At 36.4% G+C, this 121896-nt stretch overlaps 9 protein-coding genes and 1 long non-coding RNA gene across 14 annotated transcripts in view; 5 read left to right on the plus strand and 5 right to left on the minus strand.

Annotated features, from left to right (window-relative positions):
- plcd1b (phospholipase C, delta 1b) overlaps nt 1-3140 on the plus strand; it is a 13421-nt gene extending 10281 nt beyond the window's left edge. Inside the window, exons 9-15 of one of the 2 annotated variants that reach the window (XM_065276221.2) lie at nt 775-921; nt 1005-1164; nt 1495-1611; nt 1694-1872; nt 2004-2136; nt 2215-2364; nt 2492-3139. In XM_065276221.2, coding sequence (XP_065132293.1) covers nt 775-921; nt 1005-1164; nt 1495-1611; nt 1694-1872; nt 2004-2136; nt 2215-2364; nt 2492-2583 — 978 coding nt within the window. In that variant the 3' untranslated portion in view covers nt 2584-3139. Of the gene's footprint in view, nt 1-774; nt 922-1004; nt 1165-1494; nt 1612-1693; nt 1873-2003; nt 2137-2214; nt 2365-2491 lie in introns of both variants that reach the window. The other variant, XM_065276220.2, reaches the window with a different exon arrangement.
- A 2797-nt stretch (nt 3141-5937) lies between these two features.
- Nucleotides 5938-23218, minus strand: ctdsplb (CTD (carboxy-terminal domain, RNA polymerase II, polypeptide A) small phosphatase-like b). 2 transcript variants are annotated; one of them, XM_065276222.2, is made up of 8 exons: nt 22616-23218; nt 16980-17140; nt 16726-16758; nt 14107-14208; nt 12493-12549; nt 11145-11237; nt 9440-9625; nt 5938-8175 (listed from the first exon to the last, which is right to left on the minus strand). In XM_065276222.2, the coding sequence occupies exons 1-8, from the start codon at nt 22689-22691 to the stop codon at nt 8050-8052; spliced, it is 834 nt and encodes a 277-aa protein (XP_065132294.1). In that variant the 5' UTR covers nt 22692-23218; the 3' UTR covers nt 5938-8049. The 2 variants fall into 2 exon arrangements, with proteins under 2 accessions (XP_065132294.1, XP_065132295.1); XM_065276223.2 differs by lacking the exon at nt 16726-16758.
- Nucleotides 23219-25035: 1817 nt separating this feature from the next.
- hhatla (hedgehog acyltransferase like, a) lies at nt 25036-32290 on the plus strand. Of its 3 annotated transcripts, none has more exons than XM_065276227.1 (13): nt 25036-25218; nt 27336-27448; nt 28191-28258; nt 28373-28486; nt 28700-28720; nt 28927-29121; nt 29296-29505; nt 29848-30019; nt 30183-30327; nt 30422-30457; nt 30559-30760; nt 30885-31029; nt 31819-32290. In XM_065276227.1, the coding sequence occupies exons 2-13, from the start codon at nt 27343-27345 to the stop codon at nt 31959-31961; spliced, it is 1557 nt and encodes a 518-aa protein (XP_065132299.1). In that variant the 5' UTR covers nt 25036-25218; nt 27336-27342; the 3' UTR covers nt 31962-32290. The 3 variants fall into 3 exon arrangements, with proteins under 3 accessions (XP_065132299.1, XP_065132301.1, XP_065132300.1); XM_065276228.1 differs by lacking the exon at nt 25036-25218 and adding an exon at nt 25626-25768; XM_065276229.1 differs by lacking the exon at nt 28700-28720 and having other exon boundaries at nt 25037-25218.
- A 1233-nt stretch (nt 32291-33523) lies between these two features.
- klhl40a (kelch-like family member 40a) lies at nt 33524-43075 on the plus strand. The gene is made up of 6 exons (XM_065276226.1): nt 33524-34822; nt 35139-35299; nt 35483-35590; nt 35683-35868; nt 35980-36129; nt 42672-43075. The coding sequence occupies exons 1-6, from the start codon at nt 33704-33706 to the stop codon at nt 42781-42783; spliced, it is 1836 nt and encodes a 611-aa protein (XP_065132298.1). The 5' UTR covers nt 33524-33703; the 3' UTR covers nt 42784-43075.
- Nucleotides 43028-52338, minus strand: zbtb47a (zinc finger and BTB domain containing 47a). The gene is made up of 6 exons (XM_065276224.2): nt 51949-52338; nt 49138-50409; nt 48558-48705; nt 48192-48307; nt 45339-45483; nt 43028-45256 (listed from the first exon to the last, which is right to left on the minus strand). Exons 1-6 carry the CDS (start codon nt 51949-51951, stop codon nt 44832-44834), a joined length of 2109 nt encoding a protein of 702 aa, XP_065132296.1. The 5' UTR covers nt 51952-52338; the 3' UTR covers nt 43028-44831.
- A 2617-nt stretch (nt 52339-54955) lies between these two features.
- Nucleotides 54956-80429, minus strand: vipr1a (vasoactive intestinal peptide receptor 1a). The gene is made up of 13 exons (XM_065276230.2): nt 80046-80429; nt 77449-77536; nt 76729-76833; nt 68132-68238; nt 65765-65862; nt 64978-65110; nt 63675-63828; nt 61080-61140; nt 60467-60533; nt 60272-60363; nt 60033-60162; nt 58774-58815; nt 54956-57195 (listed from the first exon to the last, which is right to left on the minus strand). Exons 1-13 carry the CDS (start codon nt 80097-80099, stop codon nt 57004-57006), a joined length of 1323 nt encoding a protein of 440 aa, XP_065132302.1. The 5' UTR covers nt 80100-80429; the 3' UTR covers nt 54956-57003.
- Nucleotides 80352-94461, plus strand: LOC135766784 (uncharacterized). The gene is made up of 5 exons (XR_010541825.2): nt 80352-80459; nt 83927-84047; nt 91543-91697; nt 91797-91831; nt 92902-94461. It is a non-coding gene; the product is annotated as an uncharacterized lncRNA (long non-coding RNA).
- A 150-nt stretch (nt 94462-94611) lies between these two features.
- LOC135766783 (uncharacterized) lies at nt 94612-103564 on the minus strand. Its single transcript, XM_065276231.2, has 8 exons — nt 103375-103564; nt 101351-101528; nt 101114-101258; nt 96202-96300; nt 95959-96103; nt 95738-95883; nt 95481-95620; nt 94612-95373 (listed from the first exon to the last, which is right to left on the minus strand). The coding sequence occupies exons 2-8, from the start codon at nt 101457-101459 to the stop codon at nt 95228-95230; spliced, it is 930 nt and encodes a 309-aa protein (XP_065132303.1). The 5' UTR covers nt 101460-101528; nt 103375-103564; the 3' UTR covers nt 94612-95227.
- A 2188-nt stretch (nt 103565-105752) lies between these two features.
- dnajc1 (DnaJ (Hsp40) homolog, subfamily C, member 1) lies at nt 105753-111268 on the minus strand. The gene is made up of 12 exons (XM_065276233.1): nt 110941-111268; nt 110036-110137; nt 109904-109950; nt 108222-108387; nt 108032-108129; nt 107829-107919; nt 107635-107731; nt 107376-107539; nt 107184-107303; nt 106852-106900; nt 106301-106746; nt 105753-106207 (listed from the first exon to the last, which is right to left on the minus strand). The coding sequence occupies exons 1-12, from the start codon at nt 111091-111093 to the stop codon at nt 106139-106141; spliced, it is 1602 nt and encodes a 533-aa protein (XP_065132305.1). The 5' UTR covers nt 111094-111268; the 3' UTR covers nt 105753-106138.
- Nucleotides 111269-115666: 4398 nt separating this feature from the next.
- bmi1b (bmi1 polycomb ring finger oncogene 1b) lies at nt 115667-121695 on the plus strand. Its single transcript, XM_065276234.2, has 10 exons — nt 115667-116087; nt 118594-118725; nt 118825-118921; nt 119061-119116; nt 119511-119561; nt 119657-119765; nt 120012-120054; nt 120135-120233; nt 120358-120438; nt 120556-121695. Exons 2-10 carry the CDS (start codon nt 118614-118616, stop codon nt 120880-120882), a joined length of 975 nt encoding a protein of 324 aa, XP_065132306.1. The 5' UTR covers nt 115667-116087; nt 118594-118613; the 3' UTR covers nt 120883-121695.
- The last annotated feature ends 201 nt before the right edge of the window (nt 121696-121896 follow it).

The raw sequence follows: 121896 nt of genomic DNA on the forward strand, positions 1-121896 counted from the left end.
TAAGAAAGGATTACATGGGCTATTTTTGGGATGTTTTACTATAAATACTATTTTGTTTCATATTATTATGTTTTATGTTATTGCGTTTAATGTTATAATGTGTTAAAAAAAGGATCTTTAACATTTTAATTAGATCATTTGAGTTTGTTCATTTCCTGTGGTTAAATATTTCTTAAGAGAGCATTCATTGTCCGAGAGTGCTCATACTAAAAGTGCACACTTTCACATCATTTTTTTGTCTTAAGTTTGACCATATGATTAGGTGCGGCACGCTGTGTCATCTGGGGGCACTGCCCCCTAATGCCCCCCTTTGTGACAGTCCTGACATCTTAAAATTGATCAGTGCCATTGTTTTGTCTCAAGATTGAACACCAGTAATTTGTAAAAACTACTTAAATGTCCTAATATAACTAAGGCCGTGTCCTGAAGTAATCTGAACCCTGTCCGGGAAACCCTGCCTAATTGTACAGTTTTTTTTTTTTGTGAGTGATATCTAATCTATTATATTTACTTCTGAAGAACTACATAAAAGACATTTGTTATGCTTCTCTTTTTATTGTGTCGTGAATTTAATGGAAAGGCAATTTAAAAAAAATGCATTCAGTTCATTCAAGTCATTCTCTCTGGGGATTGAATGCATGACCTTGCAACAGACTTGGAAACTAGTTTTCACAAATGCCTTTTGTAAAATAATTGGAATTTGTAGATGTTGAATATAAAGTAGTTGAATGTGCAATGATTTTATGATCATGTAATGACGTCTATATTTTATAGGAGCTAAAGGGCCGGTTTATAGTCAAAGCAAAGAGTCGGGGCAAACTTGAGGACAAATTTTCAGATGAGGAAAAAGCAGAAGATGCAGGGAGTGTAACAGAGGAAGAAGATGATGAAGGCGAGGAAGATGAAGAAAAGAAGGCTGATGTAAGCTGATTTCTGTGTTCTTTTTTACTTGCATACATAACCATGCAATGCAATAATATGTGGACCTCACATCCTTTAAACAGAAATCAAAGTCAATGAAGGTGGCAAAGGAGCTGTCAGATCTTGTCGTCTACTGTAAAAGCGTTCCTTTCCATGGGTTTGAGGATTCCAGGGAAAAGCAGTCGTTTTATGAGATGGCCTCTTTTAAAGAGAGTAAAGCTGTAAAACTGGCAGAGGAGAACGGTATGATGTCACACACCACATGCGTGGGATGAGACATAAGTTTGGACTGCTCAGCTGCATGGATTTATTACTTTATTGTTACATCAGCTAAACGTATCAATCAAATGCAAATGCAAATTTATTTGACCTGCAGTGCATTCAAGCTATATATGTTATCAGTATCTGGGAATCCAAATTATGATTTTGCTAGTTGCTACTGCCATACCAGTTTAGCTACATAAACATTGCAGTTTGACTCAATTTTCCTAAGTAAACACCTGCACCACAACAACTTGGATCTGTCTCAGAGAAAGTGAGCATGTACACAATAATGTCTTTTCTCTGTCACAGCAAATGAATATATTCGCCATAATACAGACAAACTCAGCCGCATTTATCCATCTGGACTAAGGGCAGACTCTTCAAACTATGATCCTGTGCCTCTGTGGAATGCAGGCTGTCAGATAGGCAAGTCATAAAACTCGACAGGTGTCAGAACTAAACTACTAACTTTCTTTAAACCTAAATTCAATCTCTTTTTACCTTGTAGTGGCCCTCAACTTTCAAACCCCCAGCACAGAGATGGATCTGAATCATGGCCTGTTCCTTAAAAACGGACAGAGCGGCTACATTCTGAAGCCTCCTTACCTCCGAGACCCAGCAACCGAGTTTGACCCCATCACTCTCACTAGAGGACCGTGGCTAAATCAAAAAAACCTTCATGTGATGGCAAGTGGATTTGCAATACTTCAATCTTGACAAATGTGTAAAATAGTCTGCATATAATATTTTTTACTGAATTTCAAATGTTTTGATTTTTGTATTTATTGAACAAGTCTGATAAATGCTCCGTTTATCAGGTGATCTCAGGCCAGCAGTTACCCAAAACAAATGAAAAGGAGTCCTCCGTTGTGGATCCTCTTGTTAAAGTGCAGATCTACGGTGTGCCAGCAGATACGAATGAGAAAGAAACTGCATACATTGCGAACAATGGTATAACATCTTGTAAACTTCTGTCTGTATATATATATTCTCATGCATGTCAGCTTACCTCTTATCTCTTCTTTTAAGGGTTTAACCCCATGTGGAATGAACATTTCCAGTTTGAAGTGTGTGTGCCAGATCTTGCACTGGTGCGCTTTTTGATCGAGGACCACGACTCAACCTCTGGCAATGACTTTATTGGGCAGTGTACGATTCCCTTCAACAGCCTAAAAAATGGTGAGTGCTTCTGTATGAAGCATATAAATGTAGTATCTGTCTTTAGAAAGGAAGGGCTTAAGAGTTTATCAGTACACATTTACAGTCATTCCAAAGCGATTTACAAATGACTTTTGTTTTACCGCAGGATATCGTCACGTGCCTTTGTTCAACCAGAATGGAGATCTCCTGTCGTCAGCTAGAATTTTTGTCCACATCATGGTTGTGGATTCTGAATAGATTATACATTAGCACAGTTCAGACTGAATCTTTTGTATCACTATGTTCAACAATGCAGGTATAACAGAGGTTAAATGTGTCTTTTTAACTGGTCTGCAACAAATGAGGCAGCTCTTAATATTGTGAATTTAATTTTTTTTTAAACATCGTAGGAATACTGCAACTGTGTCAAAGCTGCAATATGATGGTCTTGCATTCAACTACTAGAATTTTTTACTTGTATTTTATGCTATACATTTCTGTGTGCCAAGTAGACTATTAACACTACAAATTTGCATGCTGAAGATTCACTTTCACTGGTTTTAACTGCTTTTTGATATTCGGATTTTAGCAAAGGGGGTCAATTTAGGACATTTCAATTTTTATTCAGTAATATTTAAATGCATATTCTTAAGTAAAGCCTGCATATGTTTTTATTTCCCTTGTCTTTTATGTAGTTACATTACTGTAGTTGACTACAACTATGAAGTACTTTGTCATTCACCTATTAAAACATTTGATACTCAATCTTAATAAGTGATTCTGCCAACTGTACACTACCTTAAAAAAAGAAAATAAACATAAGTTATTTTAAAATGTTTTATTGAGTGATATTTACTAATTTTGCAATCGCTTTAAACACAACAAAAAGTCAGTTCGGTCCCATTCTTTCTGTGTTTTTGAAGCTTTGATTGTGTTTACACTGCGCAGTATAACACATGTTCATGTTTCATGTGTAAAAAATGCGGTATTTTCCACACAATTTACTTAACTGTATACAGCTGTTTTCCTCAAAACGGGTTGATGTCTTACTTGCTTTTATGAAGTCCCTCCTTCAGAAATACGTAACGAGTTCGGATTGTGTAGTTTTTTAAGTGTGTTGTGATTCGATATCTGCTTAGCTTAGCTGGCGACTGACGTTTTCTTGTGGTTTAGTCAAAAACCGTTTCACTTGACGTCATTAAAGCAGGAAGTAGAGGGCTGTAGTCCAAACCGGCCATTCACTGTAGGCTTTGAAAGGGGAATTCTGTTAAAGAAAACATATCACCTGCCATTGAACTTTAAGCTTCATCATTTGACAGGTATTATTTATGCTATTATAGCAACATTACACACTAACTAGGGTTTCAAAAATGGGATCAGGAAGAATGTGACCTTTATTATAGGCTGCGTCCAAATAACCACACTCGCAGTCTTTGCACTTGACCGCTTGAATACTTACGTGATGTATTTCCTACATTTTGCCCAAGTGTTCTAGTGGGCGTGAAGATCACAAACGTGCATGTAAAAATGATTCACCTGATGGGACACACTTAGCAAGTGTTAAAATGTCAATTCAGGTAGTGGCAACAATTTGCACCAAAACGTATTCATTTTTTATTTAGGCTACTTAAAATATATTTTTAAGGTTTTCTTTAAATAAAATGAACACAAACAAATTAACAAATAAATTAACATTTAAAGAATATTATTTACACTTATCTGAAACTTTCAGACGCAGAATTCTTTGCACCTGTAAAAAAACCCTCTTAATTTTGTGCATGCAGCTTTATTAAAGTTTATTGTTTATGTAGTAGTCCCTGAATAAATGACACCATTAAAGGTACAATTTGTAAGATATTTGCAGTAAAACATCAAAAAACCACTAGTCCGGTGTTATATATTTTGTCCATCTGATTACTAACAATATCTATAATGTTTTCAACTACTTGTAAATTATGAGAAAATTGCTGCCCTAAACAGTGACACAGGGCAGTGCAGTCGCCTGTAAATTACGTTAATATCTACGTTACCCTTACCACCTTTACTGACGTAAAAACCACATGACAACAGTGTCGTGGACAAATGCGGAAGTAATAGCGTCTGTCGGGCCACTCACTTTTTTATGGTAAGTTTGTTCATCTGAACACTTAATTCTGTGCTGTGCTAACAAACCATCGTTTTGGACTAATACTGTAACCTCTATGACTAACAATTGTGTTTTTAAAATTACATGAAACCTTGCATAATGAAAAAAAAAAGATGTCATCAAACACAACATTTATAAAACTTGATTACCTCATGTGTAACATGATTTCAAGTTCCCGTCTGATTGATGGCCATCAGCGTTTGAGTTAAAGATAACAAATCCCATCAGTCCACGCTGCTTCAGAGCGTCATTAATCTACGTCATTGTTATTGATTTGATCTGGCACCCTCTAGCGGCACGGATTATACAAATTGCATCTTTAATGTTGTTTTAATGTTATAAAAGCAGTGACAGATGTTTTACAAAATAAATAACCATGTTTGCACCAACTAAATGTGAAACACTTTCCGTTTTACTACCAAAATATGTAAAATCTATTTATTAACTTTACAATTAAAAGTTTCCACGACATCTCGCGAGATATGGGCAAAAGGTTCATGATTTACATCCTGAACATTATGCATGGCGGGATACGCTTAGACTTAAATATTCGAGAAAGTGTTGATTTAGTGTGCATTAAGGGCACTGCACTTTGCCAGTTTTAAGACATGGGACACTCTTGCGCACTTACTTCCTGTTGCGTGCACGCGTTCTCAAGTGGCCAGGACCGCAAGTGTGGTTATTTGGACGCAGCCAAAGCATCTGCTGGGGAAGAGGGATAACCGCTGTTATACCATGATTAGGTTTTATTCACACTTGGAGTAAATGGTAATCAGCTGTGTTGGTGTAATTCAAAGTTGTCTTATATTGCCATCTGGTGGGGGAAGTAAACAGAGGAACCTGTTTTTAACACACCATTGAATAAACTATACTAATACAAGTATTTTTATTGTACCATATCTAGGACTGTTTACCTCTTCCTGCAAAAGTTTAGATTTACACAACGGTTTCGCATTCTTAAAATTCTTGCATGTGACGTTCATGCCATCTTGAAATATAAAAATTGAGAAACAAAGTAATAGTGCACTTAAAAATGATAATTGTGTCATTTAGTCACCCTCAACTTGTTACAGACTTGTGTACATTTCATTGCTCTGCTGAACACAAAGATATTTGTAATGAAGCAGAAAACAGAAGCACCATTGACTTTCATAATCAAAAAAACAAAACAAAACAAATATTATGCAAGTCAATGGTGCTCAGACGTGGTTTGGTTACAAACATTGCTCAAAATATCTTCCTTTGTGTTTAGCAAGGTCTGGAACAAATTTACACAATTTTCTTTTTTGAGTGTACTATCACTTACAACCTTTCACCCAAATCATAGATAAAGCACACTGTTTGACTGATTTCTTTGTGTCAAATAAATGCACAAAAATTAAATCTATAATTCTGTAAATAACGTACAGTGAAAGATAACTTGCCACCATATCTAACAAGTACATAAAGAGACATCTAAAAATAAGTCGTGTTTTTATAAAGGTGCTTTAATATGTCAGAGTCCGGAAGAAAACTTGCAACAATACAACCATGAATCAATTCAACTCGAAATATATTAGCGCTGTACAGCCTCTCCAACCTGACTTCAAACCCGAGTGAATCTGCTGACCGTAAAGTGTCTATATGGCTTAACTGCAATAATACCAATCAAGGAAAAATCTCAATTGACTGTGTCAGCATTAAACATTGAAGTGAAAAGGAAATGTGAAATAAAAATGGTGCCACCTACACTTGAAAGGTGAAGACATAATAAACACAATGACGACCAAAACCAAAGTGTTTCAACAAGGTCACTGTGATAAATTAATAAATGTGAAATTTTCAAATGTGTTTGTGTTTCACAAAGCAATCTGAAATAAAACCAAGCTAAAAATCCACGTAGAAGGGGAGGCTGTACAGCACACAAACAAGCAGAAAACAGCAGGTGCAAGATAACTAGGTGAACATCTCAAATACTGACAGATACATAAGAATAAATCCCTCTCGGTTGTCTGCCGTAGAACAACTTTGAGAGAGACGGAGAGAGGTAGACAATGAAAGTCCAAGAAAAGAGGACGAAGATAAACGATTGACAGCTCGTAGTGGATGAATCATGTTGTGGCGGACTCTAGGCAGAGAGGTTATTGCAGATCGGGAGACGCCTCTGCCGCTCCTCTCATCTTAGGCACTGCGGTGAAGAGTCTGTGCAGCTCACGCCGCTTTCCACTGCGCACAGAGTCCCAGCAGATCTCCATAAACAGTTTTTCTAAGCAAATCCTTATAAAGCACTGAAAAGATGTCCGTTGTGAGCTACTCCTCTCTTATGCATGAGCTGCACAGACAGTTCTCGTCCCTGGGCTGGTACTGTTTGTACCCCACAGAGAGGTTATTTGTAGTGTAATATACAGTGATAGCAGCAACAGGGTATGGTTAAAAACAGGTTGAAATCAATTAAAAATAAGATCAGTCTAAAAGATGATGGACCTGTAATAATTTTCAACAATCCACTAATCAAACAATGAAAGAAAATATTAAAAACGATAAAAGGGATACATTTGCAATTGTGTATCCTGGCTTCTATAAAAGACACCTCCCCTTAAGAATACAATAAAGGGGCAACAAATGCAGTGTCTACACTACTTCACCAAAAGCAAACGGAAAAACTTGAAAGTAACGACTAAAATTCTAGCTGGTATAATAACATCTTTTAAAATGTCCAAACGTTAGTCTACGCAACATGACGCATTCATTGAAGTTCCCTCGTCAAATTTAGTTGACTAACGTCAGGCCTGTTTGCTAAAGACGAAACGTAATTTAGCTGGTTAATGGCATCAGATTGTAAGACGATTGGCACAATACAATCTTATACGATTGCTTCTCCTGGTCTGGTTAGCAAGAGAGTTGGCAAGAGAGGCCAAGGCGGACAAGAAAAGTAACCTAACAAGTGCAAATGCATTCCTTTGCTCTTAGAAAACAAACTAAACATATACAAGTCTAGATAGAATCAATAATAAAATAATTCTATATAATGGCACAAGCTAAAGCAAAAAGGAAAAAAGCAAAACAAAAAAAGCACAAAAATGGAGACGTGTACCCAGCTTTACATAATTAAAAACCTCTGGCCTCTTTAACAGTGCTTTTATAAAAAAAGACCCTGCCCTGCCTCCGTTTTAAAGCATATAATTCTTGTAAAGTTTAGGTTCTCTGGAAATATGTCTTGTAAAAAAATCGTATCTTCCCCATAAAAATGACATTCAAAAAAGGCACTTTGTTGGGTTGGAGAGGAAACCCCACAGTCTTTTAACCCTACAGATTTTCCTGCATAGCAACGCCTCAAAGAACGGTTATGACTTGAATATTTTCATTTCCAAAAAGGGAAAATAAGAAGTTGATTTTTTTTGGTTTATCATAAGCACTTTTCAGAAGAGAAATATTTGAGTGTCCTATAAATGTTAAAAGTCTGTGTGTGTGTTTCCTATAGGGAACACAGGTGGTGTCGTGACGACTGGTGGTAGCTGCGGGCTGGAGTAGAGGAGCTACTCCTCTGATCTCCACCGGGGGGCTCCACTGGCTCTTTATCGGGTGTACAGTCCAGCCTGCTACCTGCCCCTTAGGTTTTGCAGAACTCCATACACGTCCTCCTCTTTGCTCAGTCCCTCAAAGAAAGGCAACAGGTCCAGTAGCTCGGTGTCAGTCATGTCATCAAACCACGACTGCACTGGAACCTTCACAACACACATACACAGTTAGTCCAGGATCCACAAAGTCTACAAGTAATACGGTTATAAATAATTTCCTGACAGAACGATCGTTTATATACCACCAAGAGCTGCGGGGAATAATTTTGAGTTGCCTGTTTTGGACTCTTATGGCGTTTTTCCATTGCATAGTACCCCACGGTTTGGTGTGGGTCAGGTCAGCTTACTTTTAAGGGGCTTTTCCACTTGGTGCAGTACGTAGCACCCAAAACTTTTTTTTTAGTACCAGCTCAGTTGGGATTTGAAGCAACCCGAGCTGATACCAAAACATGAGGCAAAAACACCTAACCCTATCACTGATTGGTCTGAGAGAATCTTCACTACCAGCATCATCGCTATAATGTAAACGATTAGCTTTACCTTCATGCTAGTGGTCATCTGTGCTCTGCTATAAGTTCCCAAACTCCCTTTTAGCGATGAAAAACATCCACAGGTTAAGAATCAGGAACACCATACCAGTTTTCCAGACTTGCAGTTTGTGGGGGCACATTCACGACGCACATGTCCGCATATATGCTTAAATGCAACTTAAATGAGGCTCAGCGGAGCGCGTTGACTGACGCCACGGGTGTTTGTACATAAACTGTCATGTGAGACAGAGGTAGTGATAAATGCTATGTATTAATTTTGGGCGGACTGAGAAATAAATGAATGTATGGGAATGTACAACGATTGTATGATGTCACAGCAGTAGGCAGCGCAAATATAAAGACACTCCTATAATCCCTCACACTCCGAAGTGTTACTAAACTCGATGGAAAAGCTAACCAAGCCAAAGTGAGGTGAGCTGACCCGACCTGACCCAAACCAAACCAAACCAAACCGTGGGGTACTATGCAATGGAAAAGCGCTATTAAAGTACTGGCCCCTAAGGGCTTGCATTTTAAGAATCACCAAGGACCACAATTTCAGCTAAAAATCTACTGTTCCAGTAAAGAAAATGTCACCTACGTTTTGGATGGCCTGAGGGCGAGTAAATTAAAATCAAAGTTTATTTTTTGTGAATTTCCCCTTTAAAGTGTAAGCTTAAAAATACTGGAAACTATTCAATAGCATTACAAAGACAAGAACTGGCATAATGAAAATAACTCAAAAAATACCCCCCCCCCCAAAAAAAAGAGGTCATACACACCTGGGAAGAAATTTCATTTTAGGGTGAACCTCTCTCTTAATACTAAACTTGAGACTTTTAAGGTACTAATAGTAAGGACACTGGCTAATCAAAACTTACAGCATTTTCAGGGTGGAAAATGTAGGAAGCAGGGGAGTTGTCCACAATGATGACGTTCCTGAGCTCTCTCCCGAGTCGGCTTAGGTCTTTCACGTAGTTCCCTCGGTGGAAAACACAGGATTCCCGGAAGAGTCGCGCCCGAAACACACCCCACTGGTCCAGCAGGTCAGCCACTGGGTCGGCATACTGAAGCACACACAGACAAATGACCTTTAGTCTTATAAATTCATTTCTGAGGAGCATCAGGCAGGTCATGCACTGTCTGAACTGTTTGCTTTAATCCAGAGTCACGGTGAAATCTTCAATGCATAGATAAAAGGCCAAAAAAGCAAGCGCCTACAGAAATAAAACACTATTTCTATGTATACGCAAATGAAAATATGTACAAACAGGATTGTAACCTACAAAACCATAATCGGTGATATAAGGAGTAAAATAAGTTTGCTATTGAAGCAAATGAGCCAACCTCGATATAATGGACACGAAAGCAACTAAAGGCTGCATACATTTCCAACAGCTAATGTGTCATCAACAAGTGTGAGAACTACACACATGGGGGACATCAGCTACAGATATGACCACAAATGAAACTTCACAGCATACAGGTTTCAAACTAAAACAATGTGAGCTTTCGAAGGTAGCGGCGGCATCTACAGGACGCTGCTACTGATACATGGCACGCATTCTGTAAGAGTCACAGTAGCCACAGAGTTCACACTTACCCATGCATAAGCAGCTAAAACAAACGCAAGCCACAGAGACAAAGAGGGGGTCAAATATTAGGAGAGCAGGAATGAAATTAACAACCACACTATACGCCCCAAATCGTGTTTGAGCTGTTTTAGTCAGCGTGATGGCTAAAGGGTACCTTGGCTATGAAGACTTTATATTTGCCTTCTACTACTAAAATTCATTGATAGAAACACATTCAACGTTTAAATTACTTTAAAGGGATAGTTCACCTTAAAATGAAAATTCTGTCATCATTTACTCATCCTCATGTTATTCTATAAATATTTTGATAATAATTGTAAGCACACATTTGATGGTACCCATTAAATTCCATATTTTTATTCCTACAATGGAAGTCAATGGTCACTATCTGCTGTGTGTTTACCATCATTTCTCAAAATATTTTATTGTGTTCATCAGAAAAAAGAAATTCATACAGGTTTAGACACAACATTAGGATTAATATTATGACAGAATTTTCATTTTAAGGTGAACTATCCCTTTAAACAATCCCTACATGTAATACTCATTTTAACCTGTGGAGGCTGCCATTGTTTTTGCGCATAGTGTATTCTGGTTCAATGACGAATAATGGTTGTCGTGAAATTTTACTACAGCTTACTGTAGTAAATAAATACTATGGTATCTACTATACTTTTTCATGTGAGAATATTTTACTCCACACTTCCACCTTCTTACCTCTCAGATCATCTTTATTTTTTAATCATTTGTATGTTTTCTGAATTTGTATATATGTATCTTTCATTGTTAAGTTTTTTAAAACTATAAATTTTGTACCGTTTTTAATTTCACATTAATATAGCAAATCCCAGTGTTAATCTATTAAGCCACATGTGTCTATAGTTGGGGTACCCTTTAAGAGATGCTGTCTGGCTGCAATGGTATAATCTGTGTCATTTGACATGTTTGTTAACATTAAATGAGTCGAATGTGAAGTGTGAGAGAGACAAACCTTGGCTAGACTGGCTGTAAAAAGCACACATTCAAACAGTTCGCCCATTTTCTGCAGAAACTCGTCCACGTGAGGTCTTTTGAGCACGTATACCTACGAAAGAGAGATAATGTTTTTCAAAGGACTATTACATTTAAAAAGTGACATGTTCACAATAAAAGTGTATGGAAGAATTATACAAATGAAAGTAAATTTTGTTCCAGGGAAGAATGAAAGTCATACACTAAGATGAGAGTACAAACATGCATGCATTTCTGGGTGAACTATTCCTTAATTTACATTTACAATAATTAATACACAATAATAGAAGAGTTCAGATGCAAAACCATAATTTCCATGTCCCAGCCCATATGCAAAAAAAATTTACGGGCCCCCTTAAGCCAAAGCCCCCCTCAACCTTGCCCGTTGGCACTGTTAACTGTGGCGCGCAGGTCTGTTAACGACATACTTTTAATAAGGTAGTCAAATATTTTTCCTTTATTTTTTTACTTTAACAGGTAGATTTAAATAAAGAAAAAAAAATGTTTTGGGTAGTTTTTGACTCGTGACTAACTTCTCCGCCTTCTCTTTTCTCTTTAAGGCCCCACTTTTACGTTTATATTTGTCCATCCTTAATGTTCATGTAGATAGCCGCTATAGTAACCTCTCACACTGTGTTTTCTTTTTTTGGGCGCGGCGATGCGTCATGTAAAAAAATGATGGCGTAGTAGTCTACGGCAGCTGCAGAGTGCAAAAAAATAAACGCAAACAAGAAATGATGGAGAAAATAGACATTACAGAGAAATAAGAAGTCACTAAACATGATATGCATACAAAAATAGATTTATTGCGGCCACAAATAAAAATTTAATCGAAAAATAATTTTATCATTAAAAGCTGGGGCGGGCCCAGGGCCGGGCCCCCTATTGGCCCGGGCCCATTTGCACGTGCATACCCTGCATGCCCAGACGCCATGCCACTGGTTAATATCATTATCAAATTTTTGACGGAGGTGCAGTTTAGCAGCTTTTGCACCATAGCTCTTTAATTTTGAAATTAAATCTAAATGTAAAGATAATGTGAAACATATACCAAAACCTACGTGATTGACATCTGCTCCTTGAAGACATACAGCTGCCACCTAGTGCAAGTAATCATGAATAGGCCAACCAGGACAGACAGCCTATCCTGGATTACTTGAACAAGGTAACAGCCACACAGCCACCGTGTTTTTCATCAATTATCTAATAAAGTTCTCATGTATTAAACATTTTATTTATATAAAAAACTGTAAAATACACCAGATAACTTTTATAAAATGTTATCATCTCGAGAATTGGGATGCCATCAATAAAATCTTATTTCTTACCTGATGCACTGTGCCGTCTATCTCTACTGGGACGATAAAATCAGCATTGCTAATAGGCTGCAAAAACAAAATTAATAATGAATTACAACTCTGTCTCAGTTTTATAATCTTTATCTCACATTTTTTATATTAATACTAATAGAAGTTATAATAAAGGGCAGTAAAATTAAAACAAACTCTCTGGTTAAAGGAACACACCCAGATTTTGGGAATTTAGCTTATTCACCGTATCCCCAGAGTTAGATAAGTCCATACATACCTTTATCATCTCCGTGCTTGCTGTAACTCTGTCTGACGCAGCCCCCGCTAGCTTAGCACAAAGTCTGGAAGTTAATGGCTCCAGCTAGCAAACTGCTCCCAATAAGTGACAAAATAACGCGAACATTTTCCTATTTATGTGTTGTGATTTGTATAGTCACACCGTGTACAAATAACAAGGTGATAAGAGACACAGCCATCTTTTAACCGTATACATACTGGGAACTATATTCTCAGAAGGAGAAGCACTGCTACATGGGCGGAGTGATTTGCACAACTCTGACCGAACTCTCTGCGCCTCACCAGGGGGCTTCTCGGGTACTGCGAGCAAATCACTCCGCCCACGTAGCAGTAATTCTTCTTCTGAGAATATAGTTCCCAGTATGTATACTGTTAAAAGATGGCTGTGTCTCATATCACCTTGTTATTTGTACACGGTGTGACTATAGAAATCACAACATATAAATAGGAAAATGTTTGCGTTATTTGGTCACTTTTTGGAAGAAGTTTGCTAGCTGGAGCCATTCACTTCCAGACTTTGTGCTAAGCTAAGCTAGCGGCGCATGCGTCAGACAGAGTTACAGCACGCACAGAGATAAGAAAGGTATGTATGGACTTATCTAACTCTGGGGGATACGGTGAATAAGCAAAATTTCCAAAATCTGGGCGTGTTCCTTTAAATTATGCCGAGTACTAGAAAAATGCAAAGTGAAAGCGCTGACTGCATGCACATAATGTAGGGTGACCATAAGTGCCGGTCTTCCCGGACGCGTCCTGGCAAGGATTTCGGGTGCGTCTTCCGGAAGTTGTATTTGTCGACCGCACACACCATCAAGGTTCTCACATTTCAGTTGAAAACATAAGACATACAATCGTAGTTTTGTTCTGACATTAAAATGTAACTGTTGCTTTTCTGAAATAGAACCTGAAATAATAAACCTCAATGACATATGTGGTCGACAAATATGACTTTAAGAAGAGGCACCCAAAATCCTGTCCAGGACGCGTCCGGGAAGAATGGCACTTATGGTCACTCTAACATAATGAAAACCCATCTCAAGTATTTTTTGTGATTTGCTGTTTTCTACATAAAATCATCCTAAATAATTTGATATTATTATTGATATCTGTATTATTGACCAATTAAAATTAGAAATTAAACTTTGATGCTTCTAATCTCATCATTAGATTGAGCCTGGATTTCACAGACAGGGCCACATATAATAAGAGTCACCACACAGAAGTCACAGTTTCATTGTATCTTCAAGTAAACAACAACAACAACATATGTGGTCCCATTCCCGTTTTAATTAAAAAGAGAATCTGGACCAGTACCTACAATTATGAACTAATTACCTTAAATGAGCTGTGCACCAGCGTCTCGTCCAAATCTATTACCACACACTTCTTTCCATAGTCACTGATATTAACATCAGGCAGGAGGTATTTCTCTGGAGGCTGAGGAGATGCAAAACAAAGAGGTTAAACTTGATAAACAGAGGACAGTTTACCGCAATGAGTAGGAAATGAGGCACGTGAGATTAGGCCGCGACATGTTAATAGGGAGACCGTTTATAAGCAGAGAGGGAGGAGAGATGGTAAGAGCAGCACAGTCCCCAATGATCTGCACACTTCCTCAGGAAATTCAAAGAAAAGCTTCAGGCATAGGAAATGTGTTTCCTGTGGCGCATAGACAACACTCATGCATTTACACATCCCAGCTCTTCTACACAGTTTCTCCAACAGGAAGTGGAAAAGATAACGGCTGTGTGTGGGGATTAAAGTTTTTTTTCACACACATTAATCGGAGCTGCAGGATGGGTATGGTTAGGGGAGGGTGTCTTCAGCATGGCTACCCTGTGTAAAATCTCATCACTTTATTTAGAAGCTATGGGTGAACAGGTTCCTCTCTTCATATAGTGGCCTAATCCACACTGCACGACTGTCTCGATACAAGCAGAGGCAATCGTGTTATAGAGGGAGACGGTCGATCTAATCTAAATCCCTGTCTTTTTAATGGGATGAATCAAGCTTAGGAGGAACCGCTGGAGTGCGGTCAAGATTCTGCTCCAAACTGCTGAATGAGCACAAAGATGTCCACCGACAAACTTGCACGTTAGTTGGAGTATGTTCCTGTTCAATACAAACAATATTTTGGGGTTATGGCAAGTCAGCAAGTTAGGCAAAACTTTCTTGGGGGAGCAGAGCGATGCACAAAAACGGCATACCAGCAGAACTGACATGCTAAAACATTATCTATTAAAGGTTGGCTTAACCTATTTTAAAATGAAATACGCTTTTATTAACTATGAGCCATTTGTAGGTTGTTGTTCTGAAAACATACAATCTTGCTCTGTGATCACTTTCAAAACATTGCTTCATTTGTACTTACTTATTATGTAAGCTCCCAACAATGGGTGTGCAGAGTCAACATGTGTTGCTAAATGTCTTAACCCATAATGTCCAAACAGTTTGGGAAAACGTTTCCAGTCACTAGGGGTGGGTGATAAACCGGTAGATATGATAAACTGGTAGAAATTTGTCAACAGATAGAAATTTTGGACTATCGTCTCTATCGAGGTTATGCGCTATATAACAGTGCTATATGCGCACACTGTTTTTGTGTGAGATGAGCACGCAAGTTGTGCATCAACTGCTCATTAATCTCATGAACGCTTTTGCCACTTTATTTGCCTTAAAGGTATAGTGGAAGATTTTATTTTTCTGGGTGGATCATCAAGACCATTGGTCATCCCAGTTGTCAATCATTCTGGTGATATGTTGACACAAGGCTGTCGTATGTGCTCGTCCCTAGGTTTCCTTTCTGCACATGCACACTTTCAGGTGTATATGTGTGGTGGGCTACTGTTTCAGCCATTCATTGAAGCTCGCGTTCTCACCGTGTTTTTTTCAAAATGTCTGAGGGTCGCAAGAGAAAAAGTGTTTACGAATTGTATGACAAGAAGAGAAGGCCTATAAAGAAAGAAACAAGAACAGAGTGTTTTTGGGAGACTATTTCACACTCTGGCGTGCGCTTAAAGCACAGGTTGGGCTTCTTAAGCGAAGTTTCTACTCGACAGGTAAAGTCTTGCATGCTATTTGGAGAAATCCATTTAAAATCTACGATTAGCGATGCTAGCCCTGGCACAAGTCACGAACCACACAGACACTGTAAACATGCCGACAGCAACTTGTAAACAGAGCGAAAAGAACAAGGCTCGTGCATGCTCTCTCTCGTGCACACGTTTAATAGGCATTCCCTCTCTGGAGCAGGTACAGTGTTGCGCATGTGCATTTTTTTTTTTAAGTGGAGGGGCGGTTCTTTTCAAAAATGTGGGAACATTTTTCGCTAATACATATATGCATAAAAATTCCAAGGTTTACAAGTATCCTCATAAACACAACAATTTAGGGCTTAAGAGAACGTAAACAGCTGAAATAGAAATAGAAACGCATGTGTAACAGTAAATTGTATCCGGACATGGATCTTAAAGGGGAAGTTACCTAATTTTGCTCGTGTCTGTCACTCATGTTTTTGTGAAAATCTCTTACTCCTCTTGACTAAATCACTTTTCTACCTTTAATAAGAAAAATTATGAAAATCATTCTTTCATCACTGACTATTTATATTTCAGTGAGCTTAAATTTTGTTTGTTTTATCTTCTTTTTTATGCATATATAAGTTTTTGTGAGAGTTATGAAAATTCTAACATAAAAACCTTATTAAAAGATTTTAAAAACTCTACCGTGATACATATCGTTATCATGATATAAATGAATCCTATCATGAAATAAAATTTTGGTCATATCGCCCACCCCTACCAGCCACCACAGGAGTGTTATGTTGCAATACATGCAAGCATCTGAGAGGCATCAGCCAAAAGTGCATCACCGTCCAACAGAGGCGCTTCAAAGCGATGCTCCGTGTGGCATGCAAGAGCACAAACACTGGTAACTGAGTGGAGTCATACATACACTGGGAATAGGGATGACCTCAACCTGGTCACACTGGGTCATGAGAAATGAAGACAGAGAGCAAACATACAGAAGAAATGAGGTGCTGAACCACAAGACAGATGGACAGTAATTCAGACACACATGATCAGGATAGTGTGCTGTGATGACTACTATTTAACACACGTTAACACACATCGAATAAGAGGCATCGAATCGAAACCAAAGTCTATGGGTTAATATGCTATCATATATCTGAGAAGGGTCTGTCTCACCTTTGGTGGATCTCCGTTCTCCTCCACAGGAGGAGGGAGAGGGCTGCTGTTGTTGTTTGGGGTGCCGGGTGGCTCAGCTTCATAACTTTTCAGACAGCAGAACAACGAGCTGAAAATGCTGCGATTTCTCTTCTTCTTTAGACTGCTGTTGGACAGCGAAACTAATAAAAAAAAAAAAAAACATATTAAACAAGGCTTAAAACTTTAAATATTTAGATGGATGCATGATTTATTGGTGGCTAAATTAATATCATTAATAACAAATAGCTTTGTTTAGGATTTTGGAAACTTATACAGCATTATTTTTTTAATATGCGTTTTATTTATAGGACATGATATGACACATGATAGTATTATTAGTGACAGACCGATAAATCTTTCTGCTCCTTAAATTCATTGTTCCTTAAAAAAAGCAAAAAAAGCTATTTGTACAAATAGCTTGTAAATAAAATACTTGAGTTATTTCGGCCTCATGTAAGCCAATCGGCCACACATCTCTTAATATCGGCGTCAGCTATAAAAATAAAATAAAATTGTCGGTTGACCACTATGGTGTAATATGATATAGTAAAATTTGTATGCCTAATATATAATTATGGTACCTTTGTAGTGAATCAAGTCCTCTAACACAACACTTAGTGGTAAACACGTTCAAACAAAAATGTCCTCAGAATGCAAATGTATGGATTATAATAATTTACTAAAGACTTTGTCTATGCAGGGAACATCAAAGAGCCTCGCAGTTCTCCTCATTCACAAACACTCACTAATAACATACTAATAATAATCTGCCTTCATTCCAGTGCCACGGCAAAAGCTCTAAATATTAACACTGAGGTCACCAGCAAGAGAAGGCCCTTTAAAAATAGTGACAAGAAGAAAAAACTGAAACTAGACCCCACTCACTTACAAACCCCACCCTGTCCCCTTTAGGCTCCTAAACCCAAGTGCTTGCACTCATTGGCTGCCTACTTTAGCTCCATTTTAAGGAACAGAGGCTATTTTCCCTCGTTCCTGAAGCTTTAGAGAGCGCAAAGGCACAGGCGAGCGGAAGCATGGAATGTTTGAGGGAGAAAGAGGAGGAGATGCCAATGAGGAGGAGCGATAAACCAAATGGCCTATGGGTGCCCTGCATTCCTCTCCCGCCCCTTTAGCCATCTCTAGTACTCTAACAGTAGTCCCTACAGTTAGTCTACACGTTTAAGTCTCAGAAACTATGGGTGCAATACTTCACACCTCAATTTTTACTAAAAAATCCAATGCATGTAAATATGACAATTTGAAAGATCCTGCCAGTGCCTATTATTATGGAAAAGCATTTTGTGACTTAGGGCACCTTTACATGTTTGAAGTGACTCAATTCTGATTTCCCCCCTCATGTGGCACAGATCAGATTACCAGAACATGCAAGCAGGAAAAAAGCACATAGATAATTTCCGATATTCTCAGATCGGTTTCAAGACAATAAATGTGATGGGAATCGGATACATGCATTCGCGTCCGAAATGTTAGGGGACAGATCGGATATTCCCATCTTCAAACATGTCGTACATTACTGAAAATGCGACGCTGGCAAATAAAGTCAATTCTGGTGGACACCACCTGTGATCACATGACTCTTCAGAGCAACCAAAGAGTTTACTAAAAGAGCACAACATTGTTTACAAGAACATAAAATTCCTCATAAATCTAGTGACTTATTTTTACTTTGAAAATGCACCACATTAATGTATTTACATTTAAATGCACAAAGTAACTGAATATTTTCAGTCTGATGGTTTTATTTGTGGCATATAGTAAATGATGTTTAACAAAAATGAGTATATTCTTAAAGGAACAGTATGTAAGTAATTTATATCAATTAATCATAAAATGGCCCTGAAATGTCACTAGACATTAAGAAATCATTTTCATTTCAAATACTTATATCACTCACAACAGTGGTCTAGCCAGGATATTGTCATTTAAAAAGTGGAGTTGCAGCCCTCAACTGATGTTTATGTTGTCATGTTGTGTATTGGCCACCAGTTGTGTGATTGCAGTACCAGTTTTGGCCACAATCCTACATACCGTTCCTTTAATTTTGCAAATTAACAGGGTGTGATTAATCTGAAAATATATTTAAATACAGTACAGTTTTATTTTTACTTTTATTTAACTTTATATTTTCTGATGTGGTACTTGGTGTAAGAAGTTTAGGAACCACTGCATAAGGCATTATGATTTCCACCCTAAAAGACATGTTAGTACATCCATTGGTCTGTCAATAGTTATGATAAAGAGGGTAGCTTCTTATTAGGCTATACAAGGTGGATTTTTATGTGTTTTTATTTTTAAAAAGTGTGAGGGCAGAATATCTGCTCCTGTCAGAACCATGTTCAAAATCATCATCATTTTCTTCGCATCCACAGCCACAATTTAACACTGATCTTGGTGACACGTAGTGATGAGAAAGTCCCTTCACAATAAGAACCGCATAAGTCCGCACCCATTACAATACAGTGTACATTTATCAGGGCTTGACATTGTGACCATATTGGTCTCGTATGCTCCCGAAATGTAATTGTTGCGACCTCAAAATATATTTGGGACCGTTTGTCGATTTAATTTCTTTACAAAACATTTGCATATACTGTGAAATAATAAGCGAACGTCTCATTTACAAGGATGACTAACTTTCGTGCTCATTTTTGCATCTGAGGACATACATGAAATTTATATTCAGAGCTGCTGTCAGAATCACACAGATTTCCTTGTTTCACTGAGAAATGAGATCACCAAATACACACTGACAACCAATTAAAATAAAAGTCTGTTCAACGTAATAAAGTTGACAGTTGAAATGTATTACTATTGTATAGTAAAATCTACTTTCAAAATAATAATTTTATAATAACTCTCAAAAGACCTGTACTTTCATTTTCAATTTGAACAAAGTTTTGTTATAAAAATGCAATGTTTTGATAAAATGTATGTTTTACTTTTGTTTATTTATTTTTGGAGATGATAAATTACTATGTTTTATGAATTCAGTTTATAAAACATGCTGTTTGAAAAGTTGTATGTAATCTAATTAATTATTAAAGTAAATAAAAATACAGAATCCAGAAAAATTAAAACTTTTAATTAAATAAAAAATTGAATTTAAAATAATTAAAAATAACATTAAATGGTACATTCTTTTAAAACATTATTTTTTAGGGCACCCCGAATCTACACGTTTAAAGCATATAAGAGTTTGTTTAAAAATGGGCCAAGCACAAGTGTGTGGCAAATAATTTAAAAGAAAACACCAGTTTTTCAATATTTTACTATGTTCTTACCTTAACTTAGACCAATTAATAAATCCCTATCTTTATTCAATGTGTGCACTTAATCATTCTTTAGGCTCCAAACAGGGATGAATTTACACTTCCATGTTTTCCCTATTTAAAGACTGTTACATGAGTAGTTACACAATTTAGTATGCCGGTACAAAATAAAACTTGGCCATTTTTTAAGCGGATAAAAAATGAGAACTATATTGTATGGTGGAAGAGCACTTCGTTTGCAACACTTCGACCTCGGCGCGCAGTAATATCATCACTCCTGACTACTCCGCTTCTCGCTCAAACTTCCGTCAATATTACTGTACTCGAGGTCGAAGTGCTGCACATTCACGACACTCTGCAGTGTTTCCCATACATTGATTTATTTGTGGTGGCCCACCACAGAATCAACACTGGCCCCCACAAATAGAATATTCATGATTCCCATTTACATTTTTATTTCACCATTTAAAACAGCTAAATTCGGCTTAAAATATAATTTGATATATAATACAGATCAAATACAGATCAAAGAGTAGAAGTGAAACATATTTCAGGTGCCAACCCTAGATCAAACTCAAACACAACATGATGACGTCACATATATGCTAATAAGCGGGTGACGTCATCACCACCACAGTCTCCTCAAAATCCTTTGGGAAACACTGCTCTGTACAAAGATTAAGTGCATGCACTGAAAAAAAGATAGGTATGTATTAATTTGTCTAAGTTGAGATAATAACATAGTAAAATATTGAAAAACGGTGGTGTTTCAAGTCTTTAACCTTCAGGATGATAAAGTTGTGGTACTCCTATAATTTTCAATGGATGATCCTAACTTTTAAATTTGGGAGCACAGCCCTTTTTATGCATTTGGCAGACACTTTTATTCAAAGCGACTTACATTGCATGTGTGTACTGTACACACTGGGAATTAGTATGTGTGTTCACCGGGAATCGAACCCATGACCTTTACGCTGCAACTTAGTTTAACAGACAAAACAAAGACTTGTGTTTACAAAGATCATAAACGCATCTGTCTGTGGTTTACAGTTTAAACTACAATATAATCATCAAAAAGCGGCAAAAAGCACGTAAATTCCAAATACATGGACATTGTACATACTTGTGGACAGAATGCAATAAAATGATTGTCAGGCACCAGGCCAGAGACATAGATCACTGCGGCACAATACCAGACATTATCAGATCTGAAGCCTGGAAAAGATTCAGCTTCCTTAACAATCCTGTTTTATTACTGACACTATTTACTTACACGCTGTCCAATAATAGACACTGCATCCTGGGTGAAATGTGTACTGTGCAGTAAAGATGCTCTATATGGTCTATCATAGTTCATTAAAAAAACACTGCATGAGTTTCAACTTTCTGTATGAAGCCAAGAAACAGACTTTTTTTTTTAGAGAAAAACAGTACTATATATTTTGGTTATTGCAATATATTAGAATACATTTTCATACGATGCACCCTGTAAAGCACCATTAATGGCAATGTAGATGGAAACTGGGTCCAGTGAATGAGATCAACACATTATTCGTGAGGTTTTAAGAATTTAAAATCTTATGTAATAGACCAATAGGAGCATAAGTACCGTTATAGAAGGTTCAACTTTATTCTGTGCGGTCGTAAGAGGGCAGCTGTTTAGGAGCTGCTCCACTCGGCCACCCTGAGGTCAAAGTTTATGCCCTATAGGAATTCCTGCTGTCACTGAGGCGGACATCCTCAGCTATGAAAAACTGCCTGAATATCTTCACCATATACACAGAACAGATACAAACTTATCACCGCTTTACGGGTGTAACATAACATGCCCAAAGTAATAGGCTGGAGCAGACCTGAATGAATGCAGAACAAATCAAACTGCCCTACTACTTTTCATCACTTACAATTACTTAAAACGCCAAACTGAGCAAAAAATAAACGCGCCTTTTATATAACTCTGCTTCTTTTCCAAGTTTACAGCCCTGACAGAAAAAGCTTGTTTATGTTGGTCTGCATCCACATCACTGGTGACATAAGCACTGACGGAGCCCAAACTTTCAGACTCTCCCAGCTTACTGCTAAGGTTTACAATAACCCACTCAACATTAACAAAAAAAAAAAACACAAGGTGGTGTTAAAGCATATTAGTTTTTTACAAACAACGCCACGTTCTTACTTCTGTTCGTCAGAATAGAAACCCATTTCTCGTTTTAGTTCATATACGCGGACGCGAACTCGCAGCCCGCTCGTTTAAAATGGTGGGCAAAGCTCAGGCTAACAAAACGCGCTACGCCGATTAACTTTAACCCCCAAAAAACCTCTCACCTTTCTCAGCATTTGACGAGAGTATCTCCTCCTCCTTGGGGTTCGTAACCTGCGTTATTATGGACGTGTTGTCCATGGAAACAAAATGTTAGCTCCTTTCCCCAGCGAGTTCTAGCCGTCTCCGTGTTTCAGATTGTGCTAACAGCTAGTCGAGGTAATGGCAGATCTCCAGCAGACTGCTGTCGCTCAGGCTAGCGTGGGCGAACGGACTGCACCCGACCACTAATCTTTACGTTTTGTTGCATTAAAATAAGCGTCGCGGACACACATCTGATTATTTATCCCGTATGGATGCGCATAACAAAAACAACGTTTGCAAGCGCGCGACGGCTAACAAGTAATTGGAGGCTGGGTTGCTAATATAAGACAGCGCTAGCGAGCTGACCATGAAACCTCCAAATGTGGTCTAAATAAACGACACGCGCGATATCTGAACGCTTGCGTTTAAACTCAAGGAAACACGACATCGGTGCGCTTAACTGATCGTCAAAATCCTCCTCTTCATATTTTCCTGTGTTTTCTGATCTCTGCTTCCAATATGGAGACTGCGAGTGTTTGATATTCACGAGATAGTCAGAGCCGAGGAACAGCAGGAGGAGGTATTTTCTGGGAACCCCCTCCCTTATATTAAAAATAAAAGCATGGACGGTGCACACGCAGTCCACCCAATGACAGGAGTCCGCACAAAGTTGACTGATTACTTCAACAATTGTAGCTTTATTATATGACTATTTAGGCGACTATGGAGTTGTTATATTGAGACAAATGCCAGTTAGAAATACAATTCAAGAACCTTTAGTCAAATCAATAATGTTCAAGATTTTTTTTAATTAAAAGAAATTAAATGAATTTTTTTTACTTTGTCAGAGGAATCAAAGTTACTACAGGACACATTCATTTACTAATTCTTATGACCCCTTATTGTTTATTGCTGTTGTTTGATAGTCTTTGTGTCAATGCAAATACATTGTGAAAAAAATTGCACTTACATTTAATATTCAGTGAATATGGGCTTTACATTGCAAAATGCAATCACAAGCTAATTTGTGTGACTTATGACTATCATAATGGGTGTACCAGTGATGTTGAAAAGTTAAGGGCATTCCCTGTGTGCTAATTTACAATGCATGTCTCCCTCTGCTGTTCATGGTTATTGTTGCCATTTTGTAAAATTCTGCTGACATCTTACTTTCAGAGTTCTAAAACAATTATCAGTTTCTTATTTTTAGTGGTAACTGAGTGCCTTCTCTTTCTTTTTGAAGTTGAATAAAGTACACACAAAAATTAACTATCTGGTATGTCATTTTATATTTGTGGGTAATTTGAAAGATAGCAAAACAAAGAAAAATTCTCCTTGCAGGGATAGTGTATTTTGATTAACTGGTATGCACACATCAACTGTCTTTTTTGTATTTTCTGTTTTTTTTCAATAGGTACATTTTAAGCATTACACACTTTGTGTCAAATTGAGGTTCTGTAATCAACAATTAAAGGCACAATGTGTAGTTTCTTGACCACTAGAGGTATATCACAATAACAAAATAATGAAAACAAAGGAAAAGGAAAGTGGAATGATGGGAAATGTAGTTTTCACCATTAAGAATATAATCATATTCATGGATAAGGTAAAAACTTAATGTTTTTACCTGTACGTTTTATCACATTATTGTAAAGAAGGCACGTACAGCTACATGTTAGATGCTGTATTACAACCACTTCCACATTGGTCCACTCGTGTTTTCATAGATGCTACAACCAGAAACTGGGGATAGTGCAGATATTTAGTCACTAAAAGGGTGACAATTAAGAAAGGCATTATTTAAAATGTTTTTTTTTTCTGGATTTACAAATCCTTGGGAACTTTCGAGATAATGGTAGTGACTTTAGTTTTTTTTTAATGTTACATATTGATTAACGTGGAACGTGGAAACACATCCAAAGTCTGTTTAATTGATTTTCTACTAATGTGCTTCATTTTGTACCAGTGCTGTTACCATCATGTCAAGGGGGCATTGTTCAGGATATCTTTGCTTTATATCCTCACTTTAATTCAAGGAACATGAAGATTGCCTTAAACTGTTTGAGATATTTCCATGGCATTTTACCCTATTTATTTTTAAAAACATCTTATAGCTCATAAAATATTCATGGCAGATTAAAATATGAAAATTATTATTTAATGCAGCTAACACCCTTAACACATTTTGCTATATTCTGCTTCCTAGACCATTCACTATATTACCTCACAGACCACATTAAAAAGTGAGCTATCTCTACAACATGCCATTCTATAGCAATGTCATGCACCTGCACCATTCAGCTTTGTATCTTGAATTTGGGCGCCTCCTTGACGGACAGTGCGAGTGCCACCCCTCTGCAGTTCCCGTCCGGATTATAAATACACTCTTCACCCCCTCCCGCAACATCCACACCAGCTACTGCTGCCTCTTATCCAGTGCACCATCGGCACTGGGAAAACGGGACGGATGTATTAGGAGAAGCCCATACAACACCCCCCTTTTCTTTTCAATTTTTTTTTCAAATTTTGTAGGGGTTGACATCTGTCTCTACAGATTAGAACGGCTGTAAAGGGTAGATACAAGGTTAGTACTAAGAAAGTGCATACCTTTTAAAATATTTTACTTACTGTACACGGGGTTGTAAACAAACAGACGGACGGATGTTTGAGGGGATATATAGGCGTCTATATTAGTGCAGCATTATTTACATTTCAAATGACTTAATTTGCATGCAAGTTTGTCAGCACACACAAAAACAAATTTTAACGCACGAGGCACACGTATATGATGTGATTTTATGAAATAAAAAATGAAGTCCGTCCATTTGGGAATATTTGCTTTTCTTATTCTTGAGAGATCATCTTGATGTGTGGGGAGATCGCATTGCGCTGCAGCTGCCGCACTGTACATGAGCAAGTGCTCTCAGGCTAAAATAGGAAGAGGTTGTAAGGCGCAGCTGACTGCGCTCTTTCTGAGGAGCCGTGAAAACAGGCACTCCCATTTAAGTCACTGACTGTCTTGTCTTCTGAGAATAAGATTTGTGTGTCTGTTGGAATGCTTTTTGTTTCGTTTGTTTTTTAGTGATGTTTTTCTGCTCTAATTGGATTTTGATTGATTAGACTGAGACTGCATGGTACGTCTTAACGCATAATGTTTAAAAATAGAATAGCTACTGTACTTTCTATGACATGTTTTGGTGATCAATTCTATATTACTTAACTTTGCAGAGAATGTGTTGGACTGTGCAGACAGAGAGAATAATGATGAGTGAGAAAATAGATGACTAAATTCAAATTAATTTAGGAACCTATATAAAAACAGCTTTGATTGTCTTTAGGAAATTTTTATCGCTTTTATTAATGTTTAGATTATTATAGACTGCAAGTCTCCTGAAACGAGCGTCATCTCAATTAATGCCAGGTTAACATAGAAACTCAGTGTGGTAAACTTCACACTGTTTTACATCAAAGTTTTAAAGCATTTAAAAAGATCACCACTCCTTGCTTTATAAGTTAAATTTGAGTTTTCCAAACTAGTTCTGCAGGTACAACTTGTCATGCGCTGTCATTGTTATAGCCTTCACAAGAGATTAATCGTTTAAGATTTCATATTAACTATGTCTTTACTATACATTTTTATATATTTGAACCACTGTTTATCTTTATATTATAAGTAAGTTTCTCATCTTTGACAGCGCCTGCAAGTTTGAACGTCATTAATATTAATGTAACGTCACAAAAACTCTCCTGTGATTGGTCAGATATTTGCATTCCCAAATGCTCAGATTAAATTTACCTCGTCTTCTTCGCCAGCTGCTACATGGTGTAACTTACAGTAAACGTTGTGTTTTCTTAGCTAAACTGTTAAAGTAAACCCAAATACATTTCATTAATAATATTATAGTTAGCATTTGAACGGGTTGTAAGGTACAAAATGAGAGAGAGATTGGTGGATATTTGATCAGTTAAAGTAACGTTTGACATGTACCTGACGTTAGGGAGTGTGAATTAAAAGGGAACCAATAAAAAAACTAAACTTAACATTAATACGAAATTTGTTTTAAATGGCACATATTTAATAGAATTTTCTCTGAAATTATCTGTATAATATAAAGTGCAGTTTTTTTGTAGCTCAATCGGTAGTGCAGTGTTTTTTTACCAGGGAGCCTCAACAAACTTCCAAGAGGGCCTTTAAGGGACACTCCACTTTTTTTGAAATTATTCTCATTTCCAGCTCCCTAGAGTTAAACATTTGATTTTTACTGTTTTGGAATTCATTCAGCCGATCTCCGGGTCTAGCGCTTCCACTTTTAGCATCCATTGAATCTGATATAAGACCATCATGCTCAAAAGTAACCAAAGAGTTTCCATATTTTTCCTATTTAAAACTTGACTGTTCTGTACATCAACAGTGGAAAATTAGCATATTTTCCAAAAAAGTGAGAGAGTGTCCCTTTAAGGTGACTCAAAATTATGATAAAACAAGCATTATACAAAACATATACAGTTAAGCAAAGCTGTTGATTATTTTATTTGAAATTGTGAATGTATGTTCTTCAAGTAAACAAGGTTAAGAACTCAATCATTGGTTAGCAACACAGCAATTTCCAGGCTTCTTTTAAATATTTCCAAGCATCTCCTGGAGTGGTTCTTTTATTATTTTGATTGTATCAAACTTTTAATGTCAATGCTGTTCATCAGGTTAACCATGGGGATCAAGTCAGCCCTTCCCAAGTATGAGCTTTACTGCTATACTGCTGTTCTCTCTCTTGCACTCCTATGGGCAGCCACCTGGATCATTGATGCCTCTAGTGGTAATGGATTTCTTTTCGTTGGATTATTTTCTTTTTACAATAATGATGAAATATGTATTTTTTATGAGCACATTGAAGTGTTTATTGACCTTATTGATTGTGCTTTTACTGGAACAAGCCAGTCATGCCTTGCTCTAGACTTAGGTTAGGGGCCATATTACAGATCTTTTTGCAGATTCCTGTTTTATCTGTTTAGAAGCTATGGCTTTTAGGATCCCCTTTAGAATATTGAATTTGTCATATCTTAACTTTGCCCTATAGAAGGGGTTTTTAATATGAGCCCAAATATTATGTTGACTTTTTGGATCATAAACATAAGCATCAGACTGACTCAAAATCCTTAACACCTTTTGACTTTTTAAATAGGCAGGCTGTTAAAATGTACATTATGCTACTAATATTTAAGCTTACTGCAAAAGTACACCCAACAACACCCTGTTTCTTTATGAATCTATAAGCTGTTCCGTTTATTTCTTGTAAACTTGTTAATTTAGTGTTTGTTGTTGGCTGAGACAGCAAAGACAATAAACAATGTATGTATAACAAATTTTGACTTCTTTTTTGATGCACAATAGAAAAAACATGTAATAATTGCATATAATAATTTTAACACTATAAATGATTAAATTATTATTGCTATTATTATCATTATTATTATATTTAATTATTAAATAAATGTAATAATGGATTTGAAAATATATAATTACTTTGAGAATGAAAGTCTTTTCCTATATGTTTACAGAAAATGTTAACAGGAAGGCATTTCGGGACAATATAAAACCAGGATGGCACTATTTTGGCAGAAAAATGGCAAGTATAATATGCATTATGTATATCCATGTGGCAATGAGGAAAACCTGAGTCCATCCACATTTTTAAATGCAATTGTATTTAACTTTCATTGACTGGGGTTCTTCTCTTTAGGATGTGTCAGATTTTGAGTGGGTTATGTGGTTTACCACATTCCGTAACCATATCCTGTTTGCCCTCTTCGGTCACGTGATCTTTGCCAAGATCTGCTCAATGCTGTCACCAAAGGTATATATCACCTTATGCACTAGATAATGGACTGCTATTTGAACATGTTAATGCTTGTTGTGATGTTTATGTGTGTGTCTGCGGCATGATTTGTTGTCTCAACAGAGTGATATTAAAACAAACGCTTTTTGATGTTAACAATGCATCTGTGATCTAATCTAAACATTTGAATAAATGTTACATGCTTTCTTGTTTTGGCTGCTGTCAATGAAGATTGGTATAGACGGATGTAAGGTAACTTATCACTTATAACAGTCCTTATCACTACTTATTTGATTTTAAAACACTACTTTATTTACTAACGCATGTGCTAAAGTACATCAGCTAATACTTAACCGACTATTATGTCTCTTCTGCTACAACTTTGACAATACCTACTTATACAAGATCATAAAAGAAAATTTGTCACTAGAAATAATGCTTTTCTTTCTAACCAACAGAACAGATCATTGATCTATATGATGTATGGATCTCTAGCTGTCCTGATTACTATGGGATGGACATATATCTCTGTCATTCTGTCTCACTGCATCGTCATCTACAGTGTGGCTCTTATGAAGAAGAAGTGGCTCTGCTTTGTGGCTGGACTTACAAGCCTGGCATCTATCAAGATGGAGCCCTTTAACACCTGGCAGGTGAATGAATGATCAGAAAATATACTGCTGCCGAAAATATACAAGACTGTAGACTTGCTTAAAGTTGAAGATGTCTTATATATATATCCTCTTTGGCTTAGATGCCCATGTAAGCATGTTAAAACATGTAGCTTTATCATTTTGATGATAATAATCTCTCTTGTTGTAATGCAGGAAGGCTTTGTGACAGGTTCCTTTGATCTGCAAGACATTTTGTTCTACGGAGGTTGTGGGTTTTCTATTATGCGCTGTATGAGTTTTGCCTTGGAGAACTGTGAAAAGAAAGATGGTAACTACACTTTCATGGATCTGATCAAGTACAATTTCTACCTCCCCTTCTTCTTCTTTGGACCTGTCATGACCTTTGATCGATTCCATGAGCAGGTGAGTCCTGTATATTTATAGTGACCTTTTTAACTTTAATCTACGGAAATAACTATTTGTGACCTTGCCTGTCAAAACCCAGCTATGTAATTTTTGTGATTGTGGTTTTCCATATAAAATCACCATGCATAATGTAAAGAACATTCTGTGAAAATATAACCTTATCTGTAATATTGACTGAGTAATATTCAAGATTGAAATTAATTTTCATAGCCTGGATTTCACAGGCAGGGTCACATTTCTATTTTCACATTAGTCCATTTAAAACCCCAGTCCATAGAATCATGGTTATAGTGTTTTCTCTGGTTAATTAAAGTGACTAATGTATCTTAATTTTCTTAGGCTAACAACCCAAACTTGACTCGTAAAGAACGGGAGATGTGGAACATCACCACTCATGCTTTGGTTCACCTTGGTGCTATTTTGGTGGTGGATGTCTTCTTCCATTACTTGTACATTTTGACCATCCCTAGCGACCTAAAGCTTGTCAAGCAACTGTCTGACTGGTCACTGGGTCAGTTTGATATATATATAATAACTACAGATGGCAGCAATTGCAAAAAAAAAGTCATTTTTGTAAACATATAGTAAAACTTAAATTGCAAGTAGTGTTTTATACAATTGAATGCTTTATTTATGCCATATTACATCAGTGCTATATTTATTTCGTTTTTCAGCTGGTTTGGCGTACTCCAATCTAGTGTATGACTGGGTGAAAGCAGCAGTCATGTTTGGTGTCATTAATACTGTATCAAGACTGGACCATCTGGATCCTCCTCAGCCACCAAAATGCATCACAATGCTCTACGTCTTTGCAGAAACGTAAGTATGTCCACAAACCAAAGAACATGTTTTTGGTGTAATCAGGTCATATGCTAAAACTAAGTTTCTTTTTCTTCGTAAATGTACTTTTTAGGCATTTCGACAGAGGAATCAATGACTGGTTATGCAAGTGAGCAAATAATTCATCACATCTTTGCTTTCAATCATTCATGTATGTCGATCTTGATGTGAATCTGTACTAAACTACACCTATTCTATTCTCTTTTTAAGATATGTCTATGACTATATTGGAGAAAACCATGATAATATTTTTAAGGAGCTTATTGCGACCATCTGCACATTTGCTGTCACAACTCTGTGGCTTGGCCCTTGTGAAATAGTTTACATCTGGTCTTTCTTTAACTGCTTTGGGCTAAACTTTGAACTGTGGGTGGCAAAGTTTTTCTCTCTGCCTCCATTTTCTACCATTGAGGTGAGGTCCCACACATCTACTGGACGTGTGCTGTTTAATTCATTGTGATGGATTTGACCATTTGAGTTTTAATACACATCCTAAAAAGTTGATTGTTGAGCAAGCAATTTTAATATTTTTCCAGAGGAATATTTTATCTGAGGCGATGTCAAGACGAATCAGGGGCTTGTTTAATGCAGTCAACTTCTGGCAAATTGTCCTGTATAACGTCCTGGCACTGAACAGTCTGGATTTTGCTCAGCTGGTTGCTAAGAGACTGCTTTTTAAAGGTAAGTGATTTGTTTCAGTTCTTTTTATAATGAAAACTAAAACAAATATGACTTGTATAGAAAGTGGTAAACTTGAAATTCGTATGTACAATAAACACTTTTTAGTCACACTTAAAAAACCTATTTTTGTGAAATGATTTCCTATAGAAAAGTATGTTTGTGCACTGTAAAAAATACTCGGCTGCCTTAATATTTTTTTTGAATCAACTCGGATTTACAAGTCATTTCAACTTACTATTATTTATCTTGACTAGAGATGAGTTGTTATAACTACATGTGAGTTGTTATAACTTATAAAATTAAGTTATAAATAAGTTGTGACAACTCATCTCTGTTGACATGACTTGTAAATCTGAGTTGATTTAACAAAAAATCAAAAAAAAAAGGCAGCAAAGTATTTTTACAGTGTGCTACAGTTATACTAAATTAATGATACTAAAATTGAAATAACACAAAGTCTTTCAAACTTTTTTAAAGTGTCTAAATATTTTTTGGAGGCCAGAAAATGTATAACATAAAAATAAATGTGACCCTGTCTGTGAAAGCCAGGCTAAAGTGGGATTACTAGGATCAAAGTTGATTTCACGCATTGATTCCAATAGTTGACATGATATTAGGTATATTAAAGTGATCAGTAAATCACAAAAAGGACTTTAGCTGGGTTTTTAAAGTCTGGGTCACATATCTGATATGTATATCCATGACTTTGTGTTAGCACAACAACTCACAGAGAAATGGAAAAAAACAGCTTGTACATGCAGAATAATAGTGCTCTTGTGCTTTCATCAGGCTTCCCCATATCCACTCTTTTGGTGCTGTTTGTGACTTACTGTGGTGTGCAGCTGATAAAGGAGAGAGAGCGAAAGCAAGCTCTGCTGGAGGAACCAGAACCAGCACCCACCCCAGAGTCGGGCAAACTGAAAGCCGAGTAAAGGACAGAGAGGTCATTGAATCTGATCCAACTCTTGAGGTCCCTCTTGTTGTTCTGCCCCAGAGCGTCGATGCCAGACCGCTACAGTCCTGTCACTATGGTCACGGCTTTGGACAAATCTGTTTTAAAAACCTGAGATGTTTTTAACTGTGAATAGTTCTGAAGTGCACTTGCTGTAGCCAAAAAGCAGCCTGTCCTCTGATGTAACCATACAGACAAACCAATAAGTGCATTTTTTATTTATATTTTAAATGGATATTTAAAAACATGGGCTTGTCAAATATTTTATGAATAAATAATATATTGAACAATAAAAGAAAATGTAAAATATTTTGGGTTTTGTGTGTGTGTGTGTGCTTGTTGAACAATTACGGTTTCAAATATGTGAATATTTCTGTTATTATAAGCATTATTGTATCACATAATTCATAGCATGTCATGAGTTAAACGTCTGGCATGTTCCATAAAAATATGTGTTGTCCCTAGATCAAAAATGTAGGTAAATATTAATAACCATGGGTCAGTTGTTTACCATCTTTATGAGTTTAAGAGCTTGTTCTGTTACTCATGTCACACTCCAGCATGATGATATGATGCGGTCACATTCCTCTATTAGGCTTTGTCCTACATTGAGTTACAAGTGGCACAGTGGAAATTTGGGTTGATTAATAGTCTTAAAATACACCCTGAGAAACACTGTGGGTCATCATGCTGTTATCATATCTCCTAGTTATCTCCTTATGGATTATTATTAGTCACATTACACAGTTAGCCACTGTCTTCACACAATTAAAATGTACTGTATGTTTCGATTTAGTGAAATACCTACTTAAAAAAGTTTTTTGAAAACAACCTGTTTTTTGATTTTTAGGTCTGTTCTGGAATGAAAAGGTAAATAAAATCCCTTGGAGCTGAGACATTCTGACCATCATCTCTTCTCTTTGATATATTCTAATATTTCCTCTTTGTACTTAAATTTTTAAGTTTAATCAACTTGAATTAACAAGCCATTTCAACTTTCTTGACTAGTGAGAAGTTGGTATAAATAAAAAAGTTGAATAGTTATTTCAACTTTATTTTATAATTCATAGCAACTTCTTACTAGTCCACAAAGTTAAATTCAAGATTGTTAAACTTAAACATTTAAGTGTAACAAGGAATTTTTTACAGTCTATGAACAAAAATGTCAAAAATGCTGACAATGTGATTTACCACCAGTTCCAATAAACTGATAGTAATGAGATATAAGAGCCCATGATCTCTACTAGAGGGGTACATTAAGAAACATTACCTTACAAAACACTGTTAAAGGGAGACATATGTCTGTTCCCCATTTTCAAATGGTTTGGTATTGGATATTTTCCTTCACTTTTCTTTTAGAGTGGTGTCAGTTCTGTTGTATTGCTCTACTATCCTTTTTCTAGAAGATCTACAACTTGTGAGCAATGTTTCAGCTGTTGGCTGGATCGGTCGGATGGAGGGGGAAGGGAGGGCCAAGCTTGAATTTCAGGCCTTCTTAAACTGAGTGTGGTTCGTTTATGCACAGTCTATATATAGACGAATAGACATTAGCTGACAGCTTGTGACAGCTGTAAGAGAACACACCAGCATGCTATGGGTTCATCCTCCACCATTTCTCCACCATTAGAGTAACGCTGTTAATCCAGTCAGTCCAGTTTTCTTGTGAGAGAGGATCAGGACACCCCTCCCTCCTACTGAAATATCACATCGAACCATAACAAGATGGCCTCCATGTCGGTGGACCCGGTGACGGAGCCACGGATGTATCAGCAAACACTTCTACAAGACGGGCTCTGTGATCTTCTGGAGACTAATAAATTTGTGGACTGCGTTCTGAAGATCAAAGACAACGAGTTTCCTTGCCACCGGCTAGTGCTGGCTGCCAGTAGTCCGTATTTCAAAGCCATGTTTCTTTCAGACCTGGAGGAGAGCAAAAAGCGTGAGATCGTTCTAAAAGACATCGAGCCTGGGATCATGGGCATGATCCTGAGGTACATTTACACCTCAGACATCAGCCTTACCGAGCAGAACGTCCAAGACATCTTCATGGCCGCCAACATGTACCAGATTCCTTCGATCTTTAGCGTTTGTTTGTCTTACCTAAAGCAAAAGCTGGTCCTCAGTAACTGTCTTGCAATCTTAAGACTAGGACTGTTACTGGACTGCCCAAGCCTGGCCATGGAGGCGCGGGACTTCATCTGTGACCGCTATGAGCTCATCATCCGAGACCAGGACTTCAATCAGCTGGGCTCCGGTGAGTTGGCTGCTATCATCACGTGTGACTCTTTGAACGTGGAACGAGAAGAGTTGGTATTTGAGTCATTGATGGACTGGGTTGAGTACGACACGGTGGAAAGGCTAAAGGACCTGCCTGAACTTCTTCACTGCGTACGTTTCCGTCTTATTCCGACAAGTTACTTTGAGGAGAAAGTGGAACAACATAGACTGATCAAAACAAATCAAGAGCTCAAGAAGGAGCTCCAGCTTGTCAAAGATGCACAGAGAGGAGTGCTGCACAGGGTCAAACGGACACAAAAAGGAAGGAAAAGGGAAGGAGAGACGGTTTCTGAAGATGAGGAGGAGGAAGATTTGTTGCCGGGGATCTTAAACAACAACCCACGTTTTGGTATGTTTCAAACAGACCTTATATTACTGATCAGTGATACGGGAACGGTAGCGTACGACCCTGCAGCAAATGAGTGCTTTGTCACATCCTTGTCCACCGAGATCCCTAAAAACCACTGCAGTCTCGTCACAAAGGAGAATCAGGTCTTTGTTTCTGGAGGTCTCATGTATAATGAGGACAATAAAGACATACCTTTCAGCTCATACTTTTTACAGGTAAACACAGGTTCTTGTTCTTTGCATTACTATAGTATTAGTGTACAGATATAAATGTCTCAATTGAATATAAATGAATGACTCACAGCATCACAAATCTTTGGTTCCAAAAATAAGCGCGTGAGTATGTCCATTAGCTTCTGTTCAGCTTCTGAACAGCTGTTATAGCTTTGTACCTCATGTGTCATGTTTTCATTACGCCTGCATGACTCCACATTTATTTCAGTCAATACGTTTAGTGGAAACAAAAACATCTACTGTATACATAAACAAAAACAAGTTGATTTTGTTTTCTAAACTCTTCTTTACGCCACAGTTTGATCCCATGAGCTCAGAATGGCTTGGGATGCCCTCACTACCAAACCCTCGTTGCTTGTTTGGTCTGGCGGAGGCTGAGAACTCCATCTATGTGATTGGAGGTAAAGAACTGAAGGAGGGAGAACGTGCATTAGATTCCGTTATGATCTACGACAGACAGTGAGTACACGCAGAAAATGCGACAAAAGAAAATGCATTCAGAAATGCTATAGGACTTGGTTGAATTAGATCAATTAAGCGTAAATGTTATAGATCAAGTAAGTAAACAATAGACTAAGTACTGTAAATAGATGGTGTAAACACTACTTTTTGTTTTTGTAAATGTATTAATAATCTGCACAGGTCATTCAAATGGGGAGAGTCTGATCCTCTTCCCTATGCAGTTTATGGGCATGCAACCATTTCACACAAAGGACTTGTCTATGTAATAGGTGGAAAAACTGAGAGCAAGTAAGTAAAAAGGTTTATAAATGAATTAGAGAAAATCTAATTTACTCTTTATTAAATTTCTTTTGCCCCTTTTGTTAAATGTGATGATATAGGAAATGCCTAAGGAGGATGTGTGTCTACAACCCCACCAAGTTTGAATGGAAAGATCTGGCACCGATGAAAACTGCCCGCTCATTGTTTGGCACTGCCGTCTACAAAGACAAAATCTACGTGGTCACTGGAGTTACTGATAATGGACTGACTAGCAGCGTGGAGGTCTATGATATTGCCAGTAACTCGTGAGTTTTATCATGTTCCTATAAATATATATATATATATATATATATATATATATGACACATGGTTGAATTTGTTATGGGCAGCTAGCAATTTGTGTGTCTTCCGATTAGATGGTCAGAGTTTGTGGAGTTTCCTCAGGAAAGAAGCTCCCTTAACCTTATCCAACTGGGAGGCTGCTTGTATGCTGTTGGAGGTTTTGCTATGATGCCAAATGAGGAGACAGAAAAAATGGAGCCCACTGAGATGAACGACATATGGAGGTAAGCATTAGGGTTAAGTACAGATAGCTTGCTCAGTTGTAGTGACTTTTACAGTGGCGGCCGGTGACTTCTTTTTTCGAGGGCGCTCGATGCGAAGTTCGTCACAACATGTATGTAGCCCGTCATGTGTGTGGTTCCTTTTTTCAAAATATGTGTTCTGCGCATCGAGAGATCCTAAATGCATCACGTGTGTCTTGTCAAAATAAGTGCCTGCTGCAGACGCGTTTAAAAGGTTTATGATAAGAGACGCTTGGGTTTGTCGGATACTCACATAATCTAATGTGTAATCAAAGTTTACTGTTAAGGGAGTGTCTTGCGTGTATTTTGTGAACGTGAGCATCTCTTTTATAATAAACGGTTTTGACGCACATGCAGCAATCAAAACAGGTGATGCACATGGTTCACATGACGCAACAAACACATATTTTGAAAACACGAGCAACACACATGACACTCCGAACACACGAGTCACAACATTGTAAATATATTGAAATCATCTAACATGTTTATCGGTCAAATAAAAACTTTACCAAACAGGTTATTTCACAACCTCAGAATTTTAAATAGAAGACTCATTTTTAATGAACAGCTTGTGTGTTAAGCAACTTAAGACAAGGTGTGTTGTATAGGGGTGGTTTCCCAGACAGGGATTAGACTAGTCCTAGACTAAAATAAATATAAGAGCTGTCCAAACTGATAAAATAATAAAGCTTGAAGTAGTCAGGAATTTTAGCATTTAAAACGCATCATTGAGCATCATCATAGCATGTATAAAAGTTTTACCTGTCACAGTAATTTCTGTAAATGTAACTCTATACCCTTGCCTTGGACCTAGGAATACGAAATTATCCCCTGCCTGTACTTAATCACACTGCTCAGACCATTAATATGAATATGCAAATTAGACCCTACCCTCCACTCTTTTGCACCACCTCTAACCATAGATATATATGTAAATAGATGCTATATTCAGCAGTTTTAGACACACAACTGCTATAAGTTCGGTTTCACACAATACATACGAGTGCTGATGTTACCAGGTTAAAGCACTCAGAAGCAGAGCTAAAGGGTATGTTATGAAGGTATATTTGGTGCAAAACAACTGCACACCTGTGACAGTAAAATTTGTATTTGTAGAGATTATCCACACATGTGTATCAGTAAACTTGAAGTCACAGATGAAGAGTTGCAAACTTGTAGATTTTTTTTCTTTCCCTCAAATACAACACAACAGTTACACATTCACAAATCCTTCAGTGCAGCTGCACAAATCCCATTTTACAAATCACAGATTAAGAAACTCACAAGCTCACGTTTTTTGCTACAATTGCTGCAGTAAATATGGTGCATAACCTACTTGAACACCTGCATCAAAATATGTGAAGTCACACACAAATTTTGTACATTCGCAAATCAGTTTGTGCATCTGTGCGATGAGAGTTGCATGTGTGTACAATTGTTTTTTTCACAAATATTTTTTTATTTTTTAAATATTTTCTAGCACAAACACAAGTACATAAATACAACTGCTTGAATCTGCTGCTATGAGTTTCAAATACTCTTTTTCATGTGCTCTCTCTTCTGCACCAAATATCTCGAGATAAATGGTGCGAAAGTGATTTGTATACCTGTAGGCTTTGGCGAGCACTGTTCAGCACTGCCCACCAGGTGGCGCCCCAGACACTCACTGAAGCAGAGTTTATTAATTACCACCAATGTTTCAGCAAAGTAAATCGCCTTTATCAAGGTATTATTTTCACCAAGTGGATAACAATACAAATGGGAGTTCTAATTATACACACATGAAGGTAATTACATACAATACTCCAATGATTCATTAGTAAACAAAATATAAGTTCCATAAATTTCAAACCATCAATATAAGTAGATTACAAAATACAAGCAGCAAACATTTTAACTTTAAATAAGATACCAAATGATGTAAGTCCCATTCATTTTAAATATCATAATACCTATAAAAACAACCCAAATCAAAATCTACTTTTAAACCATGTGTGCCAATGTTCACATTTAATATACCTAAAAGGCCTTCTGTCTAAGTAAAAATTGGTCAAACTCACCTCACCTTCTAGATGGAAATTCCCTCTCAATTCCTATATACAATAATGAAGTAATAGGATGATTAAGTTCAACAAAATGCAGTGCTAATGGCAGGTTCATATTTCTGCATATTATTGCACTCTGATGTTTTGTGATGTGTGTTTTATACTCTCTATTTGTTTTTCCTACATATGATTTACCACAGTGACATGTTATCAAATAAATAAGCTTGTATTTGTTTGGGGGTGAATCCCAAAGATATTTCCATATCATTAAGATTCTTAATAAAATCATTTTTAGACTTTATATATTACATTTGACCTTAAGGAAGACTTTTCTTCAATGTTAACGGATGATAACTGTCACAGGAAGGCAAGACATGGCAAGATGAGTGGATCCAAATGCAGTTTTTAAGTGTATTAAATCCAAAAAAGGTACAGGAGCACAGGCAAGAACACGAACAGTAACACATGACAGGAAACAACCAACATAAAACAACGGCTGACAAACAGACAATCAACAGGCAGGGTAATTAAACGTGACAAGAACCAATGACAGAACAGAAACAATTAATTACTATGGAAACAGATGGGCAGTGGGTGGGGTATGAATTAATGTCCATGGCAGCAAAAAAGGGGGCGGGGCAACAAAGGAACAAGAGGGAAATAGGGCAGACACAGACAGGACTCTTGACCTTGGCCGTACCCACCATTGAGGTCCGGACTGTTTTAGTGAGTATCATAGTAAACTACTGATTATGTCTTAATATGTCTTCCGAATGTAAACATTTTATTACATTCTGTCTTAAAGTCTAAAAAACAGTACCTGTTGAAGTCATTAAAGTTACTTAAATAACAAAAGAAGAGAAAATCACTCACTGGTCCTGACTGTAACTTCGTAAAAAAAGATTAATCCATATTTAATTTTAAATAAATATCTTTTTTTGCCAACAATCCTTAATGTTGAACTCTGCTCTTTGAAGTAAGTTGGTTTATTATTGGTTTATTATGCAAGTTCAGCCTTGCATTATGTTTGTATCTTACAGTTAGTATAAGTCATGTAATGAATTCAGGGCAAGAAGAATATTTATCTAATATGGGGTAATGTGAAGTATTATAATAATTACATGTCGTTTTCTTTCATGGGATATGGACCCCCTAAAGTAGCCTTGGACACCCCATTTATAAAATTCTAGTTCTGCCACTGCAATATTGATGTTGTATTTCAGCATATTAATAAGTGTGTGCATATTGTGAATGAATTTAATAAACAAATTCTTGATAGCCTTTGGTTAATTCACTAAACTGATCCTATATTCAGTTAACCTATGTTTACTTAACTGACACAGCAGTGTGCCCAGGATGGTAACATAATTATTTCAATGTCTTACTAATAAACAACACAAGTCTTGCGCATACTGACATGGTTTGAAATCTATAGTTATTAGATTCTTTGGTTTTCTGATGTGTTATAATTCATATATGTAGAGCAGAGAAATAAGAATTTTTTTCCTGGCGTGCATGCCCTGAAAAAATACATATGGACCTCGGTATTTATAAAATCCTGTGTACGGCCCTGCTCACGACAATAAGAATCCACTCTCAATAGTGTATTACGAGCTGTAGGTTTTTTAATCGGATCCCTATATAAACAATTACGAGCTATCCACAAGTCTAAAAAGCAGATTTGATTTGGGTTAGCATCCAAAGTAAATGTTAAGAAATCAGAACAACTGTTTATATAATAATAAAAATAATTTAGTTGTTCAGTAACCCGATTCAAAAAGACAGAAATAATCATCCAAATTAGTATATTAGAAGAAAAAGCATGATTTAAATACACATATTTTTCTTCAAAAAAAGGTTATTTTGCAAAAGAAATCACAAACATTCTTTCCATGGCCCCACCTCCTGTTTGAATTAAAAATTAGTCTGAAAAATAAAATAATTTGTTTTATGATATTAAAAATGAATGGGACTTACATCATTTGGTATCTTATTTAAATGTAGGCCTATGTGTGTATTTGCTGCTTGTATTTTTTAATCTACTTATATTGATGGTTTGAAATTTATGAAACTTATATTTTGTTTACTAATGAATCATTGGAGTATTGTATGTAATTACCTTCATGTGTGTATAATTAGCACTCCCTTTTATATTGTTCTCCACTTGGTGAAAATAATACCTTGATAAAGGCGATTTACTTTGCTGAAACATTGGTGGTAATTAATAAACTCTGCTTCAGTGAGTGTCGGGGGCGCCACCTGGTGGGCAGTGCTGAACAGTGCTCGCCAAAGCCTACAGGTATACAAATCACTTTCGCACCATTTATCTCGAGATATTTGGTGCAGAAGAGAGAGCACATGAAAAAGAGTATTTGAAACTTGTAGCAGCAGATTCAAGCAGTTGTATTTATGTACTTGTGTTTGGGCTAGAATATATTAAAAAAATAAAAAAATATTTGTGAAAAATAAATTGTACACACATGCAAGTCTCATCGCACAGATGCACAAACTGATTTTGCAAATGTAAAAAATTTGTGTGTGACTTCACATTATTTGATGCAGGCGTTCAAGTAGGTTATGCACCATATTTTCTGCATCAATTGTAGCAAAAAATGTGAACTTGTGAGTTTCTTAATCTGTGATTTGTAAAATGGGATTTGTGCAGCTGCACTGAAGGATTTGTGAATGTGTAACTGTTGTGTTGTATTTGAGAGAAAGAAAAAAAATCTACAAGTTTGCATCACGTCCTCTGCGACTTCAAGTTTACTGATACACATATGTGGATAAACTCTACAAATACAAATTCCACTGTCACAGGTGTGGAGTTGTTTTGCACCAAATATACCTTCATAGTATGTGGTCCTGAATCCGATACGTATCTGATCTTTTGAAATGCAACCTCTGTCTGAACGGCCAGGCCTTATGTATCTAACCCGTACGTCATTGATACGCTACAAACGTCATAATTCTGCGTTGAAGCAGGAACGAGAAGATAAACAACAACCATGGCGGACAATGAAAACAAAACGCCATGGCCAAAAACCTTGCTCTCATCCTTTTTAATTTTCTTCTTAAAACGAAAAGATTGTAATTGTGTTCTCCGCTGGGAAAATAACTTTAATATTGCAAAAAGAGCTCCGCTGTTGATTACACTGTTGTTGACATCCATGTTTAACGTTAGCTACTTCCACAAACAACGAGTGAAGTCGTTGAGCGTTGAGTACTCTTCTGTGCATGCGGGTCACTACTGGGTCATTTCACATTCACACAGGAGATCACAAAAGGTCGCATTTAATTGGAAATGTGAACGGCCTTGCAAGAAAATCGAATTTCTTCAAAAAATCGGAATTGAGCATTAAGCCCTGCAGTATGAACGTAGCTGAGGCATCCAAACATAATATCTATGACACAAGCTACTGATCCACATGTTCAACTGTGTTGATATGATTGGTTACATGTTTGTGATGGAAACCAATTGTATTAAGAAAATACTCAGCAATGTTGTTAAATGCTACATTTGCACATCATTTGTCTTAAAAGCGTATTAAAAACACGACATAGACATACTGTATGAACAACATAACCACAGTGGGACTATAAAATGTTCTTCATAGCAATGCCATAAAATAACCAATTTTGGTTCCTCAAAGAACCATTTAGTCAAAGGCTGTAAACAGAAAGGTTTTTTGTATGTTTTTCTATGGCATCCTGAAGCACCTTTATTTTTAAGAGTGTGGTCTTGAAGGACAAGTTCGGTATTTTACACTTAAAGCCCTGTTTTCATATTGTTTATGATGAAATAGAAAGGTTTTGACTGAAATTTGGACATATAATGCTGGCCCGAGAATTTTCGGTTTCTGTGGTATCACCCCCCCACCCCCACAATGGCTGCATAGGTGCACTTGAACAATCCTTTCTTAAAATGCATTAAACTTTCGTTTACAAAGACGTGAAACTCACCGAGTGGTCAGGGGTGTTCACTGATGTGCTCACACAAAAATCGCTGCAAAAGATGCTTTCCAACAGGTGTTTTACCATTCGTTGTAAACTTGTGGACCTATTTTTCCAAACGCCTCACACCCGTATATTCTTCCGCTGAGAGCTTGAATAACAGTAATAGACACTCCAGCCCAGTTGGTGGCGATATTCCGCCTTTGCCAATTGCAAGAATACAAACAAAGTTCCTGGTGGCGCGGAGTAATACCGTACCTCACAGCACATCTAATCCAAATCAATGGAGTTGGACAAAAACTACGATAAAACCTGTTGGAAAGCATCTTTTGCAACGATTTTGTGTGAGCATATCAGTGAACACAGTGGGACAGCATCATATGTCCAAATTTCAGTCAAAACCATTCTATGTCATCATAAATATTATATTCATCATATTTCATTTAATCTGAAAACAGGGCTTTAAGTGTAAAATACCGAACTTCTCCTTTAAGAAACAAATCAACTTGTGTTTTGCGTTGGCAGGTTTGATGAAGAGGAGAAATGTTGGAATGGGATCCTGAGGAAGATACGTTATGCTGCCGGGGCGTCAGTGCTGGGTGTGCGTCTCAACACTTTGCGACTCACCAAAATGTGATCTTTAGGTCTCATCTAGACAAAAACTCATAAGCTGTAGCATACTGTACAAACAACCCTGCAAAACATTCAGACCTTCCTACTTGTTATGCAACAATACTCTTTAAATTCCTACTAAATGATGATACAGTAATTTGTGATTAATACAAGGACACCTTATTGTAAGTGCATAATATTATTAATATGGATCGATATGTCTATAACAGTTCTTAGTATTATGCACATTCTTTAAATTGTTGTTTCTAAAAAAAAAAAAACTCAGCAGATAAAAGACAGGACCATACATTTTCATAGGAATGCTTTATGTCATAACTGAAGGATTATTTGAGTTGATTTATAAATGAGTGTACATTAATTGCTTTCATTATATGATATATTATATTTCAGATGGCAACTACAATGTAACAGTATTTAATTATGACCAATACAATCCAAAATGAGAGAAATAAATGAAAGAGAATGGAACAAAAAACAATGACCAAACTAAAATTAAAACTCAAACAACATACAGATCAGTGGCAAACACACTGTTATTTCCAAAGCCACATGACAATAATGAAAATACAGGTAAAGAAATGAGTAATTATGGAATATAGACATAGACTGAAACTATAAAGTACACAATGCGCCTGACAGACTATACTGAGGCTTACAAATACCATATAAATTCATATCAGTCATTTCAATACTTTTTTAATTTTTCATGAACAGCTCATCTGCTAGTACTTATTTAATAAGATGAAAAATTATATGAATAAGGTGCCGTTTTGTGATGCTATTGCCGTTTCATTATGACATTTATAATGATAGGGCATTAAAGACAAATGTTTATACAGTAAATTATATTATGATAATGAAAAACAAGCAGTAAAGTTGAGCACAGCAAAGACACAAACACTAATGCTTGCTAAAATAAGTTGAAACACTGTGCATACGGTAATAAAAAAGATATTGCTGTTTAAACATTATATTATAAGTTTGAAAACATCAGAGACTATGGGGTGGTTTCCCAGACAGGGATTAGTTTAAGCCAGGACTAGATCTTAGTTTAATTAGGAAATATAACTAGTTTTAACAAACATGTCTTATTAAAAACATTACTTGTGTGCATTTTGAGGCAAAACAAAGGGCAATGATATATGTTAAGATATGTTGTTTTCAGTTTGGAAAGCACTTACATTTATTTTAGTCTAAAACTAGTCTAACCTCTTTCCGGGAAACCACCCCTCAATGTTCTGACCGGTTAAATAGACTTTAACTTAGAAGACACAACATTAGAGTTTGAATTTGAATTGTGGCAAGTAACTTGTTTTTATTATTATTTTTATTTATGAGATTACATAAATCTCTAATAATTCACACACACCCACATAAGTGCTGTTGTTTAGGTGACCTACAGTGACATGATTGGACAATGATTTTGGACAAGACCACAACAAGAAACCTTTACGAAGATTTTTCAAACTTGTGTAACAAAACTACTGAGTCATTGACTCCTAAATTACCAGCTACACCAGCTGCTGAAACACATTGTATAGTATTTAAAAAATTGAGAATTATTTGACTTATATTATTAAAGTGCTTTAAAATACAATACACACAAATTGTATTAAAACAAGAAACTATTTGTAAAAGTACAGCAAAAATATCCTCACAGAAATTATATGACTATTAAAAAAAGGCATGTGTACAACAAATATTTCTGAAGCCTTTTACATGTTTAGTATTAAGCCAGTAAAGGTGCCAGAAATGAAATCTATTGACTCATAGGTCGTTATTATGATCCCAAATACAAACAATACTTGTATATGTAAATTAAAAAATCTAAATTGTAACGGCTACACAATGTGTACATTGAAAGCTCTAATCTTTTATTTCCGTTTCTTATACTGTAAATAAAGCATATGTACTATACATATACTATAGTTAATTAACTAAGATTTATCTTAGCACAGAGCTTATTCATTTCATGTGGCTATTAGAAAATCTAAGACTCTCTTTGCTACATTAGCACCTCTGCATACGAAAAAAGTTATATAAGAGCAGTTGTTACAGATTCCTAGAATCTGTCCTTGCAGAAGAGAAGACAGACGAAAACGGACGCAGCTGAGATTGTGATGGGCTCCCATCTTCTGAATGCAGCACATGTGATGAAAAAGTGCTAACGGCGTGCAGATGTGGGTTAATATCTCTCTGTGAATCAATCCTGACTCGAAGTTCTTGATTGGCAGTAGCTTCCATTGGTTTAGTCATAGTGGAGTTATAATCTGATTGATTGACCTCAGAGGTCGGAGGGTTCTTGACCTGGGAACATTTCTCTCGATGAGCTTTCAGCATGTTTGAGAAGCGAAATCGCTGGCCACACATTTCACATGGGTAAGGCTTCTCTCCGGTGTGTGTACGGCGGTGACGCTTCATATTCGGTCGACTTGTGAAGCTCTTTCCACAGATCTCACATATATATGGTTTCTCTCCTATAGGAAAACAATACAATAACCCTGTAAACTATAGACTCTTAAACAAATATTTCAGAGCATATATCTGCTTGGATCTCACCTGTGTGTGTCTTCATGTGTTCATCAAAATACTGTTTCATATTGAAGTCCTTCCCGCACCACTGACACATAAACTGCTTGTGTCCAATGTGGATACTCATGTGAGAGCGTAGCTGGTACTTATATTGAAAACATTCACTGCAGACCTAAGTGACAAATAAACAGACATATTTAATCACCAAACAGTTTAAAATTAAAGGAAAATACACTTTTATTAAAATAATCTGATCATTTACTCACCCCTCTGTCATCTAATATGTTTTTGTCTTTCAGGATTGTTTTCCATATAGTGAATCTCAACAGTTTACAATTTCAGTGCACTGTTAAAGGGCTGTAAATGATCCCAATTGAGGAAAAAAAAGAGTACTTTTTAAACTCAACTTCTTGTCTTGCACTAGCTGTGTGACGCACCAGCGTGAATTTAAGTATTACGTAATCACTTCGAAAGTTCAAGCATGACATTTTCGAAACTACAGTTCCAGTGTTTTCAAAGTGTGGAGGAAGAGGACCGTTCCGATGTTGTTGTATGAGGAATGATACAAATTAATGTCTTTTGTGTCAGTTTATTGTTTAAAATAGTCCCCAATTGTGAGTTTTACATATGTAACACGTGACCTTTCAATATGATTATGTAATAGGTAAGGTCGCGCTGGCGCATCACACAGCTAGTGCAAGACAAGAAGTTGTGGCTTAAAGGGATAGTTTTTTGTTGTTCTAAACCTGTATGAATTTCTTTTCAGAAGATATTTTGAGAAATGATGGTAAACACACAGCAGATAGTGACCATAGACTTCCATAGTAGAAAAAAATATATTTTGGAAGTATTGTGATAAATGATGAAGAAAATATTTTGATACAGTTGACAGTATCCATTAAATTCAATCATATTTTTTTATTCCTACTATGGAAGTCTATGGTCACTTACTGCTGTGTGTTTACCATCATTTCTCAAAATATCTTATTTTGTGTTCATCAGAAAAAAGAAAGTCATACAGGTTTAGAACAACATGAGGATGAGTAAATGATGACAGAATTTTCATTTTAAAGTGAATTATCCCTTTAAAAGTACTTTTTTTGGGAGGGCGAAAAAAATTATTGTTTCGCTAGATAAGATCCATAAGGCCTCTTTTGGGATAGTTTACAGCCCTTTGAAGCTGCATTGAAAGTGCATTTTTAAACTGCATTGAAACTGTGAACTGTTGAGGTCCACCAAAGTCCATTATATGGAGAACAATCCTGGAATGTTTTCCTCAAAAACTTTGACTGAAAAAAAACCCATCAACATCTTGGATGACATTGAGTGAGTAAATTATCTGGATAACATTTTTATGAAAGTGGAATATTCCTTTAATATTATTAACGCTATAGGACTTTATAAGGAGCCAGATGCAAAAGCCCCTAAATGCAACCTGTCAAAATGAAATAATGATATTAACCGAATGCTCTTTGCTTCAAATCTGCGTAATTTCAGCCTCAGGCCATTCAGAAATATCGCTTTGTTGGCAGAATGATGTGAACAGAATGGTGATGGCGCAGTGGATAAGACACTCATCTTTGGTGTGAGAGACTGGGGTTCGAATCCACTTTGACACACCATTGTGTCCCTGAGCAAGACACTTAACCCCATGTTGGACACGACCTCTGACATATATAGCAATTGTAAGTCGCTTTGGATAAAAGCGTCAGCTAAATGAATTAATGTAATGTAATGTAAATGTAGAAAATGTAAACTCCTTGAATTTTCAGCAAAGTCCTCTAAGTGTACCGAAGATGAATTAGATAAACAAGGGCACACAAAACAACCATAAATCACATTTAAACTAAGACCTGAATACAACCATTATGTGGCAGTGACATGGATCAAAGCACCCCCGAATGTGCAGTTTAGTTTTTTCAGCTTTACATTCTGACTTCATTTGCAATGTTTCTAGTTGCATCTTTAGTGATTTTGCAACTGTTTACTGTATTGTCCAAAGAAGTAAAGTTTTTGCCAAAAAAGTTGACATGCATTTAGGGTTTTGTGGCATAATAAATAGAAATATGTTAAATACCGTTAAATAAAATGGTTAATTTGTGAAAATAAGGCATTTCAATTACTGACTGATAACCTTTTCAACACCATAGAATTGAAATTACTGAACCTATGAACATTAACATGTCAAACGCACAGACAGGGTTTTGCATTTGAAGTCCTTATATGTAAAAACATTATAGATAGTTTCATCGGACACACCACGTTGACAAGGTTAGGCATCTGAGCAGAACTTAACTTCCGGTCTCTGTTTGTTTAATGGTCTGACTAGTTGCTAAACTAAACTCGGGAAGAAATACCTCATCGAAAATAACTAATGTTTTGGTTTCCTAAAGCTAAGAGGGCGATCATGGATTACAGCAATTTGTTGGGAGGTTTGGCAGCCGATCTGTAGTCAAGATTGCATATATTTTATTGTACACATTTTACACAGTAATGTTAGCTCAATATAGTTTTTGATACACTTTAGCTATGATTTGAACTAAGGTAATCTACATGTTGTTTAGTTAGCTTGCTATCAGAAATAAACTTCTCTAAAACGACTTTGTTGTTATTGATTCTTTGCATAGTTTACCGGAACTTAAGTTTGTTTCACAAAAGCCGTTTGTTTGTGTTGTGCTGAAACGATCTATACTGTATATAACATATGATGTTGTATAGATATTACAGATCTATACTTTTGTGTTCTGTTATTTTCAGGAACTATGTCTTGTAACAACAGAACGGCAAATTAATGAATTTTAATGAACGTTTGCATTCTTCATATATTTATTATATTAACTTATACCAACACTTAATCTTAACAGAGCTCAGTTTTCATACCTCACACTGAAATGGTTTCTCTCCTGAGTGTTGGAGAGTGTGGACTTTAAGTGACATGCTCCTTTTAAAAGACTTTCCACATGTCTCACAGGTGAAAGGCATCTCCTTTGTGTGGGCTAAATATATATAGAAACAAATCCATACAGTAAATAATTCAAATTCAAACGGTAAGGTTTCAAAACAGCTTTACATCATAAAAGAAAGCACAGAAAAAAGGAAAACTATTAAACATGTAGAATAGAATACAATGTATAACTGTCCTCTTAAAAAGTTGAAAACAATATGTTGTGTTAACACTATTACTTAGTGTTAACAATATGGAAGACAGAAAGTAAATAAAGTGAAAATGCCACTAACACAACTCACCAACCATGTGTTTGCGTACATGAGCCATTGTGTAGAATTTCTTCTCACAAATCTCACAAGTGTATTTCTTCTCAGCATAGCCATGAACAATCTTATTGTGCTCATGGAGGGACCAGAGCTTCCTGAAGGCTTTTCCACAAGTTAGACACTTAAAGAGACAAAAAAATTGCAATCATGTTAACGTTTGTGTGTCTATATTCCTGTAGCTCAACTAGTAGTGCATTAGCAGTCCAAAGGTAATTGGTTTAATGAGTACAGTATTATACCATGGTTGTAAAAGTTGAATGCTTTATTCTGATTGGTTGAAAAAAACAGGTAACCTGTCAAAAGTCTTAAAATAACCACCAGAACAATGTTTGTGGAATAATTTACTCTGGTCCTTAATAATTTTAAAATAATGCACCCCGTGGGGTAATTCCCATCATGGGTGTGCATTATTTTTGAATAATTCAACGGCCTGTCTTCCATTACTACTTACGTAAGCCACATATGTAATGATAAACTGCATACATTGAATGCACTGTATGTTGCTTTAAAAAAAAGTCTATCAAAAGCATAAATGTAATTTATTCAAATGCACCTGTATTGTCTTTTCACAGTCGGTCTGGTGATGTAGCAGTAGCTCGCTCTCTAGCAGGAAGCGCTTGCCACACTTGTCACAGATCTGCATGTGGCTATGTGTCATGTTCATGTGCTTTTCCAGAAACCAGCGGTTGTGGAAAATCTTGGGGCACCTAACACAAGGAAAACTCTGCTCCAGACCTTCACATTCCTCAGCGCTCCCGCTATGACTCTTTTCCTGCCTCGCTCCCGAATTTTCTGTCACGGAGGCCATTGTGGCTGCATCGTTGGAGGCTTGAGTTTGCTTTAGGGATCTTTCGGACATGAATACAGATAATGTGGGATCACAGTGAGTTGTGCCACCTTCTTCCTCACTGGTGCCTCCAAGTGCCACATCTCCTTCTTCACTTGGCTCTCCCTCTTCTTCATCCTCCTCCTCCTCTTCCATGGCAAAATTGGCCCTTGGATTATCACCGCTCCTTACTTGTCCCTGAACCTGTTGCTCTAATAGGGATGTTTTAGGAGAACCTCCCTCTGAACCTTTGGACACATTAAGGGTCTGGTTGTTCAAATTGAGCTCGACTATAATTTGCTCTCGATTAAATGATGCAAGATCCTCAGGGTCTTTCGAGCTTCCGGTATCACCTTCTAGTTTAAATGAAATTACTTGCATGTTTTCTGAACGTCCTTCTCCTACCTTAACAGCATATGGGCCACCTTCACGTTTCCCTACATAGATTTTGGCACAGGTCGGGTCTTTCTCATGCTTGATTTCCATGTGAACTGAGTTTACCGAGTTGCTCTTGCTGTTGCTCCAGCTCTGAGCACCGGCGTCCTGTCTGTTCGTGTCCATGCTGGAACTGACTTCCAGTGAGCCCCTGTTAATTAGCTCACTACAGGAATTGGCAATGTTGCTCATCTGAAGCACACTGGCAGCTTTGAGGACATCTTGGCCATTGCAGCTGGTGACCAGCAGCTTAGAGGTGTAGATGAAGTTAAGAATTTGCTGCAGGCCTTGGGGTCTGAGTGCCTCCAGAGAAAGCTCCACTCGCTGCAGTTCCTTACTAGATGAAAAGAGGGAGTGGAAGAAGGGACTGTAGGCTGCAAGTACACCCTTATGGGCCCGAAATGAAGTCTGGTGATGAAGGAGCACAATGTCCACATCGCATAGATCTGGCTGGAACAGACGCTGCTTGTTCAGGCTGTCCATCAAAAAGGTGCAGTGAAGGGCCACATCCTCGACCAGGGAGAACTCTGCAGATGGGTGATTGGCAGTTTGCTCCACTATGAGCTACAGGAGAACATGATTGAGATTTTGTAAAAGATTCACTTCAATTTAAACTTTAACACGTGGAGCAAAGCGTTAACATCACAAAGGTTTATAAGTTGATTTCCAGGGAACACACACATACTGATGTGTAACTTGAATGCACAATGCACAAAAGTGAATTCATCTGCCCAGGACAAAGACATTTGTTTTTTTCAACAACAAAACTCTTTTTTCCAACTCTTATATAAATAATCTGTAAAAGTGTTTTTAAAGAAGCTCCTGACACAGTGTGTAATAATACACAGCCTGTCGAACTCTTTATTGTAGGGATGCACCGATACCACTTTTTTGGAATACGAGTATGAGTACTTGCATTTCAGTACTTGCCGATACCGAGTACTTAATAAAAAAACATGATTTAAATTGACAGGTAACAGCTTTAGTCATATAATTTAACAAAAAAACAAAGGACTAGTTTTCCAGTTTTTTGTAAACTCTGCCTCTTTGGACAACAGGAGGCATTAACCCCTTACACGCCGCTCAAACATAGACATTTCTCAGACCGTGGTATCGATTCCAGGTATAGGGGGACTTTTAACGAGTACGAGTACTTTAGAAAATGTGGTATCGAGGCCAATAACCGATACCAGTATCGGTGCATCCCTACTTTATTGGGTGAAATTATTATTTTTGAGTGGTCTAATTATATTAAATATGTATATATGTGTATCACATTTTAACCACAAATTTATCATGGTCCCACTACAAAAGCCATAGGTATTTTTTCTGATATATAGTTACAGTATGATACTATGATATATTTAGTTAAACTGTGCTCATATCCAATCCACAAAAACATGGTTAACTTTTACTTTAATAAAACCATAGTTAATTTCACCCAAAAATGAAAATTCTGTGATCATTTACTCACTCTCATGTTGTTACAAACCTGTATAAATTTCTTTGTTCTGATGACCACAAATGAAGATATTTTGAGGAATGTTTAAAACCAAAACGTTCATTGGCCCCATTCACTTCCATAGTATTATTTTTCCTACTATAGATCAATGGGGCTCGAGTATAAATTTGGTTCCAAACCTTCCTCAAAAATATCTTCCTTTGTGTTCATCATAACAAAGACATTTATACAGGTTTGTAACGACATGATAGCGAGTAAATTAAGAAAGATTTTTAATTTTTTTGGTTAACTATCCCTTTACGGATCTTATTAGTCTTATTATTTACTTTTATAGCATACATTACACAACTTTATGAAACAACATTAGACAACGACATTGTTTATTTAATGTAGAAATTATTAAATTCTGTTTTAGTTCTTGTTTGGGAAATTTAAACATATAATTAACATGAAACCTTATAAATTTAGATCACCATCTGATTAGTAAGTGGCAAAAAGTAGTCAAGCAAAAGTTAATTGGATTATATCTGCACATCTGTATATCAGACACATCAGTCCGTGAAATATATGACATCTACAGGCCTTATAAACAAACCCAAATAGCATCAGTGATGGAAATGATTAGTTAGGGAGGTCATTACCATGGTGATTCAGTGGTCTCTTGCCTCCAAGCAGCATCGGTTACCCTCCTCAGCATTTCAATTATTGCTTTCCTTGAAAACAGATGTGATTTAGATCTCTTCTGTATAAACATCTGTCCCGTTCGCCATGTCCGCGTGCAGAAGGGTTTGGGAGAGTTGATTGGAGGTCCAAAATCATATGAGACGTTCTGTCTGGAGCTTTTAAAGCGACAGCAACGTGATCTTGCCAAATCCACAATACAAAGCTTTCTAACGCGTTTATAATGCTGTATAAAAACGGCACAATAATCGGTTTGAATCAAATCGTCCAAATGATCTCGTTGCGCACCTGACGCCCGCTGAGCATTCATAACAACGGAAACCAATGGCCGTCGGGGTCAACGAGTCCATAGCGGAGTTAACCAGTTCAACGCAATAGCTGCAGAGTACAATTATGACCACAGCATGTCGCTAAAAGATAGAGAATAATCGTGTTTGACTTCATGCGGAGCTGTTTGGCGTTCGACATCAGAGTTTCGCGAGAACGAAACAAAGATGAGCTTTCAAATCGCTCTCGCGATACTTAAATGTCGTATGCTGATTAATCTGCGCAGCGCTGCATGATGTGGAACACATTCTTTTATTTCCGTTATATACTGGCAGAAATTGGGCATTGCTTTCGCCGTCGTGCCTGATACGTTTCTGTTGACTGAATCAAATGCATGTTTTGCATGGTTTAATGATACTTTTATTAATTTTGTGTGTTAGAGAAGAGAACGTTCGTGCAGTAAGTTACTTTCTAAAGATTTCAGGGTTGCTGCTAGTGAAACTGTTAAGAGGGCCAGAACAAAAACACAGATCAAAGTCTGATTTATTTACAACAGGCAAACATACAGTACAAGCTGAAGAAAAATGTTCTGATTCTAAAGATATGCATATCCTTTTGACTTTTTTAATCTGTGGAGCAAAAAGAAATTTAAGGCAAAATCATAAATTTTGTAAATTTTCACCTCCTTTAAAATAGATTTAAAAGCATGTGCTATATTTATATGTGTGTACTATACTGATAACACTGACACCAATAGTCAAATATCATGACGGTTGGACAGCAGTAAACCTCCTACATGATGAAAGAGGAAGGTCATATATCATTAAGTGATGATTACATTTATGAGTAGTTACAGTAACTATAATAACAAGTATCCATAAATCATTGTGGGCTATCTATAAAAATATTGGTAAAGTTCCAAAACATATCAAAGTGTAGTATTAACAATGAGTTATTATCATCATTTATTTCTAATCTGTGATATCGTTTAATAATAATACCTCCTGCCGTATATTTGAGCTTGATAATAAAATTAATAACTGATCTATTGATATGACATTGTTTAGACAAAGCACAGATTATACATCATACTTTAATACCGTAGTATTTTGTTGACATGAGAATGGCTAATATAATAAATTATTATACGAATTAGCATAGTGAGCTTCTTTGCTTCCAACCTTTCCCCAACAAGAGTATATTAATATAAATTTAGAAAAGTGAGTCTCACGTTGCCTCTTCTAAATTTGACCATACTGAGTTTAGCTTATATGTGTGGTGAATATGTGCTTTATACACGCTTCGAAAATGTTAAAAGGAAAGATAAACAAAGGGATGGTTATAAAGTTAAAAGGGATTGGATAAATAACAGATGTGTTTCAGAGGAAAAGGTTAAAAAAGATAAGATCTCTTTCCCTCTCTCTTTTTTATTATATATTTTACGGTCCTGTTTCCTTCTCTGTCTGTCTTTCTTGCACAAGATTTGAATGTCATCATAACTGTGAAGTCTCTGGCAGGAAGTGACATGAAATTCTTTGAATAATCAGGAGATATCCTCAATGTATAAAAAACAAAGCTGCTGTTATAAGGGTTAAGTCAGTATTCATAGAGTACATTGTGCACTTTCAGAAAAAGATACATAAAGGTACAAAAGTGTCACTGGGGCGGTACCTTTTTACACTTCCTTAAAAGGTACAATTTTGATACATCTTGGGTACACACTGGTACCTTAAAGGTATACATCTGTACATTAATGGTTAGGATCATTTAAAAAGGTACCATCCCAGTGAGAAAAAGGTGTAGCTTTATTCTGAGTGTTCTAAAACATGGATTTTTTTATTCTTGTGATTAAATCACCAAAAAAAATGAAGCAATAATATGCTTTTGAAACATTCTGTTAACATATTGAGTTGCTTATTGCTGAGACTTGAAAGACTTGATGCAGGTAAATGCTTCCTCTGAGATTAATAATTCTCAAACAATTATTATTTTTATACAGTCAATATATTTTTATACGATTATTACAATTATACAATAGGTAAAACATATTTCATTGCGTTCATTTTAATTGTTGAATACAACAAAGGTCAAAACTTGTTTAAATTACAACATTTCTCACACCAAAAGCACATAAATTTGCACTCGTAATAATTTTTAACAAAAGTAATGGGATGCCAAAGTGTAGGGGTGAGCGGGGCACAAACTAACGCAGGGTTAATTGTAACGCAGCAACTTTACATATTTCTACCGGGCCGAGCAATCTGTGCTTTTGGTCTTTTTCTCTTTCTGTCAGAAGATGATCTCCTGACAATTTGTGAAAAGTTTTTATGTGTTGGTTAAGATATTGAAAAAAAAGTGCTTTGGAGTCATAAAAGTACATTTCTTCATTTTAAGTTTTTTCGATTTCTAAGTTGGGTGTGTTAGTCACCAAATCCAACCTTATATTATTTGAATCACTGTCTTACCTAAAACATAACACAATTTTAAAACATGTCAACAACTCCTACAGTAGTAACTGATAGCTGGGATTGGAAATTTTTTTTACAAAGCGGGGTTAGTTGTAACACATTGTTACAACTAAGCCTCCAATATACAATGATAATAAAATGAAAACAATTAATAATGATAACTGTTAATACAATTTCAGGGGAAAAAACTTACAATTATGATATTTTTTGTCATTGATGCATAATACAAAGATGGTTAGATGAAGGATCATGAATGGATAGATATTCACACATTCATCTATTATAGCAGATATATAAACAATATCCACATTAAGTATATAGACAGAATTGTATTGAATTATTTGTCTTTTAACCAAATTTTCTTGCAGGTGTTACAACAAACCCTCTGTTTGTTACAATTAACCCCACCTATGGGGTAAGTTGTAACATTTGCACTCCTGTCCCTTTCAGTGAATTTGTACGACAACAGCAGGTTCCACAAACGAACTCTGCTGTTCACTTGTAGCAGAGATGTGTGTGTTGATGGTGTAAAACAATTATTTATCTAACTTGAATATTTTTGAATGATAGAGCCAAAGCCAAAAAGCATTAGGTTGTGCCCTGCTCTCCCCTACTATCCAGCAGCCACGAGCATAATACAGTAAACACTTAAAAGTTAAAAGATGTCCAAACTGATCTGTTTTCTTTTTACAACAAAATCTACAAGACGTTTAAAAATAGCCCAATACTACAAGTTTTTTTCTCTCGACTCTTTATCTTAATTACATTTGGATAAAAAACTGTGTATGTAAACATGCAAGGCCATTTCTAGGTCAAGCTAGCAGCAACAGCTACTGTAGGTTGCACAACAAACATTCTTTTGACAGAAAGAGAGACCAAATACTGTCTTTTAAAGAGCACCTTTTTAATTGCTAAAAACAACGTTATTTTGTGTATTTGGTAAAATACAATGTGTTCGCGTGGTTTATGATTAAAAAACATCATTTTGTAACCCCAGATTTCACTCTCTTCCTGAAACGCACGGATTTGAAAAGCGCTGTGTCCCTGATTGGCCAGCTAATCTGTACGTTGTGATTGGCCTGAAAACCTCTGATCTCAGCCGGAAATGTGACGCTCCTTACCATGTTTAAAAGATTTGTTTGCTAACAGGAGTTAACTTACAGGCTGTGAGTCACCAATCCCAGGAAGTAAACTGTTGCCTACAATCTGTGTGTTTGTTGTAGTCCAAGAAAAGAGATTTATGTTGGAAACGATACTCGTGTCATTATTTACTTTGGGGTTTGTACTTTTTGCATATCGTTAACATGTACTAATACACACTTACACACCAAAAGAAATTTAAAAAACGTGAATCGGACAATAGGTGCTGTTTAAGAAGACATCTCTGAGAATTTTCCATATGCAACACGTTACACAACATATGTACGTTTTCAAATGATTGATGTAAACATAATCTATGATGACACACTATACACTGCAGTAAAAGACACAACTCTCAATATGCGTTGATTCTGTTCACATGCATGTACACCAAGATCTAATCACATGATGACACAAATTGTTAGGATTTATATACAAGATATTAGCAAAATGTTCAATCGTCACATTATTTCTTACGGAATAACAAAACTAGATACAAAAGACAGAAAGGTCACAATTCAGATTTACAGTTTATTAAGAGTCTGGGGAATCTTAAGCAGCATAATAAGGGAATGGGATAGCGGAACAACAGATCAGTATGCCATAACAGACACACAGCAAACACTAATGCCTAGGATTACAGAGCGTGCCGTTGTGTATAAGTGGCTGTTTATGGATGGCAACCACAATTCAAATGTACATCCTTCTCCTTTATGCAGTCCACGATATTCTTCAGCAAAAGTCTGTATAGCTTAGTGAGAACTGAAGATCCAGAATGTGCTCACTGAATGGAATTTTTTAATAAAAACTGAAAGTGTCCTTGCTGTTTGGAATCAGTAGTGTGCTTTAAACATTCAAATGTCAAAAATAGTTACATTATGACATGGTCTTTGAGTTCTCTTCTAGTGAATGTTTATGAAGAGATCACGGCTATAAAAATCCATAATTATGACTGAACCGTTCATGTACACCACATGCCAATCCAACACCATGAGCACAAAGGTGCTTGCTTTCCTACGGAGCAGTGAGATGTGATGTGAATCCTACAGGAATTGAGCTGCAACCTTGGAGATGATTGAGACGTGGATGGCAGTCGCCTTGTGTGTGTAGAGCGCAGACTCATTGGTCTCTCATCATCGATCAGACGGGGGACAAATCATCCTGGCAGGCGGAGGCCCGTCGTGTGGAGGGGCTACATTTGGTCATCATGGTGATTTGGGAGCTGAAGTTGTTGCCATTGCTTCCCATTGAGGGATGCTGGTACTTGGTGTCAGATCCCAGAAACCTCTGCATGTGCCATCGCCTCCACTTTCGCTTGATTTCAGACTGAACCTGTGTGGAAAACAAATAAAGACTGACTGGATGTGACGTCAACTTGTTTAGTGACATAAACAAAGTAGCCGCGCCACATACACTAAAGTATGTCTGAACACGTCCACCTTTATTGTATTATTAGGCAAAGTTCTTTTAAGGAAGTTGCGTCACTCAGCCACCATATTTGCGTTAAGAATAAGACAAACAAGACCTTTCGAGTTTGCGCATGCGCGAAGTCCCTCTCCCAGAGGATTCCGATTGGCTCTTTTTACTGGGAGGCGGGACTAGAGCAGCCATTCTGACCGTTGCGATCTCTCACACACATATTAAAGCCAAAGTATCTGATTTGTTCCAGAAACATTTTTAGTTATGCTGGTTGAAAGTCTCCTCACATCCAACAAGCAATCACTATGTTAAGTTGTGTAAATGTATTTGTATATGTCATCTGTGCAAGGCGTAGGACAACAAAACGTTCAACAAATCATTGAATGCAATAATTGGACACATGCAATTTTTGCTCCTCTTCTGTGAACGTGTTTTACATGACATGTTGACGCTGACATCTTACGTCATCAGCGTATTTATGTGTGCTCACCTCCTGTCTGTAAACAGAGGCAAACAAACGTTCCTGCTGAATTGACAACCTGCACATGAGCTACATAATGAAATACATTTTCAAAACACAAAAAACCGTCTGGATCAGCAAAGAGCAAAAACACGAATTAACATTGGTAACTTTACTGCTTTTCCACGAGATGGAAACAGCTGCGGGAGGCAAAGGGTTTGAAAGGGTCTTTGCAGTGTTTCTTTTGGTATGGTAGGTACACGGTGCGATTCTATTTTGATAGATTGAGATATTGTTATTTTGATGAAACATTGTGTTGCTTAACATTGTGTTGCCATTGGCTGTAGGCTTTGAAAGGGGAATTCTGTTAAAGAAAATATATCGCCTGGCAGTGAACTTTGTGCTTTATCATTTTACAGGTATTATTTATGCTCTAACAGCAACATTACACACTAACTAAAGTTTGAAAAATGGGATCAAGAAGAACGTGACCTTTAAAACATTTGTTTATGTTGGTTATTTCGGTAATGTTATTCACTTTGTACTGCAAAGTTTTTTCCACTGGTGAATGAGACATGAAATGTGGACGTCTAGTATGTGCGTCTTCTATGTGTTTTGGAGAAGGTGTGACTTTGGATGGAGATTTGAATGGAGGGTGGGATCGTGATTTCAGAACTAAAAGGCTAAAGTTAGCTTTTTCCAAAATCAGATACCCTGCCTTTAATACTAGTGACACATCTCTTTAATATTATATGTCTTTGTATTAGGGTTAAAAGCCTATCTGATGGAGAAAACAATGTAATGTAAAAGTTTATTATTATTATTACAGCAAGGAAAAATAAAATAAAATAAAATGTCTGCTTTTCTAAGAGTAGCAACGAATATAATTGAAAATTGCACAATTTAAATAGTCTATTTCAGTGTGTAAATTCAGTCAAGTGTGTTGAAACGCTTAATGTGAAGTATTAGTGACATGTGCATTTCTCTAATAGAAAAACTAATACATGAATGTAAAATGCTGATAACATTACCTCTCCATTTAAAAAACAGTACAGGACAGCAACACAAAATCCCTAAAGATAAACAAAAAGGACAATAAATTAGAGCTTATGCTGGGCAGATCCGATATTATTCAATTACAGAGTATGGCACTAGAAGTTTGATTCCCAGGGATTGTTAACAAAAATAAAATGCAATTAAACTGAATACATGGTAAGTAACTTTGGGTTACACTGCAAAAATTACTTTCTTACTTAGTATTTTTGTCTTGTTTTCAGTAAAAATATAAAAAAATTCTTAAATTAAGATGTATTTTCCTGATGAGCAAATTGACCTAAGTAAATAAGTCTAGTTTTTAGACAAAAAAACAATAAAAAACAATTTAAGTACATTTGTGCTTAAAACAAGCAAAAACATCTGCCAATGGGGTGAGAAAATTTACTTTAAAATAGGTCATTTTGCTCATCAGGAAAAAAACATCTTAATTTAATTTTTTTTAGATATTTCTACTGAAAACAAAACAAAAATACTAAGTAAGAAAGAAATTTTTTGCAGTATAAAGCTTCTGCCAAATGCATGAATGTAATTTATTTATATTGTATGACATATACACATTTTAAAACTCAAAATATTTCCATATTTATCTATAGTTTTCCAATAGGTGATATTTATGCATTTAGCACAGAGCATTAAAGAGCATTACAAAGTATCCATTTTTATCAATATGTGTGTTCCCTGGGTCCATGACATTTTGCTCTGCTAACTCTATGTACTACCATTGACCTATACAGGATCAATTCTCCATCCAGGAATTTCTCCATTTTAGGAATAAATAAATAAATGGAGAAATTAGGAGAAATTATTTTATATTAATAGTCTTAAAAAACAGATCCCAGCAGTTATAGATATAAATAATGTTTTATTGAGTTAAATTGATCAATGACACATTAATGGAATGTGCCATAGTTCAACACTATACAAGTTATATTAAATCATTTATTTATTTTAATCTCATGTGACCACAGAGAAGGATGAATGGTCAGTAATTTAGTATTCATGCCCATTTTCGTCTATCCTTATCAAACCTTTTCGTCTGGCTAAACAAACATTAAGTGAAAATACATCACTAGAGATGTCTGGACTGGAGTCGAGGCAAGCTGACTGATCCCATGGTGAGTCTATCACTGTGGCCATTCTTAGTTCTCTACTTGCAGACTAGATAAGCAAAAATGTGTTGGTAACTGTTGATAAAAGCATGTTTGTGTGTCTATTTCAGTCTCCTGATACCCACCTGAAAGGACCCAAGGATCAAGTCAAACACCAAACGCACAGAAGACTGTATGTGATGAGGCATAAAGGCAAAGATAATGTAGTTTATTCCAAACAGAGGAATTAAAAGTAGAGTTGATTTTGTCAATCTCCTGAAAAACAAAAGAAATGGAGGGAATACTAACAATGACATTTGTGTTTATATATTGTACTTGTGGGCATGTGATATAAAAGTGTCTATAGTCTTTAAAAAACACTCACGAGTACTGGTTTGACTCATTTCTCCCGATATCTCGGCAGCTGATTTTCTGACGAAGTATCCGTATGATACAAATGAAGAGAATGAAGTTCATCTAGCATGAGAGCAGATAAGACCCCATTTGAAATAGTTTGCATTTAGATTCACCGTTAGAGAACGCCAAATGTAATTCGGTTGCACCCGCTCAGGTCCCTTACCAATATTGTTATCAAAGTAGGAGTTCTTATAATCCACCAAAGATCATCATCAATAAAATCCCAGCATCTGTCGAATGAAAACAATTTTTGTTGCATGAAACCAACTGGGCCAGATCGCACTTTGATACAGACAGTGTACTCTTCATAAAATCCAAATCATATTTGTCTTAAAAGTAATGTGGGTCTACAGTAAAAATCACATTCAAATAGATTGTCCACAGGTACATTTGATGCACAAATCAGCCATAAATACATACGCAAATCAATACAAATAAATCAATAAAAACAAGTGTGGCTATGAGAACATCCACATGAATTCTCAAAGGTCTCTTTACTGGATATGAGCTTTGCTCTGAATCTAGACTATTGATCTCTATGAAGGCACATCATATATCACCACAAGAAACAGCCTTGAATGAAATTGTTGAAACACGATTTACAATGTCAGTTTTATCATATCTATCGACCGTAGGTCTCCGAAAGGAAGAGTTTCAATTGAGCACAAGCCCATCCATTTCCTGTTTACATTGGTTTTTATTGTCATACTGAACATCTTCTGGCTGCTATTAAAATAATCAAATAATAGCTGTACTTTTAAGAAGAATGTACATACCCAATATCATGTAAATATGCTTTTGTGATGCTCCAGATTGTTATGAAGACACCCGGCACGCCTATCACATACAAACACACACTTACTGGCAATGCCTTATCAAACTCATTCCCACACCCCGAAACATACCCAGCAATCTTTAAACACACAATACAGCCCCTATTAATGTATTATCATATGCATAAACTAAAACTATGATAACACTTTCCAATAAAGTTGTATTAGTACACATTAGTAAATGGATTAACTAACATGAACAAACAATGAACAATTTAGTTTTTCAGCATGAATGATTCCTGTTAAGGTTAGTTAACGTCAACACAGTTATTCATGTTAGTTCATGTTGCATGAATTAAAGGCGTTCTAAGCGAATCTGCGAGACGTTAGTTTTTGTTGACGTTTGAATTGTTTTTAAACAGACGGAGCGTAGCTAACTCCTCCCCCTCCCTTCCGTGCTTTCATGAACGCGCCCAACCCCCACCCCAAATCCTTTTTGTCGTTTATTGGCTGGAACACTTTGTTTTGTTTTGTGGTGCTAGGTTTGGCCACTATGTTGTTATTGCCGTTTGTGAAGCCTGGGCTGTCTACAGAGATCGCGTTTTTTTACAGTTTGATCAGTGGACAGCCAGCAAGCAGATGTTTGCTGTATGTAACAAAAAATGTTTTATGGTCTAAAATGCGTCAATTCGCTTAGAGCGCCTTTAATGTTAACAATGCTTGATTTTATAAATGTATTAGTAAATGCCCAAATTAACATAAAAAATGAGATTAATAAATGCTGTAGAATTATTGTTCATTGATAGTTCATTTTAGCTAATGCATTAACTAATTGTTAACAAATATAACCTTATTGTGACGTGTTACTAAAACGATTAAACATTTCTATAACTGAAATCACATAATACACTGCACATCTATAAAAAATACAAAATATGTTTGTGCAAAGAATTCTGTAATGTTGCCCAGTTTATTGCAACAACTTCTGGCCAAAAAATAAAAATATTGTAAAATAACATTCACTTTAGACATGTACATGATTATATTTTAGACAGCGGTGGACCGTGAAAGTCCGCAATGCCTTCTCTGCTAGCCTTAACATTATCAGAATCACTGACATATGTTTTAAAATATTTTTTCAAGAATATGTATTAAATTATTTGCAATAGTCTATTCTCTTCATTGTATACATTTCTCAGGTTTGTGCTTTTTCTAGTTCTGTATTTTAATGTTGGCGCTTTAATCCTATCATATTACAGCCATCATGTTTTGCCAGGATCAAAGAAATCTGCGTTGATGCCTTCAAAATCAACAGTGCTGGCGCCTAAAATGTATGGCAATGGAGATGTTGCTTTAACCAATCAGAGCCATCTAACAGGTGTATAATCATGTGTACAATAACGCGGACATTTCTACATCTTTTGATTGGATGGTCAAAGAGCACACTAACAAAGCCCATTAAAATTTTAAGTTAAGACATACTAGACATACATCTGAAATCGCGAATCCATGAAGACGGTGAACACAAAAAACAGCTGCATAGCAGCGTGTACAGGATCGGGTCGAAACGGTCTTTGGGTTTTTAATCCGTAGTCCATCCATGCCTATTGCCTTGTAAAGTCATGATGTAAGGAATAATGTTTCCAGGTCCAAGTTATTTGAATAAAGGATATTATTTAAACTGCCGCTTATGAGCCCTATTTATTCATACCGTATTACACATTTAAGCGAAAATGTTTTAAAATTAATGTACACTGCAGTCTCCAAGCTCACAGAATCGGCCGAAAGCAATATATTAATAATTTGTAAAAACACCATGTCCATGTATGGTCACCTCGGATTTAGTTATGGGGATAACAATTAGGAGTTTTGCATTATAATACGACTGTATGTTAACGTGACTTTTTAACGATTTTTTTATTTCCCTATGCCATTTTTGAGATCGGTTGGCGATGCATGATGACTTAACCAGCCCATTGATTTCCATCCTGGAAGACTGATTTAATATTAACCCACATGGTACATCTAACATTAGCGGTTCACCCACCCGCGTGCAAGACTCTGGTATGAATGTAAATTTTTTTTTACACGAGACACCTGCAATTGCACTTGGGAATCTGAAGATGTATGGCATTCATTCTCGCTGCATTCGACACCTCTCTGTGATGCAACAACCTGCTATACTGCGTTTCCGTAAAATAGGGATTATTTATATAGCCGTGGCATCATAATGAGGGTATGAAGAGGTGAATTAAATCAGGAAGGACACCACTGAAGGCCTAAGTGTAAAATACACGGCAAGCCAATGATTGTTCTCGAGATTTTCTTATTTAATTAGCACATGGGATAATTAAATAAAACAGCTGGGAATGCAAATTAGCCGCTGACCTTATTTGATCAATGTGAACCATTTGCCAACACAGTGACATCAATGGAAAGGTAAATTACTTACATTCTGAGTGTGTATATGCACAAGGTCCTATTGACTTTAGTGATCAATTTGTCATTCGTGTTTGGCAGGTGATTCACTCACGCTGTAGAGAATTACGAGACCTACAGCAATTTATCACTGACGCTGAGATACGGGCACATACTTACTCCAGCCAATCAGAATGTACCACCAGAAGTACTTCCTCTCAGAGAAGAAAGATACAGTCAAGAGAGCATGAAGATAAAGACCCTCCACTAGCAACCAGAAGAAACTTGCCATAACTCCATACTGAAAGAACACCACCGCTGCCTTGCAGCCCACCTGTAAAACGCAAGAAAACTTTGTTTACATCTATTATGCACTTGTGTATCTTATAACAGGAAATGCGGCCTTGCGTGTTTACGGTGTGGGAATGCCTTTGCTGTTTATAGCACTGGTTTGTTACATGTGCTATGCAGCACTTCTAAAGAAGGGCATTAAAACAAGTGTAAACACATATAAAGAACTGCTGTATGCTGTTTTGTTAATGTTTAACACTTGTATTAGGCCTGCGTGCTGCTGACTGTTCACATGGATACTGCAACTGCAGCATTCCGATAGCCAGTAATAGTTATAAGCATAACCTATACAGTATACTGGCATGACCGCATAGCAATGAACAATAACAGTATAACGGTCGTAAAATCATGCACAGCATGACACAGCAACCTTTGAGAATCTCCCAACAAATGCGGAAAATCATTTAAATGAATGACGTCAAACAAAAGAACACTGTGTGAAAATATAAACTTGATATCTTTAATACTGTCTGAGTATGAGCATGCCAAAGATTCAAATCATTGTTTAGGAAGCCATCTTCAATGCTCCTAATCTCAAAATTCGATTATAAGACTTTAGCCTGGATAGTGTCACATCTTATGACATCCACATGCGTATACAGCAGGGATCTCATGCCATGTTAGTTGTTTCAGCACCCCGCTGTGATATAATCTGTTGACCAGCAGCTGCATCCAGGCTGCACATAACATCTGAAGTGTGTTTATACAGTAAAACACACACACAGCACCAAACCCTTATACACACAAACACGCAGGCCTTTCTTACAACCAAAGAAATTTGCTGCAATTAAAGAAAAAGTCACCGCTACACAAATATACATAACTATGAAAATGTCACAAAACAAACCAAACACGAGCATGATGTTGTGTAATCAAGGCGTTCGTCCATATCCGGATAGGGGAGGTCATTACCGTGCACTACAAAGATCTTGAAGGGCTGATCAAACACAGCTAAGCCCTGTCAAGAAGTCTGTTTGCTGACTAACATTTACAGAGCATATTTACAAGACAGTGTCTCAGTGATGGGTTAAAGCAGTGTTTCAGCTTCACGCTACGCAGCTCTATAAAATTAATAGAAAATCGTACATTTCATTCAAAATAATATTGATACTACGTTTTTGAAATCACTTACAGATCCATGTTGGCATTCATCGGGTTCCTCCACTTCATACAGAACTACATCCTTCATTATTACAGCAATAGCTTTTAATATAAAGGAAATGAACAAGTGAATATGGATATAGTTCCTGGTGCAGTGGAGCTTTCTAAAAACAAAGGACACACAGGGAAACAAACTGATTAGGTTTTTTCGGCATCACACCTGACATGCAGTAAAATAATTAAAAGTCTGTTCTGTACATAATATAGCCTATAAACCAGTTTGACATTCTCAAAATAGCAAGGGAATTTATTCATGCAATAAAGCGATAAATACACATTTAAATGCAGGAATTATGTTCTTGTTTAATTGAATGTGAAGATTGAAAAGCCAAACGAGGAAGCTTTTAGCTGCATTGATCTTTAAATCTGAGATTAAACTGAGGGGAACACTTTCGTAGGTCTTATTTACTGCTGAGGTGCTTATCTTACCACCGCAAAACTGCAAGTTATACTGTAGGTCTAAAAGTCTGAGAGTTTGAGCAATAAGAAAAAAAAACATTAAGCCTTTCGCAATACAGTATATTGTAAGCATAACATAAAATGAGTTTTGAGCAAGGTCATCTGACTTGACACAAAATATGATTTAACAGAACAATATTTCACTACATATAGAGAACAATCCATCACATATAACCAACAAAACTATCAAATGGAAGATATGTTGGAGTTTCTATATCACGAGAAAGACAAGAGCCATAAAGAACCAAGGTATTATCTTAGGTCAGTGGTATATGTTTAGAAATGTATGGAGGATTTACCTGAAAAAGAACAGTATGACAATGGCAATGATGAGAGATATAAGAGACACGGCATGACCAATGGTGTATCCAATTCTCACAGAGCCCAGGAAGTCACCCTACAACAAAAAAGCATATATCATTTCTCAAAGAAAGCATATATACATATATTGAACTATCTGTTTATATTCCCATAAACCCTGGTGACCAGACAACAGAAAAATATCAGTTTATATACTTATGGATGGGACAATGCGTTTTTGAGAGACCACTTACTTTGTAGAAATTCTGTGACTTAAAAGAAACAAACCAGAAGCCCAACAAATGGAGAAGAAACGACTCTTCAAAGGACATTTCAGACTGATCTCACGGAAAGTCGTGTTAAAGTCACAAATTTTTTTATTAATTTATTCATGTCCATGGCACGAAATTCAGCTTTTTGTGTAACTCGCACAAATTTCTATAAATAGTTGTTCGTGTCTGTTGCATGATTTTCTTTTTCATTTTATTTTATGTATTTTCTACATTTTTAGACATCCTAACCCAAACCCCAACTCTAACCCAAACTCCAGGCGAGAATAGTTTAAAAAGCGGAAGAAAAACGTAGAAACCAATACATAAAAGCAGTGGTGTAGTGCAGGGTATACGCAGGTATACAGAGTATACAAACTTCTTTAAAAGATGGCATGGGGTATACTCACTACTACTTAAAAAACGGGGGCATGAATTAAGAGTATACCCACTTCTCCTGGCACCACTACACCACTGCATAAAAGTACATCCTAACTCAAACCGCAAATCTAACCCCAAACTTAAGCGACAATTATTTAAAAATAGGGGGGAAAATGAGAAAACAATACATGAAACGAAAAAGAAAATTCTGTCACGGGCATGAAAAACTATTTATAGAAATCTGTGTGAGTGAGAATTTAATATTTATTTACATTTTTGTATGCACATTTATGAGGAAGGTTATGGATGTGACATTTCTGAAATTTGCACTTACTTAAAGGTGCAGTGTGTAGATTTTAGTGGCATCTAAAGGTGAGATTGTGAATTGCAACCAACGACTCATTCCACAGTTCACCCCTTCCGTTCGAAATGCATAGAGCATAGTGCTACAGTAGCCGCCACAGGATAAAATGTCATCATGTAGTGCTGCGTTCACACCAGCCGTGGTATAGGCGTCAAGCATGAGTGATTTCAATGGTAAGTCAATGTGAGGAAGCGTTGACCCACATCTGGAGGTCTCGCAGCGCGAATGAGGCATTTAGCGCAGCGCGAATTGTGCGGCAAACGCGTGAATTAAAAAAATTGAATTTAGGCGGAAAAATGTGCCGCGCTAACCAATCAGGAGTTTGCTCTAGTAGTGACGTGATTACAGGAAGCGTGCGGAGTCGCAGAAGCCCCTCTCATGACGCGAATTTCCGCGTGAATGTCTCGATGACTACAATTTCACGCGCGGAACTCGAAATGTTGAAGCGGCAAACTAGACGTGGTAGACGCAAATTTGATGCCTCAAACGCGGCTGGTGTGAACCCACGGTAAGACAGCGTATAGTGTCAAAATACTTTGTAGAGCAGTTTATCCATTTAGGGCTACTATAGAAACATGGCGGCCAGAAATGCTGACTTTCATGTAAGGGGACCCATGGTGTATGTTCCAAACAGCTCATTCTAAGATAATAAAAGCAATATGATTCATTATGTAAGGTCTTTATACACCACTGATAATATAGTTATGTATATTATATTGCATTTCTGTCAAGAGATCCTGGTAAAAGTTACACACTGCACCTTTAACTATGCATGTACATTTGCATGTAATTGCCCAAGTGAATGATCACTACAGAAATACATGTTACCTGACAATTGATAATTTATGCATTTTCCAGACATCAAATGAACTAGCGAAGTAAGTACAAGAACACTTTAGCTACAAGAACACATTTAGATTCTAGGCTTTAATGGTTATGTTTGACTTCATTAAGCGCTGGGATTTGACATCAAGGTGTCACGTAAAAGAGTCGAGAATGATGCTTATGAATCGCTCGCTGGGATTTTGACGTCTGCGCAGTCTTGCATGACTGAAATAATTGCCTGGAGGCGTTGCAAGGATGGTGAGCGAGTGGCGTGACTTTGATAGGCCGTTTGGTACAAAAGTGGCAGTATTACGTTCAGTACTTAACTCAAGAGCAGTAAAAGTGATTCTTTAATTACCGCCTACCATCCCATGCTTTGATTGATTCTGTTTTAAATTTAATTGAGTATTTGACTGCTGGCTTGCTTGGTACTTACATACTATATGGTAGTATTGATTAGAAATAAATTAAAACAATAAAAAAACTAGATAAAATCTACCTTAATTGTGGCGTAAAGCCATACTCACCATGTTTCCATCCTCCGTGATATTGGGGTCGTAGCCACAGTTGAAGGCGATAACAACTGGGCTTATTTCTGTCCAGCCATTTGCAGTGCAGCTCTTGGATATGTTTCCTGCACAGGACAAGAGGGCAGCGAACGTGTCAATTAAACACTGAGAAAAATGCCAAAGATTTCAATCACAGCTTTATTCCAGCTATAATAACCACAACTCAAATACACTTAATACCAAAGATGAGGTCACTGATTACTGCAAAACAAGCAGAGGAAACAAGTCCATTATGAACCGCACTCAAAGCCCACCCATAAATAGATTAATCACCAGAAAATCACTAACATTTACATGCACTTGACAACATCAATGTCTTATCACGCTTCTCCCTGTATGTTGGAACATAAAACATCATAATCTGATTTATTTTTGGCAAAACCGAAGCGAATAATTGCATTCTTTAGGAGGGGTAGCAGATTTGAGCCCTTGATTATGCTTAATGTTCATTGGCTCAAGAATCCTCTTTTATTTCTGCAGCCTATTTTCGTGAAGTAAAGCTCACAAAGCAATCATCAGGCAATCATGCTGGAAGAAACATTAAAGATGTGGTCCTGTCTGTCTTCTCATTGGCTAAATAACTGCCGGAAATGACTTTACTGACAGACAAATTATGTGTTTTTCATCATGACCTTTTAGATAATCTTCTCACTTCTCTGATGTACATGTAATGACTGTCACCATTATCTAATTCACATCTTTTCTGCCATATACTTGAAAAAGGTTCAAGGCCAGATTTCTTTGAATGTTGATGTCAGAAGCTAAATAGAAAGGAATAAAATTTTGTAAAAGTATTCGCTGCATTACAGGAAAATGTAAATCTGCGTCAAACTTATAAAAAATGCATGCAGATGTCTCACTTTGTATTTGTAACAAAAAGCAAAATACAAAAAACAATAATTTCATTGTTTTTGTCACATTATGTTCTTTCTGTAATGCAAGGGTGCCATTTGCCTGCAATAAGAGAGAATATTAATAATAAAAACATGACCATCTTCACCTCTGAAGATGTTAATCTCATTTGCAGGAACCTTGTCATCCTTGCAAAATGTAATGGTATCAAACAAGTGTACAAGTAAACCCTTAAAGGGATAGTTCGGCCAAAAATGATATTAAACCCATGATTTACTCACCCCCAAGCTGTCCGAGTTGCATATGTCCATCGTTTTTGAGACAAACAAATTTTCCGATATTTTATAAAATGTTTAAGATCTTTCAGTTGATTAAATGTAATGTTACGGGGTCCACCCATAGTCCACGACCTTCAAGTCCAAAAAAAGTGCCTCCATCCTTCACAAATTAAATCCAAACGGCTCCAGGATGACAAACAAACGTTTTCTGAGGGTAATGCGCACGATGTTGTTGTAGAAATATCCATATTTAAAACTTTATTAAAGAAAATAAATACCTTCCGGTAGCGCCGCCATCTTAGTTGCGTCGCATTCAGGATGAGAGCTTACACAGCCTACGGAGGCTACTCTGCTGCTGCTCTCTGCCCCCAGCCCTACGAATTTGTCATACGTCACTAAGAAAAGTGCGTACACTACGCTAATACTCTCTCCTGAATGTGGACGCAACTAAGATGGCGGCGCTACCGGAAGATATTTATTTTCGTTAATAAAGTTTTAAATATGGATATTTCTACAACAACACCGCGCGGATTACCCTCAGAAGACCTTTGTTTATCATCCTGGAGCCGTTTGGATTTAATTTGTGAAGGATGGACACACTTTTTTTGGAGTTGAAGGTCGTGGTTTACGGGTGGACCCCGTAACATTACACTTAATCAACTGAAAGATCTAAAACATTTTACAAAATATCCGAAAATGTGTTTGTCTGAAAAACGATGGACATATGCAATTCGGACAGCTTGGGGGTGAGTAAATCATGGGTTTAATATCATTTTTGGCCGAACTAGCCCTTTAAGAAATTACAATTAAGCTCCATTGTGGACAGAAATACACTATAGTACTGTATACAGACTTTAATGTCTATACAACTATTGAATTATAACAATAAGTTGGTAACAAAATGTCACCAAATATCCACAAACAACTCAAAATAAATGGACTCTAACAATTAGTGTCTCAAATAGGAATATCCAAAAAAAACACATCCATGTGTTTAATGATGTACAATGCTATTACATTTATTTCCATTTTTTTCCCATTACATTCTTAATATATCAAGCTCTTTAAATACATTTTACATTTATGCTTTTGGCAAACCTACAACCTTTTGCACTGCTTACGCAATGTACATCGACGCAATGCTGTATATCAAATGAACCAATGCTGTCACAACATTCCCCACAGCGACACATAAGTTGAAAAAACTGTTGAATTGGATGCGACAGCAAATGAGACAATCAACCCTGTGCTTTAAAACACCTGATCACTATTAGCATTATAAAGCCATTTAAAAAAAAATGTGCATCCTGTTAAAACTGCTCTGTGGGAAACAAACGACAAAACTCAAAGCAAAGCATAAACAGAGTTGAGAAACATTTGCAGTTGAATGCGTGAGAGTGATCATTTATTTTAAATTGGCTACATGCACATGTTTAGTGTGCAAGCCAGTGGCGGGGCCAGAAATTAATCTAAGTGGACCTTGGTGAAATAGGGTGGACCTCAAAGCCTACTCTCATCTTGCATATTGTACAATACAGTAGGGGTTACACGGATTACATTACGTTTTCGAATCCCTTTCGGATCGGCAAAAAAGTGATTTGTTTTTGCTTTTCCACAAAAATATTTATTGTCTTTTCTGACTGGGTGGACCAGACGAGCCATCCAGTGCCATCTTGGCCACGACACTGGTGCAAGCCGTGACCAGATCATGGTTTAACTCATCTGAAGGTGAAAATACATAACATTAGACAAGACTATAGGGTGTATAATGCTCAGAGTTTGCTCTTTGATAGCTCAGCAATGGCGGCTCGTGACTGCTCAACCGAGGAGCGCTAATTAAAAATAAGTGTTTGGAGTATCGTGTGTGGTTCCTTTTTTTCAAAATATGTGTTCTGCACGTCGAAAGATCCTGTGTGCATCACGTGTTTTGTCAAAATAAGTGCCCGCTGTACATGCGTCACAACCCTTTATGCTAAAAGAGACGCTCACGTTCACAAAATACATGCAAGACACTCCCTTATCAGTAAACTCTGATTACGCATGAGATTATGCGAGTATCTGGCAAACGCGAGCGTCTCTTTTATCATAAACCCTTTAGACCGTCTGCAGCAGACACTTATTTTGACAAGACACGTGATGCACACACAATCTCTCGATCCAATATCGCGCAGAACACATATTTTGAAAAAAGGAACCACACACATGTTGTGATGAACTTCGCATCGAGCACCCTCGAAAAAAGAAGTCACCGGGCACCACTGTAGCTCAGACGTTTTGTTGGCATATATTTTATTGTCAACTTTATCTAATGAATATAAATTAATTCCTTCTGTTACCACAATACAGTAAACACGCCAATCACAGAAAACAACATATCTTAAATACACAAAGGGTAATGAGGTCAACAAGACACAGGTAAGAACAATCAGGAAAGGTAAATATCACAAAACCACAAACTAAATATATAAATAATAAAAGTGCAAGCAGACATTTGTAAGATTTCTAGATCTTTTTTCCCGAAGAAACAGCTGGAGGCATACTGTAAATAAAAGTTTCTGTTTGCTTCTATTCCTGTCTAAACAACAAAGTTATATGGGCAATGTTTCAAATCTGAGCTATTTTCGATGTTAACCAAGTACACAACATACTTGGAGATAAAAGATAGAACCCTAAACTTAAAATAGCATAAACATACATCCAAATCCTCCAGTAAGTATATAATGTTATCAGTTGGGTAAATACAGTCATCCTTTAATGACCACATTGTAAATCAGTGATAGTTACTCAATGAACTAAATCTCAAATCAACAATCTTCACATAAAATAACTTGTGCATTACATCATCTGTGTAATTTCATGCATCGGTGCCAGACAGGGACAGCGACAGATCCAGATTAGTTTTGAATGAATGACTGTCAGAAGAATGCTTTTATCCACCCGAAAAACAACTCAACGAGGATCATCAGAACCTTGTATGAAACTCTGAACTAAACACAAGACCTAATGAACCCGTCGTTATGTTGTTTCAGAGGATTCCTTTGCAATGCTCTCCGTTCTCTAAGCATGCTCTAAAGGTCTCAGGTTTAAGCTTGTCCCTGTGTGAATGTATAACTGCTGCTTACGTATAAAGAAGAAGACATGGAGTTTGACTCCAATGAAAGGTTTGGTCCCTTGAAATGTTATCAGTGGAATGGCTTGTATTAACATGAATCATAGTGGGCTTCTGATCAAGCTCTTTAAGCTCATGTTTTAAAGCAGACTTCTGTCGTGAAGGTGGGTGTGAAAGTGTGTCTTTAAAAAAAAATGTATGTCGTATAATTACAATATCTGAAACCTCATCTACACTAAACAAATCCCCAAAACATGCAAAGCAAGACAAAGCTTTATAATCGAGAGGTTATTGCAGTATTGATAATTTGTTTGACCCAACATGAAAGTGCTTAAAGGTATTCTGTCCTCCAAAAAGTGCAGTAACTACGCAAACACTGAAACCGAGAAAAATGCCCTTAAAGTTTTTACACCAGCCAGTCAAACATGTTACTGCAATTTTGGCACACACGTTTCTCTGAAATGAGACAAAATTGAACCAGGAGACTTTGTCACAAGACACATCAGATCTCACAAAGCCCATTTCAATCCTTAATTCAATTTTGACCAAATGCATTATGCTTTGCCTTTTTAGGGCAGCATAGTTCATCCACAAATGAAAAGTTTTGGAGCATCATTGATCTACCCTGCTGAAAAAAACAGCATACCAGCAAGACCAGCATATGTTGTGTTTTGGTGCTGGTTTGCAAGTGAACACCAGCTAAACCAGCATCAAACCAGCATCAGCACCAGCATTAGCACCAGCTAAACCAGCACCAAACCAGCATTAGCACCAGCTAAACCAGCATTAGCACCAGCATCCCATGCTGGTCATACCAGCATATGTTGTGTTTTGGTGCTGGTATGCTGTGACCACCAGCTAAACCAGCATAGACCAGCATAATTCCCATGCTGGTCCATGCTGGTTTGATGCTGTTTTTTTCAGCAGGGTAGTATCATGGAAGTCAATGGTGCTCCAAAACTGTTGGGTTACAAAGATTCCTCAAAATATCTCCTTTTATGTTCAGGAGAACAAAGAGATTTAAACGGGTTTAGAGTAACCTGAGGGGGTAAATGATGCTGAATTTTCATTTTTGGGTAAATTATCTTTTTTATGTATTACTTGAAGACAGATTAAACTAAAGGGACAATCCACTTTTTTTGAAAATATGTTCATTTTCCAGCTCCCCTAGAGTTAAACATTTGATTCTTACAGTTTTGGCATCCATTCAGCTGATCTCTGGGTCTGCCGCTACCACTTTTAGCATAGCTTAGCACAATCCATAGAATCTGATTAGACCATTAGCATCACGCAAAAAAATAACAAATGAGTTTTGATATTTTTCCTATTTAAAACTTGACTCTTCTGTAGTTACATCGTTTACTAAGACCGACGGAAAATTAAAAGTTGTGATTTTCTAGGCCAATATGGCTAGGAACTACACTCTCAAACTGGCGTAATAATCAAGGACTTTGCTGATGTAACATGGCTGCAGCATGCGTAATGATATTACACACTGCCCGAAAATAGTCCCCTGCTATTGAAAGTAACCAAGGGGACTATTTTCGGGCAGTGTGTAATATCACTACACCTGCTGCAGCCATGTTACAGCACCAAAGTCCTTGATTAGTACACCAGAATGAGAGTATAGTTACTAGCAGTATCTGCCTAGAAAATTGCAGCTTTTAATTTTCCGTCATTCTTAGTACACGATGTAACTACAGAAGAGTCAAGTTTTAAATAAGAAAAATATCAAAACTCTTTGGTTATTTTTTAGTGCGATGCTAATGGTCTAATCAGATTCAATGGATTGTGCTAATCTATGCTAAAAGTGCTAGCGCCAGACCCGGAGATCAAGCTGAATGGATTCCAAAACGGTAGAAATCAAATGTTTAATTCTAGGGAAACATAAACATATTTTCAAAAAAAGTGGAATGTCCCTTTAAGACAGAAGAAATCACTCTGGACAGTAGACAAGATAGATGACTGTATGTTTGCTGTAAGGGTAAAGAGTTCAGATGTGTTAGGACACTAAATGCTCCACCCACCATAAATTTATGGGAAGTCACCGAATCACTGTGCCGCCAAGTTTCGTAATGCTATTTTTCATTTTCATGCTCCTGAATTGCCTCTTGATTTTAGCATAACACAGGACCCAGGAGATTCTTTTGTATCTGTAATCTGATACTGAAATGTAATTTTACTCCTGGTGGACAATGAAGGAACAGAACAGATAAAGTCTTCAAGCTGAATAATATAAAGCTTCCGGCTTATTAGACAGAGTCATAAACCGTGATATGTCTGATCCACAGGCACTAAAATGCCTATAATATAACATTTGTTAAGAATGCCATAAAATGCCACTGCGGAATGTATCTTAAACACTTTTTCCAACACATTTCTAGGAAAATCGGCACTGTGGGAAAAATTCTTTTTTTCCCCGGCTGGACAGGAAAGTCTCAATCTGTTTGCTATAAATTAATGAGGATTTTTAGGTCTGCTGGCGAATTCTTTTTTTCTTTGCACTGGCACATTAAGTGTTCAATCACCTCACGAGAAATATACGTCTCTGTCAACCCTAAAATGTAACTCAACATTCCCAGTCAGATATGAGCTTTATCCCATTAGAGCACTACAAGTGCATGTGATTGTAAGGTCAGCCCACCTCCAATCACATACAGTATGTAGATCTTTCCCAATCACATCTGGCTTGCATCACATCTCACCAAAGGCATCAACTTCAAAACCACATGAGGATGATAAATCCCCTGAATTTAACCCTGAACCATCTAAATCCCTCAATCCATGTTGTGGATTTCCTCCAAAGAGCACGCTTTCACGGTCTCAGAGTTTTACGGGAAAGGCATGGCCCTTTCATCAAGACACTGGATATGACCTGGAACCCATTAGATATATCTAAACACAGTTTACACGGCGAAAATCATGGTTGTACATCAAAGCTCAAATTCTGACAGATATACACATTTACACAATTCACATGTGAGTAAATATAGAAAAAAAGCTATGGAAAAGCTGTGTTAAATCCATATGGTGGGTGGTTCAATTAATATATAAAACAAAGACACTCTCTATACGGTAGGACATGGATGTCACAGCTACATTTTTTATATATAATAAGCCTTAATTAGAGTGTCATGTTTCCCACAATGATGTGTCATAACAAATAAATAGCTACTTTATAATTACTAGACAACCTAATCTTAAGAAACACATTAATTGCTGCTCGGGGCAAACATAAGAGCTTGAGACTGTCCACTGACATTTCCATCATTTCATTTCAACTATAAAGGTCAAAATAACAGCACGATATTTTATTAATCTGTGTGTGCTTTTTAAATTTCCCAGATGGCTACAAGCTTGGCATTCATTAAAACTGTGACTGGCATGCTGGGTATGTTCATGTATTAAGGTGCCAGTCTTGATTTCACCTGTGTACTGCATGACTGACAGCCTACAGCACAGAGGTCAACATCAATACCCATTTCTGCAAGCTATAATATTATAAAGAAAACTATACATTTATTATCCAGTCAGCAAACTGTACACACGGGAAGAAATATATTGTTTAACTATAAAGGACATTCAGCAATATACTGTAAACTGTACATAAGTTAAATATATACATATTTCAGCATTTTAATTGAATGAATTGCATCTAGCAAAGAAACTGATCCCATATGGATTCAACAATGGAATGAAATCATATTTTACATTGAGCAATGTGAAAGACTGAATGAAAATGAGACAACATCAAGTCTGCTTTTTAGTATTCATACCAAACAGCCCCCAACCTTGAGCTCATGGGCAATTACATACATAGTTAATCTTGATTAACATTAAATAACCACGGGAGACTTACTAACCACTATTAAAATAACCCACTGATTTCCGTGCTTGACTAAATTACTGTGGTCATGTATTCCCAGCAAATAATTTGCCTAGCAGAGTTTAATGATTACAGTTTTTATATCTACGTCTCTGCTAAATTACAGTGACAGGTCCCAAAAGCACAAACAATCTTTCTTTATGCAAAAATTATCAAAGGCTTAGACACGGCAACAGTTTTAAATACATTTGTTACTAATCTCATTCAGTCCTACAGTTCAGACCCCCATTGCTAAAGTAACATTACAAGTCTGCACAATTGTACAGGAGGTCTGTATGTATGTTTGTTTTCTCTAAGAACAAGTCTCAACAGAGGCGTTCAGAATGACTTTTTAAAATAGTCTGCAGCATTGGACCATGATGAAAAGACAGGTTTGTGGGGTTTGTTTAAAAACATTTTGCATCTTAATATATAAGGAAAAGATGCTGACCTCTCTGATCACTGACATGGCTGAAGTACTTTGGGCAGGGGATGGTGACTATCTCTCCAGCCCTAGCTGATGGCCAACATGCTAGGTCCCATTCACCTGGACAACCTTAAAAGAAAATAGAAACTTTCTTTAGATGATGGAAAATGACATATTTGCTTGGTTTAATTTCATATTTTTTGCAGAACAGAAAACATGTTGGACAATAATGATTCTTCTTGTAACAAGCAAATGATTGACACATGATAAAGACGCAAAACCACATGCATGGGAGAAAGTTCATCTCACAAGAAAGCAATTTGGTTTCAAGCAAACACAAATCATAAATTTTTTTTTTCAAACTACAGACTACTGCAGTCCGAAAGATAGATTTTAAACCATAGCTGGTGCACTAAAAGACTTGGGTTGAGAAGGAATAACCCAACATTTGGGTTTATCCATAAAGTGTTTAAATTTGACCCAACAATGGGTTGGAACAACCCAGCATAGGTTAAATTACAACCCGTTTGTCCCCTTCAACCAACAGTGGGTTGAAAATAACTCTGCAGTTTTTGAGTGTGCCTTCAGGCTGACCTAAAACCAATATTTCTTATTGAATTATGCTGAATTTCTAGTTGACGTACATTCCAGTAGTTGAATTTTTCTTGTTTTGAAAGCCTAGTACTTACAATGCTTTAACATAAATGTAGCTGTCATACAATGACTTATATGCAGTGTAAATACCTGCAGTAATATTTTCCAGCCTGGACAAACACTCCATTTTTTCTGCCTCCAGCTCCCACATGACCTCGCACATCTGGATAGACAGCATCTGCTTAAATCAATAAGGCAATTATAAGATTGTGACATTGGCTACTTTGTCTTGAGGTAAAACAAGCTTCATTTTTTTTAAGTGACAGAGAACATAGCATCAGTTTTTGGAAGGTGAAGCACATTAAAAGCTAAACATATTAACTATTTGATAAGAACAAAGTGAACTGCTTTAACATGTGACACATTATAACATTCCTGCTTTTTGTGAGTGTTATGCAGATGTAATAAAATCACATTTTCCTTTATTTTTACCCAGTGATTTATGATCTGATTTAACATTCAGATCATAAATACCTGCTCTGACTCACTAGAGATCTTAATCACATCTCCATTCACATCTGTGGATCTATAAAAAAACTATGCATCTTCAGTATAAGGCGACAAAATATCCACCATAAATGGTTTTCCTTGCATCTGTTTTTCATTTTCCTTGTTATAGGCTTTATGATGTGAAGATATGCTGTTTTAGATTCCTTCATAGAGGACCAAAGGACAACAGGATTTATTGTAGGTACTCTGGCAGATGAAGCCAGTAGGGGTGACATCAATCTAAAATTTACTACGGTGTTGGTTTACCCAAACCAGTTCATGTGCTGGGTCAAAACTACTACAGTACCTGACTGAGCACTATGTGTGATCCCCAGGACCAATCTATTTATTTATTTTTAAGGATTTTTTTGTCTTTATTTTATAGAAAGTATTGAAGGAAATGAAAGGAAAGTACAGGGTGGAGAGAGGAGTACGGGTTTGGCAAAGGACCTTGAGCCGGGATTCGAACTCCGGTCGCCAGAAGTGTGTCTGCATCATATGTCAGAGCACTGTCCACTAAACCATTGACTCCGAAAACATGGCCAACCTTGTAATGGTGTCTTTTAGCTCAATAGATACTGCTGTTTATTAAAATCTACATGAACGAATAAGTGTTGCAATTCTATCAAATAATATACAGTGTAAGTGGCATTTTTAAACAAAGTCAGCTGTACTGTAAAGGCATGAGTCAGTGCGCTTTGCTGTAAGGAAAGAACTGTGATCAAGGACAGTGTCAATATGAACAGAGAAACCTACAGTATTCTATCTCAAAAAATGAATGAATTCTCTCTTAATGAATTTAAAACAGCTTTCTTAAGCTTTCTGGTTACATTTTCAAAGAAAAATCAATTGACAGACACAACTATTCAGTAAAAACAATAAAATGTGTAAGGTTAAGCTGACCACTAATTTTGGCAATATAAAGGGTAGATTTGGTAGCATGAATATTTATCAATTAGGATTATATAACATATCATTGTAATGAATAAAAATGAATGAAATTTGGAAAATTAAATCAAGTGAAAACTTTACAGGCTCAAATACCAGTCAGTAAATTGACAAAATGAATTCAGCAAACTATGTTACATTGCAATGCAAATACACACTGCCAATAAATATATATTGTGTTTAGACTATGAAATTTAGGGCTTTGCTGGAATCATATTGGCCCTTAAAAGGCAATGTGTTTCTAAATCACTAAAACAAAGTAAACCAAAAGGCATTACAAGTCAAAGATAAAATTCCATGCATACACAGAATCTTAATGTTTATTTATCTGTTAAGTCGAATGGTTAAAGTCCATAACTTAGCTTTATTATTATACATGTTCTAATATATGTGACTCAGTCTGTGAAAACCCAGCCAAAGTCATTTTTGTGATTTACTGTCTTCTCACTTTTACTTCTGTTTAATTATTTTTAACATATTTTAAACTGTTTTTATTAAAATCACATTTATTTTATTTATTATTATATTATTTATTATTTATTAAACTCTCATATTTTCTCTTATATATTGTTTTCTCATTTCTATGTAAAGCACTTTGAATGACCTCTCTGTATGAAATGTGCTATACAAACAAACTTGCCTTGCCTTGCCTACATAAATGATCCTACATAATATAAAAAACTGTGAAAGCATATCCAATAGATATTAAGGCCATGTCAATGTTTTTATCAATGTTCAAAGAAATCAAACTTTGATGCTTCTTATCTTATAGTTATTATGAGCCTATATTACAGACATGGTCACATACTATATAATCATTATTATCCTCCCATCTAATCTAAAATGTATTAATTTGGCTGATAATACAGGTAATGTATTTTTAGAAAATAGAAAGTCACAATAAAAAATCTTGGGTAATCTACAGTAATGGTGTAAGAGGTCAAAGATAAAATACACCTGATTTGATCTCCCTTCTGTTCAACTATGTGCAATAGATGTCAGATTACAACGAACTCAATGGTTTACCAAGATACTGTGTTTTTATCTAGCATTAATATGAAGGCTATCAGGCACAGATACAGTAAATTCCACAAAGGAACAGGAAAGAGGAATTCAAATAATTTAGATCTATCCTACACTATTCGACTTGACAACCTTGTTTGAGGAGTAGGTGTGTTAAATAATTTGTTGATTTCTTTCACGTCGATGACTAAGCGTGGGAAAACCAGATATATTGAAGTAATACTCACAGGTCCGAGCGAACAAGTTAGCCATAAAATCAGCATTCGTTTACACACATCCATCTCGTTCTTCAATCACTTTTAGCATTCAACGTTATTTTCAGGTCGGCTTTTCCGTTGCTTGAGAGCGCTACCCCAAGCACAGATGCGCTGGGACAAGTTGACGACTGAAAACTATCTGACAGAACGCACAGCGTCAAAACACACGCGCTGTGCGCGCGGACACTCCGGTGCGCGCGGGTTCACTGTGCTGCGAGTCCTCTGCATTTTCTTCAGAAATTCAAACGATGCTCCATTCATACACGGGATTTATATTGTCTGCTGCTTTGTACATTTACCGAGAGGAGTCTGCATGAACCAGACTCTTGGACTGTGGATCCAGCTGTCGTCCTATGTCCTATTCCCACTATTCTTGCGAAGAAGGTGTGTTAATGTGTACACTAATGTGGCAGCACAACCCTGACTCATTCTAGTTTGTCGACATACCACAGATTCTGCACTTTGTAATCATCTATACCAGGTTCTCTTATCATTTATAGCACAGCTTTTGCTCTTTGAGACTTTCATTTAAGCTTTATTGTAATATAAACTACATTACTGCTCCTGCTCTATATTCTCTATTTTGAAACTGGTTTCTATTCTCTTAAAGGGCACCTATGGTCCATTTCACGATTTTACATTTCCGTTGGTGTGTATGTGTGTATTAGTAGGATTACATGTTAATGATATGCAAAAGGTACAAACCACAAAGTAAACGATGTTATCGTCTCCCATGTAAATCTCTTTTCTTGGACTACAACAAACACACGGATTGTAGGCAAAAGTTTACTTCCTGGGATTGGTAATGTAGACATATTATAATTCCTCCTGCTTTGGACTCATAGCATGTAAGTTAACTCCTGTAAGCCTTGCATTGCGACCGAATCTTTCAAACATGGTAAGGAGCGTCACATTTCCAGCTGACGTCAGAGGTATTTAGGCCAATCACAACTACAGATTAGCTTGCCAATCAGGGACACAGCGCTTTTCAAATTAATTTTTTTTACAAAATCAGTGCGTTTCAGGGAGACAGGGAAATCTGGAGCTAAAAAAATTTACAATATGTGAAAATAAAGTGTTTTTTTAACCATAAAGCACGTGAATTATATTGTATTATACCAAATACAAAAAATAATGTTGTTTTTAGCAATGAAATAGGTGCACTTTAAACTTTTAAGATTTGCTTTAGATGATTTGAACATATTAAACTGTACTGGATGTTGTGTGATATTTTAACATGTCTTAAGTCCTTGCCCTCCTGCCAAAAAGTAAAGTGAATGTATTCACAGACTAAAAATTCCAAGGACACCCAGGCTAAGCGATGTAAATGCCGTTGGGAACTGATATTAAACTTTTCCAGTAGTCAAATTCCCTTAGCCCCTTCATCAATCCAAAACATCTGTAAACTTCATATGTTTCCATGCTTCATGCCTAATGATTTACTGCAAAGATGTATTGACTTTATGTTGTGCTGCACCAGCACAAGAAACTGCATCCCTTTTACTTAAAAAGGTATAACATTGCAATAATTTTGAACAACTGTAAAATCACCAAAGCCAACATTTTATGCAAAAACAACGTATTTTATATGGCTAGTGTTATTTACCTATTAACATTAAGTAACTGGAATAGATGCACAACAAATATACCTAAAAAAGGAGGACTACACATTATTTGTAGTATTATTGGCCCAAAGACCTGTGAAAATATATAGTCTACAGACATAAAGCAAGCAAAAATATAATTTCAGTCATGACAACTCTCGAGTCACTTTTAGCAAGTTAGTGGTCATAACAAGATATTGTATTTGGTCTGTGTAACTAGATTTTGCTGCTGCTTTTGCAGAGCAAGGATGAAGACTTCACTGAAAACCCTAATAAGTTGCCTGAACTCATAAGTAAAATCGTTGCCTCAATTAAATTAAGTAATGGGTCTCACAAAAACTTATATATTTAAGTTCACTTAACTTGGTGGCCATATAGATTGAACTTAAAATTTTAAGTTCATCAAACTTGGAGTTTGTACAGTGCAGTTAAACAATTAAGTTCACTTGGTGTTCATAAAGACTACACTTAAATTGTCATTTAACTTAATGTAATGAAAGGTATTCAGGACTGACTCTATGTCAATCAATGAATGAACTTAATTATTCACAGAAGCACACAAACTGCACTGTTCACGTGTATCTTCATTATAGTGGAAAGAAATACAATGAGTTTAATGTGGTGCATGTATGGAAACACTGAACACAGTTCATTTTGTGTTTTCACAAAAAAACTATAATTTACAAAAAAACATCAATTATGCTACAAAGAGTGTAAAACTTGTTATTCATGGACCAAAACCAAAGATAAATTTATTTCAGGCGCAAGGGCTTATGGGTATTCCTCACAGCATTGTCAACTGATAATCTTAAATTAATTTCACTAGAATCTTTAAGTTTATGGTTTATGTAAGTTAATTAGCTGAATGAACAAAGATCGTTAAGTTATGGATCCAAAAGGCAAAATTTAAGTCATGATTGTTTGACTTTTTGAGTACAAACAGCATTAGGGTTTCAGTGTTGCTACTGTTAATACACATGCTGCAGTAGGCATGTAAGTGATGCTGCTGCAATGCTAGTCACAATATATCCTGTAAACACATCAAGATGGAGCTGGGGTTGGATGTGGGTGATAGAATTCTAATAGCACACTGTGCACAAGACTACTGTATTTAAATGCATTGTCTTGGCGATGACTTAAATGAAAAGCCAATCAGTGCTTTTGTGCAATCTGATTGCCTATGAGATCGCAATACTGGGAACTATCATAGCAGGGGTCTCCAACCTTTATGTGAGCAAGAGCTACTGCAATGAATTAAGCAATCTGAAGGGCTACTTTTTTGATGTAGTCTACTCAAAACCCTTTGTTTTACTTGTTGATTTGATTTGATTTGTTGATGTGTTTTATCATTGTTTAAAATGGTAACATTGGACCTTTAAGAAGCGTTTTGGTCGACTGGATCACAAGTGTACGAGAGATGCATGTCAATGCACATCTGTTTTTTTAGTTTATCTCTGTTGTTTACTTTTGACCACATCTGTCCTTATTACTTTAAGGGAATGGTCTATGGGCAGGCCGTTAAAACATAAGCAGGAGAAATTACATTAAGTTGACACACATTAATATGGTCAGAGTACCACTGCGTGTGTGGTTAGTAAACATGTTGCACAACGGTTTGTACAAGTATAGGCTATGTAAGGGCTTTTTAAAATATTTCAGAAGAAATTGGTGAAATTAGCTTGCGCAACTTCACTCGCAAAATGAAATAGAAATGAAAAAGACAGAGCCCTGCTGAAAAAAACAGCATACCAGCAAGACCAGCATATGTTGTGTTTTGGTGCTGGTTTGCTAGTGACCACCAAGACCAGTGTAATTTCCATGCTGGTTTGGTGCTGGTTTAGCTGGTGGTCATCAGCATACCAGCACCGGCATCCCATGCTGGTCATACCAGCAAGACCAGCATATGTCGTGTTTTGATACTGGTATTCTGTGAACACCAGCTAAACCAGCACTAAACCAGCATGGGAATTATGCTGGCCTATGTTGTTTTTTCAGCAGGGAGAGCAGCTGCTTTTATTTAATCAATGACATACCAAAGCAAAGACATTTTAGCTTAACTTATGGACCAAATGCATTTATGACTCCTTTCTTTTCATAAGTTACTTTATTGTATCTGTCTGTGTATGGATAGGCTATGTCTCAAGTCTAAACAGGGAATGTGGAAAGGATGAGTTAAAGCTGTCTGTTTTGGCTATGACACTGTGATGGAGATCTAAATCTTGTGTCATGTTTTATCTTTCACTTCAGGATTTTGAAACCCACAGAAAATCACAGGACCCTACATCGCCCCCTGGAGGATTGCATGGATTACAGCAAGAACATGATTAAAGGAACCTCTACCAAGCAGTATAATAAACACCCAATAGAGGTAGACCACTGACTTACAGTTTGTTTAAACTTTGCACATTAGTTTACATAATGCAAAAATGACCCTTATGCCTGCCAGATAGGCCTATAAAGTTGAGATAAGAGAGTAGGCTATATAGTTGCTACTGTATAAATAGGACTCAACCCCCTGGACTTTCAGGTTTTGTTCCTGCATTAAACCATAGTGGACTTAATTTGGCTTTGAAAGTGAAAAAGACCAGTCTAAATTACAATAGGAGTGGTTTAAAATGTCTGCGTATAATGTCAATATGGTGGTCTAGTCAGGGTCCTGAATTTGTAAGGTAACAATAGCATGCCAGATACAAAACAAACATTGTAATTGGTTGAAATGTAATGTAAGGTAATAATGCACTTTTTAGAAACTTTTGTTTAACGGTCAAGGGTGTATATATGAGGATATTTAAAATCTCTCTTACAAATCTGTCTCTAGCTCAAAAAAAACATTAATTTCCTCTTCCTCAAAGGATGCATCAACATCTGAGACAAAACCACAGAAAGGAAGTCGGTTGTGCATCAGCGATATACTGCTAAAGTCTATTTCTACAGGAAATTCTTAAAGCTCCCTTTGTTTGATATTTGATTTAAACACAAACCGCAGAATGATAGAGCTAACTACAATAAGCAGTTTTTATTGTAAACCCCATAAAGGCATAGATGTGCAGATTTGATTCAGCATTTATTACATGAACTTTAAACATACAGTTTGCATAAGAGAGGTTCGCAAGTTGTGACCTGTTCACTGTAAGAATGGTATCTCAGTCTAGAGAAAAATCCCAACCTGTATAAAAAGTGCATGCACATTTACTTATTAGCAAGGACAACTGAATTAAATGATTTAATGATATATTAAAAATGGTTGATGATCATTATTAAGTTCACCAAGTAAAGTGCCTGAATGCTAAATACCTTCAAAATAAATGTGAGTGTAGCCTACTAAAACATGGTCTGATGGTAGGAAAAAAATGATTTATTCATCAAGACAACCAGTGAAATCATAGAGTAGAACGAGATCCTAAAAAATCAACCATTAATTAGACAAGAGGCATTTATGAAAAAGTTTATATCTTGTTAATTGATTAGAAAGATTATCAGTGAGCATTACATCAGGTTATATTCTAATTTAAGTTTAAAGGGACATTCCAAATTTTTTGAAAATATGCTAATTTTTCACTGATATGATGCACTGCCCGAAAATTCTCCCCTGCAATTGTGCTAAGCTATGTTAAAAGTGCTAGCGCCAGACCCGGAGATCAGCTGAATGGATTTCAAAATGGAAAGAATCAAATGTTTAACTCTAGGGGAGCTGGAAAATGAGCATATTTTGTAGAATATAAGCATATAAGAAGAAAGTTATTGCAATATATAAACAAACTTTAGTTGCAGAACTGTACTTCCGCTTTTGCATGGTTTTATTTCATTGCGTGCGTCTTTTAAGCCTATGTGACATGTTTTATCAGTCTGCCATGCTATTGTTGCTTGTAGGTCTAGGGGTTTTTTAATGTCACCCGCTGTCTAGCCAACATCTGACATCTCAGAGCAGAGGTGCTGATGTACTAAGTACTGTTAGTTTTATAAAAAATACATTTTTTAATTATCTGTACTTTATCAGAGCATTTTTTACTTTACCACATTCTAATGCATACTATCATACTTTTGAATCCACTACATTTCATATTTAATTTCTTTTAAAGTCCCTGTGAAGCGGAAGTCACAATCAACTTTACTTCCATGTTGTGACAAATTTCTGAGTGAAACAGATGTGGCTGGTGTTTTCCACTGTGCTTTGATTTGATATAACATAGAGCTACAGACCCATAGACTACACTTGCCCTGATGGCAGTGCGCTGTACTATACTGTACAATGGCAACATAGCGATACAGATCCATAGACTACACCTGCCCTGACGGCCCTGTACTGAACTTTACAATGGTAACATGGATACAAACCTGCTCTGTACAATTTCTGATGGTGGGGGGTTTAACGGTATTTCATGCATTCTGACTTATTAAAACAGTTTAAGATTTCCTCATGCTAAACAAATGCAAACTATCAAAAAAAAACAGTTGGACGTGTTACAGAGTATTTCTGGGCCGAATGCACTTCGCCATGGTTCATACAAGTTTCTGAAAGTTTTTGCGAATACGGGTCCAGCTGACGTTTCAGGGGTATGCTATATGCATCACTTCTTGTAATGGGCAATTAACCACGCCCACAAGTCTATCAGCAGGAGAGCAAGAACTGAGGACGATACACTGAAAAAAATGATTCTGTGCCTTAAAAAAATGTAAAAAGTAAAAATAACAAAATAAATTTTTTAGTAATTCTCAATTAACATATTATTGAGTAAATTTCACTTAATTTTATTATGTAAAATCCACCCAAATTTGTAAGAAAGAAATTTTGTGTTGAAACTACTTGAATTATTTAAGTACATATAACTAACTAGGCAGTGGACTTCTACTTCCCAGCATGCTTTGTATGGGATTGCATTTGGAGAGTAAAATGTGAAATTAAATGCTATTTTTTGTGTTTTTAACAAAAAAGAAAGACTTGTTAGTGTTTCAAGTTAAATTATCTTTGCGATTTAGAATAGTTTCTGTTTTGAGTTTTGTGGTTACCATCATTCAGAAGAGTGGTACTAGACAATAGGTAACACGATTGTGTGGATCTTCTTGCCATAATAAAATTATGTAAATTCAACATAAAAAAAAATTTAGTGTGAGTTACAGGCATTTCTTCATGCAAAAGCTTTGTTTTATATCAAACTCAACAATGAAATGAAAGAAGAAGTGTGTTTTTGGATGTAAGGAGAACAGCATCAGGGAAAGAATTGATATATTTTGTTTATCCGGGGTAGTAGCGGAGTTTTGCTTGTGTGTTTGTTTAACGCTGGATTTTTCAACCGGGTCATGCATTGGTAATTGCATATGGTAAGACTTCTGTGTTATGTTGGAAATAGGCACGTAAGTGCATGCTATATAAACGACACAAACATAGTGAATCATAAGTTATCCAGTCAGTGTTGTTTAAAGTGTTGAATTGGACTCACTCCTCCTGCAGCTAGTAACCCCTCATTCCTAATTTATTCTATTCTATCGGGAAAACTCAGTAAAGCTAATCGGTCTTTTATAAATCTGATAAAACTAAAGACTCTTTGGAGATATGAAGGATGTAATACTACTCTATAGGTACTCCAGATTAACATCAGATATGCAGAAACAGCGTGTGTTATGACACTTTAAATGTGAACAGCATACTTGCAAAGACCAGTTAGCAGACGTATACTTTGTGGATGACAGAAATGCATGAAACCACAGAAGGTTTGTTGGAGCTCTGAGGTCGCAGAGGTCGGCTGTTTCATAGACTTATGACCTATATAAGCAACGGTTGTTTAACAGACAAATAAAACAACCGCTTAATAGAAGCACGAGATGAAATAAAGCCACTGAAAGTGGAAGTTTCAGATCTGTTACTATAGTTTGTTTATTTATCTCAGTAACTTGCTACTTTAGTAGGCTTTAAGTAGATTTTAAGGTTAATTTACACTTAAAAATGTTTCATTAAAAAACTGAAAAAAAATGTACTATATTGTTCATGAGTTCACATTAACATGTAATCAATAGGGAATGAGATAAAGCAGATTTGGTGTGCTGTCTGAGGGGAGGGCTCTGAGCTCAGAATTGTATCCTGGACCCAGAGTATTCCCCCCTCTTTAACTGGGATATATGAATTAGCTAAGAGTGAGGCGATGGGGTGGAGGAGGGATGCTGCAAAACTGTCACAAGACCGAGGGGAGGGACGTCTAAATAGACACCTCTTTGCGCTGATTGGTTGGATCACATGACCATGCTCCCTAACTTAGTTAAATGAACTTTATATTGAAACAGAAACATCTGTGTGTGTGTGTGGAGGCCTTTAAACTTTTATTTGAAATACAATGGGGTGGCACAGTGGCTCAATGCGACTCACAGGAAGAAGGTCCGCGGTTCTAGCCCCAGCTGGGTCAGGAAGGTGAGTAGAGATTAACTGGTTTAGTCATGGTTCTCACCATAAATTTAGCTAATGTTCGCAAAAAATACAATGGCGACCAAGAAAGCGATTAGAGAACAAATTTAGTGTAAATTTTATTTGCATTTCTAGTGATAAATTTGTATTGCAAATTTCAAATATGGGATTAGTTTGCACAAAGGCAATCTCTGTTTATATTTTAAACAGAATCCTATTACACTGCCTATCAAGGCTGTCCGAATGCACAACCCTCGCTGCATCTAAATAAAAGCTCTTCTTGTCACAGCTGCTATTATGAAAGAAACATCATTTGTCGGTATAGATTGTAAACTTCTCTAATGATTGGCATATGTCAATCGGATAATTGCCCTGATGTTCTTCCACAGAAGAAGTGATTCTAGTCATCTAATTCAATATAGAGCTCTGAAATCTATTTATTGACATGTAGAAGCCGACTGGGTACGTGGGTGTTTCTCGAGTTGTTGAGAAAAACAAAAAGTGAGAAGAAACAACATTTACATTTAGCAAACACTTTTAACCAAAGCGACTTACAAAGAAAAGGAAACAATCAAGCGATTTGTCATAAGAAGGCAATAATATAAGGAGTGCTTATACCAACTTAACAAGTTTTCACAATTCCGAAACAATACCTGTTGAGAGAGAGAAAGAGAGTTAGTTAATTTTTGTTAGATATAAGAGGTGTGAGAGTTTTTAATTTTGTTTAATGTAACGAGAGATGTGGATGATCGGACTCCTATAGGAAGATCATTCCACCAGCATGGAGTAGTGAAGGAAATTGAGCAAGAAAAGGTGATTTAGTACCCTTTTGTAAAGATAAGTCAAGACGCCGCTCCTTTGCTAAACGTAAGGTATTGGATGGGGTTTAACAGTGGCTCAGTGCGTTTCACAGCAAGATGGTCACCTGGTTCGAGTCCTGGCTGGGTCAGGAAGGCTTTCACCAACGTGTGTAGAGATTAACTGGTTCTTGCTATGAATTTAGACATAGATGCTGGAATGGCATTAAGAATGCATAAATAAAATAAATACAACGGCTGCATCCGAAAGCTCTAAATGGTGCTTTTGGAGGCAGTATTCCAAGGCATGTGGACATCTAGGCATGTCCAAATCCAATGTTTGGTTTACTTCCTGCCTTCTTAAAAACATTTATTGTCCTATCCCACAATTCTATGTGTAGGCGTGCCCGGGGAGTGTGATTGGTCGTGCCTGGTCGAGTTCGCAAAAAATAAATTGGTTGCTCTGATGTTCTTCCACAGATGATGTTATTCTATTAATCTAATTCAATATAGAGCTCTGAAATCTATGTATTGACATGTAGAGGCCGACTGTGTACATGGGTGTTTCTCGAGATGCTGAGAAAAAACAGAAGTGAGAAGAACAAGATTTACATGTACATTAAGCAAACACTTTTAGCCAATGCATTTTACAAGATAAGAAAACAATCAAGCGATTTGTCATAGGGAGGCATAATACATGGAGTGCTTATACCAAGTAATACGTTTTCACAATTTCAGAACAATACCTGTTGAGAGAGAAAAGAGAGCTAGTTAATTTTTTTAATTTTTTTAGATAGAAGAGGTGTGTCTATAAGTCAGTATCAATTTGTCAAAAATATTTGGAAAAGATGAGTTTTCAGTTGTTTTTTTAATGTAGCAAGAGATGATGGGACTCCTATAGGAAGCTCATTCCACCAGCAGGGAGTAGTGAAGGAAAATAAGCGGGAACGTGAGGTTCAGCTAGAGGTGGTGTTTCTTCATCCAAGCCGAGATGTCGGCTAAGCAGGCTGTAATGCATGCTGCTATGGTGGTATCTTCTGGGTGCAATGAGAAGAAGATCTGGGTGTCATCAGCATAGCAGTAGTAGGAGAAGCCATGTGCCTGTATGATCGGTCCTAAGGATATTGTGTAGATGGAGAAAAGGAGTGGACCAAGCACTGATCCCTGTGGGACCCCAGTGACCATCTGGTGGGCTGTGGACAAAATGCCCCTCCATGACACCCTGAAGGATCTATTGGATGGTTGACTGTGTCAAAGGCTGCTGACAGGTCTAGCAGAAACAAACCGAGGATTTGGATTCCACCTTCGATAGCCATAATGTTTCTGTGACCGACAGCAGTGCTGTTTCGGTGGAGTTGTTGCATTTAAAGCCTGACTGCCTGTCATCAAGTAAGTTATTCAATGATAGAAAGGAAGATACCTCATTGAAAACTGCTCTTTCAAGTGTTTTGGCAATGAATTGAAGGAGTGGGATAGGTCTATAATTGTCTATGAGAGAGGGGTTGAGTGTGGCTTTTTTAAGCAGTGGCGTGACCAGGGCCTGTTCAAACGTGGATGGAAAGTACTGGTGAGCATGGAGGTGTTGATGATGTGTGTGAGTGTCAGTGCTAAAGGAACCATGCATTTCCTGTTTATAGTCAGCAGAACCCTTTTTACTACAATGAATCATTTGTACAAAATATTCTGTGAATGTTGAATGATCTTCATAGAGCCATACAGTGTAACAAAGAACATTTTAAAAACCTTAATTCTTAAGATTGTATATCTATCTAGCCTGATGATCAGTACCGCCACTCCCTATACGCAGTCTGCTTAGGGCACCAACTCCCCTGGTGGGCACCATCTCGGTTGATCAAAAAATAAAAACATTTCTGATCTGAATCACAACAACATACATACAAACAAACAAACTATATGACGTTATATACAGGATATTGCGGTGAGAAAGTAGATGATGCGATGTGCCATCCCAGCATCTCCGCACCCACGTCACCTGACTGCAGATCATATGTGTTCAGTGGTGCAGATTGATCCGCAAAAAAGCATTAAAGTTCCGCAAGGTAAAGAAAAGTCTAAAATAAAACACGTGTATCACTTTCAGGTCAGTTCACAAGCCTGTAAAAATATATAGCTTTGGCTGCTGACACAACCAACTCTGCCTGATTTAAATAGTAAAACCATTGTTACCTATTTATATCATATAACTTTAATTGTTTAAATGATATTGTGCTGCATTGTGTTTTGAAGCATGGTAAAGATATCTATAAAGACATTTTTTGTTTTGTATATGCTAATAACTACACTTGAATTAAAAAACCTGCTTAACTGAATGCTTGAGTGTTAAATCAATCAAACACATGTATTATTGAGAACATAAACATACATACCAACTTTTGCTTTTGTTAATATACAACTGCTGTTTTCTTAAAGCTGACTATTAATTTACTTACAAGAAAGACATTAAGTAATTCTCCAAAATTGCTTGGATTTATACTGACAATTACTTGTGTCACATTATATTAAGCTAAAGTCCATTATATATAATTGGATTTTTGTATAATTGTAGTTTGTGTTGCTGTCAAAATACACTTATAAATGATAACAATAGCATTTTAATAGTTCTATTCTCACACATACTATAGTTATGTTTGATGTTGTTTTTTTAACTAAAGGAGGCACCCAATTGACCAGCAGCGGCCCTGCTGATGATTCAGGAACAACAGAGACTCTTCACAGAGGAAGCATGAAGTTGATAAAAAAGACTTTGCACAATTGCTGCTGACTGTTGATGGTTACTGTCTTAATAACAAACAAGCTCACAGAATCTGTATGTTTAGACAAAATTGAGTGTAATCCAAAAAAATATTTAATACCTTTTCGTACCTTCATAAGTAGATTCAACTGGTAACCATTTTTTTTATTTCAGTTCCACTTAAGATATGGGAGAAATTTGGATATCTGGTAAGACATTTTTTCATTTTTTCTTTGTGTAGTTTTATAATGTAGAGTTTTTATGTTCATGCCAAAAAAAAAGTATTATCTTACATACACTACCATTCAAAAGTTTTAAAACAGTTGACTAACATGTTACTCATGATCTTAAAAACTTTTTCTAATTTGAAAGTGTATGCTTAAATATTTAAAAATACTTTTGTAGACTAATTGGAATTGTGTAAACATTAATTCCCTTCATTATAAATCAAAAATTTGTTACAAAATGTATAAAAACGGATGACTTGGACTAAACAAATAAAGACAAAGCAGCAAATAATGGCCTGGAATAGACGTAAACATCTTTTATAGTGTTTAAAAGACAGCTCGACAACATTTTTACACATTCAAGGTTGACTATAGACGGTTTCAACAGCAACAACATAAAGAAATGGCTTTTGTGGACTAAACGCAACATCTGGTAGACTTCCACGTAGTTTAGATTTATTTTAGTTACAATTAGAGTTACAATTTTGTTCGTTTGATAAATTTACTATTGTTCTAAAATGTGAAAAAGTGAAGTGAAAGTGACATGTTTGTCAAGTATAGGCATACTCGAAATGTGACCTCTGCATTGAACCCATGCACTGCATGTCATGAACACACACAAACCGGCAATTCTCGGGTTAAAAGCCCAACACTCTAACCACTAGGGTAGGGTGTGGTGTTTAAAACTTTTGAATGGTACACTGTAAAAAAAAATATGTCAAAATGACAATATTAATGGGTGTTACTGGCAACTAGCTGCCGGTAACTTACTGTAGATGTTACATTTATGTTATTTACTGGCAACCGTTTGTTCAAAGTTAAATGAACATGAAACATTTTCAGTCTTTATCTTCTACAGTAAGTTACTGGCAACCAGCTGCATAATTACAGCTAATTTTTACAGTGTAGTGTACGATAAAGGGGGAATATGTAATTAAATGATTTGCTCTGACAATCCTAAAAGACATTAAACAGTATTATCTTGTGAACATTTTATCAAGCACTTTTATGATGTTTTATTATGTGTTTTTTATTTTATGTGGTTCTTGAAGACTATGCCCTTGACAGGTATCGCTACATTTTGTTCTGCATATGGGTCATCGATATCATCCTGATATTTATCGTACACCACTTGGAATCCTGTTTTATAAGGGCAGTTGAAAATTTCTACAAAGATCATCAAGAAAATGTTTGCAGCTAGAAAGTTTGTTCAGTTTAGGCCGATTTCACTGCATATGTGGTGCTCCACATCACTGACTAAAAAACATAAACCCTTGTTTACTATACTATTTTCCATCACATATACTTGTACAATTTTCCACCAATACGAAAAGATATTAAATTTCTTGATGAAAAATATTCTGAAAAGGTCAGTACCTGCACATCTAATTACAGATACTGAAGGTCTTAACATTAAATTTTTTGTTGTCACAATAAATTTGAAGAAGTGGTTCAAATGTGTAACACTTTAATATCACATCCAAGAAAGGGGAAACCCATTATTAATATCATACAATCTATAATGCTATAACAACAACAAAACACAACATACTTATCCATATCCAGCTGAGTCTCTATAAATAATAATGATTCAATGGCACTGGGCTTGTACACTGCTTTTTATTTGTGACATGTTATAAGACTGATGCACACAATTGTAAAATTAAAATATTTAATACAGCATTTGTATCACTAGTCTAAACTGTTAAATGATTACCTAGGGCAGTGTTTCTCAAAAAACAAAAATCAACTAGGCTTTAAATTTAACTGTTGAAATTTATTTTATCACATCATATTTTAAAACAACAGCATTTAACAATTTCACTAGAGAAAACATGTGCAAATGTATTATCACCTTGCATGAAATAAGACTTCTGTCTCTGACAAAAGTCATCATACTTTCTTTTCGGCTGGCTTTTTGGTTGATTAGGTCCACTGTCTGTCTTGGTTTTCTCTGCTTGGTTTTCTTTTCATTCCATTTAAGTTTTACTTCTTCCTACTCCCTTTAGTATATGTAAATTGAGTTGTTTAATATTTTTGTTAATGGAAAAAAAATGTATTTATATGAAAAAAGTTTTTATTTTGTTGTTAACATGTGCTTTGTTTGGTTTTACTATTATTTATATTTTGTAATTGCATTTACATGTTCAAAATAAATAAATAAATGCCACAAACTATCCACTGTTAATTTTTATACCTTATATCCGGTTTGTCACGGCCCACTTGTAATGTTCCTATTCCCCACCAATGAGGCCTGCCCCAAACTTTGAGAAATGCTGACCTAGGGTAACCATCCATACGTGCCATTTTCCCCAGACACGTCCTGGCCAGGATTTCGGGTGTGCCATATGTGGTTGACAAATGCGACTTCCGGAGGACACACCCAAAATCCTGGCCAGGACGTGTCCGGTGAAAATGGCACGTATGGTCACCCTAGATTACCGTAATTAATGTATGTTAGCTTAACAAAAGGAAACTTGCTATTAAAAAATAGGTGAAAATGACTTTATCTTTTAGTTTTTTCTTGAGTCATTTATCATGTAGAGAACAAACACAGTGTCAAGCATGTACTAGCTAATGTCAGCACACATTCCGAAGGGCAAAAACATGCATGAGAAGATGCTTCAGTTCATATCCACAACGAATTGAAAAGCCCAGAGATTTCAGCAGCTTATTATCCACACCAAGGTGAATTCCCAAGCACTTACGCTACTCATGAGTCATTCAGTTTAGTGGTTATTATGCATTACGGGCACATCATCTCAGAGTCAACTCTTTTATTTGCTCTCTGTTTTAAGTAAAAAAAAGTATGACTTTTAATAAAAAAAAGAAAATTCCATTCTGTATTAAAATGATGTAGTATGGTAAATAACAAAAACAAATATATAATACAAAATCTTATACATTTGGTCTAATAAGTAGACCCTTATGGCATTACATACAAAACATCAGAACAAATGTCATCTGCAAATGATGTTGGAGCCTTTCTTTAGGACTAACATCACTAGCAGATCAATGCGAGATATAGTTCTTTACATTAACTATAGACATAATTCACAAAGTTTGACAATACGAATGTGTGAAATGCTTTTGGCCTTTTTTTCTGAAATGCTTAGAATGTATGTTTGTGCTATACGGTATGTATTTAAAATAAACACCACTGGTTTTAAGAATGGCCCGAGTGTTAACTTACCATATAAAAATACTGTAAAGGTATAAAACTGATCTGTTTAATCCATGTGTTCATTAGTATTAAGGATTAGTTAGTGTATATACATGTTACAATTGAGAAAGCACACAAGGCACAATTACAGACTTTGAACGATTTAAGCTGCTTTCATGCAACCATTTTATGTGCATTTACAAGAACACTCCTTGTCATTCACACTTATTATCAGTGCTGCTGTTTGGTAACATCGGGACCTCAGGGTTGAGTTCGCAATAGAGAGGATGAGTCCTGTGTCTCCAAACCACCAAACCCACACGCACTGCTAGCACACCAAAGGTCACTGCGAGCAGCACCGCTATGGAAAACAAAAGGCTCTGTGGTTACCTGCATTTTTTCCTATGATATGCTTTATTTACATGACATTTAACAAAAAAGAGATGAATGTGATTGTCATTGACTTACCTGAAAAGACTGCATTCCGCCCAGGATCTGCTGCATTGTAATGCTTGCTTAAGTTTCCAATTAATGCATAAATTATGACAGGGTAAATGGTAAGGATGTAGCGCACATGCCTTTCAATCACAAAATTTTCCAGAGTAAACCTGCAGTAGAACGTAATGAGATAATTTGCAGCATGCATATTTTATCAGTATGTTTAAAACAATTACACTACAGAATAAATGTACAATATAACAGAACAGCAAATAAATGATAAGTACCATACTATTACTTCCAGCAGAAGTATGCATAAAGAAATGGTAGCAGCATTTGTTGCAGAATCAGATGCAATTTTCAAAACAATTGTGAAGTTGAGCAGAGTGGCGATGGTTGTCCATGTTGCATAGGTGGCAATGCCATTTTGAACCTAGGATACACACATGTATCAGAGAAATGAGTACTCCTATTAATGAGTCCAACAGAGGTATTGTTCAATGCATACCAGCAGTATGATGCAGATAAGATCTTTTGGGTGTTTCTGTCTGAGCCATGGTCCATTAGCACGTAGACCAATACAAGAGAATATGATGAGCAAGTAGTTGGTGAAAGCAATCAGAGCTAGAACTATCAGTGCAGGGATTATCCATCTGAATCGAGAATTAAAGACACAAATATTAGTATTTTAATAATATGTGGTATATTGTCATATTTGTCTCTTGATTTTAATGTGTTGCAACAAACTCACTCTCTGTCCCACAAGACAAGCCACGTGCTGTTTAAAATCATGTTGATGATCCATGTGAGAAAGAATGCAGAGGGCAGGATTGATGGGCTTGAATACAACCTGAGTAAAGATTTGTGACTCATTGTGAAAAGCCATCTGAAGAAATGTCTGTGATATACTGTTTATTTTTTTACATACAATTATTCTACACACTGTAAAGAAGTTGGGCTCTCAAGTCTCATGCATTCACCGGGAGACACTCTTACTCTTACAACTTGTATTTCTTATCCTGAGAAGTAATAGAGAGATTTTCCTGCTTTATACAATTAATAGACGAGGCGCAGGTATAGCAGTTTCGAGTTTACAGGCCAGAGCCGACAAGCATATGACATCAAAGTATCACAAGAAATCTTGAAGAGGAGGCTGATTTGTAATCAATCTATGGGGCTTTGTTTTCATCCACCTGTTGTTTCTTGCAGCCCCATTTTGAAGTTGAACATATCTCTGCACAGTCAAATGCCACTTACAATGCAATCAAAATAAAATGAGAATTTGTTGTTTCTGGTTAAATTACGTTTGTGTATTTAAGTACCACTTTGTTTGAAAGATATGTTCAGGTTTACAACAAGTGGTAACTAAATACATTTTTCAAATACAGAAATTCATACATACAATACATATTCAGTCAAAATAGCACAGGTAAGTACACTAATGCTGGGTACACACCAAAAGATTTTTTACATCTTATAAGATTTTCAAAATCTGATAGACCACAAACATGAGGATAAAAAATCCTAGATTTAACCATTTTGCTCCTATAGTGATGGACAAAGGAAATCTCACAGAGATCTTGTGATGTTTCTCGCAGCCAAACGTGACTTCACACTTAAAGGTGACAGAGAATGATTGAACGGAGTATTTATCCTTGTTCTGTGATGTGAAATGTAGACAATTTTTTTGGGGGGTCTGTAATGCCTTGGAAGCTTTCTAAAAACCTCTCTCAGATCGCTCTATTAGGGTGGGGTATTTTAAACAAGTGGTTTTGCACCTATTTGGCTCCCCCTACTGGCTTAACTTGCAATCTCATTACTGATTGGCTGACTTTGCTGCCACTCAAAAAATGTAGCCAATTATTTTAAAGTGGAGGGGCAGTTAGATGCCTGTGATGTCATAAGCATCAGTTTTTCAGATTGGGCTGTTTCCTGGCTGACATTTCTAAAAGAGGAATTTCTATGAGACTGAGATGTTTAGCACTTTTTGTATGTTTGTGAATGTGGGTAGACTACCATTATTCAACAAAGACAAGGTAAAAATGGTTTTTCATTCTCTGTCCCCTTTAACAAACATTGCGAACAATGGGTATAAAGAAATAACATAAAATGTGCTTTTGAACATCTCTGATGTCTATCTCACTTTGGACTGTGCCTGCTGTGTCATGACTGCAGTTGTTATAGTTTTGTCTTCCATTAGCTCGTTTTCTGATTGGATATGGTTTAGTTTCACGTGATAATCTCAAGAGCATGCGCGCGTTTGTCCTCGGGGTTCTCCCTACACATAATGATTTCTGATCGTAATTATTAAACGTTTAATATATTACAATTCGCGATCGGGGCAGGTCTGACGCTCTTCCAATGAGGTTCGGACACTCTTAACACAACTCACACCAGGGGCGGATCTAGAAAATTCCACTCCCATATTTGTTTTTTCTATTCTTTTTGGTAAAAAGAATGGATATCAGCCTTTCTTTTCATAATATCCTGGAAAATGCCGCATTAAGTTGTCTTTCAAGCTTTCTAAACATACACAACACTGAATAGTTTTTTCTCTTTAACGAAGACAAATAAAAACATTAGACTATATCATATCATTTCCTGGCTGACATTTCTAAAAGAGGAATTTCTTTTAGAAATGGGGGTGGCATGAGAACTACAAGGGGTGGCAATGAAGTAAGCGTCCTTGCATGGTTGTCGTGGATTCAAGAAATTATATACTGTATATACTATATTCGGTGAACACTGGACCTCAAATTTTTATAACATTAATAAACGCAACAACAAATGTTCCTATAAGTAAGTACCCAAGCAGCTACCTTTAGCATCTCTACTGTAGCACCCTTTGTCTTAATACTAAGTTAATACATACAGCTTATCAATATCTAAAAACACTGACTGGTTGAACATAATGGTATAAAGACAGTTATATAAATAAAATAGGTTTGCCTAGTTTATATTAATGTAAAACATATTTGAAAGGCACACATCTCTTTCTCTCATAACCCTCTTCTTTAATCCTTTCACTCACTTCATGATGGATTTCTGTCTTTTTACTTCTGTTGTTTCTTTCTTTCATGACTTCATCTATTCCTTTCCCTTCCACAGCATATTTTTCTGTTTTATTTGTACCTTCCACTCCCATATTTGTTTTTTCTATTCTTTTTGGTAAAAAGAATGGATATCAGCCTTTCTTTTCATAATATCCTGGAAAATGCGGCATTAAGTTGTCTTTCAAGCTTTCTAAACATACACAACACTGAATAGTTTTTTCTCTTTAACGAAGACAAATAAAAACATTAGACTATATCATAACGAGTGATTTCATATGCACGTATGGAATATTTTGATTGCTGCAGTAGCTAACAAGACATGACGGGCTAACTCTAGAAAGAACTGCTTAAAAGATATTTACTGCTTACACAAACCTGCAGTTCAGTTGTTTTAACTACAAAGCAACTACCTCAAGCAATATTAAACAATCACAGTTTAATTTTTGTATTTTTATCCTGATGCAACATTTATCTATAAAATATGACCGTATTCAGTACTCTGATTCGCTGATGTGATGCTCAACTTAATCACTTAAAGACACTAAAAAGAAACCACTAACTTTTTGGCAGCATGTGATGATGTGAGGCGCTTTATTAGATCAGAATTCCTCGCTACAGACGTGAAGAGACTCTTTCTTCATGGGCATAAGTTACACGTTCATAAACATTCTTGCCTTTAACCTCAACGATGGAAAAGTAACGTTTGTGCTTTTTATACTTTGTGCTTGCGTCTGCTACCTTTGTTTTGAGCTCGTTGTACTTCCCATCGCTCTGTTGCGGGTTTGTGCGACTCGGAAGGGATGGACTGCAGCGCGAGAACCGGGCTGCGTGTGAGTGCCTTGGATGGGGCGATGCATCCTTTCACCGCAATTTCCAAAAGTCTCCAACCACGCCAGAAAAGATCGCTAGATTTGTCCTAGTCGCTTTTTTAATAAAGTCTTTAATAAAGTCGCTAAAGGGGTCTAAAAAGTTTCTTAATCTAGCGACCAAGTCACTAAGTTGGCAAATCTGCGCGGACTTTTTTTACACTGTAAAAGACTTTCTGCTCGGACTGACTGCATGCTTGTGTATGAACTCTGCTGCCTCTGGTTGGCTAACGATGGAAATTAAGCCAATCACCATCAGCTATGTGGTTGTCCCAACCCGTCTAAGACACACACACCAATCATCGTCAGATATGTGTCTCCCACCCCCAAACACACGCAGAGAAAAACTACATTGCCTTTCTGGTTAAAAGAGCCTACTCGGGTATATATTATATATATTAGGATACCCGCGCTGGGGTGGCATATGGGGTGGCAATGCTTTTATTTAGGGTGGCAACTGCCACCCCGGTAGATCCGCCCCTGACTCACACCAAAGGAAAAAGATAATCTGTAGAACCATCAAGATAATTTGACATAGCTAGGATTGTTGGAAAGGGGAAAATCGGACCAAAATCAGCCCGATAATCTAAAGTCTACTGTACAGCTATCCAGAACGTTGTGATTGTCCTGAATACCTCTGTCGTCAGACGGAAATGTGACGCTCCTTACCATGTTTGGAAGATCAGCTCCCAATACAGTACTGGCAGGAGTAAGTACTGACTTTACTACCTTATCTTTACTAATATTGTCTTTCCTACCTAAATTTCAATTTAATTTCGAAACATTTGTATTTTCAGATATATAACACAATTTATTTTATTTGGATGAATTTATCTGTCTTTTATCAGACCTGCCAATTGTTATTGCAATAGTCCAGACTGCCAATGATCCAGAATGAGCGGCAAGAGTGGTCTTCAATGAGCCAAAGAGGGCACACGTCGCTCTTTTCTTTGTCAGGTTACACTAGCTTCCTATAATAGCTCGCATCAAATTCAAAGCTCTACTCCTGGCCTTTAAAACCACCACTGGGTTGCAACGCCCTTATCTTCAAACGTTTATACAAATTTATGTACCCTCTAGATCCCTGCACTCTGCCACAGAGCGACTGACTGCTTGTGGTGCCATCCCAAAAGGGGGGAAAATCACTATTGTGTACCTTCTCTGGTTTTGTTCCTCATCTGTGGAATGATATAGCGGTTGCGATAAGATCTGCTTAATCTTTAGCAGTCTTTAGGAATTGGCTAAAAACCAATCTCTTCCGCCAACACCAAACTTGCTAATATCTTTTCTTTTTTCTATCTTTATTTTTACCTTCTCTGTCAAAGACTTGATGATAGTTGTAGTGCACTTATGCATTGCTAATAGCTTCTATTGTTTACCTCATTTGTAAGTCGCTTTGGACAAAAGCGTCTGCTAAATGACTAAATGTAAAGGTATGATTTCTATTTGTGCTGGTCAATTATAAACAATAGGTCAAATTAAGCTGCTCATAAAAAGGTCAGAGAATTGGGTGGGGCAAAGTGGCTACTGCCCTAAATGTATTCTCACTTCAAAGTTTTGGTAAAACTTGAGAGCCCTGAAAGAACAGTCTGTGAAAATATAACCTTGACTGCATGAGGGCATGTCAGATATTGAAATCCCTGTAAAATCAGTGAGTAAAATCAAACTTTGATGCTCTTTAACAAATTGACATCTAACGGTGTTTAGAAGCAAGTGTTGTTTTGTGCGTGGTTTGTAACGTTACCGTCTGCAGAGCCAGGTCAGGAAATATAAGTTCATTAGAAAGAGCCATGAATAGATGATAGCCCATATAGAGAAGGTCCATCCTGCAGGAGTGATCTCTGTTTCATATCTTCCCGACACATTTCCCGTGCTGTGCCTGAATGGCCCTTAAAAACCGATGTGATATTAGTTTGTCTGGCATGGTGCAAGTTTTCTGAGAAGATGTTTATAATGCAATGCATTACTAAAGCATTCCTACCTTTTCCCGATCCTGCGAGTGCGTTGATGAACAAAGTAACAATGTAAACAATCTGAGAAAGGACTATAAGAAAAACGCGCACGATTTTGTGATCCCCTATGAGAGACATTATTTTGGGTGGTATTTCGTTTACGTGAAGCTATGAAAAAGTTTAGGTTATTTTTTGAAAATCAAAGCGAAGTTCGCGGTAACACTTTATTTTACGACCCGCAAAGTACCGCGTAATTAAACCGACTTTACAGCGTACCTATTTGTAACAACAGAGTACCTCTACAGTACGTACTTGTAGTTATAAGGGAACAATATTTTAAGTTTGGGGTAATAAGGGGGTAAGAATATATGGAAAATTATTCTCTAAGTATTTCATAACTACAGGGTACCTATTGTAATATTACGTGGTATGTATGACTTACGTCTATGGGTAATATGGTCTATGTGTAATATGTTTTTTTTTTTTCATATTTGTTACTTACCTGATGAAGTGTTTTTTATAGCCTACAGTTGATGTCTACAAGCCACGTCGGCAAATAAAATATAACACACAATAAAAATAATAGCAACTTGTACCTCTTTGATCTGTATATGTATACAGGATTTACCAGGTAACTCTTATATTTGCGGGCTGTAAATTGAAGTGGGGCTTATTCCCCGATTGTTCTGTGTATGTACCAGGTAACTCACATATTTGCGGGCTGTAAATTAAAGTGGGGCTTATTCCCCGATTGTTCTGTGTATGTATCAGGTAACTCTCATATTTGCGGGCTGTAAACTAAAGTGGTGCTTTGTTCACCTCTTGTTATAAATGTTATAGGGTAAATACCATAAACATACAGAATATTGTTATTTTTATTTTAAAACAACTTATTTCAAAACATCTTTAAAACACTATAATTAAGCCAACACTTAATGTTTATTATCACATAACTTTTATTTGAAATAAAAAGTCATGACAATTTTTCATTGTTTTTGCGGCTTGGCTTCCTCTGTTGGTGTTCTTGTCCACTCGGATGATGAGTTGATGTCGTCTCACAAATGCTGTTCTGCATTACATATAAAAAACATAAATGAAAGCCTTCAGTAAATGTTTCTTCACTGTGCCTTGACAGAAACAGACTTTTCTGAGTCAGTTACGTTAATAACTTTAGGCTAAATTATGTGCTAGCTAACCTGCTACCGTTAGCTATCAACTTTCTTGAAAAACATTGTTTGAAATGCGTGAGTCATGTATTAACAAAACCAGTCACCTTATCCAGCATGCGGATCCTGCTAACATCACTTGCAGCCGTACTTCGCAGTGTAGAACGTTTTTAAAACCTCTTAAAGAAATGTCACCTCAGGATCGCGTTCCAGTAAACCTCCTGCAGACGGCCGCGCGCTCCACACCTGCGCAGAAGCCTACGCATGTAGTCGTCTTTTGCTTTAGCGGGAGCTGATATCTGCTGTTGTTTCATTCTGGTTTGCCATTGCATAAATTATATTTGGCTAAAATACTTGTGTTTACAGTAAATAAATTGCAAAGCACCACTTCAAATATGTCCGCAAATGTAGGAGTTTCCTGGTAAATAGGGAATAAGTTGCTATTTTTATTGTACTTACCTTAAAAAAAAGATAACCACATTAAATCAGCTGGACTTTTGTTATTAAAAGCAAGTAATATAGGCTACTAAAATAAAAGTGATATGCTGTTATATTTATTTGCCGATGTGGCTCGTAGACATTGACTGTATAGAACATTCAGTAGTCAATATGAAAAATTCACAATAAAAAAAAATAAAACATAATTTCCCCATAGACTTGACTAAGTCATACATACCACGTAATATTACAATAGGTACCCTGTTGTTATAAAATACTTAGAGTATAAATAATTTATAATTCTTCATATTCTTACCCCCTTATTACCCCAAACTTAAAATATTATCCCCTTATACCTACAGGTTACCTACCCTGTTGTTACAAATAGGTACGCTGTAAATTCGGTTTAATTACGCGGTACTTTGCGGGTCGTAAAATAAAGTGTTACCAAGTTCGCAAGTTAGCTATAGCTGCTGTGTGCTAATACAAACAAGTCTGCGTCGACAACTATGTCACTGTCACGTGTCCTTTTGATTGAATTATACTCAGGATACTTATCGGGAAAATAATTTGTCGTTTTTTTGGGATATCACGAAGTGCCTTCGCAGTCGTCCTCGTAAACAACAGTTCAAGGCTTAGAGAGACATCTGCTGGACAATAACGCGCTTGTGTTGGGTTTTTGTTGCACGAATATTTTGTGTGAAATCAAAGATTTTTGAGGAAATTTTGAGGAAAACAGCTACGCATTTACTGTAAAAAGTGGGTCCTCCTGGGCAAGAGCCAGCTTTGTAACATCATAGGGCACAGTGACATTACAATCTCTCTCTCTCTCTCTCTCTCTCTCTCTCTCTCTCTCTCTCTCTCTCTCTCTCTCTCTCTCTCTCTCTCTCTCAAGCAATTATTTGGACGAAACTCTGTGACTAAATATCAATCATATAAATTAACATTTATGTCTTGAACTTTCTAGAAACACCTGCAGACAAACGAAAGAATGTTGCCTACTGGTCCTTTTGTAACCAAAAAAAGCTAATGTTGCCAGAATCTGAAAGGTTTTTTTTTTGCAACCAAAAGTTCCCTTATGTTATTTTTAGGAATGTAAAATTTTGTACATTTTCCATAGGGTTTTTGTCATGGTTACCACAGTTCTACTTTTGACATGTGACACTACATATGTTATTGCTTTTGTTTGGTAATTTGCTTGTGATATTACTCTTTTTTTTTATTAAAACTTTTTTTTATAGATTTTCTGGCACTTTTCACAAAACAACATAGCATCTGTACAAATCAACATTTTTACCCCAGTTTCAGCAACCCCACCTACACAAGGGGTCCCCACTAGAGCTTGAGATCACAACTTGGGTATACAATTCACTACAATAAGTATTACCTCCCGCACATAATATTGGAACAGGGATAATAATACCACTACCGATAAGGAAAATAATAATAAATAAAATAAGAAAAAAATATATATATTCCTCTTGTTTTTTTTGTGTTCATGTTTTTTTTTTTACTTTTCTGAGAATGACCCACCAGCTAAATCCAGCTTGACCTTGGTGGTTGTCTTCTAGCCCGACCATCCAAGACTAGCTAAAAAGTGTCCAAAACCCATCATTTAAAACCAGCCTGCTACACCAGCTAATACCAGGCACAATTGCGGTCTGTATAGTTTATATTTGTTATAAACATTTAAAGTTAAAAAATGTTTGATTTTTTAAAAATGTAAAAATGATTGAATGAGCGACAGCGCCCCCTGGTGCTATACGCAATTCAAGTGTACATTTCAGAATTGTCAGGTCCATTGTTTATTCCTCTTAAATGCGCATTCATAAGTAAATGCTATATAACAAAGCCATACATGTTTTTTGTGCATTATTGCTTCTGGTTTGTGCCTTTAAAATCAATCACAGGATTCCTACAAAGTATGTTCTTCCAAAAACGTATTTTTTGTCACATCGAAGTAAGGCAAGCATGTTTCCATTATATAAAATATAAACCCTTCTGATGTCTGAACTTTGTTATCGTTGGTTTAGGAAAATATAAACATATGTTTTAAAATATTGGTAATAAATGTTTTTTCTGTTCATTTATATCTCAAATTTTGATAGCATAGCACGTCACATATATAACGCTGGAGTTGGTCACAAATACAGCAAAACGTCCGACTATCAGAAATCGTTTGGATATTTCTTGAACCTGACATTGTTATCGTATGATTTACTTTAACAGTAAAAGTCATATGCAATCAAGTCTGAGTTTTTCGCTATTACAATAATATGAAATTGCCCTTTAAAATAAATATTTTATCTCACTGACAACCAGTAACTTAATGTTGATCGATAGATGGCACTCTCCACAAAATAAGTTTCATAATGGTTTGCTCGCAAACATGAGGGCTCTTATAATGCAATGATTAGTCAAATAGATCTAGGTTTGTCTATTAGATCAGTTGAACGTTAACTTGGGTTACAAACAAAAGGTCAATTTACATACTACACCAAAATATGAAGCATCCAAACAGCTCAAAGTGACAAATGGTGCCAATGATTCGCAATTGTTTGAGAAACAAGTTGACAAATCTACGTTGTCAAACCTGGGCACATTCAAAACATCCAAAAAGACCCAATTATACACTTAACCAAACTTATTTTATGGTAAAATGTGATAAAAATTTTGTTTTAGTCTAAAACTACAAGAATTGTGTTAATACTACTAATGATTTCTGATGCAATTTTGCAGTAGGCATATACTAATGCAATTAACATACTTGCTCTTCATGTATGTAAATATATATTTGTAACCACAAATGAGACCCTGACACCTTAAATTGCTGTATGCAAATACTTTATGTTGTAACATAACATGACCAAGACAGATTACAGCACAACACACTGTGCTTCTGAAAAATGTCAAGATAGCAAAGAAAGAAAACATTAAAAAGTGACTATTTTGCTCCTCTGAAAATTCTGTTTGCATAGAGAAACAAATGCAACATAGTCTAATACCTTGAAGAGATTGTAAAATAAATAAAATCTTGTTTGTTTAAATGTGCAGTTTCACATGATATTTCTCAAGTATGAATCTCTCGAATTAATAATGCTGAAGTTTCACAATCTTCTGATTATGGCACATAATCTGGCAACTTGATTCAGGGTTGCATTAAGGCACATTACAAGCAGGTGAGAGATATGGCGAAATACTGAAAACCAGGAGTCAACTCTTTGCTTGTTTCTTTTTCTGAATCAGCTCTGCCAGCAGTTTGTAGCGGGACATGCACTCCTCCTGAACAAGTCAAAGAAAATATTTAATTATAACATGACCACACCTGGCAAAAGAGCATAAATAAAGGGTAAAGTGTAAGACAATAATGCTCACCTTAGTTTTTCCAGGCACCACTTTCGCAATCTTGTCCCAACGTTCAGTGGTGCCACGTGGGTATTGTTGTAAGGCCAGCTCCAAGAGCCTTTGTTGGTTTTGTGACCATACATCTTCAGCAGTACTGGGTTTTTCTTTTGAGGCAGATGGTTTCTTCTCCTCCTCACTGTCATCATCCACAGCCGTGGGGTCAAAGTCTCTCTGTCGGCGCCCTTTCACCCTTTCCTCCACCGCTCCAGGACCAGCGCTCCCGGCTGCAGACTTCTTTGTTCGCTTTCGAAGGGTTTTGATTTCCGAGTCCTCTCCCCCGACAATCTCCCCAAAATCTTCCGGCTGCTGCTCTACAGGTTCCTCTCGCTGGGTCATCAAACTGTCAGGTACCATTGCTGCTCTGGAATTCTTTAATATCACAGTGCCGCCCTTCAAATCAGAAAGCTTCACCAACCCTGAACAAGGTGACAAATTATTCACATGGAGACAAGAGGGGTAAGTAGAGAATAAAATGGTACATAATAAAGAGATTTTATGAAATTAGTTTTAATGTTGCTTACCTGATGTATTGTTTACAGAGTCTTTGACTTGTTTAACTTTTGCTATAACCTGCACAGAATTCAGTTTTATTTATTAACTATAAATTAATAGCATGTAAACAACACTTGTTTTCTATAGTTTTTACCAAAACATTTAACTCCTGAAAGTTACTCTCCTCAGTCCCTCTTTTGTCCACTCTTTAAAAATAATGTGTTAGCATCCTTATACATTGAGCCACCACTAACCCTCTGGTACATGTAAAGACCACCATGACAACATATTTACGCATGTATTTCCTGACCAAGCACAAAAAAAAAAAGTATGGTTACTGTAAACTAAATGATAGACCCACCTCAGTCACTGATCTGCCCAACTCATGAGCAATCTTCTCCCACCGGCCAGGTGTCCCACCAGGAAACTTGGCCATACATCGGGAAAGCTGGCTGAGATCTTCCTCTGTCCACTCATTAGCCTGCAATCATTCCCAACTATTACTTGATGACTTTGTTAACCCAAAATTCTTTCAATGAAGAGAAGTACTTACTTTCTTCTGCTGCTGCTTTTTGTCCTCTAACCAGTCATCCATCTGATCTTCAATATCTTCGATAGATGTGCCCTGATCATATGCTGGCACAAAAGCTGAATCTGTACTGGGTTCGTAGACCGGAAACTCAATTTTAGGCTTCTTCACCTTGGGTCGTTTTTCTTCTGTAAACCCATCATTAGGGTCAATGTAATCATACTCATGTATACGACTATATGTGCAGATGTCAAACCTTAAAAAAATTACATCATGGCCTTACTCTGCTGCATTTCCTGCTCTGCCAGCGCCTCTGCCTCGGCCTCCTCTTTTTCTTTTTCTTTCATTTCTTTATACTCTTTGTAATACTGCTTTAAATCCTGAAAACACAACATAAGATCATGATTAGCATTGTATGCTTAAATCCAAGTATTTCTTTTGAAAACAAGTGGGAGTGTTTTTAATCTAGAACATTACCTGTATTATATAAGGAAGAGACTTTACAGAATAGTACAACCAGATGGTTAATTTGAGAGGCAAAATGTCATGCCAATGTGGCCGGTCAGATCTATACAAAACAAGCAAATGGGTTTTGATTTCCATGGTTAAGTACCAGTGCTAGCATTATTTACAAAACAAAAACGCTGATTGTAAGCTTGTGTCTAATAATATAAAATCACCTCTCGTTCTTTTCTTGTGTCAAGGACTTAATCTCTTCTGAAATTTTACTGTTTTGCTTTTTCTTCTTCTCTTTTTTTTTCTTACTCAGAAGTTCATCCTGAGAAGAAAATAAGACCCAGAGACATTGAAAAATTTAAACATTTCAGAAATGGATGTTGCAAACAGTAAAACTTTTCATTCACTGCTTACCAACTGCTTCTCCAAGTAGATTGACCATATAACTGCATAGTGACCCACTGTCAGAATGAGGAAGAGGAGGAAGCCCAACTCTGCATTGCTCATTTTTCGAACACGTCGATAATAGAAAACAGGCTGTCTCCAATCCGGCAGCCCATTAACCAGGATGTCATCATATCTATGGATGTAGTAAAGTTATCTGTAAGAAAGTGCTCAGCATAATCTACTTTAAATAACTTATCATTCAATACAGTATATTACACAATGGGCAAACTTTTGCTGATGCCATATGTTAAGACTTCCAAGTCAAGAACAATAAATATTCTTGAAAATAATGGATGATATTGGGGGGGGGGGGGGTAAACATATTTCATGCATTCTGAATTATTAACAAAGTTTAAAAGTTGTAATCCTCGTGCTAAACATAAGCAAAGTGAGCAGTTGAGCTTGTGACTGAGTATTTCTGGGCCAAACTCATGCCTCATTTTTCCTACAAGTTTCGGAATTTTTTTTTTCGAATGGGGGTATCCGTTACGACTGATTTACCCCATATTCCTTTTATGGCCTGTACCCCCAGAAAAGCACGCCTGCACATCAACTGAGAGCGAGAACGGGCATTAGCAATGCTCCGTCGAGTAGAAGTCACCGGTATCACTGCACAGCATGTGACAACTTTATTTTTTCAAGATGGTTAGCAAAAGAAGTGTGTTTTTGGAAGTAAGGAGGAGAAAACCTTATTTATCTTTCCCTGTTTTCAGACAACAGTGGATGCAGTTCGTTTTTCCCAGACAGCAACGTAACTGGGTTAATGTTTGTTCCCTGCATTTCGGAATGGATTGCTTTACAAACAAGGCTCAGTTTGACACCGGATTTGCCACTTGTTTACAACTGATGGAGTGTTCCCAACTTTAAAAGACCTTGTTTAGGAGTCGTAACCACAGGCGCAAAATCTCACGTTTTGTTTGCAATCGGCATGAACAACAGCAAACATTTTTTGCCTCAGTTGGCATTTTTTATTAAAATAGTGGATAAACAAACAAGGATTACCAGATAGAGACGTCCTGCTGTAATTGTTGCTGCTGTTATTCCTGTTGATCAATTACTGACTCAGTATCTGATTGTGGATCATATGTGCAAGTCTGTATCTGACTGTAAGCCATAGTTTTTTTTTTTTTTAGTTTTTTTTTAAGTTTAATTTCCATCGATGTCACAACTGTAAGATTAGTATCCGAAGGCTGCGCGTCCTCGTATCTCTTTAGTTCCACTCACCGTACGCCTTCGAGTGTTCGTCTTTCTCCAGAAAAAATTAAATGGCCGCTCTGTCTTTAAATAATCTAACAACACGAAAGACTCTTTGGATATATGAAGGATGAAATACTACTCTACAGGTAACCAAGATTAACATTAGATTGGCAAAAATGGTGTGTGTTATGTGAGCTTTAAAACTATGTGTAAGCAAGCAGCCCATATCCTTATTCATTGAGCTACCTGTTGCGGGGGGCTAATGGTATGGACCACCACAAGGCATAAGAACGTTTGAAAGAAATATGGTCAGAGCAACATATTTCGCTACTACCACTATTCTGCAAAACATTATTGACAAGCAGCAAAATCTAGTTGATGATGGACATGACAATGATAAAGAGGAATGAACAAAACATCTAAAAGGCACAAGACATTCTACAGATGCTCACCTTTGTCTTCTTTCCTCATCCTTAAGGACCTCATAGATGGAAACTAACTAGTAAGAGATGACAGAAAATATTACTAGTCTAAAAAGCACACAATCAAAATGATCTGTATGGAATGGGGCATGAAACACTTACCTGTCTGAACTGTGTTTCTGCATTTTCATCTTTGTTTTTATCTGGATGTAATGTAAGAGAGAGCCTTCTATATGCCTTCCTGATTTCTGAGGAAGATGCATCCTATAAATAACATAATGAAAGACATCAAAAAAATCTTTAATGCTAAGATTTGTTAGAGACGAGTTTTCAAGGCTACACTGCACTTTAACGTTTATGCGAAAAGAAAACCTCAGGTGTGATTGTTTTGATAGTATAGAGAAGGGAATACATAGTTTCAGGCCGATTGAGATACATTGTAATACATTGTTAGCTATCCTTATTCATTAAATAACAAGTTATCGTGTTAGCATCTATGGTTAGCATCCAAAAGGCTCATTTAAAGGTATCAGCAGCTTTCGTTTTTGGTTAAACGTATAATCTCATGGCAACATTTATCCCATGTTTCTAAATCACAGCTGGTGACTTTAAAAAGATAAACGACGTTTTCAACAGTAATGACTCGTTGGTCATCACTGCATTAAACATTTTACGAACAATAAAACTACAGCAGATCATTTAACGACAGTTAAAAAGAGCTGAAACACGAGATATATATGCTGAATAATATGACACGTCATATGTTGCTGTCTAGGCCCACAGCCCGGGGATTTCTTGTTCAATGGCCACCGCCTTCCAGGTTCTTCAGCGGGCAGAGTCAAATGACCTCCCCCGGTGTAACGTAATTTAGACTGAAGACATACATTATACTGTTATGACCACTATTTGATACGTTATAATTAAATCACAATAAACTCCACGTGTAGGCTAACACTGCGATGTTGTCAGCGTCGGCATACGCTGTATTTAAATTAATCCCATGTTATATGGACAATACATATATAAACGCGATAAAACACAAAGCTAAAAGACAAAACGGATCTGACCTGATTTACAGACAAAAACTCGTAGAAGTTTTGGGGGATCTCCTCCACCAGGTCGAAAAGCTCCAGGTCTGCGTCCCATGCTAACGCTGGCGGTGGCTGAATAGCGAGCAGCCCGGCGAATAGCACCAGTGTAAGGATCCCGGGTAAAGTCATAGTTAAATGTTTTTATATGTTTGCGAAGATTTACCACAAACTAGCCATTCGGAAAACGTTGGTTTGGAGACCACTTAAGCATAACTTCCCCCCCGTTAGCTACAGGCCCATCTCGTCTCACCCCGCTGTACGTCCACACGTTTGTTCACATACAGCCGCCACAGCTCGAGCCAATAAGCAAGAAAGTTTCAATGGTAACATGGTACGTCATGAGTCATACAGTTTCCATGACAGCTTCAGGACTTCTGGCAGCTGGATTTTAGTAAGATTTTATTATAACACAAGAACTGTGGCTTATATGTATAAGGCTTGTATAAGGATAGGTTTTAACTGTGTCAATGGCAATAATCAACCATTTCTGCAACTTCTTAGAAGAACGATTTTTTTTCTCTGTTATCGGCTTAAATGCTCACTTGAAAAATATATATTTACAATTGTTTAATGATTAGATAAAAGCTTAATTATTTGTTGTTCCAGATTTGCAACCACGTTTAAATAGCGTTGGATGACATTTGCATCTATTTTATACTATTAATTTCACTTTTTTGACAATAGCATGATAAAGTCCTGATATGAGTCTTGTTAAAGGCCGTCTTTATTGTTAACAATAATTAACTCAGTAAACAGTCTTTGCTTGAAAAAGGGCGACTGGTTAGATTTCAGTACATTCTGTGTTCATTAGGTATCATGTGGACTAGAAAATATTTGAGTGTATGGGATAGGTGAGGTAGAGAACTCATGTCTTTAAAATAAACTATGTTGAATGAGTCGAAAAATACAAAATTGTTTAAAAGGTAGAATTTGATTAATTTGTAGTCATTCAATGATCGTAGCGTATTTAACACATTTTTAAAGTATTTTGTTCTATTATTCATTCTTTTAAGTTTTCCATAATAAAGAAAGGGTCAGATTTGTTAGTCGTTTTAGTGGCAAGGTTTAATTTTATGAGCTGCGCACAGTTCTGTTAGAAATATATATTTTTTGTATTTTGCAAGTGTGTGTATGATCGATTAATGTATGTGTGGCCTCGGGGATAGGGTGGGGGGGTTATTATTGTCATTGTTATTTTGTTTGTTTTTCTTATTCAGACAACTTGCTCCATTTTGTAACTAGGTCATATTTTTGTATGTCTGCAAAAATTTAATAAAAATAAAAAATGTATCTTTTTTCCAATTACACTACACCTAAGAATTATTGCCCGAGTTATAGGCTGATTAGTGATAAAATAATCTATAATAGGTTAAGCATCATAACAACAGCGTAGTTTAATATTAGCCAGGTCGATCATAGATTACTTTTTTACTCTTTATTAAGCGCATGTCATTAAGCCGCGCCAGACAGTTCTGCATGCCAAACTTTCGAGATTTCATCCGCCAATAATAAAGACGTGAAACGTTCATTTTGTTACCAGTTAATATTGCTCAGCCATCCTCTTAGAGTAAAAGTTTGAGATTTAACCACTTTATAGGGTGCATTTATAAGGCGTTAAATATTAAATGTTCTGCTGCAAAGTAGTCCAAATTGCTTTCAGTAACTGAAATAGGCTACTACATAAAATATACAATATAGCCAGCGATTTATAAAAATAGATACATAGTAAAATAGTTGTATTACTCATGTATGAAAAAAAACGGCTTTTTACGGCTTAAATATTTTAAAAAATTCTATAAATTTTTTTCTTCTTTTCATTGACTCTTTACCGTTAGGCCTACTATTAAAATTTTAATTTGAGTGTTTTTTTCCATATTTATTTTATTTTAAAAAATCTTATGCTTTTGTGTGAGTAAAATTACTAAAATATTAGTATTACAAGTATTTACATTTGCTTGTTTATTACTATATTTGCAGTTTAAAATACAATATTTTCACTACAGTGAGTCAATCCCATGTAACAAATCAATAAGGTTTGATTTTTTTCTGTTTCTTTCTAAACACAAAAGGGTATCAAAAAGGAAGAAAGGTCTAATATTCTTAATGAGCAACATGCTTATTAGGTCACATATTAAGCTATTATGCGTGATTGTGATTAATACAAATTAAAATATATAACATTCAATAATATATGCGTAACATTGAAACCTGTCTAGAGAATGTCAATGAATGATATTATGTTGATGTTTTATATAGGTATAAACCAGGTAAAATGTAGGCTATACATAAAGGACGAACACGATTATGACATATGGTTAGTTTAACATAATACAATTGGTATATTAAACGGCTATCATCACTTACCGCGGGGACTTTTTATTCACATGTTTTGTTTTTTAGTATGTTCAGCTAAATAGCCTATCGTAATATGGTATTAATGTTGCTTCATGAAATGTCTGTCTTGGTTTAGGCCAGGATTTAGACTAAACATAACATAAACACAAGTCGGGCGTAGTTTAAAGCCTTACCTCAATCTCCCATTTATTCCACAAATCAATAGATCAGTAAACAATCAATAATCAAAGGACTAATTAAAGTTCAAACCAATAAACAATAGTGCAAGAGAAGAAACCTCAAAGAAAGTCACTTAACATGATATTCATTTTTTATGTTTGCCAGCTTATAAATTTGATAACACATTTAATAAACTGTCTGTATGCGTTAAGGTGAAATAGACCTTCTGAAAAAAAAATAAGAAAAACCTAATGAGGTTTAAAAAATAATATTCGGGTTACATTTTTTTTTAGCATTTTTTGTAATGCTTCAGCAATGAACAATTAAAAAATGTTTATTTAAAAAATAATTAATCCTTAAAATATTCTATAGTCTATGTTTTGTCTTGATGCCTGTGCAATGTGGACACTAAGCATTTGTAAAGAATCAGCTCTCTGCTAGTGAAGGACAGTTATCTCAATAAGATGTTGCTCAATAGGCTATGTCTTGCATTAACACCCACAATAAGATATGGCCATTTTGATGATTCACATCTGTAGTCTGAATAAAGAAATAACATGTATCATCATGACTTAAGTTAAGGGTGCTAGCGACTATAAATAAAAATGTTTTGTTTGCCCATTTCGATTGATTCACAGAGTCAATGGATGGCGGCGGGCTTAGTGATATAGTTTATATGCGAAACTTGCGTAGTAGGAAATAATTGAAGAAGCTGTAACGATCTGCTGAAAGCCGTACGGTTAACGCGAAGTGCCTCGCGTTTCCGCCAGCATGCCTGCCGAGCTTCTTTGTTTTCGCTGAAGTGGATGTATTAGAGAAGCTGACGTCATGGCAGACTGAGCTTGTGGTGTGCAGCTGAACGCAGGAGAAAACTCAGACCTACCGCACACATGCGGGTGCACGCACCGCTGCGCGCGTTCACAACCTCAATGGAAAAAATATTAGTAACTTTACACAATCATTTAACGGTTTTTAATGCACATGTAAACGATAGTGGACGGTCTATGAAACGGAATATGAACAGCCAGCAGAACAGCAAAGCGAAGATCGTTTTTTTCTTAAATAAATGCTAATGAAACACTAAGCCCAAAAATAATTCAAATATAAAAAAGTAAAGCAGCTTAATTATGCTATGCCTTTTATATGGTGTTGCTTAGAACAGGCTTTACAATTTAGCCTACTTGATTGCATGATGTTCAGAATAGTAAGACTTTAAATACCCTACGATTTATAAAAGCTATCTTCTATAATTTATTAATTAAATAGCTCTAATATTCCACATACAAAAGTTAGAATTAAATTGCTATGGCTTGTAGGCTACCAATGAATCCAGAGCACAGTTCATAAACTTGATTTATCTGTCTTTAAAAAGACATCACTGTATGCTTTGTCACCACTGTAAATGCTATGTAAATAATAATATTTGCATTATCCTGACATTTAAGGTATAGGCAGAGCACGAATTTAGGATTCGAAGCAAACGTCCAGCTATGAATTTAAAATGTAAATGAACCTTTTTTATTTATTTATTTTTTTTTATTTAATATTTAAATAAAACTTAATTTCTTTACCTTATGCATAGAAATCGGCAGCGGTTGCATAATTCACCAGGTGAATGCTGGAATCTTGTTTGTTTGTTTAAATGACACTTAAGCCCGTTTCACTGGTGATATTAGGCAATTGTTTAATGCTATGTATATCGAAGGCTGTAGGTTTTTAAAATATGATGATAGGCTATTATATCCGCTTCAATGCGCTGTTTGGAGAAGGTGACACAGTAAAGGCGTTGACTGTAGTTTCAATATGAATGTTTTGTTTTTCTTGCGAACGTCATAAAACTTTGAGGCGACAGATAGCCTAGGCTAGAACATTTACAATTATTTATGTATTAATTGTTTATTAGAATAATAGTAGCAAAATAAAATGGGCGTGCACTCAATTATTGAGCTACATACCTTTTATCAACATACTATCTCATTTTTAATGCAGAACAAATGCCTGTTCTGCTGTAAATCTGAATCTACGTGCAATCTATGTACAAATACAGAGAATAGCAGCTTTTCCAAAAGTTGTTAGGTCTGAGATTCATCCCTACAAAACTAACGTGATTTACCAAGGATTTCTTCTTCTCCGAAATGATGTAGGTGGTGACGTTTGACAAGACATCCGTCAGAGGGGGTACCCTATTGATGATACCCCACGACTAATTCCCAGGCTACCCGTAAGGAATGAGGTCACGTGATGAAGTGGGGCGGTCGAACTAAGCCATTTTGGGGACTGTGTCAGTTTGCATTGAACCATCAGACCGATGTTTTCCAGATCGATGTGCTGGAAACATACGCATTTGGAACTTACCATTTATAGCCACAATCTGTGGATTTATTTGTGAATCAAATCAGAAAGTATCTGGTAACAGTGAACAATCGTAACCTATGTGTAATTGCGCAAAAAGGCCACAATGAGCACCGCGGTGGTACGTTAGAGCCATTGACAGCGTCTGCAGCTCATTCCAAGATGGCCGCTTCGGTAGCATTCATTTTTTGCTGATCGACTCGCAAGTTTCATTGTCTGGTATAACAAAGCTAAGCAAATTCAAGGAAATATACTGGGTATGTACGTTTTAATTTACAAGCGAGCGGGGTAAACAGCCGTTCTGCCATTGTTTTCTATCTCTCCGTAGACAAAACACTGTAGCCGTGTTGCCTCTCTTGTGTGTATGATGCGTGTGATTTCATTTAAATTCTGTTCGATTTTTAGGAAATGCGCTCTGTGACTTATGTTAACACAATATGCATGTCTGCAAGAATGTAATCATTGTAAAACTAACGTATATTGCTGTGTTTCAATGCCTTTTTTATCTAACATTAAAAAGTCGGCGCGCACTGGAGAGCAGGCGAGTCGGGTCAGGTGTTATCGGTTGATCACTTTCATTTATTTCTTTCCGCCCGAAAAGCAAAGACTACCTACTTTATTTTATAGAATTGTGTAGTCTAAAGACTGTAGATTTAGACAAAATTAGGCATTATGGCTTTTCATGTCGTCAATTAATTTTATTAACTTAAATCCATAAGCTTGTTATCTGACTATCCCCTTAGACGTTACACACGAAAACATATGTTTCATTTTGTGTAGGCTATGTTAACCTTTGAAAAATGAGCGTATTCATTATTGTTTACCTGTTACTGAATTCAGTTTGCATTGTGTGTTTATGCTGGTTTTCTATTAGCCATTTTAAATAGTCCTACTAAAGTGTTAAATCGAGTATAGCCTATCTGTGACCAGGGCGCATCAGGCTAACCTTTCTTGTACAGAGGAGGTTTAGGTCCTAATTACAATACCTGTTTGTTGAAAGCCTATTTAATCTTATTAAAATTATTATTATTAATTTTATTATTCAGTCAGTTGTTGACTTACATGCCAAGCGGCTCTAATTTTTGTAAGTTCATAAACATGATGCAGATAACTCCCTCTATGAAATGAAACAATGTAGTCTAAACACTGTTTATGTTTCAATCTGGAGCATTTGTTCTTTGTTGCTAAATGATAGCTTTGCTAAGATTTTGTCTGTCATTGGAAAATTATAGGGCTCTTTTAACACTTGCCAATTTGCCTTAATTTCCATATACGAATGTCTTATATTTACACACCCTATTGTGTACATTTTACCGCACTTTTCATGACTGAATTTCATTACCTAAATAGATGATCTCCAACAAAATGCTTACTTGAAATCTTAATGACAGTTCACGGTGCTCATTGTAATATTGCTATATGAAAATTTACTCTTGTTCTGCCAAACACTAAACTGTCAGAATCACTAAAGGCAACATATTCTTAGACCTATTTCTTGTAAACATCCCTTTAGTTTGTGTGTTAATTGACATCAAATATGAACCGTTTTCTGTCATAGGAATCATTACGTAAAAACATAAATTATTATGTCTTATTGATTTGGTGGTTTAAGCTTGTGAAATAGTTTTACGTTTTAGGCCTGAAGTCTTTGCCACCTTATTTATTTGTTCCGCGAATCTAATGAATCTCTTATGTAAAATATCATGATTTAGTCTGTCTGCGTAGCCTACTAAAATATCTTCACATGAATGTTGAATTTGTTTTTATACAAGCTGTCTTTTGAAGCAGACAGTTTCTCCGGTTGATGACTTTGTTTAACAGTAGCCTGTATTGCATTTTCCATGCAACTGTTTTGTGTTAAAGAAATTCGAAGACAAAATATCAACAAAGCAAACATGATTTTATTGGACGGTTATTTAGTGCGTTGAATCAGACCACATTGCCAACTAAATAGTTTAAATATCTTAATTAAATGAAAATTTCGCTTTTGCTCTGCAACCCATGGTTAGAGATAGTGTACAGAAAGCAGGATAACAGCAACGAGCTCTTGAGCTTCCGTTGAATGGGTTCCTCATTTAAGACATCGTAACGATAGAAGAGAACACAGTTTATTATTTATAACATTTGGTCTCCCAAAATTATGTATGTACTACGTGTTTAATAGGTGATAGTTAACCGCTTTTGAAACAATACTGTGCACCGGAGGTCGCAGCCTCACGAGAACTAATTTGGACACAGGGCTGTCTAGCAAAATGGCAGCCACCTTCAAGCTGCATGGTTTTCATTTTTGCCATGAATGCATGTGCGGACTTGAAGAGATAACGTTTTACCTTTAATTGATTTATTATCTGTTGTTGTGGTCCGGACCATGCGTGAATCTATCGTAGTAGCGGCTGCGCTTTGACTGGCACAGAGCCAACTACAACCCGTCGTCATAGCAACAGTACGTGTGGGCATTTTGTCTTTAACTCTTACCTGTACGCATCCCAGTACACGAATGAAAAACATTTCACTATGTGTCTGCAGTCTTTTATTAAATGTAACTGTTTTTTCTCCTAAATGTAGAGTTACGCAAGTAATTTTGAGTGAGTTATTTGTATTGTCGGAATTATGTTATTTTGCCTGCCATTGTCGCTTTTTTTTTACAAGTGGACTTAATAATACGTTTAACGTTAATATGCAGGCTTTGATTTTTCTTTGGCCTATATTAATTGTGTAATTATTTTATTAAATATGTGTCATTGTGTGTTGTTTGGTTATCAGGTCGGCGAGCTCACATAACAATGCACCGAACAACAAGAATCAAGATAACGGAGCTAAATCCACATTTAATGTGCGTTTTGTGTGGAGGATACTTCATTGACGCCACAACCATTGTTGAATGTTTGCACTCTTGTAAGTCTAAAAAATTCTATAAATCCACATCGTTGCTTTGTTTGGTCATTCACATAGGTTTATTTTATACCAAGTATTTTTTAATTATGTTGTTTTCAGTCTGCAAACTGTGTATTGTGAGGTATCTGGAGACCAGCAAATTTTGCCCTATTTGTGATGTTCAAGTTCATAAAACCAAACCTCTCCTGAATATCAGGTAATGGCTGGAGATCAGAAGTATTTAAACATTTTAGTTCTTTTGGCAAACAAATGATCAATAAAAATGATCAATTAAAATGATTACATAAAAATAATTTTTAGAATAACCTCTCAGGACAATGTTGGTAAATTTTCAGGTCAGACAAGACCCTTCAGGACATTGTATACAAGCTGGTACCTGGTTTGTTCAAAAGTAAGTATTTACAAATTTTTTCACAAATGTTTTTCCAATGGAGTGTTCATGACATGTGACCATGTCTGTGAAACTATGCTAAAGTCTTATAATCTAATAATGAGAACATTAGAAACATCAAAGTTTGATATTAATCGATTTCACATTGCTTTTTTAAATTTCCATCTTTGACATGGCCTTAATCAATATTAAATATATCAAGGTTATATTTTCACAGAATGTTCTTTACATTATTTAGGATGATTTTATGTAGAAAAAGTCATAGATAACAAAAACTTTAGCTGCGTTTTTTTTACATTTTTATGATATCAGAATTTCAGCCCATTACAAAAAATGCTGTATAATGAAATAATGCTGCCAGTCATGATCTTTTCATTGTACTTTTGTTAATCAGATGAAATGAAAAGGCGCCGTGATTTTTATGCTGCACATCCATCAGTTGACGGTAACAAAGTATTTTGATATCACAATGATAATTTTTAATTTGTTTTTAATTCACAATGGTAACTTATGCAGTCCATTTTCTTTCTCATTCTTTAGTTACAAATGGTTCTAATGAGGATAGAGGAGAGGTGGCAGATGAAGACAAGAGAATCATAGCTGATGATGAGATCATCAGTTTGTCCATTGAGTTTTTTGACCAGAGCAAGTAGGTTAAGTTTACTGTAAGCTCCATGTAATGCATGTACAACCCTGGTTGTTTTGTACTGTGTGTCTCCCCTATGTTTTTCATTGGTAGCATGCTGATGGTGGAGTTTATATAATTTGCACTTTTTTGCTTGGGCCTATGTGATATACAGTAAAAACTAAATTAGTAAACAGGACATTTAAAGGTTTAAGTAGTTACTGTTGTATTCTATGTTTTCTGTATTAACAAATGTATTAAAATGAACAGATTTCAAAGTAAAGATGGAGAAGAAAAAGAACCTACAAGAGAGGTAATAATTTAATATATACTTGAGTCGCTTGAGAGTTACAGTGGGCTACTTATTAAATGTATGTTATTAAATCTCCATAGGCTAATGTAAAACGGTACTTACAATGTCCTGCCGCTATGACAGTGATGCATCTCAGAAAATTTCTCAGAAGTAAAATGGATATACCATGCACCTTTCAGGTAATCTTGTTCATTTTGATTTGTGTTTCACCTATTTTAAATGCTTTACTTTCCAGTTTGTTATTTACATTTAAACACAAATGTCTGAAGAAGCTTGTTTAGCAAGATTTTATTTTTCTTACAGATTGAGGTTATGTATGAGGATGAGCCTTTGAAAGATTACTATACTCTTATGGATATTGCTTATATCTACACATGGAGAAGGGTAGGAATTCATTAAGCACCCTTTATCATTTTTTTTAAATTTTTGTGAAAGTGTCTATTTGACTATTTATTTTGATTAAGTGGTGGTTTAAATATGTGATTATTTTTTCTCTTACAGAATGGACCACTGCCATTGAAGTACAGAGTTCGGCCCGGTTGCAAAAAAATGAAGTTAAGCGGCCCAAGGGATGACATAACTGGTGGCAGAAGACCTGATACAGAAAGTGACTCCAGCAGCGACAAACCAAATAGCCCAGCTGCTGCTGCACCCTCTACATCCTCCTCTCTGCCCAGCCCAAGCACTCCTATCCAGTCTCCACATCCCAACTTCCCTCATATTTCCACACTTAATGGAGTTTCTGCCAAAGTGGGCCCAAACAGCCAAGCTCCTTTCAGCAACAAAGCCTGCAAAACTTCTCTTAATGGCTCCAACTGTCTTGGGTGACTTGATATAAATGCCAAAGCCATCAACCCCATGCAAACAGAGCTGTGATGTAGATGCTTTCTTTATGAACCACCTCTCCAGTTTTTTATATTATTTTTAAATATATTTGTTTTGTCACAACACGTGTAACACAACGTTGTATTTTTTGTATTAACTACTATTGCTTAACTAATGTTGTCAGTTTTGGCTTAAATAATAGCCTATTGAGTACTGAGCGAAACTCAGAAAGGAGAATGTATCTTGTTTTTTGTTTTTTTTCAATAAAACGTCTTGTTCTTTTAGATTAGAACATCAATGTATATAAATAATTTTCTTGTCCTTGAAGTCTTCAATAAAACGCAAGGGGGTTCGCACAGTGTTTTGGATATTAAGTAATGATTTGTCATATCCTAAAGGGCATTATTCAGTTATAAAGGAGATTTTAACTGTAGCCTATTCAGTTGAAAAGTGTAAAGCCCAACAAATTTTTAAGAGCTTATCCTAAAGCGTAAATACGAAAGATGGCAAAATGTTTTAAATGTTAGTTTTACAAAGGGCAGAAATACTGTGTCAGTATTGTTTGAGTTTTTTGTGCCCGCTAAATAAGTTCGTTCAGAAATGTAGTCTCAATATTTTTCCTCAACATTTATCTTACGACAGAAAGATATAGATTGTTGATAGAGGACGTATAAGCCTTATAAGTTCGGATGTTCTTTCTTGCTTACATTTCTGTGTTCAAATGGTTCTATGTTAAAACCAATGTATCCCTTACTGTTGTATAATATTAAAAAAAAAACTTTGTCTAAATAAACATTTTACTTTTTTATTACTAAATGCATTGTTTTGGACTTTTAATAAATCAACAATTACCCCAAAATGATTGGACTGTATGCGACCTTTCACTCAGGCGGTTCGCAGGTCACTTGCCTTTATTTGTAGCTGAACAAAGTCAGACAGCTGACCAATTAGGCTATAAAACACTAAGAAATTATACATTGATAAATTATTTGTATTGATGCTTTGAGAAATGTCTTG

This window comes from Paramisgurnus dabryanus, chromosome 6, assembly GCF_030506205.2.
Source record: "Paramisgurnus dabryanus chromosome 6, PD_genome_1.1, whole genome shotgun sequence".
Classification (NCBI taxonomy): domain Eukaryota; kingdom Metazoa; phylum Chordata; class Actinopteri; order Cypriniformes; family Cobitidae; genus Paramisgurnus; species Paramisgurnus dabryanus.

Coding starts and splice junctions, on each gene's coding strand:
- ctdsplb (XM_065276222.2), bottom strand. CDS start 22,691: ATGGACAACACGTCCATAATAACGCAGGTTACGAACCCCAAGGAGGAG. Junction 12,550..14,106: donor TGGTGCACAGCTCATTTAAG/GTAATTAGTTCA, acceptor TTGTTTTTGCAG/CCTATTAGCAATGCTGATTT. Junction 11,238..12,492: donor TAGACGGCACAGTGCATCAG/GTAAGAAATAAG, acceptor TCTCTTTCGTAG/GTATACGTGCTCAAAAGACC.
- hhatla (XM_065276227.1), top strand. CDS start 27,343: ATGGGGATCAAGTCAGCCCTTCCCAAGTATGAGCTTTACTGCTATACT. Junction 27,449..28,190: donor GATCATTGATGCCTCTAGTG/GTAATGGATTTC, acceptor ATATGTTTACAG/AAAATGTTAACAGGAAGGCA. Junction 30,761..30,884: donor CTCCATTTTCTACCATTGAG/GTGAGGTCCCAC, acceptor ATATTTTTCCAG/AGGAATATTTTATCTGAGGC.
- klhl40a (XM_065276226.1), top strand. CDS start 33,704: ATGGCCTCCATGTCGGTGGACCCGGTGACGGAGCCACGGATGTATCAG. Junction 34,823..35,138: donor TCAGCTCATACTTTTTACAG/GTAAACACAGGT, acceptor TTTACGCCACAG/TTTGATCCCATGAGCTCAGA. Junction 35,869..35,979: donor TATGATATTGCCAGTAACTC/GTGAGTTTTATC, acceptor TCTTCCGATTAG/ATGGTCAGAGTTTGTGGAGT.
- zbtb47a (XM_065276224.2), bottom strand. Junction 45,484..48,191: donor AGAAACCATTTCAGTGTGAG/GTATGAAAACTG, acceptor TTTGTCACTTAG/GTCTGCAGTGAATGTTTTCA. Junction 45,257..45,338: donor ACACATGAAGACACACACAG/GTGAGATCCAAG, acceptor GTTTTCCTATAG/GAGAGAAACCATATATATGT.
- vipr1a (XM_065276230.2), bottom strand. CDS start 80,099: ATGGATGTGTGTAAACGAATGCTGATTTTATGGCTAACTTGTTCGCTC. Junction 68,239..76,728: donor CCATGTCAGTGATCAGAGAG/GTCAGCATCTTT, acceptor TGTCCTGTGCAG/GAAACATATCCAAGAGCTGC. Junction 60,163..60,271: donor AATGAGTCAAACCAGTACTC/GTGAGTGTTTTT, acceptor TTTGTTTTTCAG/GAGATTGACAAAATCAACTC.
- LOC135766783 (XM_065276231.2), bottom strand. CDS start 101,459: ATGTCTCTCATAGGGGATCACAAAATCGTGCGCGTTTTTCTTATAGTC. Junction 96,104..96,201: donor CTTGTCTTGTGGGACAGAGA/GTGAGTTTGTTG, acceptor TTCTCGATTCAG/ATGGATAATCCCTGCACTGA. Junction 95,374..95,480: donor GCGGAATGCAGTCTTTTCAG/GTAAGTCAATGA, acceptor TGTTTTCCATAG/CGGTGCTGCTCGCAGTGACC.
- dnajc1 (XM_065276233.1), bottom strand. CDS start 111,093: ATGACTTTACCCGGGATCCTTACACTGGTGCTATTCGCCGGGCTGCTC. Junction 107,304..107,375: donor AAAAGCAGCAGCAGAAGAAA/GTAAGTACTTCT, acceptor GAATGATTGCAG/GCTAATGAGTGGACAGAGGA. Junction 106,901..107,183: donor TGGGCAGATCAGTGACTGAG/GTGGGTCTATCA, acceptor AATTCTGTGCAG/GTTATAGCAAAAGTTAAACA.
- bmi1b (XM_065276234.2), top strand. CDS start 118,614: ATGCACCGAACAACAAGAATCAAGATAACGGAGCTAAATCCACATTTA. Junction 118,726..118,824: donor TGTTGAATGTTTGCACTCTT/GTAAGTCTAAAA, acceptor TGTTGTTTTCAG/TCTGCAAACTGTGTATTGTG. Junction 120,234..120,357: donor ATATACCATGCACCTTTCAG/GTAATCTTGTTC, acceptor TTTTTCTTACAG/ATTGAGGTTATGTATGAGGA.